Source organism: Salmo salar, chromosome ssa01 (genome assembly GCF_905237065.1).
Source record: "Salmo salar chromosome ssa01, Ssal_v3.1, whole genome shotgun sequence".
NCBI classification, from domain to species: domain Eukaryota; kingdom Metazoa; phylum Chordata; class Actinopteri; order Salmoniformes; family Salmonidae; genus Salmo; species Salmo salar.
This window is the reverse complement of record NC_059442.1, coordinates 97,777,506-97,921,684: the sequence shown is the minus strand read 5'-3', so window position 1 is coordinate 97,921,684 and position 144,179 is coordinate 97,777,506. Positions and strand designations below refer to the sequence as shown.

Sequence of the window (144,179 nt, the reverse complement as noted above, 5' to 3'; positions counted from 1 at the left end):
GTCAGGGAGGTGACCAAGAACCAGATGGTCACTCTGACAGAGCTCCAGAGTTCCTCTGTAGAGATGAGGGAACCTTCCAGAAGGACAAACATCTCTGCAGCACTCAACCAATCAGGCCTCTGGAGAGACCTGAAAATAGCTGTGCAGCGACTATCCCCATCCAACCTGACAGAGCTTGAGAGGATATGCAGAGAAGAATGGGAAAAACTCCCCAGATACAGCTGTGCGAAGCTTGTAGTGTCATACCCAAGAAGACTCGAGGCTGTAATCGCTGCCAAAGGTGCTTCAACAAAGTTTTTTTTATTTCACTTTTATTTAGCCAGGTAGGCTAGTTGAGAACAAGTTCTCATTTGCAACTGCGACCTGGCCAAGATAAAGCATAGCAATTCGACACATACAACAACACAGAGTTACACATGGAATAAACAAAACATAGTCAATAATACAGTAGAACAAAAGAAAACAAAAAGTCTATATACAGAGAGTGCAAATGAGGTAAGATAAGGGAGTTAAGGCAATAAATAGGCCATGGTGGTGAAGTAATTACAATATAGCAATTAAACACTGGAATGGTAGATGTGCAGAAGATGAATGTGCAAGTAGGGACACTGGGGTGCAAAGCAGCAAGATAAATAAATAAATACAGTATGGGGATGAGGTAGGTAGATAGATGGGCTATGTACAGGTGCAGTGATCTCTGAGCTGCTCTGACAGCTGGTGCTTAAAGCTAGTGAGGGAGATATGAGTCTCCAGCTTCAGAGATTTTTGAAGTTCGTTCCAGTCATTGGCAGCAGAGAACTGGAAGGAAAGACGACCAAAGGAGGAATTGGCTTTGGTGGTGACCAGTGAGATAAACCTGCTGGAGCGCGTGCAACAGGTGGGTGCTGCTATGGTGACCAGTGAGCTGAGATAGGGTGGGGCTTTACCTAGCAGAGACTTGTAGATAACCTGTAGCCAGTGGGTTTGGCGACGAGTATGAAGCGAGAGCCAACCAACGAGAGCGTACAGGTCACAATGGTGGGTAGTGTATGGGGCTTTGGTGACAAAACAGATGGTACTGTGATAGACTGCATCCAATTTGTTGAGTAGAGTGTTTGAGGCTATTTTATAGATGACATCACCGAAATCGAGGATCGGTAGGATGGTCAGTTTTACGAGGGTATGTTTGGCAGCATGAGTGAAGGACGCTTTGTTGCGATATAGGAAGCCGATTCTAGATTTCATTTTGGATTGGAGATGCTTAATGTGAGTCTGGAAGGAGAGTTTACAGTCTAACCAGACACCCAGGTATTTGTAGTTGTCCACGTATTCTAAGTCAGAGCCGTCCAGAGTAGTGAAGCTGGATGGGCGAGCAGGTGTGGGCAGTGATCGATTGAATAGCATGCATTTAGTTTTACTTGTGTTTAAGAGCAGTTGGAGGCCACGGAAGGAGAGTTGTATGGCATTGAAGCTCATCTGGAGGTTAGTTAACACAGTGTCCAAAGAGGGGCTCAGAAGTATACAGAATGGTGTCGTCTGCGTAGAGGTGGATCAGAGAATCACCAGCAGCAAGAGCAACATCATTGATGTTTACAGAGAAGAGAGTCGGCCCGAGAATTGAACCCTGTGGAACCCCCATAGAGACTGCCAGAGGTCCGGACAACAGGCCCTCCGATTTGACACACTGAACTATATCAGAGAAGTAGTTGGTGAATCAGGCGAGGCAATCATTTAAGAAACCAAGGCTGTCGAGTCTGCCAATAAGAATGTAGTGATTGACAGAGTCGAAAACCTTGGCCAGGTCGATGAATACGGCTGCACAGTAATGTCTCTTATCGATGGCGGTTATGATGTTGTTTAGGACCTTGAGCGTGGCTGAGGTGCATCCATGATCAGCTCGGAAACCAGATTGCATAGCGGAGAAGGTATGGTGGGGTTCGAAATGGTCGGTAATCTGTTTGATAACTTGGCTTTCGAAGAGCTTAGAAAGACAGGGTAGGATAGATATACAGTGGGGGAAAAAAGTATTTGATCCCCTGCTGATTTTGTACGTTTGCCCACTGATAAAGAAAGGATCAGTCTATAATTTCAATGGTAGGTTTATTTGAACAGTGAGAGACAGAATAACAACAAAAATATCCAGATAAACGTATGTCAAAAATGTTATAAATTGATTTGCATTTGAATGAGGGAAATAAGTATTTGCCCCCTCTCAATCAGAAAGATTTCTGGCTCCCAGGTGTCTTTTATAAGGGTATCGAGCTGAGATTAGGAGCACACTCTTAAAGGGAGTGCTCCTAACAGCAGCTTGTTACCTGTATAAAAGACACCTGTCCACAGAAGCAATCAATAAATCAGATTCCAAACTCTCCACCATGGCCAAGACCAAAGAGCTCTCCAAGGATGTCAAGGACAAGATTGTAGACCTACACAAGGCTTGAATGGGCTACAAGACCATCGCCAAGCAGCTTGGTGAGAAGGTGGCAACATTTGGTGCGATTATTCGCAAATGGAAGAAACACAAAAGAACTGTCAATCTCCCTCGGCCTGGGGCTCCATGCAAGATCTCACCTCGCGGAGTTCTAATGATCATGAGAACGGTGAGAAATCAGCCCAGAACTACACAGGAGGATCTTGTCAATGATCTCAAGGCAGCTGGGACCATAGTCACCAAGAAAACAATTGGTAACACACTACGCCGTGAAGGACTGAAATCCTGCAGCGCCCACAAGGTCCCCCTGCTCAAGAATACATATACACGCCCGTCTGAAGTTTGCCAATGAACATCTGAATGATTCAGAGGACAACTGGTGAAAGTGTTGTGGTCAGATGAGACCAAAATGGAGCTCTTATGCTTTGGGGGTGTTTTTCTGCTAAGGGGACAGGACAACTTCACCGCATCAAAGGGACGATGGACGGGGCCATGTACCGTCAAATCTTGGGTGAGAACCTCCTTCCCTCAGCCAGGGCATTGAAAATGGGTCATGGATGGGTATTCCAGCATGACAATGACCCAAAACACACGGCCAAGGCAACAAAGGAGTGGCTCAAGATGAAGCACATTAAGGTCCTGGAGTGGCCTAGCCAGTCTCCAGACCTTAATCCCATAGAAAATCTGTGGAGGGAGCTGAAGGTTCGAGTTGCCAAACGTCAGCCTCGAAACCTTAATGACTTGGAGAAGATCTGCAAAGAGGAGTGGGACAAAATCCCTCCTGAGATGTGTGCAAACCTGGTGGCCAACTGCAAGAAACGTCTGACCTCTGTGATTGCCAACAAGGGTTTTGCCACCAAGTACTAAGTCATGTTTTGCAGAGGAGTTAAATACTTATTTCCCTCATTAAAAATGCAAATCATTTTATAACATTTTTGACATGCGTTTTTCTGGATTTTTATTGTTATTCTGTCTTTCACTGTTAAAATAAACCTACCATTAAAATTATAGACCGGTCATTTCTTTGTATGTGGGCAAACGTACAAAATCAGCAGGGGATTAAAAAAATTTTTCCCCCACTGTAGGTCTGTAGCAGTTTGGGTCTAGAGTGTCACCCCCATTTGAAGAGGGGGATGACCGCGGCAGCTTTCCAATCTTTGGGAATCTCAGACGATACGAAAGAGAGGTTGAATAGGCTAGTAATAGGGGTTGCAACAATTTCGGCAGATCATTTTAGAAAGAGAGGGTCCAGATTGTCTAGCCCGGCTGATTTGTAGGGGTCCAGATTTTGCAGCTCTTTCAGAACAGCTATCTGGATTTGGGTGAAGGAGAAGTGGTGGGAGCTTTGGCGGGTTGCTGTGGAGGGTGCCGGGCAGTTGACCGGGGTAGGGGTAGCCAGGTGGAAAGCATGGCCAGCCGTAGAGAAATGCTTATTGAAATTCTCAATTAAAGGGTCTAAATACTTATGTAAATGTGATATTTCAGTTAAAAAAATTACACATTTGCAAATGATTTTTCTTTTGTCATTTTGGGGTATTGTGTGTTGATTGATGAGGGACAAAAAACAATGTAATCTATTTTAGAATACGGCTGTAACGTAACAAAACGTGGAAAAAGTCAAGTGATCTGAATACTTTCCAACGCACTGTATATATTTCCCATTTGAGTCTATAAGGAGTACCATCTGTGGCTTGTGTATGTCCTCAGTGGGTGTGTGCTGTGATGTCGAGGCTATGGTCAGGATCTGAGGTGGGCTGTTCTGCTGACTTCTCTGTGGGTGCGGCCAGCTCTCTAATGGATTGTTTTCTGTCACACGTCATGTTTCTCACCTTCTCCTCCAGCACTCTCACCTTCTCCTCTAGTGCTTTGTTCTTCTCCTGCGGCTGGGCCTTCTTCTTCCGCTCAAGCTCTTTCTCCTGTTGAAGGTGTCTCACCACCATCTCTCTCTCTCTCAGCAATTCAGAATGCTTTGGTAAACTCCCATTCAACTGAATTTGAAACAAAAAGGTGTGTGGGAGTCTGTGTGTGATTATGTAAATTTGAGTGTGCTGTGTGTGAAAGGGGAGAGAGAGTGGAGGGTGGACCATGAATAATAGTGTGTTTCCAGACCCATACATCTCTGTATTTGCGTCAATGTATGTCTGAGCCACACCAATCAATTAGGTGCATGTCTGCTATATACTGTATGTAGGTGTGTGTGTGAGTGTGTGTAACAACCTCTCACAGTCTCACTGCAGAATCCGATGTTTGTCCATAAACGTCCAAAAGAAATTACAAGAGCGATAGGTAGGCTCTGTTTATAGCCGCGGATATGCGCCCATTCTCAGTGGTTGAGAATATGAGGTTACGCGCCACGTTATGAGCTTCCCTCTTGCACACATTTCAGCAAACAGGTAGTACCCGCTCTATATAAGCAAGCCAAAGCCAAAGTTTTCAATGAATTGGCCATCGCACCCTGTGTTGCGCTTAGTGACAGCCCATCACATTACCCTGGAGTGGGAGATGTACTGTGCTACCGACACAGCCCCTTTATAAGCGCCACAAGTGCGCATCTGCAACTGAAGGAGGCAGTGTCACGGTGCGTTCGTAACCAAGTGGGAAGTGGGAATTTACCATATGGGAAAAACCCACTTGAACAGCCCTCCAACTGGTAATTACAGGTGGGAAAATATTCTATGATCCTGAGCACCCACTTCTCAAACATTTATAAAAAGCAATCTATTATTGTGGTAAATTAACTCTATAATTTGTTTACAAGCATGACAGTTGTACTTTTAATTAATGGTTGACACAGTTTATTGGCTATTAGCCAATCTCCGTTTCTCAATGAGTTAAAATCACATGAATGCATCCAACTGGTAATTAAGACTTCAAAACTGGTCAATTCTATATGGTCAGAATGGAACCTGGAGAGGCCCAACATCACAATCCTATGACAACAAACAATGCCAGGAACATTGTGAACGCTGTCACAACAGACAATGCCATGAACATTGTGAATGCTGTCACAACAGACAATGCCATGAACATTGTGAATGCTGTCACAACAGACAATGCCATGAACATTGTGAATGCTGTCACAACAGACAATGCCATGAACATTGTGAATGCTGTCACAACAGACAATGCCATGAACATTGTGAATGCTGTCACAACAGACAATGCCATGAACATTGTGAATGCTGTCACAACAGACAATGCCATGAACATTGTGAATGCTGTCACAACAGACAATGCCATGAACATTGTGAATGCTGTCACAACAGACAATGCCATGAACATTGTGAATGCTGTCACAACAGACAATGCCATGAACATTGTGAATGCTGTCACAACAGACAATGCCATGAACATTGTGAATGCTGTCACAACAGACAATGCCATGAACATTGTGAATGCTGTCACAACAGACAATGCCATGAACATTGTGAATGCTGTCACAACAGACAATGCCATGAACATTGTGAATGCTGTCACAACAGACAATGCCATGAACATTGTGAATGCTGTCACAACAGACAATGCCATGAACATTTTGAACGCTGTCACAACAGACAATGCCAGGAACATTTTGAACGCTGTCACAACAGACAATGCCAGGAACATTGTGAACGCTGTCACAACAGACAATGCCAGGAACATTGTGAACGCTGTCACAACAGACAATGCCAGGAACATTGTGAACGCTGTCACAACAGACAATGCCAGGAACATTGTGAACGCTGTCACAACAGACAATGCCAGGAACATTGTGAATTCTGAACATTGTAAATGGCATCAAATGTTCCCACTGTACCAAAATGGAACATTGACCCCAAAACCGCATTATGTACCGAACCGTGAGTTTGATGAACCGTTACACCCCACGTGTGTGTGTCTCCAGACCCTCTCCCTCTCCCAGTGTGTGTGAGATGGTCCCTAGGCCATGCTCCATCAGCGGAACATTAAGCATTAGTGCTCCATGGCTCTGCCTGGGTATTGATGTGATGCCATGGCACTGCCACTACCCTTAGGGCAGACCCTCCCACTCCACTGCCCTGCCTGGGACTGCCGCTGTGTGTGTGTGACCTCTGACCCCAGGCTGTTCGTTGAAGCGGGGATCTCAGTGGCGGGCCGGCTGTCATTGATCTGACAGCACTTAACACTCTGACTGGAGAGAGTGCTACACCCACACCCTCCATTAGTTCTCAACTGGAGCTACATCAGCAGAGACATCCCTCTGTCTTTATGTCAGGCTGTGACCAGCTGCCCTGTCCTCTTGCAAACCATGCATTGCACTAAACTGGTAGCCTAAATATGAAACATTACCAAGCATCACCCTTCCTTCTCCTTTAACCCTCTACTTAGGCTGTTATATCCAACTGTAGTCTCTGCATTCCAACTGTACTCCCTGTGTTGCAGCTGTACCCATTGTGTTGCAGCTGTACTCCCTGTGTTGCAGCTGGACTCCCCGTTGTTCCAGCTGGACTCCCCGTTGTTCCAGCTGGACTCCCCGTTGTTCCAGCTGGACTCCCCGTTGTTCCAGCTGGACTCCCCGTTGTTCCAGCTGGACTCCCCGTTGTTCCAGCTGGACTCCCCGTTGTTCCAGCTGGACTCCCCGTTGTTCCAGCTGGACTCCCCGTTGTTCCAGCTGGACTCCCCGTTGTTCCAGCTGGACTCCCCGTTGTTCCAGCTGTACTCCCCGTTGTTCCAGCTGTACTCCCCGTTGTTCCAGCTGGGCTCCCCGTTGTTCCAGCTGGGCTCCCCGTTGTTCCAGCTGGGCTCCCCGTTGTTCCAGCTGGGCTCCCCGTTGTTCCAGCTGGGCTCCCCGTTGTTCCAGCTGGGCTCCCCGTTGTTCCAGCAGTACTCCCCGTTGTTCCAGCTGTACTCCCCGTTGTTCCAGCTGTACTCCCCGTGTTCCAACTGTACGCGTATCGTATATACACACACGTTGTGCTGAGTCTCACTATCAAACTCTCAGGACTCAAAGTCCTGTTTGCTGACTTTCATCGAAATGATCTCCTCGTCGGTTTCTTAAGTCCATGGTTAATTTAAATGGAGATTTGATCTCTTACATCCTTACAAAGAGCCTAACAGAAATAGCCCACCTACTTTGATGAGGATGCCACACACACTCACGCAGCCAGGTACCGTTTGTGTGTAAGTAAGTAAGGCTCTCACTATATGCCACTAGCTGCGTCTCTGAGTTGGTCTGTCTGTCAGTGGCCATATCTCCTGGCCAGAGAGAGAGACAGCTCTTGATTATCCTCTGTTATAGACTGTCAAAGCAGCTCACTAACGGAACCTAAATAATGCACATACAAAATTGGGCAATACCACTGTGATTGGAAGTATTCTCTATGGCCGCCCGGGGCTAATGTCTAAATGAGATGGTTCACTTGAACTGAATCGGAATCATTTTTATATCTGAGCGACCTTGTCATTTTTTCCGCTGTGGAGGTGAAGGACGGGGGGTGGGAAAGGGGGAGGAGTCTGTCCCTAGGACCGGTGGGGGTTTTATGGCCATAGAGAGGGGCAGAGAGAGAATGTGCGTGCGAGAAAGAGAGATTGCTCAATATCATTAACCTGCTTTGGCAATGGACAAATGTTACCCATGCCAATAAAGCCATTGGAATTTAATTTTGAGAGAGAGAGAGAGAGAGACAGAGAGACAGAGAGACAGAGAGACAGACAGACAGACCACACCCAAACAGGTTGCTACACCATAGAACTAAGTCACTAACTATACTATATACCAGATAGAGCAACATCTGCAAAGTGGATCAACTGGAGATACCTGTGGAGGAAATCAGATGGGTGAAAAGATGGAGGAAGAGAGGGAGTTGAGAGTAGAAGACAGACATAGAAAAGGTTGTAGAAGAGTAGAAGAGGGATGAAGGGAGGGGAAATACGAGTGAGTGGTCACAGAGAAAGAGCAAGCGACAGAGGTAGAGAGCGATGAATAAGGAGGGGATTGAGTTAGAGAGCAAAGGAGAGAGAAAGAGACGAGGAAGAAAGAAAGAGAGAGAGAGGGAGAAAGCCAGAGCGGGCTGTGGAGACGCTTCAGCACATATGAAACAGTGAGCAGAACAATGGACACGGCTCTGTAACCGGACCCCGTGTGCGTAATCTCTCCGTCACAAAAGAAAAGAGCAAAAGAAAGAGGGAGGACCGGGGAGGGGGAAATGGAGGACAGGGGAGGAGGGATGGAGGACAGGGGAGGAGGGATGGAGGACAGGGGAGGAGGGATGGAGAACAGTGGAGGAGGGATGGAGAACAGTGGAGGAGGGATGGAGGACAGGGGAGGAGAAAGGGAGGACAGGGGAGGAGGGAGGACCAGGTAGGAGGGAGGGAGGACAGGGGAGGAAGGATGGAGAACAGGGGAGGAAGGAAGGAGGGAGGAAGGAGGGAGGACAGGAGAGGAGGGAGGGAGGACGGGGAGGAGGGAGGACCGGGTAGGAGGGAGGGAGGACCGGGTAGGAGGGAGGGAGGACAGGGGAGAGGGAGGGAGGACAGGGGAGGAGGGAGGGAGGACCGGGTAGGAGGGAGGACCGGGTAGGAGGGAGGGAGGGAGGACAGGGGAGGAGGGAGGGACCACAGGGGAGGAAGGATGGAGGACAGGGGAGGAGGGAGGGAGGACAGGGGAGGAGGGAGGACCGGGTAGGAGGGAGGGAGGACCGGGTAGGAGGGAGGGAGGACCAGGTAGGAGGGAGGGAGAACAGCGGGCTCGGCTATCTTAATCTTGCATGTCATGGCAGGGTTGGAGCCCAGAGGTGTCATGTTCCAATTCGCTCTTGCAAACATTCCTGCTTTTTCACTTGAATTGGCAGTGTTTTGTAGCGAGCGGAACCATAATTAACACAGGGATCTTCAGAACTCAATGACTGAACATAATTACTACTCTCCTTTTCTTCTCTCCCTTTCTGGGGCCTGGGCTCTCCCGGCGAGCAGCCCCCGGGGCCAGGGTTTAGGCCTGACTGGCCAAACACAAAGGCTGGCCCAGCCATCACCCGCTGTGGAGAGAGGGAGAGAGAATGAGGAGGTGGAGGAGAAAGGGAGGAGGAGGAGGAGGAATGGACCGGCTCCAGCCTGCTAGGGCTGCTGGATCAGCTGTCAGTGAGACACTGGCCCAGTCAGCACTATTGAGAGAGTACGCTTTGACCTTAAAACACTGCAGCAATGGCCCGTAGCCTGCGCTCTGCCTGGCCCACAATGAGAGAGAGAGAGAGAGAGAGAGAGAGAGAGAAAGACAGAAGGGGGACACACAAACAGAGACAAACTGAGACATACAGACAGAGAGAGTAAGTAAAGAAAATGATAGGAGACAAACAAAAATAATATGTTAATTGTTGTCAGCCATTAGCACATTTCAAAGTTTCCCTGACAAAAACAAACAGTCCTAAAGAGCCCACTTACCATCCACATACAACAAGTCAGTCAGTCAGTCACTAAACAAACAGTGCCACTGTGCTTTCTGGTACTTGGCAGGCTGTGAGTATGTTCTCCTGGGGTTGACAGAGTGACTGCCACACTTGGCAGCCACTAAATTCACAGGAAAATGGTCCCAGCGGGCCCAGAGCCCCCAAAATGGCTACTCCATCTGCACAGCTCCCTTTGAGGGCTAGTTAAAGACATGTGCAACTGTAGGCTACATCAGAGCCTGCGCTAGCTACATTAATGTTAGCACCTCCATTAGCACCACAACACTAACTGACAGGCCACTCTGGGGTTTGGGGCCTCAGGAGAATGCCAGTGTGAGCATAACCACACTTAAGAAATGTAATGGGGTTTCATTCTAGCTGATGCTAGCTAATGGGTATGTACCTCACTGACAAACACAGAAACAAGGTTATAAACTGATGTCAAAAATCCATTTATTTTTCTCCTCACTCAAATGTAGAGTGGAGATACACTAAAAATAAAAGTACGCTGATGGATTCCTCTGTGTGACATGATGTCATGGATTCCTCTGTGTGACATGATGTCATAGATTCCTCTGTGTGAAACGATGTCATGGATTCCTCTGTGTGACATGATGTCATGGATTCCTCTGTGTGACATGATGTAATAGATTCCTCTGTGTGACATGTCGTCATAGATTCCTCTGTGTGAAACGATGTCATAGATTCCTCTGTGTGAAACGATGTCATGGATTCCTCTGTGTGACATGATGTCATGGATTCCTCTGTGTGACATGATGTCATGGAATCCTCTGTGTGACATGATGTCATGGAATCCTCTGTGTGACATGATGTCATTGATTCCTCTGTGTGACATGATGTCATAGATTCCTCTGTGTGACATGATGTCATAGATTCCTCTGTGTGACATGATGTCATAGATTCCTCTGTGTGAAACGATGTCATGGATTCCTCTGTGTGACATGATGTCATGGATTCCTCTGTGTGACATGATGTAATAGATTCCTCTGTGTGACATGCATTTCTCCTGAATTACAGCACATAAAACAGACATAAGTCAATAAATTAGAAAACACACAGTTGAAAGAACACACCAAGTTCAGTGTAAAAATTCATCTAAACACAAAAACTAAGACAGAAAGAACACATGAAACAAGTACACAAACATTATTTTCACAAACACATGATTAGTGGTTCCTTTCTGCTGATGCTGTTTTTGGAGGGGTGCCCAAAGCGTGCTACACATGGTGGCCATTTATCAGCTGCACTCCCAACCAAGACACTAATCAGATAATCATCTATTTGTTCTAAAACATCATCAAGCAGCCTACATTAGGCCCAGAGGACTCCTCACCAGCCCTGTGCTCGTTGCTAGGCAAACAGCGTTGTCAAGTATTTTGAGGTGAAAAGGGACCAATGGGATGATGCGGCATGGCACTCCAGGACGTAGAACAAAGAGACACTAATTAACCACCATGCACTAATCACTTATCTCTCGAATGGGAGGACACACACACACAATGTGAATATACACATTACACACACACAATGTGATTATACACATTACACGCACACACACACACACACACGTGAATATACACATTACACACACACACACACACATTACACACAATGTGAATATACACATTACACACACTCACACAATGTGAATATACACATTACACACACAATGTAAATATACACACACACACACACACACAATGTAAATATACACATTACACACACAATGTAAATATACACATTACACACACACACACACACACACACACACACACACACACACACACACACACGTGAATACACATATTACACACTCACGCACACAGACACAATGTGAATATACACATTACACACACACAAACACACACAATGTGAATATACACATTACACACACACTCACACATGCCCACACACAAAATGTGCATATACACGTTACACACACACACACAATGTGAATATACACATTACACACACACACACACACACACACACACACACACACACACACACACACACACACACACACACACACAATGTGCAGGCAGACATTTCCAGGCATCACGTATAATATGGAGAACAACTTTGCATCTCATTCCATTCATGTTGGTCATATAGTGACTACTGACTATGGCTCGCAATAGAATCGGCAGCGTAGAGTTCACAGAGTATTTTAGGTATGGGTTAACACGCCAGGCCAGGTTGGAATTAAAAACCTGATGAGAAGGAAAGGAAGGGAGGGTTGGCTTCTGGGGAGGGTGACTAAAGTCGTGAAAAATCCAGTAATTGTGCCAGTCAGGGGTGTGTGCTTTTAGGAGGGGTGGTATTACTCTTTCATTTTCCCGCTAATACCTTTGCAACAGAAGAAAGGAGGACTGGGTGTGTGTGTGTGTGGGGGGGGGGCTAAAGTCTGTAGTCTTTGTAATTACCACAGTATTACTGGTCTAACAATGCAGGGCTCTTGGCAGCTCTGACTGGGCCACCATCATTTCCTCTCTAATCCTCCTGCTCATTGGCAACACTCAGGTTTCACCACCCCCATCTCATACCACCTATACTGACCAATACCCGACCAACCATAGAATACATCAGGGGCTTTACTTCACTAGCCATTCTATTCATTGGCTATTTACCACAGGGGTACGTCTATAGTGTGTGTGTGTGTGTGTGTGTGTGTGTGTGTGTGTGTGTGTTGTATCTGAGAATATATATTTTTTCTAAACAGGGTTAAGACAGTTGCCTGGACACAACCCCTGAGCTCTTAACAGCCTAACATTTGCAGAAGGCAAAGCCATTTCCTCAAGGAATGGGACCAAACCAATTAACTTCAATTAAGTCAACTGGCAACTCTTCCCCACTTCTCCTCCTGAGCTACAAGGAGCCCCTCAGCTAATCATCACAGCCAACACCTCCCCCAGCAAACAGACATGCCCAGGGGTACTCACATCGCACTACACTCACAAACCATTTACTTTGCTTTTACTACAATTTACTAGATTAACTCGAGACTATGAATATAATTGGGTAAATCAATGCAGTTGTCATGTAGTCATGTAGTACTAGACACAATCAAAAAAAGTAACTTCCCATTCACAGTGACACATCCTAAGCAGCCTTACTGTGGCCCAAGCAGGAATATAAACCTGAACCCTAGTGGTGCTGGTAGCATCATGTTCTCTAACTGGAACAGTGGTTGTGTGTAGCAGTGCTGGTAGCACCATGTTCTCTAACTGGAACAGTGGTTGTGTGTAGCAGTGCTGGTAGCACCATGTTCTCTAACTGGAACAGTGGTTGTGTGTAGCAGTGCTGGTAGCACCATGTTCTCTAACTGAAACAGTGGTTGTGTGTAGCAATACTGGTAGGTCCACCAGTAGAGTGTTACACTGAGGGCTACAGAGCCTAGCCTGTTCAAGCTACAGGCTTGTCACAGAGCCTGGCCTGTTAACACACACAGGGGAGCATTAAATAACTACCACCAACGCAAGAGTTAAGAGTTGCAGTGTCAGAGAGTGTCAGAGTTACAGCCCCCAGAACCGCATGCAGTCCCCCGGGCCCTAGCCCTCCGCAATTGTCAAACGGGATACAATTAAATAGCATTCTGGCAGAGCGAATTAGCATAGTTATACAAACAGTAGCTGCTAAAGGATTGGCACAAGAGAGGACAAAAGGGGCCCCCTTAAAGCACAGTATTACACACACACACACACACACACAATTACACATAAAACACACACTTATACATAAACACACACATAAACACACACACTTACACAAAGTTGATGGTATAGACGGTATAGATGGTATAAATGATGGTATAGTTGATGGTATAGCCGATGGTGTAGATGGTATAGATGGTATAGCCGATGGTATAGACGGTATAGATGGTATAGCTGATGGTATAGATGGTATAGATGATGGTATAGATGGTAAAGCTTATGGTATAGATGGTATAGCTGGTATAGATGATGGTGCAGATGGTATAGCTGATGGTATACATGGCATAGATGATGGTATAGATGATGAAATAGACAGTTTAGATAATGAAATAGATGGTATAGATGATGGTATAGATGGTATAAATGATGGTGTAGAGGGTACAGATGGCATAGCTGATGGTATAGATGGTATATATGGTATAGATTATGAAATAGATGGTATAGCTGATGGTATAGATGGTATAAATTATGGAATAGATGGTATAAATTATGGTATAGATGGTATAAATTATGGTGTAGCCAATGGTATAGATGGTATATCTGATTGTATAGATGATGGTATAGCTGATGGAGTAGCTAAAGGTATAGATGATGGTAGAGATGGTATATAAAGTATAGCTGGTGGTATAGATGGTAAAGCTGGCAGTATAGCTGATTGTATAGATGGAGGTATAGATGGTATAGCTGATGGTATAGATTGTGTAGATTATGGTATAGCTGACGGTATATATGGTAAAGCTGCTGGTACAGAAGGTATAGATGATGTATAGATGATGGTATAGATGTAATAGCCAATGGTATAGTTGGAAAAGCCAATGGTACAGATGGTAAAGCTAATTGTGTAGCTGATGGTATACAGTGAGGGAAAAAAGTATTTGATTCCCTGCTGATTTTATACGTTTGCCCACTGACAAAGACGTTTCTTGTAGTTGGCCACCAGGTTTGCACACATCTCAGGAGGGATTTTGTCCCACTCCTCTTTGCAGATCTTCTCCAAGTCATAAAGGTTTCGAGGCTGACGTTTGGCAACTCGAACCTTCAGCTCCCTCCACATATTTTCTATGGGATTAAGGTCTGGAGACTGGCTAGGCCACTCCAGGACCTTAATGTGCTTCTTCTTGAGCCACTCATTTGTTGCCTTGGCCGTGTGTTTTGGGTCATTGTCATGCTGGAATACCCATCCACGACCCATTTTCAATGCCCTGGCTGAGGGAAGGAGGTTCTCACCCAAGATTTGACGGTACATTGCCCCGTCCATCGTCCCTTTGATGCGGTGAAGTTGTCCTGTCCCTTTAGCAGAAAAACATCCCCAAAGCATAATGTTTCCACCTCCATGTTTGACGGTGGGGATGGTGTTCTTGGGGTCATAGGCAGCATTCCTCCTCCTCCAAACACGGTGAGTTGAGTTGATGCCAAAGAGCTCAATTTTGGTCTCATCTGACCACAACACTTTCACCCAGTTGTCCTCTGAATCATTCAATGTTCATTGGCAAACTTCAGACGGGCATGTATATGTGCTTTCTTGAGCAGGGGGACCTTGCGGGCACTGCAGGATTTCAGTCCTTCACGGCGTAGTGTGTTACCAATTGTTTTCTTGGTGACTATGGTCCCAGCTCCCGTGTAGTTCTGGGCTGATTCCTCACCGTTCTCATGATCATTGCAACTCCACGAGGTGAGATCTTGCATGGAGCCCCAGGCCGAGGGATATTGACAGTTCTTTTGTGTTTCTTCCATTTGCGAATCATCGCACCAACTGTTGTCACCTTCTCACCAAGCTGCTTGGCGATGGTCTTGTAGCCCATTCCAGCCTTATGTAGGTCTACAATCTTGTCCCTGATATCCTTGGAGAGCTCTTTGGTCTTGGCCATGGTGGAGAGTTTGGAATCTGATTGATTGATTGCTTCTGTGGACAGGTGTCCCTTTAAGAGTGTGCTCCTAATCTCAGCTCGTTACCTGTATAAAAGACACCTGGGAGCGAGAAATATCTCTGATTGAGATGGGGTGAAATACTTACCCCCATTAAAATGCAAATCAATTTATCAAGTTTTTCTGGATTTTGTTGTTGTTATTCTGTCTCTCACTGTTCAAATAAACCTACCATTAAAATTATAGACTGATAATTTCTTTGTCAGTGGTCAAACGTACAAAATCAGCAGGGGATCAAATAGTTTTTTCCCTCACTGTAGATGGTAAAGCCAATGGTATAGCTGATGGAATAACCGATGGTATAGTCGATGGTATAAATGGTGCATCTGATGCAACAACTGATGTTATTGATGGATAGACGGTGTTGCTGAGTGTATAGCTGATGGTATAGACGATGGCATAGATGGTATAGCCGATGGGATAGTTGATGGTATAGCTGACGGTATAGAGGGTATAGCTGACGGTATAGAGGGTATAGCTGACGGTATAGAGGGTATAGCTGACGGTATAGAGGGTATAGCTGACGGTATATTTGATGGTATAGATAGTATAACCAACGGTAGAGATGGTATAGCTGACGGTATAGCCAACGGTATAGATGGTATAGCTGATGGTATAGTCGATGGTATAGTCGATGGTAAACATGATGGTATAGCCAATGGCAAAGATGGTATGACACACAGCTGTACATTTCAATGAAACATGGTGAAGCCCCAAAATTGCCCTCGCTAGAAGCCTGTGTTTCAGACATAAGGAAGTGGATGGCTGCAAACTTTCTACTTTTAAACTTGGACAAAACAGAGATGCTTGTTCTAGGTCCCAAGAATCAAAGAGATCTTCTGTTGAATCTGACAATTAATCTGGATGGTTGTACAGTCGTCTCAAATAAAACTGTGAAGGACCTCGCCGTTACTCTGGACCCTGATCTCTCTTTTGAAGAACATATCAAGACTGTTTCAAGGACAGCATTTTCTACGTAACATTGCAAAAATCAGAAACTTTCTGTCCAAAAATGATGCAGAAAAATGAATCCATGCTTTTGTTACTTCTAGGTTGGACTACTGCAATGCTCTACTTTCCGGCTACCCGGATAAAGCACTAAATAAACTTCAGTTAGTGCTAAATACGGCTGCTAGAATCCTGACTAGAACCAAAAAATCATATTACTCCAGTGCTAGCCTCCCTACACTGGCTTCCTGTTAAGGCAAGGGCTGATTTCAAGGTTTTACTGCTAACCTACAAAGCATTACATGGGCTTGCTCCTACCTATCTTTCCAATTTGGTCCTGCCATACATACCTACACATACGCTACGGTCACAAGACGAGGGCCTCCTAATTGTCCCTAGAATTTCTAAGCAAACAGCTGGAGGCAGGGCTTTCTCCTATAGAGCTCCATTTTTATGGAATGGTCTGCCTACCCATGTGAGAGACGCAGACTCAGTCTCAAACTTTAAGTCTTTACTGAAGACTCATCTCTTCAGTAGGTCCTATGATTAAGTGTAGTCTGGCCCAGGGGTGTAAAGGTGAACAGAAAGGCTGGAGCAACGAACGCCCTTGCTGTCTCTGCCTGGCCGGTTCCCTCTCTCTCCACTGGGATTCTCTGCCTCTAACCCTATTACAGGGGCTGAGTCACTGGCTTACTGGTGTTCTTCCATGCCGTCCCTAGGAGGAGTGGGTCACTTGAGTGGGTATACTATACTCAGCCTTGTCTCAGGATGGTAAGTTGGTGGTTGGAGGTATCCCTCCAGTGGTGTGGGGGCTGTGCTTTGGCAAAGTGGGTGGGGTTATATCCTGCCTGTTTGGCCCTGTCCGGGGGTTTCAACGGATGGGGCCACAGTGTCTTCTGACCCCTCCTGTCTCAGCCTCCAGTATTTATGTTGCAGTAGTTTATCTGTCGGGGGGCTAGGGTCAGTCTGTTACATCTGGAGTATTTCTCTTGTCTTATCTGGTGTCCTGTGTGAATTTAAATATGCTCTCTCTAATTCTCTCTTTCTCTCTTTCTTTCTCTCTCTCTCAGAGGACCTGAGCCCTTGGACCATGCCTCAGGACTACCTGGCATGATGACTCCTTGCTGTCCCCAGTCCACCTGGCCGTGCTGCTGCTCCAGTTTCAACTGTTCTGCCTGCGGCTATGGAACCCTGACCTGTTCACCGGATGTGCTACCTGTTCCCGACCTGCTGTCCCAGACCTGCTCGAACCCTGACCTGTTCACCGGACGTGCTACCTGTCCCAGACCTGCTGTTTTCAACTCTCTAGAGACAGCAGGAGCGGTAGAGATACTCTCAAATATCAGCTATGAAAAAGCCAACTGACACTTACTCTTGAGTTTCTGACTTGTTGCACCCTCGACAACTACTGTGATTATTATTATTTGACCATGCTGGTCATTTATGAACATTTGAACATCTTGGCCATGTGCTGTTATAATCTCCACCTGGCACAGCCATAAGAGGACTGGCCACCCCTCATAGCCTGGTTCCTCTCTAGGTTTCTTCCTAGGTTTTGGCCTTTCTAGGGAGTTTTTCCTAGCCACCGTGCTTCTACACCTCCATTGCTTGCTGTTTGGGGTTTTAGGCTGGGTTTATGTACAGCACTTTGAGATATCAGCTGATGTAAGAAGGGCTATATAAATACATTTGATTTGATTTTGATTTGGTATAGCCGATGGAATAGACAATGGTATAGCCGATGGTATGGATGGAATAGTTGATGGCATAGCCGATTGTATAGCCAGCCGATGGTATAGCAGATTGTATAGATGGTATACCCAATGGTATAGTCGATGGTGTAGATGGTATAGCTGATGGTGTTGCTGATGGTGTTGCTGATGGTATGAATTGTGTAGCTGATGGTATTGACGGTATATTGGCGATGGTACAGATGGTATAGCTGATGGTATAGATGGTACAGTCTACGGTGTACCTGGTATAGCTGATGGTATAGATGGTAGAGCTGATGGAATAGATGGTAGGGCTTATGGTATAGCTGATGGTAAAGATGGTATAGCTGATGGTATAGATGGTACAGTTGATGGTGTAGCTGGTATAGCTGATGGTATAGATGGTAGAGCTGATGGAATAGATGGTAGGGCTTATGGTATAGCTGACAGTAAAGATGGTATAGTCAATAGTATAGCTGATGGTATAACTGGTATAGCTGATAGTATAGTCGAAGGTATAGCTGATGGTATAACTGGTATAGCTGATAGTATAGTCGAAGGTATAGCTGATGGTATAGCCGATGTTATCGACAATGGTATATATAGCCGATGGTATAGTCAATGGTATAGATGGTAGAGCTGATGGTATAGCTGATGGTATAGCTGATGGAATAGCTGGTATACCAGATGGAATAGCTGGTATAGCTGATGGTATAGTCAATGGTATAGATGTTAAAGCTGATGGTATAGCCGATGGTATAGCCTATGGTATAGATGGAATAGATGATGGTATAGCCAATGGTATATCTGATATTATAGCCAAGTGTATAGCTAATGGTATAGCTGATGGTATAAATGGTATAGTTGATGGTATAGATGGCATAGCCGATGGTATTGATGGACCAGATAAAATAGACGATGGTTTTGCCAGTGGTATAGTCAATGGTATAGACAATGATATTGACGATGGTATAGTCGATGGTGCAGCCGATTGTATAGTTGGTATAGATTGTATAGCCAATGGTATAGCCTATGGAATAGTAAATGGTATTTCATTTTTTTTTATTTCACCTTGATTTAACCAGGTAGGCCAGTTGAGAACAAGTTCTCATTTACAACTGCGAGCTGGCCAAGATAAAGCATAGCAGATCAACAAAAACAACAACATAAACAAACGTACAGTCAATAACACAAAATAAAATAAAAATAGAAAGATCTATGTACAGTGTGTGCAAATGTAGAAGAGTAGGGAGGTTGGCAATAAATAGGCCATAGAGGCGGAAAAAATTACAATTTAGCATTAATACTAGAGTGATGTATGTGCAGATGATGATGTGCAAGTAGAGATACTGGGGTGCAAAAGAGCAAGAGGGTAAGTAATAATATGGGGATGAGGTAGTCGGGTGTGCTATTTACAGATTGGCTGTGTACTGACAGCTGATGCTTAAAGTTAGAGAGGGAGATATAAGACTCCAGCTTCAGTGATTTTTGCAATTCATTCCAGTCATTGGCAGCAGAGAACTGGAAGGAGAGGAGGCCAAAGGAAGTGTTGGCTTTGTGAGATTTGAGATTTGCGACGGATATGTAGTGAGGGCCAGCCAACGAGAGCATAGAGGTTGCAGTGGTGGGTAGTATATGGGTCTTTGGTGATAAAACGGATGGCACTGTGATAGACTACATCCAGTTTGCTGAGTAGAGTGTTGGGGGCTATTTTGTAAATTACATCGCCAGGTCGATGAAGACGGCTGCAAAGTACTGTCTTTTATCGATGGCGGTTATGATATTGTTATACAGCCGATGGTATAGCCAATGATATGGATGGTATAGACCATGGTGTAAATGGTATAGATGATGGTATAGCCGATGGTATAGCCGATTTAGCCGATGGTATAGCCGATGGAATACACAATGGTATTGTCGATGGTATAGCCGATGGTATAGACAGTATAGCCAATGGCATAGATGATGGTATAGCGGAGGTATAGCCGATGGTATAGCCAATGGTATAGCTATTGGTATAGATGGTATAGCTGGTGGTATAGCTGATGGTATAGATGGTATTGTCGATGGTATAGATGGTATAGCTGATGGTATAGATAGTATTGTCGATGGTATAGCTGATGGTATAGCTGATGGTATAGATGGTGTTGTCAATGGTATAGCTTGTGTAGCAGATGGTATAGACGGTATAGTCGATGGCACAGATGGTATAGCTGATGGTATAGCTGGCATACCTGATGGTATAGATGGAAGAGCCAATGGTATAGATGGTAAAGCTGATGGTACAGATAATATAGCTGATGGTATAGATGGAAAAGACAATAGATGGAAAAGCCAATGGTATAGCTAATGGTACAGATGGTATAGTCAATGGTATAGTTGATGTCATAGATGGTATAGCCGATGGTATAGCTGATGGTATAGCCGATGGTATAGCTGATGGTATAGATGGTGTAGTCGATGTATAGCCAATGGCATAGATGGTAAAGTGGACGGTATAGATGGCATAGCCAATGGTATAGATGGTATAGTCAATGGTATAGATGACATAGCCAATGGTATAGATGGTATAGTCGACGGTATAGATGGCATAACAATGGTATAGCTGATGGTAGAGCCAATAGCATAGCCGACGGTATAGATGGTATAGACAGTGAAGCCGATTGTATATCAGATGATAGAGTTGATAGTATAGCCGATTGCATAGATGGTATAGCCGATGGTATAGCCGATGGTCTGGACAATGGTATAGCCAATGGTATTGTCGATGGTATATCCGGTGGCAAAGCCGACGGTATAGCTGACTGTATAGCTATTGGTATAGCTGGTGGTATAGCTGATGGTATAGATAGTATATTCGATGGTATAGCTGATGGTATATATGGTATAACTGATGGTATAGATGGTATAGCAGATGGTGTAGCCGATGGTATAGCTATTGGTACAGATGGTATAGCCGATTGCATAGATGGTATAGCTGATGGTATAGATGGTGTAGATGGTATTATCGAAAGAATAGATGGTATAAATGATGGTATAGATAGTATTGTCGACGGTATAGATGGTATAGCTGATGGTATAGTCAATGGTATAGAATGTGTAGCTGATGGTATAGATGGTATAGCTGATGCTAAAGATGGAAAAGACAATTGTATATCTGATGGTATAGATGGTGTAGTCAATGGTATAGCTGATGTCATAGATTTTTTAGCCAATGGTATAGCTGATGGTATAGCTAGTATATCTGATGGTATAGATGGCATAGTCAATGGTATAGATGGTATATTCGACGGTATAGATGGCATAGCCGATGGTATAGATGGTATAAATTATGTTATAGCCAATGGTATAGCTGATAGTATAGCCAAATGTATAGCCAATAGTATAAGTGATGGTATAGATGATGGTGTAGCTGATGGTATAAATGGTACAGCTGATGGTACAGATGTATAGCTGATGGTATAGCCAATAGTATAGATGGTATAGCCAATGGCACAGATTGTATAGCTGATGGTATAGCTGATGGTTCAAATTGTATAGCTGATGGTATAGCTGATGTCATAGATGGTATAGCCAATGGTTTTGACAATGGTGTAGCCGATGGCATAGATGGTATAGGGGATGGTATAGATGGCATAGCCAATGGTATAGATGGTATAGTCAATGGTATAGATGATATAGTCGATGGTATAGCTGATGGTATAGGCGATGCTATAGCCAATGGTGTAGCTGATGGTATAGTTGATGGTAAAGATGGTATAGCTGATGGTATAGCTATTGGTATAAATGGTACAGCTGATGGTACAGATGTATAGCTGATGGTATAGCCAATAGTATAGATGGTATAGCCAATGGCACAGATTGTATAGCTGATGGTATAGCTGATGGTACAAATTGTATAGCTGATGGTATAGATGGTATAGCTGATGTCATAGATGGTATAGCCGATGGTTTTGACAATGGTGTCGCCGATGGCATAGATGGTATAGTGGATGGTATAGATGGCATAGCCAATGGTATAGATGGTATAGTCAATGGTATAGATGATATAGTCGATGGTATAGCTGATGGTATAGGCGATGCTATAGCCAATGGTGTAGCTGATGGTAGTGTTGATGGTAAAGATGGTATAGCTGATGGTATAGCTATTGGTATAGATGGTATAGCCGATGGTATAGATGGTTTAGCCAATGGTATAGATGGTATAGCTGATTGTATAGATTGTGTAGCTGATGGAATAGCCAATGGTAAAGCTGATGGTATTGCCGATGGTAAAGCTGATGGTATTGCCGATGGTAAAGCTGATGGTATTGCCGATGGTAAAGCTGATGGTATTGCCAATGGTAAAGCTGATGGTATTGCCAATGGTAAAGCTGATGGTATTGCCAATGATAAAGCTGATGGTATTGCCAATGGTAAAGCTGATGGTATTGCCAATGGTAAAGCTGATGGAATTGCCAATGGGTAAAGTTGATGGTATTGCCAATGGTAAAGCTGATGGTATTGCCAATGGTATAGATGGTATGGCTGATGCTATAGCTGATGGTAGAAGGAGAGACATTATAAAGCCTGCCTATTTCCAGAGACTTGCTGTGTCCAAACAGAGTTCTCAATGGATGGGATCTGTAGCCCTAATTCACCCAGCTCTTCCCACAGCATGCCTTACAACACCTCCTTCTAGAGCCTTATGACAGCAAAGAGTGAAATCTACATGCATGGCCTAGCATGACCTATCCGTGACCTAGCCTAGCAAACGCCCCCAAAACCAGCCACTCCTCTCCAGTCCAAACCCTGTGTCAACAAGTCTCATGTCCCCAGCTAAAACCTCTTCAGCCGCACCCAGCCCTAAAGGGGAGCCATTGTGCCTGAAAACCTTGATCCTCACAGGAAACAAGGCCAGTTAAACCCCAAAACAAGCTCCCTACAAGCCCTCCTCCTATGGCCAATACAGTGTAGAGCACCTAAGTCCACACATTTGCAGGACTAATCCACCCCCAGAATTTTGGACTCCCATTCAGGAAGAGAAGGAGCCCAAGGATTGTGGCTTGTACTCTCCTCAGGGGAGGATTTAGAGATGTGTGATGTGGAGTGGGGGTGGAGGGGGATGGGGGGAAGCTAACACAGAGGCAAGGGGCACCCCCTCTTCAGACAATGAGCTTCTGAGCCTCCCCCCAACTCTTTCTGACAGGGACATTTGGGGTCATATGATTGGGCCTAGCAATGCATGAGATCAATTAAGAGTGGTTGAGAGGAGGGTTTGAAAGGCCCCTGAGGTGACCCTGCCTGATGGTAAGGACCCAGGGCCTGGGAGCCCCTGCCTGGTGGTAAGGACCCAGGGCCTGGGAGCCCCTACCTCCAGCAGCTCTACCCCTGTCTCCCTCCCCAGGCTAATCAAGACCAGAGGTGGGTCAAGGAGCCAGATATTTATCTGAACCAGTGAATAGCTCCTCCAGCTGGGATGGTACTCAGGACGTGGTGAAGACGAGCATCCTGCTGTGGTCACTGAGGGTAACGAACAGAGATGGAAGCCCCACATTCCTACCCGAGCGAGAAGGGTTCTCTTGTACCCTCTTAACCCCAGACCCTGGTCCTAGTGACAGGGACACCTCTCTAACCCCTCACTCACCCAGCTGGGCACCAGATCAACTGCAGTTACCAAAGCAGGTCAGACAAGGTTAAGCAGGTAGGATCATCAGCTCTCTTGACAAATAACAACAGCTGTAGGCTAGATGTTGTCTTTTCATGTCACATCAATCTCTGTGCAGACAGAATTCTGTACACCCTCTAACACTTAGATGTAAAGATCTTTCGGAAGTAAAGATCCTTGCTTGGTTGAATGTCACAATACATCTGAATAATTACACCATTATACTGAACGGTCAGAGTGCATTTTAGAATGACCCCTACTCCACACCAGCTAGGACTACTTGTAACTGAGATATACTAGGGTAAGGGGACCCACTGCTGGGATAGACTGCTTATTATTTCTCTCTGCTTTCAGCTCCATCAGGATAATCTGGGATGATGGTGTCTGCTAAGCTGTGTGACTTTATAATGGGGGAATACTGGTAGGACTGGGTAGAGTCCCAGTTTATGACCTCTACAATGACCCTAGACTTGATCCCTGTGTAGCCATCTTGCTCACTGACATGACCCTCTGACCCCATAGTTATGAAGCCACAGGAATAACTAGAACTAATCAGGTGACTGTAAAGAGGGCTTGACATACACAATGAGGTACTAAGACCTCCAATCAAACACAAAGTGTCCTTATTAACTCATGGATTAAATCAGGATCCATCTATGCATGTCTACATAGTTACATACCATGATTATATTATTAACATATGTACTTCTGGATTATAATAACTGCCAAAATAATGGAAACACTTCACTAAAAGCAGGTGCTTCCATACAGGTGTGGTTCCTGAGTTAATTAAGCAATTAACATCCCATCATGCTTAGGGACATGTATAAAAGTCCTGGGCATGCCATTATTTTGGCAACCATGCCTATGCCCCAATAGGATGACAATGCCCCCATCCACAGGGCACAAGTGGTCACTGAATGGTTTGATGAGCATGAAAATGATGTATGAAAATGTACGAATAATGCCATGGCCATCTCAATTTATGGAATTTCTAATGTAATGGTGTCGCATCCCTCCGATAGAGTTCCAGACACTTGTAGAATCTATGCCAAGGTTCATTGAAGCTGTTCTGGCTCGTGGTGGCCCAACGCCCTGTTGAGGCACTTTGTTATTTTTTTGATATCTGTTGACAAATTTTCTAAAAGACAAAAACGGAACAGGAACACAGAATGAAAAGTCTAGACCACCAGTCTTGTTCCACCAGAGTGCAAAGCTATATCACATCACAACACGCCATCTTGAGTTCATTTGAGAGGGAGCTAGAACAGCGACAGCAGCTTTAGCCAATCTGTTCCTATCATCATATTAGTGGAATGCTCACCCCACCGGGTGGCAGGTATGTGGGCCTGCTAAAGGCCAGGCTGATGGGGATCACATGACCTGGCTGTCAGGCAGGCAGAGAAAGTGGCAGATCAGCTCCCAGAGTGTTTCTGGCTCTGTTGTGCAAATACTGCTGCTCTGCGCTGCCTGCTAGTGGGAGTACAGAGAGATGCAGGCCATCCCTGAGGGGGTTCCCTCTTCTTCAACCAACCTCTCTGATTTACTGACCAAATGGTTACTTAACCTTATATAAGATGATACAGAATGGCTGTCACCGTGACAACACAACAGAACACACTGATTCTGTTACCATGGCACCACCTCACCTCTCCTCATTTGATGGGCTTCCATGACTTAACATAAGGCCATTTGTATTGCATGAGACTTAAATCAACACAAAAGGTGAACCTCAACCTGCCGTCAGCGATGATGGTAAAAAGAATAGTCTGAGTGACTCACCTGAAGTGCAATCTATGTAAATGGAAAACATTGTGTAACAGGCTGTAGTCATAGGAAGGTAGTCATAGAGTACATTCACACACACTCTTAAATATGCATACGGAGGATGTACTCACAGACATTCCCTGTATTGTCAAAACCTCGTCCACTCTGATGGGCCCAATGTTATCGTGTGTGTGTGTGTGTGTAAGCTGCAAGGTGCTCGGCGTACTCATAGGACAACAAGCATCTCAAACCCACCTGAGAAAGGCGATGTATCCTGACTGGTTGCATCACTGCCTGGTACGGCAATTGCTCGGCCTCTGATTGCAAGGCACTACAGAGGGTAGTGCGTACGGCCCAGTACATCACTGGGGCTAAGCTGCCTGCCATCCAGGACCTCTACACCAGGCAGTGTCAGAGGAAGGCCCTAAAAATTGTCAAAGAACCCAGCCACCCCAGTCATAGACTGTTCTCTCTACTACCGCATGGAAAGCGGTACCGGAGTGCCAAGTCTAGGACAAAAAGGCTTCTCAACAGTTTTTACCCCCAAGCCATAAGACTCCTGAACAGGTAATCAAATGGCTACCCGGACTATTTGCCTTGTGTGCCCCCCTCCTCCCCAACCCCTTTTTACGCTGCTGCTACTCTCTGTTTATCTTATATGCATAGTCACTTTAACTATACATTCATGTACATACTACCTCAATTGGGCCGACCAACCAGTGTTCCCGCACATTGGCTAACCGGGCTATCTGCATTGTGTCCCACCCACCACCCCCTCTTTTACGCTGCTGTTACTCTCTGTTCATCATATATGCATAGTCACTTTAACCATATCTACATGTACATACTACCTCAATCAGCCCTACTAACTGGTGTCTGTATATAGCCTCACTACTTTTATAGCCTCGCTGCTGTATATAGCCTGTCTTTTTACTGTTGTTTTATTTCTTTACCTACCCATTGTTCACCTAATACCTTTTTTTGCACTATTGGTTAGAGCCTGTAAGTAAGCATTCCACTGTAAGGTCTACACCTGTTGTATTCAGCACATGTGACAAACTTTGATTTGGTACTCTGGGAAGGAGGGACTAGCTTGTGTATTCCACCCACTGACCTCTGGATGGGCAATCTGTCTCTGGGTCCATGACCCTGGTTCTGTTGAACAGGTTGAAGGAGGAGAATCTCCGGACAGACACCTGCTTGACCTTAGAAACAGCTGGGTAGTGCGGACTCTGCCTCAGCACCTGAGAGGGAGGTATCAGAACATTCTATCTAACCTCGATAGTGGTGTGGGGATGTGGCTTCAGGCTCTATTGCTTTATCCTTGAAACCTCTCAGTTCCTTCAGTAGTGTAGCCATTACCTTGTCACCGGACATCTTTAGTTCACTACTTAGCCCGTGTTGCATTGCTCAATGCAATATGCATTCATTATTTATTTATTTGGACCTTTGCCTACATGGCATGCAATAGCCTAGTCAATGAAGCAGCAAATGCCACTCAGTGATACTATCAGTTTTTTAAATGCATGAGGATATTTTTGGCAGCGGAGTGACAGCCAATTGTATTAGTGAAATGCCAATGTAAGGACAAAATTTCCTTCTCAGGTCATGCCTCACATTGTTATGGTTACAGCCCAAGTGGGACGGAGGACTGGAGAATTGTAGGTATACCCTCAGTTCCATGTTACTGTACAAACAAATAGGTATATGATGAATGGTAAATGACTGACACATGTATCTAAGCTAAAGCTGGTATAGCTAATGGTGCAATGATATTAGCTAGTTAACAGTAACTAAAGTAGCTAGCTAGGTGCAATGCAAAATTGATTCTGTCAGTTGATAACAAACCTATCGCAAATGTGACGATTGTTTTACCTGTCGTAGGAGAGTCCATCGTGCACGAGCCACGTCGGTTCCACAGCTAGGGTCTCAATTGGATAGGTGGTTCGTATTCGTAATGAGCTCATTTTCTTTCATTTCTGGCAAAGACGCAGTTGCCAATTCGTGATGTTTATACTTTTCTGGTCCACCTGCCAACTTCCCTTTCATCCTGTCTTCAGTGTTTTGGGCAAAAGCAAATACGAATCTACACGATCTCATAAACCGATTATGGCTCTGTTTATTCACAGAAAAGGACAAATACAGTGCTCTAACGGTCATTAGCCAGTAAAATGCGCCGGTGCTGCTAAAGAAAGCATGCTACTTCCGTACACTTACACTTCAAAAGTTTGGGGTCACTTAGAAATGTACTTGTTTTTGAAAGAAAAGCAAATTGTTTGTCCATTAAAATAACATCAAATTGATCAGAAATACAGTGTAGACATTGTATATGTTGTAAATTACTATTGTAGCTGGAAATAACTGATATTTAATGGAATATCTACATTGGCATACGGAGGCCCATTATCAGCAACCATCACTCCTGTGTTTCAATGGCACGTTGAGTTAGCTAATCCAAGTTTATCATTTTAAAAAGGCTAATTGATCAATAGAGAACACTTTTGGAATTATGTTAGCACAGCTGAAAACTGTTGTTCTGATGAAAGAAGCAATACAACAGGCCTTCTTTAAACTAGTTGAGTATCTGGAGCATCAGCATTTGTGGGTTCCTCTATCCAGTGTCTGTGTTCTTTTGCTCATATCAATATTTTATTGACCAGTCTGAGATATGGCTTTTTCTTTGCAACTCTGCCTAGAAGGCCAGCATTCCGGAGTCGCCTCTTCACTGTTGACATTGAGACTGGTGTTTTGCGGGTACTATTTAATGAAGCTGCCAGTTGTGAATAGTTTTTAGATAAAACTATATTAAATACACTGCTCAAAAAAATAAAGGGAACACTTAAACAACACATCCTAGATCTGAATGAAATAAATAATCTAATTAAATACTTTTTTCTTTACATAGTTGAATGTGCTGACAACAAAATCACACAAAAATAATCAATGGAAATCCAATTTATCAACCCATGGAGGTCTGGATTTGGAGTCACACTGAAAATTAAAGTGGAAAACCACACTACAGGCTGATCCAACTTTGATGTAATGTCCTTAAAACAAATCAAAATGAGGCTCAGTAGTGTGTGTGGCCTCCACGTGCCTGTATGACCTCCCTACAATGCCTGGGCATGCTCCTGGTGAGGTGGCGGATGGTCTCCTGAGGGATCTCCTCCCAGACCTGGACTAAAGCATCCGCCAACTCCTGGACAGTCACTGGTGCAACGTGGCGTTGGTGGATGGAGTGAGACATGATGTCCCAGATGTGCTCAATTGGATTCAGGTCTGGGGAACGGGCGGGCCAGTCCATAGCATCAATGCCTTCCTCTTGCAGGAACTGCTGACACACTCCAGCCACATGAGGTCTAGCATTGTCTTGCATTAGGAGGAACCCAGGGCCAACCGCACCAGCATATGGTCTCACAAGGGGTCTGAGGATCTCATCTCGGTACCTAATGACAGTCAGGCTACCGCTGCCACCCCACACCATGACTGACCCACCGCCAAACCGGTCATGCTGGAGGATGTTGCAGGCAGCAGAACGTTCTCCACGGCGTCTCCAGACTCTGTCATGTCTGTCACATGCTCAGTGTGAACCTGCTTTCATCTGTGAAGAGCACAGGGCGCCAGTGGCGAATTTGCCAATCTTGGTGTTCTCTGGCAAATGCCAAACGTCCTGCACGGTGTTGGGCTGTAAGCACAACCCCCACCTTTGGATGTTGGGCCCTCATACCACCCTCATGGAGTCTGTTTCTGACTGTTTGAGCAGACACATGCACATTTGTGGCCTGCTGGAGGTAATTTTGCAGGGCTCTGGCAGTGCTCCTCCTGCTCCTCCTTGCACAAAGGTGGAGGTAGCGGTCCTGCTGCTGGGTTGTTGCCCTCCTACGGCCTCCTCCACGTCTCCTGATGTACTGGCCTGTCTCCTGGTAGCGCCTCCATGCTCTGGACACTACGCTGACAGACACAGCAAACCTTCTTGCCACAGCTCGCATTGATGTGCCATCCTGGATGAGCTGCACTACCTGAGCCACTTGTGTGGGTTGTAGACTCCGTCTCATGCTACCACTAGAGTGAAAGCACCGCCAGCATTCAAAAGTGACCAAAACATCAGCCAGGAAGCATAGGAACTGAGAAGTGGTCTGTGGTCACCATCTGCTGAACCACTCCTTTATTGGGGGTGTCTTGCTTATTGCCTATAATTTCCACCTGTTGTCTATTCCATTTGCACAACAGCATGTGAAATGTATTGTCAATCAGTGTTGCTTCCTAAGTGGACAGTTTGATTTCACAGAAGTGTGATTGACTTGGAGTTACATTGTGTTGTTTAAGTGTTCCCTGTATTTTTTTGAGCAGTATATATTCATGTCACCAAATAATTTATTAAAACACTGTTTTGCAATGAATGTCTACAGTAACCTCAAAAGCACTGTCTGGGGTAGCACCATGGTGTAGTCAGAGGACAGCTAGCTTCTGTCCTAATCTGGCTACATTGACTTCAATAGAAAACCTAGGAGGCTCGTAGGACTCACCCCCTTCCATAGACATACATGGTAATTATGACCACTTCCGGAGGACGTCCTCCAACCAATCAAAGCTTTTGCAGTATGAACTGAACTGTCCATCCAATCATAGAATTAGGATCAGAGAATTAACCTAGTGAGTTGTTTTGGGATTGTGCCACAAAGCATTATGTAGGTTCTATGTGTTGAGAAGCTTGGTGACATTGTTGGATAGAGATAAAGAGTGAAAAGTCATAGTTGAGCATTTTTGGGATATTATTCAATAGGAGAGGTAGGAAAAGGAGAGGTAGGAGGTACATTATGAATTGTTTTCTTGGTTTTAGAACTTTATTTTTGTGTCCAGTTAGTGCAATTTATTGAAATTTGCCGTGCTAACTTCAATAGCTAGCTAGCTAGCTACCAGCGCGAGTGTGCAGTTTTCTTATTTAGCAAAGATGACACATAATCACTCCGGACAAACAAGCAAAAACTTCTGATATAAATGTTGCTACAGCTAAACGTCCCGCTGTACGGGATGAAAACAATACTATTTTTCAGTCTGATCAACGGTAGGCTATTAATAAGAGCAGCTGCATATAACCTATGCGCCCTGTCCATCTGGTCAGGGTAAACTAATTGGTAACGTTATGTATTTATAGTCCATTTGTATGTCAGGAGAAAATGTGAATGTGATCAAATTGTGTTTATATTCAAAATTGGGCTGCCTATGTTTTTAATCCAAAATTATTAACTGGAATTAATGAATCAACATAATAGTGGATACAGATGTGAGTACATTGTTTGTAAGGTCAACAGTTGCATAGGCCTGCATGATGCAAACACACATAAAGCAAGCAGCCCTGTGAGTTCTATTGTCTATCAGTTGTTGTCTATGTGTCTGGGTAGAAGAAATTCCCCTCCTAATCTAGTCTAAATATAATTTATATCAACAAATATAAGGTAGCTGCAGTTTGAAAGGGTTTTCATCCCCCCAGGGCCAGGAGTTTTTTTCAGGAGTTGAAACCTTATTACAGCTGATTAATCACCGTCATACCGTATAGGGTCCAGAGTAGTTTGGTTAACATATAAGGAAAAACTCCAGGCCCCAGGGGTAAAAATTGCCCCAACGCTCTGGGACCTATGGGGCCACCAGTCTGCTTGCAGTTGTTAGTTATCGTCAGGGCTTTATTCAGGATCGTTTCTTGAGCTACTTTGATGTGTCAAGTGGGCGAGATGCAGTCTGTGTTTGACTTCATGAATTTTGATTTGTCTGAGTTCAAGTTCATAGAGAAACTCATTGTCCAAACCTACGATGGCACAGCTGTAATGGAATGTATCTGCTATTTGTATTTACAGCCAAGTCCCCTCCTGTTCCCTGATTATTAAGAGGTGATGACCACTCCACTACCATTGTCAAATTTCTAAATTTTCTTTCTCTCTGCATTGTTGGGGAGGGCCTGTAAGTAAGCATTTCACTGTTGGTCCACACCTGTTATTTACGAAGCATGTGACAAATAAAAGTTGTGATTTAAAGTTGTGCTTGTTGTTTTGGTAAGGTTACTAAACAACTAACACTGGTTGAACAAAGTAGTCATTTGACTGACACTTCGCCACTATGGCCTATTTATTGCCTTACCTCATTTGCACACACTGTATATAGACTTTTCTATTGTGTTATTGACTATACGCTTGTTTATCCCACGTGTAACTCTGTGTTGTTTGTGTCGCACTGCTTTGCTCCATCTTGGCCAGGTTGCAGTTGTAAATGAGAACTTCTCAACTGGCCTACCTGGTTAAGTAAAGGTGAAATAAAAATTGTAATAAATAAACATGCAGCTCTTTACCCAAATCCAGGGCCATAACCATGTGTAATCCAGGGGTGGCATCCATAGAATGGATACCAGGCAGGGTAAGCACAATGTTCTAGACATACCACTTTCTTTTACCGTACAGAGCTGACACTTGTAGACAGAACATGAGATGTGTGAGGATTGTGTATCTGTATAGAGTGGGCAACAGATGACACTCTGCTCCTCTACAGCAGTCACCGTGTGTTCTGTCTGGACCTGACTGCCACTGGCGCCAGGGGCACCCTGGTGAAGCAGGAACAGCAGCCTGAGTAAGGCTAACACATGCCTCCCTTTGTCAAACCTGTGTGTGTGTGTGTACAGTGAGAGAAAAAAGTATTTGATTCCCTGCTGATTTTGTACGTTTGCCCACTGACAAAGAAATTATAAGTCTATAATTTTATTGGTAGGTTTATTTGAACAGTGAGAGACAGAATAACAAAAATATCCAGAAAAACACATGTCAAAAATGTTATAAATTGATTTGCATTTTAATGAGGGAAATGAGTATTTGACCCCTCTGCAAAACATGACTTAGTACTTGGTGGCAAAACCCTTGTTGGCAATCACAGAGGTCAGCCATTTATTGTAGTTGGCCACCAGGTTTGCACACATCTCAGGAGGGATTTTGTCCCACTCCTCTTTACAGATCTTCTCCAAGTCATTAAGGTTTCGAGGCTGACGTTTGGCAACTCGAACCTTCAGCTCCCTCCACAGATTTTCTATGGGATTAAGGTCTGGAGACTGGCTAGGCCACTCCAGGACCTTAATGTGCTTCTTCTTGAGCCACTCCTTTGTTGTCCTGGCCGTGTGTTTTGGGTCATTATCATGCTGGAATACCCATCCACGACCCATTTTCAATGCCCTGGCTGAGGGAAGGAGGTTCTCACCATAGATTTGACGGTACATGGCCCCGTCCATCGTCCCTTTGATGCGGTGAAGTTGTCCTGTCCCCTTAGCAGAAAAACACCCCCAAAGCATAATGTTTCCACCTCCATGTTTGACGGTGGGGATGGTGTTCTTGGGGTCATAGGTAGCATTCCTCCTCCTCCAAACACGGCGAGTTGAGTTGATGCCAAAGAGCTCCATTTTGGTCTCATCTGACCACAACACTTTCACCCAGTTGTCCTCTGAATCATTCAGATGTTCATTGGCAAACTTCAGACGGGCATGTATATGTATTCTTGAGCAGGGGGACCTTGCGGGCGCTGCAGGATTTCAGTCCTTCACGGCGTAGTGTTACCAATTGTTTTCTTGGTGACTATGGTCCCAGCTGCCTTGAGATCATTGACAAGATCCTCCCGTGTAGTTCTGGGCTGATTCCTCACTGTTCTCATGATCATTGCAACTCCATGAGGTGAGATCTTGCATGGAGCCCCAGGCCGAGGGAGATTGACAGGTCTTTTGTGTTTCTTCCATTTGTGAATAATCGCACCAACTGTTGTCACCTTCTCACCAAGCTGCTTGGCGATGGTCTTGTAGCCCATTCCAGCCTTGTGTAGGTCTACAATCTTGTCCCTGACATCCTTGGAGAGCCCTTTGGTCTTGGCCATGGTGGAGAGTTTGGAATCTGATTGATTGATTGCTTCTGTGGACAGGTCTTTTATACAGGTAACAAGCTGAGATTAAGAGTGTGCTCCTAATCTCAGCTCGTTTACCGGTATAAAAGACACCTGGGAGCCAGAAATCTTTCTGATTGAGAGGGGGTCAAATACTTATTTCCCTCATTAAAATGCAAATCAATTTATAACATTTCTGACATAAGTTTTTCTGGATTTTTTTGTTGTTATTCTCTCTCACTGTTCAAATAAACCTACCATTAAAATTATAGACTGATCATTTCTTTGTCAGTGGGCAAACGTAAAAAATCAGCAGGGGATCAAATACTTTTTTCCCCTCACTGTATGTGAGTGAGTGTGCACGAGTCTTGCATGCGTGTGTGTACTGTAATATTCAGAAGAGGCCATATAAAAGACAAGCCATTGAAACACTGATATTGACACGCACATGTGCACTCTTCCAAGCATTACAGTACAATATGGAACATTACAGTACAGTGCATTACAGTACAGAACAGAACATTTCCACCCCTATTTTCTCTGCTCTCTCAGGCCTGAATCTTAACTTGTGTGTAAGTTGAATTTCCGCGCAAATCCCCCATTGACATCAATGCATGATTAACAGGGACGCTCAAGTTACAGTACAGCCACTTATCTTGAGTAAGGATTAGGCCCTCACAAGTCACTGATTAGGGGATCTCTTCTGTCTCCAGGCTCCATTCCTTGATGTGCTGGGAACTATGCAAGAGCCTTCTGTCTGCCCCTGACGCTGGAAGAGAAGGGGGAATGGGGGGACCCCTTGTCAGACCTCTATCAAAGGGATACTATCGCCTCCTACTGCCGCTTCTAGGCAGAGTTGGAAAGAAAAAGCCATGTCTCAGACTGGCCAATAAAAAGAAAAGATTAAGATGGGCAAAAGAACACAGACACTGGACAAAGGAACTCTGCCTAGAAGGCCAGGATCCTGGAGTCGCCTCTTCACTGTTGACATTGAGAGTGGTGTTTTGCGGGTAGTATTTAATGAAGCTTCCAGTTGAGGACTTGTGAGGCATCTGTTTCTCAAACTAGACACTATAATGTACTTGTCCTCTTGCTCAGTTGTGCACCGGAGCCTCCCACTCCTCTCTCTATTCTGGTTAGAGCCAGTTTACGCTGTTCTGTGAAGGGAGTAGTACACAGCGTTGTACGAGATCTTCAGTTTATTGGCAATTTCTCAGAACAAGAATAGACTGACGAGTTTCAGAAGAAAGGTCTTTGTTTCTGGCCATTGTGAGCCTGTAATCGAACCCACAAATGCTGATGGTCCAGATACTCAACTAGTTTAAAGAAGGCCAGTTGTATTGCTTCTTTAATCAGGACAACAGTTTACAGCTGTGCCTACATAATTGCAAAAGGGTTTTCTAATGATCAATTAGCCATTTTAAAATGATAAACTTGGATTAGCTAACACAACGTGCCATTGAAACACAGGAGTGATGGTTGCTGATAATGGGCCTCCGTATGCCTATGTAGATATTCCATAAATAAATCTGCCGTTTCCAGCTACAATAGTAATTTACAACATGTCTACACTGTATTTCTGATCAATTTGATGTAATTTTAATTGACAAAAAATTTTGCTTTTCTTTCAAAAACACATTTCTAAGTGACCCCAAACTTTTGAATGGTATTGTGCATTGTAGGTTACAGCAATGTACTGTACGCTATGATAAAGATAGACAAATGAATACATCAGTTATTTCCAGCTACAATAGTAATTTACAACATTAACAATGTCTACACTGTATTTTTGATCAATTTGATATTTTAATGGACAAACAATTTGCTTTTCTTTCAAAAACAAGTACATTTCTAAGTGGCCCCAAACTTTTGAACGGCAGTGTATATACACATATATACGTACATATACACATATATATCAACGAATTGGCGAGGGCACTCGAACAGTCTGCAGCACCCGGCCTCACTCTACTAGAATCTGAAGTCAAATGTCTACTGTTTGCTGATGATCTGGTGCTTCTGTCCCCAACCAAGGATCTACGTAAACATAACTGGTAACGTAGAATCTGTCGGGAAGGAATGGGATGCGTGGGATAACGAGCAACAGTAGTTCCGGTGTTTGGGTTTTGTCGTCACTGGTTATTTGGACAAATCATGATGTCGCTGGTGTTGGCATCTTTCAAATTTCAGAAGGGCCGTAACTTGGAAAGACATCGGGTGAGGTTCTGGTTCCCTTCCTTGTTCTAGCGTCTCTTTATATTTTCTCTTAACACTTATGGACCTAGAACTTAATGGAGCAGCTCACCAATTACGCAAGACTTTAGTTCTGGGTTAACTGGGATTACCTCCTAACTGACTGCAGCCCCTGATGGCATATTCTGATCAGAACCCTTCCAGTAAACACAATCCGTTGACAAAAACAACCTCTGATGTGGTCATGTTGACTGAGATCAGATTAAGTCATGTAACATCCATCATGGTCACTCTGACCCATAATCAGTCTGGGCAAATCTGAAATGGCACCCTATTCTCTATATAGTGCTCTAGTTAGTATATAGAGTAGTGCAATGTAGATTGTAGAACACTACATAGGGAATAGGTTGCTATTATGCTACACCATGAAGAAGCCTTAATCGTTATAGCTACATAAACACCAGAACTGTGATAAGCATCCCTCTAACCTGCTGACCCAGGAGTTGCAAACAGAGATTGGCAGTGTTGATATGGCACTGTGGACTCAGGTTACAGGATAACATTAGTATATAGTGGTGTTCTCAGGCTGGAATGACAGCCCACTCCTGTCTCCATCCCTCCCCCACTCAGTGCTCGACAGCTGGCCTTTCTCCACACAGAGCTGGACCTGGACCAGCAGAAGACCAACAACAGGTGGAGGTAGAAGGAATGTAGAAAGATAACTTTTTGTTTTATACAAAACATTAAGGACACCTGCTCTTTCCATGATAGACTGATCAGGTGAATTTGGGTTAAAGCTATGATCCCTTATTGATGTCACTTGTTAAATCCACTTCAGTCAGTGTAGATGAAGTGGAGGAGACAGGTTAAAGAAAGACTTAAGCCTTGAGACAATTGAGACAGATTGTGTATGTGTGCCATTCAGAGGGTGAATGGGCAAGACAAAATATTTAAGTGCCTTTGAACGGGGTATGGTAGTAGGTGCCAGGCGCACCGGTTAGTGTCAAGAACTGCAACGCTGCTGGGTTTTTCCACGTGCAACAGTTTCCCATGTGTATCAAGAATGGTCCACCACCCATAGGACATCCAGCCAACTTGACACAACTGTGGGAAGCATTGGAGTTAACATGGGCCAGCATCCCTGTGGAACGCTTTCGACACCTTGTAGAGTCCATTCCCCGACGACTTGAGGCTGTTCTGAGGGCAAAAGGAAGGGGGGTGCAACTCAATGCTAGAAGGGTGTTCCTAATGTTTTGTCCACTCAGTGTAGCTCATAAAAAGTTATTTCAACATGAATGTATTTGTTTGTAACTCGTGTCATGTCCAGTATAATGTCCACTTGTTTTCATAACAAAGGACCACAGATGTACTTTTACACAACTAGTCACTCATCAGTAGATGAAACACAGACACATCCACTGGTTGCTCATGGTCCCCGTCCCTCTCCTGCACTTTGGGCTCTATGACTCTGTGTCCAGTTGTAAAAGCTTAACCATGGTAACCACTTAGTGATAATGAGTAACCTGGCCACTAAAGCAGAGGAGTAAACATCAATAACCACGGCAACTGTTGCAACACTGGTGAAGGCTGTGGAGACTCCACTGTTGTTTACTTGGTGACCATAGGAGAGGACCTGGATTGTTTTGAAGAGTTTGAAAGGTGCCCTCAGAACAGCCTCAATTTGTGACTGAAGTGGATTTAACAAGTGACATCAATAAGGGATCATAGATTTCACCTGGTCAGTCTGTTTCATGGAAACAGCAGGTGTTCATAATATTGTGTACACACAGCATATATGGGTCTTTCTATAAATAAATGGGGCCAATGTGTGACATTGGGATCAACATTTCAAAATGGTTGAAACAAAAATAATTTAATTTTTATGCAGTTCCATGTGTACTTAGTGGTGAATATATGCACATTGTCCCAGAACTCCAGCTATACAACAACATAGGTCTAGGAGGACTATGCATCCTTTAAGCAGGGTTCATACAGACATTGGCAATTCAAATGAAAGGATTTTCAGGGACTTTTTCAAGCACTTCATTGTAATTGAGGACCTCAATGTTATACAATTGTATAATTTATATAATTGTACATATAGGGCCTAATATAGAACCTTTCCTCCCCCCCAAAACATGTAGCCCATTAACACTAAGAATGAATATATGCGAGAATGTGGACATTGTGACTCAATAGATTGGATGCATACGTGGCGATTTTTCTGTAGCCTGTGGCTGACGCAGGACCCCAAATCCATAAATAGCGGTACCAAAAAAGGTATTAGATGTTGTCATGCTCATAATAATCACGTGGTTTTACGCAACAAAGTAGCACAACACCCTTCAATTGAAGCGAAACGAAATAAAGTGGCCACATTTCTAAAAAAAACAATAATTACAAGGACTTTTCAAGCACCATATTGAGTAAATGTCTGATTTTCAAGGTAGGCCTAATCTAGAACTTCAATTTCTAAACTCCAAATTCAAGCAGGCTACTTAAAGCCCCTTGTATTGTGTAACATGGAAAACAATGTATTTGTCGGTTTATTTCATTACCAGATCATAGTGTGAGTAAGCCCACTAGGCTATGTCATTTGTTGTCCTTATATCCAGAATAATTAATAGGAAGAGCGTTGGTTTTGCGCAATAGCCTATCCTACACACTTGTGCACAGTAGACTCGGTGTCCAATCCGAGGAACGAAAACATGAACTCATTACCTTGCTGCTTTCTCTGTTAAATCTAAGGAGACAACAACAGATGATCGACCTCAATTAGCAAGGGATATTAGATCCAACGTGGATCCAGGCAGAACTGTATTCACCTGCATAACGAATGAGACGACAAAATATTCTGGCTATTCCTCTCAAAAAACTTTTTGAGCACTTGACTTGTTGTTGCATTGCATGTGCCATCACAACAGCTGTTCGTCACTTCACTGTCATTCAGAAAATTCCTTCCTGGATCAGATGATGACGTGTGAAAATATCATGGTATAACTACACAGCTCGACAACAAATGCGCATCCAACAAGTAGTACGCACGTTAATGACAGTATCAATTTAGGTTAAGTATCAAGGTAAGGTGACTCTTTCAGTTTGAAGTATTCGATTTTTCAATTGCATTTATTATTTTGTATTTATGTGCCCATGAAAATTGTTTCACCTCAAACATAAGGGACATATCGAAATTTACTGGGGGGAAGAGGTTACCAAAATAGGGGAGGGTTGTGTTTTTTTGGGGGGCACAGGAGAGCGTAGTGCATTTTTCCCCTGGTTTACATTTGCTCTTCTGCTCGTAGATTCCCTATAAACAATGGCTTGAGTTAATTTTGATTTTACCCTAACAAAGTTTAGAAACGTTTGTGAAGGTATGGTGTGGCTATTATTAAGCTTTGGCAGGCAAATGATATAAAGGCAGTGCGCCCGGCGGTAGTATATATATACACTGCTCAAAAAAATAAAGGGAACACTTAAACAACAATGTAACTCCAAGTCAATCACACTTCTGTGAAATCAAACAGTCCACTTAGAAAGCAACACTGATTGACAATACATTTCACATGCTGTTGTGCAAATGGAATAGACAACAAGTGGAAATTATAGGCAATTAGCAAGACACCCCCAATAAAGGAGTGGTTCTGCAGGTGGTGACCACAGACCACTTCTCAGTTCCTATGCTTCCTGGCTGATGTTTTGGTCACTTTTGAATGCTGGCGGTGCTTTCACTCTAGTGGTAGCATGAGACGGAGTCTACAACCTACACAAGTGGCTCAGGTAGTGTAGCTCATCCAGGATGGCACATCAATGCGAGCTGTGGCAAGAAGGTTTGCTGTGTCTGTCAGCATACTGTCCAGAGCATGGAGGCGCTACCAGGAGACAGGCCAGTACATCAGGAGACGTGGAGGAGGCCGTAGGAGGGCAACAACCCAGCAGCAGGACCGCTACCTCCGCCTTTGTGCAAGGAGGAGCAGGAGGAGCACTGCCAGAGCCCTGCAAAATGACCTCCAGCAGGCCACAAATGTGCATGTGTCTGCTCAAACGGTCAGAAACAGACTCCATGAGGGTGGTATGAGGGCCCGACGTCCACAGGTGGAGGTTGTGCTTACAGCCCAACACCGTGCAGGACGTTTGGCATTTGCCAGAGAACACCAAGATTGGCAAATTCGCCACTGGCGCCCTGTGCTCTTCACAGATGAAAGCAGGTTCACACTGAGCACGTGACAGACGTGTAAGAGTCTGGAGACGCCGTGGAGAACGTTCTGCTGCCTGCAACATCCTCCAGCATGACCGGTTTGGCGGTGGGTCAGTCATGGTGTGGGGTCGCACAGCCCTCCATTTGCTCGCCAGAGGTAGCCTGACTGCCATTAGGTACCGGGATGAGATCCTCAGACCCCTTGTGAGACCATATGCTGGTGCGGTTGGCCCTGGGTTCCTCCTAATGCAAGACAATGCTAGACCTCATGTGGCTGGAGTGTGTCAGCAGTTCCTGCAAGAGGAAGGCATTGATGCTATGGACTGGCCCGCCCGTTCCCCAGACCTGAATCCAATTGAGCACATCTGGGACATCATGTCTCGCTCCATCCACCAACGCCACGTTGCACCACAGACTGTCCAGGAGTTGGCGGATGCTTTCGTCCAGGTCTGGGAGGAGATCCCTCAGGAGACCAGCCGCCACCTCATCAGGAGCATGCCCAGGCGTTGTAGGGAGGTCATACAGGCACGTGGAGGCCACACACACTACCGAGCCTCATTTTGACTTGTTTTAAGGACATTACATCAAAGTTGGATCAGCCTGTAGTGTGGTTTTCAACTTTAATTTTCAGTGTGACTCCAAATCCAGACCTTCATGGGTTGATAAATTGGATTTCCATTGATAATTTTTGTGTGATTTTGTTGTCAGCACATTCAACTATGTAAAGAAAAAAGTATTTAATAAGATTATTTCATTCATTCAGATCTAGGATGTGTTATTTTTGTGTCCCCTTTATTTTTTTGAGCAGTATATATATATATACACACACACACACACACACACACACACACACACACACACACAACCTGACCCCGACAGTTGAACTTGAGGTGAGGAAGATTGTTTCAGGCCTACCAGAGTTACTCCAATAATGCTTATCTTTATAGAAAATATTCTGATCGAAAATCTACGAATTACCCTCCTTCTGTACATCTATATCTGTACTGCGTTGCTCGTCGGTGTCGTAGCATGCCACCGGCATCTCTCTTGTAAATGACTATTGTATTTGGAAACAGCAGATTTTTATGGAATACCTGCATAGGCGTAGAGGCCTATTATCAGCAACCATCACTCCTGTGTTCCAATGGCACGTTGTGTTAGCTAATCTAAGTTTCTAATTTAAAAAGGCAAATTGATCATTAGAAAACCCTTTTGCAATTATGTTAGCACAGCTGAAAACTGTTGTTTTGATTAAAGCAGCAATAAAACAGGCCTTCTTGAGTCTAGTTGAGTATCTGGAGCATCAGCATTTGTGGGTTCGGTTACAGGCTCATAATGACCAGAAACAAAGACCTTTCTTCTGAAACTCATCGGTCTATTCTTGTTCTGAGAAATTAAGGCTACTCCATGCTAGAAATTGCCAAATATTTTTCTTTAAAAAATAAGGACATTTCTAAGTTACTCCAAACTTTTGAACGTAGTATATACTTTTGACTGGTACTGTGTCTGTCTATCTCTAAATCTTTTTTTGAGAGAAATTGACTCATTGTAGTATCAAGGTAGTACTAGTCACAGGGTCAATAGTACAGCCACCCTCCACCCCTCTTTCTCTCTCGAAGAGTTGTAAACGCATGGCCAGAGACTCTTCTTGCTCTATTGGTTGGTGTGAATACATTGAGTTAACATTTGAAGACTGAAGAGTGCAGTCACATTTCCCTAGAATCAGACAATTAGAACGGTGAGTGATAGCTCTAGATCAGGGATGGGCAAATGGGGGTGGGGGCCACAAAAATACAGAACTCATCATGATGGGCTGCAGTGGCTTGCGGGTCTGCACACCCACATATGCAGTCTAAGCCGGCCCTAGCCACCTTGCAAGAAAAACATTTTAGCTGCCCCCCTAGAGGACTTCACAAGTCCACAAAGTGGGAGTCAGACCCAAACGGACCAGAGGACAGTCAGACCCAAACCCGAATGGACCCGAGGGCAACTCAACATAGACCGACCCGTACCAGACCCGATTGGACCAATGACACAAATTCGGACAACAAAGGGTAGATGCAGCCTAATATGGTGATGTATGGAAAGCGAATCAGCTAATTGGGCAGATTTGTTGCCACTTCAAGACCGTTTTGCGTGGCTGATTGGGCTGCACGACGAGTCGATAAGGTGGCGACCAGTACACCGGTGTTGTATGGACATGCCTACCGGCCTGGGACCGGCAGTTGCTAAGGTGGCCGTTTTTTCACCTGCCATGATTTTATTTCAAGTAGGATAGCAGCCAACACAAGAAATAACAAACATTGATAACCATCTAGATGTCTCCTTGATGCATGCACATACAGTCTACTCAATGGGGAGGGCATGAACAGCAACATCGGGACACAGTGCCCGTCGCACCCGCTTGATAATCACTATTGTCCGGCAACGGCGTGGGAAGTAGCTAGCTAGTATCGGGGTCACAGTAAGAACACGCATATGATGCATTTAACAACAGTACACCCAACATCAGTACTTTTAATAAAAAATAAACAATTGTCAGTTTTACAACTGAACATTTACAAAGTATTTGTGTAAAACAGTGAAATACGACTGACTCATCCTCTGGTTTCAGAACAATAGTCCAAACTCTTGCGGTACAGTAGCTCATTGTACGGTAGTTGCATTGTAAGAAACATTAGAAAATAAACAGCTCAATCAAAACAGTCTAACCTATAGAGTGATTTGACACACCCACCACTTTCCACACACCCACTCGCCCATACTCCAGATGCCATATTAGAACGCCACTAACCTTTTCTCCAGTCGGGTCTATCAGCTGCAGTTACATAGACCTGTGGACAATGAAACAGGACCTGACCCGGACCAGAGGGACAAGTTAGAATTTCAGACCCGACCGGGCATCGGGAATATCGGTTGCACCCAGACCCGTGAAGACCTCTAGGTCCGCCTCTTGACAGCGGAGAGAAAAAAAGTTTAGAGTTAATTTCCTGTAATTCGTTTTGCCATGGGGCAGAGAGAAATATCAGCAGTTTTTACTATATCCGATTGAGAGTGATTAACAAAATCAATGGGGGCCCCCAGGTCAGTAATTCAACCATGATTACTACATGTTTAGATAGCAATTCACCAAACTATTTGTTTTTGCTGAATTAGGCTAATTGAGTGTGTCAGTGACTGACATAAGGGAATAACTGCTGATGCACAACAAAATGTAGAAATTGAACCTTGTATATTTTACTATTCTAACTCAACAGTAAGTTGAGACCCGACTGAGTTCCTAAAACAAATTGGGAAAAAGTTGCCCATCCCTGCTCGAGATTATGATTTGTACAATTTCTTCTGGCACAAGCTGTACCACAAAGACTATAACAAAACAGAAAAGATGAGTCATTCATATAAAGTCCCCATCTGATCAGTTTGAGAACAGGACAACCCAATATCCCAACTCTACATTTTGTTTGTATGTGAGTGTGTGTACAGTCATGGCCAAAAGTTTTGAGAATGACACAAATATTCATTTTCACAAAGTCTGTTGCCTCAGTGTCTTTAGATATTTTTGTCAGATGTTACTATGGAATACTGAAGTATAATTACAAGCATTTCACAAGTGTCAAAGGCTTTTATTGACAATTACATGAAGTTGATGCAAAGAGTCAATATTTGCTGTGTTGACCCTTCTTTTCCAAGTCCTCTGTAATCCACCCTGGCATGCTGTCAATTAAGTTCTGGGCCACATCCTGACTGTTGGCAGCCCATTCTTGCATAATCAATGCTTGGAGTTTGTCAGAATTTGTGGGTTTTTGTTTGTCCACCCACCTCTACAGGATTGACCACAAGTTCTCAATGGGATTAAGGTCTGGGGAGTTTCCTGGCCATGGACCCAAAATATCAATGTTTTGTTCCCTGAGCCACTTAGTCATCACTTTTGCCTTATGGTAAGGTGCTCCATCATGCTGGAAAAGGCATTGTTCGTCACCAAACTGTTCCTGGATGGTTGGGAGAAGTTGCTCTCGGAGGATGTGTTGGTACCATTCTTTATTCATGGCTGTGTTCTTAGGCAAAATTGTGAGTGAGCCCACTCCCTTGGCTGAGAAGCAACCCCACACATGAATGGTCTCAGGATGCTTTACTGTTGGCATGACACAGGGCTGATGGTAGCGCTCACCTTGTCTTCTCCGGACAAGCTTTTTTTCCCCCAGATGCCCCAAAAAACTCAGAAAGGGTATTCATCAGAGAAAATGACTTTACCCCAGTCCTCAGCAGTCCAATCCCTGTACCTTTTGCAGAATATCAGTCTGTCCCTGATGTTTTTCCTGGAGAGAAGTGGCTTCTTTGCTGCCCTTCTTGACACCAGGCCATCCTCCAAGTCTTCACCTCACTGTGCGTGCAAATGCACTCACACCTGCCTGCTGCCATTCCTGAGCAAGCTCTGTACTGGTGGTGCCCCGATCCCGCAGCGGAATCAACTTTAGGAGACAGTCCTGGTGCTTGCTGGACTTTCTTGGGTGCCCTGAAGCCTTCTTCATGACAATTGAACCACTCTCCTTGAAGTTCTTGATGATCCGATAAATGGTTGATTTAGGTGGAATCTTACTGGCAGCAATATCCTTGCCTGCAAAGCAATGATGGCAGTACGTGTTTCCTTGCAGGTAACCACAGTTGACAGAGGAAGAACAATGATTCCAAGCACCACCCTCCTTTTGAAGCTTCCAGTTTGTTATTCGAACTCAATCAGCATGACAGAGTGATCTCCAGCCTTGTCCTCGTCAACACTCACACCTGTGTTAACGAGAGAATCACTGACATGATGTCAGCTGGTCCTTTTGTGGCAGGGCTGAAATGCAGTGGAAATGTTTTTTTGGGGGATTCAGTCCATTTGCATGGCAAAGAGGGACTTTGCAATTAATTGCAATTAATCTGATCACTCTTCATAACATTCTGGAGTAAATGCAAATTGCCATCATACAGACTGAGGCAGCAGACTTTGAAAATTAATATTTGTGTCATTCTCAAAACGTTTGGCCACGACTGTATTCACGCACACCCAGCAGGACTGAAAGTTAACACGGAGAGTATAATAATGACATCTAAATGTATCCATCCTTTATTGAAGATTATGCTCACGATATGGTCCGAAACATCACAATGTTATACTGGGAACTAACAGTACAAGGAGGTATGGTGAAAACTCAGGATTGACCCCTGAACCCGTCGCGACCCTCGTCACTCAGCTGACCCTGAAGAGGGAGCGGGGCAAACCCTGCCACGCCTATACACATCATAATCTCATACCATTCTAAAATAAATCACTTCTCATTTAAAAGGCTAAAATCTGGAATAAATAAAATGTGGAAATTAGATCATTCTTTAGATCAATACTTGTAGATATACAAAAAACATAAAAGGAAAATCAGGAACGACATTGGCACTAAATTACTCAAATCAAATCCAGCCCACAAAACATCAGAATCATTCTAATTTTTCAATCGTTAGAGTTAGTAGTGATCGGGGGCGGGGGCGGACCAACAAATTGCTACAGTTAGGGAGGAAGTTGAGGGAGAATAAACATCTTATTAATATAATCCCATGTGGGACAATCTATACATATTCCAATGAAACACAATGAAAACTGAATGCCAAGGCAAGTTTTGTCATCAAATGACCAGGGGGAGCAAAAAGTCTATAGCCCCTACTCTGCTCAGCAGTGTAGTGTGAAGTTGAATTACATTCAAAGCAGCCCCCCACCCCAGTGTCTGCTATAGCTTAAACATACCCATTTCCCGTGGGAGTAACGACCCCCCCAATGTTATTGTAAAAATACAACCACACACAACATTCAGGTACCTAATAGTAGTATGGCAGCCAAGGTTTGTGTACTAGATCATTGTTAAATCAGAAGCCCAGGCAGGGATCCACCTCACCCCTCTAATCTCACTGACACGCTAAACCATCCTTCGGCTTCTCCTTTTAACACTTTTTTTTTTTTATACAACCAATTTTGAGAATAGAAGGTAACAACCATATTACACTATTACACAGCATTTGAAAATGTAAATACAAAAGGTGAACGCATTGCCTAGAAATGTAAAATTGCTAAATGAAAAAATAAAATAAAAATACAATATCGTCTGAGAGAAATTAAATAAAAGGTCAGGTGTTGCAAGTCTTTCTGTATTTTAAGGAGAGGGTGAGGAAAAACAGAAAAGAAGATAAATGAATAAGGAGAAAGATGCAAGAAGAAATGAGTAGTGAAGCATTGGTGGGCAGCTAGAATCCCTTCAGCGAAAAAACCTTGGGCTTATACACAGGTGTACACGTCACATCATATCAGACATCTCCCCATGTGTCAACCAAGACCTCTAGGAGTGAAACAAAGACACCAGACCAGCAACTTCCTCATATTTACACACAGTAGGCCATATCTGACACCATGGATTACATTTGTTTTACGTAAATCAAAATATTCAAGATTTTATATATATATTTTCTATTTTTCTTGATCAACAGCAGGCTAGAAAGCTTATGGACACAGAAGTGACATGCTTGCAGGTTGAAGCAGTGTCTGTCAACATTAGCTGGCTCTCCGTGTTGTTTTGTTGTTGGTTGGAGAGAAAAAAAAAAGGTGCAAAAAGTAGTCCATCTCCAAACCCTCCCACACCAGCAGTCCGGTCTCCAAACCCTCCCACACCAGCAGTCCGGTCTCCAAACCCTCCCACACCAGCAGTCCGGTCTCCAAACCCTCCCACACCAGCAGTCCGGTCTCCAAACCCTCCCACACCAGCAGTCCGGTCTCCAAACCCTCCCACACCAGCAGTCCGGTCTCCAAACCCTCCCACACCAGCAGTCCGGTCTCCAAACCCTCCCACACCAGCAGTCCGGTCTCCAAACCCTCCCACACCAGCAGTCCGGTCTCCAAACCCTCCCACACCAGCAGTCCGGTCTCCAAACCCTCCCACACCAGCAGTCCGGTCTCCAAACCCTCCCACACCAGCAGTCAGTTTCCAAACCCTCCCACACCAGCAGTCCGGTCTCCAAACCCTCCCACACCAGCAGTCCGGTCTCCAAACCCTCCCACACCAGCAGTCCGGTCTCCAAACCCTCCCACACCAGCAGTCAGTTTCCAAACCCTTCCACACCAGCAGTCAGTTTCCAAACCGTCCCACACCAGCAGTCAGTTTCCAAACCCTCCCACACCAGCAGTCAGTTTCCAAACCCTCCCACACCAGCAGTCAGTTTCCAAACCCTCCCACACCAGCAGTCAGTTTCCAAACCCTCCCACACCAGCAGTCAGTTTCCAGACACATGTTTGCACATTGCGTTTGTCTATCTGCGGTCACATTAGCAATGTCCAGCCAGGCAGACACAGGCCAGTGAGTCCCTGACCCAGTGGTAGTCCCCTGTAGGGCCCCTTGTGTCCAGAAGCAGGGCCTGGGGCCAGGTCAGTTAACAACGTTGGGGAAAAAGGCACCACAGAGTGTACATGTCCCAACTAAGGCCCCCGGCTCTTCATCAATCCACAAAAACAACAAAAAAGCAACTAAAAGGAAAAAAACGCTCTCTTAATTTCTCTAGAATAGATTTTGTTTAAATGTTTTATACTATCATTGCAGTCATCCTTTTCCCCCTTTTAAAAAAAATCTAAAATGGTTTGCAATGCTTTGGGTTGTGTGTGTTGAGTTTCAAATCTGCATTCATGGTCCAATTGATCTCTTGGTATCATAGGAAAAATAAAAGGGAAAGCAAGTGATGAAAGATGTCTTGTGTATAAAGGAGTCCTGGTGTGGGAACAGGCAGTTCTGCTGGGTTGCTACCAGGGGTCCTCAAGGTCTACTCCATTCTGTGTGACAGAGAGAGAGATGGAGAAAGGGAGCAGAGAGGAAAGGCAAAGTAAGAGAAGAGAAGACATTGTGAGTATTAAATCCATAATACCTAACAACAGACTCCTCATTAGACTGTCCTGGCTTGTTTTTGTTAGACCAATCCACAATGGCCACCTGCACAACAAAACCAACTCCCCTCCACTCCAAGGAAACAAGTGAGATCACTCCCTAGAACTCAGATAAGCACCTCTCCTGAAGTGCTCGACAATCACCTCTGCCACATGCCCCAAAGAGGCAGCCTATAAAACAAGTCAGATCAAGAATGTTCCAATTTGAACACTTTACCTGAAGGTGAAACTACTGAGCAAATAGTTAAAAAAGTAAGGGAGGGCATCAGTACTGTAGCTATGTATTTGTATGTGTGAACTTACCCAATGATACAGGAGGGCTGCATTAATCAGAGTGAACACACAGTTAGATCTACAAGTTTACACCAGCAAACCGTATTGTCTATCAAGAGTGTGTAAAGTACGAGATTATCTGAGGAGATGCGCACATTTGTGTTTTGAATGTGTGTGCATCTGCTATGGTGACTGTATTACTGCCACACCAGCAGTCACGAGTCATGACGGCAGTCAAATTCCATGTGACCGTTTAGTCACGGTAACTAGGCTTCTCCAAGCTCTGATGCTGCTAATACTCATTAGTAACCTACCAAACTTGCTGACTGTCTGCTACTCAGCACTCCATCGTCCCTCTAATCACTCTGACATCAATGCAAATGTAACCGAAAATCTAAATCGAGCACGAGCTCATGTTGCTTAACATTTCTATAGGCCATGCAATTGTGTGAGAAAAGAGTTTTGATGGCCTCTTAAAAAAGAGGATCCCATCAGCTTTCTATAGGCCATTCTACTATATTTATTTATCAACTTTCCTAATATTAGGAACATTGCTTTTCTTTACAACAGGAGTATAGCCTACCTGGATGGCATGAAAATGAACCACGGGAAAAGCGTCCTCCATTCTCTATTTAAGTGCATAGTTGACATGTATTTTTTCCGCTGTCCCTGTTTCGAGACAGGTGCATGATAATGGTCCATTCTAAATCAAAACTAATATCACACATTATTTAGTATATGTAAAGACAAGATTAAATCAAGAATAGCCTGATGGGTGACAATATTAGCCTATCACTTGTGAATGATGCCCAGCTTGTGCATTAAGGCAAGAAACAGCACGCCTTTTTTTTGGTGACTTCTTGAAATCATAGTCGCACACCTCATATGGCCTCTAGCCCATAAGCCTATATGTTTTGATAAGGTTTGTATCACAACTAAAGTGGCCAAATAACTTCTTAAAATTAATCACATTAATCCGCTTTACAACTGGTATAGAGCCAAACTGGCATTCATAAGCTGTGAGTGAGTTTCAAGTTTGGGGAAGATCATTTTCACCATAAAAATGCACCTTTTATAATAAAAGCATTACATGCATAATCACATTTGTGGTCACGTTGGAGAAAAGTGTTTTCCTGCTAATTGACTGCATTTTGGAACATTCTCGATTATAGCCTACTGTCGTGTGTGCATTGCTGCACTAATAATGTGCAAAAAGTACCTATTCGTTTATCAACATTTTACGCTAAACAATCACCCTTATATAGCTTAAAAAAATTTAAAAATATGAATGCGGGTGATTGTATTAATTTGGGCTATAGCACATCCCACAACTGTCCCAGAGTATGTTTGGAATATTTATCTATTACACAGTGTGTCTGTATTCATTCACTTGTAGCCTACTTCTTAGCTGAAATGCCTTTGAGAAGGACCCAGTCACGTGACACGCATTGGCTGTATCTGAGAGAGCCATTTGAGTGAGGTGCTTCGGAGCACGGCAGTCGGGAATTATAATTAGCCTATTATATTCAGCCCAAGGGCACAACGGACACGCTGGCCGCAAAAGGCATGGATTTTGTAGGGGGCAATACGGCGACACAAGGTGGAAGCCGCCGGGAAATTCGAGGCCTCGTGAGAATATTCTCAAGAGCTTGTCAAATCGTGAATGAGAGACTGATAAAGAGTGTGCAGCTTCATATCATGTTTCTTTAGACCTGTCTAAAATAAATAATGGATTTATTGTGATGGTGTAGGTTATATTACACGGACTTAACCTTTTTAAAATGTAGATGTTCCAAAGGTCTGTGTACTGTGTAGACGTCTTACTACGTTACACAGACAAGTCTTACATTGTTTTCTATGATGTCAGTATCAGAGAAAGAAGGCAACCAGGAGAATTCAGAGAGCAGTTGTGTGTGCAAGATTTAAAACAGACGGCCTCCCGAGTGGTGCAGCGGTCTAAGGCACTGCATCACAGTGCTAGAGGCATCACTACAGACCCGGGTTCGATCCCGGACTCTGTCGCAGCCGGGCGCGACCGGGAGACCCATGAGGTGCCGCACAATTGCCCCAGTGTCGTCCGGGTTAGGGAAGAGTTTGGCTTGCCGGGATGTCCTTGTACCATCGCGCTCTAGCGACTCCTGTGGCGGGTCGGGCACATGCACACTGACACGGTCGCCAGTTGTACGGTGCTTCCTCCGATACATTGGTGCGGCTGGCTTCCGGGTTAAGCCAGCAGTGTGTCAAGAAGCAGCGCAACTTGGTAGGGTCGTGTTTCAGAGGAAGCATGGCTCTCGACCTTCGCCTCTCCCGAGTCCGTACGGGAGTTGGGACAAGACTAACTACCAAATGGATACCACGAAATTGGGGAGAGAAAAGAGTAAAAAGCTAATAAAAGCCGGCGGGTGAAGCAAATAAATGCTGGGCGTTCAAAATAAGTTACATTGTGTACAGTGCCTTCGGAAAATATTCAGACCCCTTGACTTTTTCCACATCTTGTTACGTTGCTGACTTATTCTAAAATGGATTACCTGTTTTTTAAATCCACAATCTACACACAATACCCCATAATGACAAAGTGAAAACAGTTTATTTTTTATGTTTGCAAATTCATTAAAAATTAAAAATAAAAATACCTTATTTACATAAGTATTCAGACCCTTTGCTATGAGACTGGACATTGAGGTCAGGTGCATCCCGTTTCCCTAGATCATCCTTGAGATGTTTCTTCAACTTGATTGGAGTTTACCTGTGGTAAATGCAATTGATTGGACATGATTTGGAAAGGCACACACCTGTCTATATAAGGTCTGACAGTTGACAAGTGCATGTCAGAGCAAAAACCAAGCCATGAGGTCGAAGGAATTGTCTGCAAAGCTCCGAGACAGGATTGTGTCGAGACACAGATCTGGGGAAGGGTACCAAAACATTTCTGTAGCATTGAAGTGCCCCAAAAACACAGTGGCCTCCATCATTCTTAAATGGAAGATGTTTGGAACCACCAAGACTCTTGCTAGAGCTGGCTGCTCAGCCAAACTGAGCCATTCGGGGGAGAAGGGCCTTGGTCAGGGAGGTGACCAAGAACCCGATGGTCACTCTGACAGAGCTCTAGAGTTCCTCTGTGGAGATGGGAGAACCTTCCAGAAGGACAACCATCTCTGCAGCTGTCCACCAAATCAGGCCTTTATGGTAGAGTGGCCAGACGGAAGCCACTCCTCAGTAAAAGGCACAAGACAGCCCACTTTGAGTTTGCCAAAAGTCACCTAGATCCTTGATGAAAACCTGCCCCAGAGCGCTCAGGACTCAGACTGGGACGAAGGTTTATCTTCCAACAGAACATAACCCTAAGCACACAGCCAAGTCAACGCAGCAGTGGCTTCGGGACAAGTCTGTGAATGTCCTTGAGTGGCCCAGCCAGAGCCCGGACTTGAATCCGATCAAACATCTCTGGAGAGACCTGAAAATAGCTGTGCAGCGATGCTCCCCATCCAACCTGACAGAGCTTGAGTGGATCTGCAGAGAAGAAGGGGAGAATCTCCCCAAATACAGGTTTGCCAAGCTTGTTGCGTCATACCCAAGACGACTCAATGCTGTAATCGCTGCCTAAGGTGAATCAACAAGGTACTGGGTCTGAATACTTTTGGTATACTGAATACTGAATACTTTTCTGTTTTTAATAAATAAGCAAACATTTCTAAAAATCTGTTTTTGCTTTGTCATGTGTAAATTGATGAGTGAAAAAAACTATTTCATCAAATTTAGAATAAGGCTGTAACATAACAAAATGTGGAAAAAGGGTCTGAATACTTTCTGAAGGTTAGCCTATAGCATAAAAAAATGGGGCAACACTTAAAAATGATATTATTCAATAACATAGCATATATGTCTAGAATGATGGGCTGTGCCCATAGAAATACTGATCATTCTAGTTCTGTGGTTATGCCATCCCCGGTCTCCAGAACGGATAAATCTGATTAGGTGGGACTTTAGTGTAGCCTTGTGCTCTATGAAATACAAATCAATTAGGGAACGCTAGACAAAATCATAAATTTAACAGAGCAAAACATACTGTAGAAAAGACAGGGGTATGAAAGAGGTTTAAACATGTACAGTATACACAGTGGAATATATACCACTGGACAAAACATTAGGAACACCTTTCTAATATTGAGTTGCAACCCCCGCCCTTCCCTCAGAACAACATAAATTCGTCACTCTTTTTTAAATTTATTGACCTTTAACTAGGGAAGTCCGTTAAAAACACTCCAATGCTTCCCACAGTTGTGTCAAGTTGGCTGGATGTTCATTGGGTGGTAGCCATTCTTGATACACACGGGAAACTGTTGAGCGTGAAAATCCCCAGCAGCATTGCAGTTCTTGACTCATTTAAACTGATGCGCCTAGCACCTACTTCCATACCGTGTTCAAAGGCACTTAAATATTTTGTCTTGCCCATTCACCCTCTGAACGGCACACATACACAAGTCATGTCTCAATTGTCTCAAGGCTTAAAAATCATTCTTTAACCTGTCTCCTCCCCTTCATCTACACTGACACTAGTGGATTTAACAAGTGACAATAAGGGACCATAGTTTTCACCTGCATCCATCTAGTCAGTCTATGTCATGGAAAGAGCAGGTGTTCCTAATGTTTTGTAAACTCAGTGTAAGTTCTTCAATACATTTGAGGAAAGAAGAAAAGAGCAACCTGATACTCACCCCGTCCACTTCCCTGTGTGGGTTCAGCCGCTTGTACACTGCTTCCATAACACTGTGTCTGAGGGGTGCACACACAGTGAGAGAAGTCAACACACCCTCTAAGATAATTCACACGGGTGACAGGTCAAATCAATCCCTCTCTTCTCCTTGACATGACCGATATATTCTTTCTGTATTTTTTTCCTTCACTAAACCATTTAACCCAAGGAGGACATTTACACAGGAGCTAATCAGTGCTGTGTAACTGGGAAGGCAAAGAGACCAAAGACTTTAGACTAGAGACTAGACACTATAGACTAGACACTATAGACCAGACTACACTTTAGACCAGGGATGAGCTACTGGTGGCCTGTGGACAAACAATTTTAAAAAAATGACCGATGTGTAACCAGGAAGGCAGAGAGACTAGAGTGGAGACGACACTAGAGACATCGTGACTTCGGCGATGTCATTTACAAAACAGCCTCCAGCACTCTACTCAGTAATTGGATGTAGTCTATCACAGTGCCATCCGTTCTGTCACCAAAGCCCCATATACTACCCACCACTGCGACCTGTATGCTCTCGTTGGTTGGCCCTCGCTTCATATTCGTCACCAAACCCACTGACTCCAGGTCATCTATAAGTCTTTGCTTGGTAAAGCCCCACCTTATCTCAGCTCACTGGTCACCATAGCAACACCCACCCGTAGCACGCGCTCCAGCAGGTATATTTCACTGGTCACCCCCAAAGCCAATTCCTCCTTAGGCCGCCTTTCCATCCAGTTCTCTGCTGCCAATGACTGGAACGAATTGCAAAAATCACTGAAGCTGGTGACATATCTCCCTCACTAACTTTAAGCATCAGCTGTCAGAGCAGCTTACTGATCACTCTACCTGTACACAGCCCATCTGTAAATAATCCACCCAACTACCACATCCCCATATTGTTATTTATTTTTGCTCTTTTTCACCCCAGTATCTCTACTTGCACATCATCATCTGCACGTCTATCACTTCAGTGTTAATGCTAAATTGTAATTATTTCACCACTATGGCCTATTTATTGTCTTACCTCCCTAATCTTACTACATTTGCACACACTGTATATAGATTTTTATATTGTGTAATTGACTGTACGTTTTGTTTATCCCATGTGTAACTCTGTGTTGTTGTTTGTGTCGCACTGCTTTGCTTTATCTTGGCCAGGTCGCAGTTGTAAATGAGAACTTGTTCTCAACTGGCCTCTCTGGTCAAATAAAGGTGAAATAAAATAAATAAGAGACTAGATTAGAGACGATAGACTAGAGACTAGACTGGCGACTATAGACTACACTAGAGACTATAGAGTAGAGTCTCTCTGCCTTCCTGGTTAAACATTAGTCAGATTTTATTATTAATGGTCCGCGGGACACCAGTAGCTCATCCCTGGTCTCTAGTCTAGAGTAGAGACTATAGATTAGACACTAGAGAGACTAGACTAGAGACTACAGAGTAGAAGCAAAACTAGACTAGAGACTAAACTAGAGTATAGACTAGAATACCGACTAGTCTATAGAGTAGACTAGATACTATAGAGATTAGATTAGAGACTAGACACTAGAGTAGAGACAATAGTGTTCAGATATGGAGAGCATAGAGACTAGAACTGACACTACAAACCAGAGTATAGACTAGAGATGAGACTAGGGACTAAAATAGAGATTAGAGACTGGAGTATACACTCACACAATGCATATTTACGGTTATTGTCTAAGCATACATAAAATGCATTGAGTTTGTCTGGAAGAGAGGCGTCGTTGGGCAGATCACGGCTGGGTCTTCCTTTGTAATCCGTAAAGGACTGTAACCCCTGCCACATGCGGTGGGCATTGGAGCCTATGGAATACGATTCCACCTTATTCCTATATTGTCCTTTTCCTCGTTTGATGACTCTGCAGAGGTCACAGTAGGATTTATTGTACTTGTTCCTGTCCTCAGCCGTAGCATCAGGGTTGTCGGCGATAGCCATGTGTGTGGTAGCCCTGACCTTTAGTTTAGTGCCAACTCCTGTGTTAATCCAGGGCTTTTGATTGGGGAAGCAGTGAACCCTCACTGTGGGGACACACGTCGCCAATGCATTTCCTAATGAAGCCGGTGACTGGGGTTAGCTCGTCAATGCCAAAAGCGGAGTCTCTGAACATATTCCAATAAGCACCAGCAAGGCAGTCCTGCAGCATAATCCTGATTCTGATGACCATTTCTCATTGGAGCGAGACATGAGTAATTCCTGTTTGAGATTCTGCTTGTAAACAGGAATCAGAGATTTGCCGACTGGCGGACGAGCGAGGGCCTTGTATTCCTGACCCTCTCTTCCTCTCCTTCTTCACCCTCTGCTTCTCTTCCAACAGTCTCTCTCAAACATTAAATAACACACTCCTAATATTGAGTTGCACGCCCCTCCCCCCTTTTGCCCTCAGAACAGCCTCAATTAATCGGGTGTGGACTCCACAAGGTGTAGAAAGTGTTCCACAAGGATGCTGGCTCATGTTGACTCCATTGCTTCCCACAATTGTGTCAAGTTAGTTGGATGTCCTTTGGGTGGTGGACCATTCTTGATACACACGGGAAACTGTTTAGCATGAAAAACCCAGCAGCATTGCAGTTCTTGACACAAACCGGTGTGCTTGGCACCTACTACCATACCCCGTTCAAAGGCACCTAAATATTTTGTCTTGCCCATTCACCCTCTGAATGGCGCACATACACAATCCATGTCTCAATTGTCTCAAGGCTTAAAAGTCTTTCTTTAACCTGTCTCCTCCCCTTCATCTACACTGACTGAAGTGGATTTAACAAGTGACATCAATAAGGGATCACAGCTTTCACCTGCATTCACCTGGTTAGTCTATGTCATGGAAAGAGCAGGTGCTTTGCATTCTTGCAATTTTGCACCAATTTGCTTCATTCTGCTACATTCACAGTCCTCCTCCTCCAGTGGTTGGCATGCTAGCTTTAAGTGTCATTGGATTAGGGTTTGCGTCCCGGCCAGCCATACAGGGACGGAAATCATACTGTACATGGCTACTTAGCAGCCCATGTAACAGTAACCCTTCAGTGTGGTCACTCTCCAGGGGATCTCTTGCCTCCACTATTCATGCTCTACCCTTTTGGTTCCATTGCTTACAGTGGATGTGAGATTATTTATAGCATGCATGTCCAATGCATGGCCTCGCAGACATATGATTGGATTAGTATTGGCCTCGTGGGTGTGCCCAATGCAGACATATGGTGGGATTAGTACTGGCATCGTGGGCATGCCTAATGCAGACATATGATGGGATTAGTATTGGCCTCGTGGGTGTGCCCAATGCAGACATATGGTGGGATTAGTACTGGCATCGTGGGCATGCCTAATGCAGACATATGATGGGATTAGTACTGGCATCGTGGGCATGCCTAATGCAGACATATGATGGGATTAGTATTGGCCTCGTGGGCGTGTCCAATGCAGACATATGATGGGATTAGTACTGGCCTCGTGGGCGTGCCCAATGCAGACATAGGGTGGGATTAGCATTGGCCTCGTGAGCGTGTACAATGCAGACATATAATGGGATTAGTATTGGCCTCGCAGACATATAATGGGATTAGTATTGGCCTCGCAGACATATGATGGGATTAGTATTGGCCTCGCAGACATATGATGGGATTAGTATTGGCCTCGTTGGTGTGTCCAATGCATACATATAGTGGGATTAGTACTGGCATCGTGGGCGTGCCCAATGCAGACACAACGGGATTAGTATTGGCCTCGTGGGCGTGCCCAATGCAGACATAGGGTGGGAATAGTATTGGCCTCGTGAGCGTGTCCAATGCAGACATATGATGGGATTAGTACTGGCCTCGTGAGCGTGTCCAATGTAGACATATGATGGGATTGGTATTGGCCTCGTGAGCGTGTCCAATGTAGACATAAGGGATTAGTATTGGCCTCGTGGGCATGTACAACGCACTGTACATGGTGCTTGTCATTTCTATACTGAAACAGGATTAGCTAAATAAAAGGCTGACATTGTCAAAATTAGTGTGTGGGTTTTCTTTTTCATTAGACTCATAGTGAGGCTAACCATGTTGAAGGAGACCAGATTAGACTCATAATGATGCTAACCATGTTGAAAGATACCAGATTAGACTCTCAATGATGCTAACCATGTTGAAGGATACTAGATTAAACTTCTATAGCTACTGTACATGCCGTCATGAAATGGATTAGCGCCCAATGGATTCCGCCATAGGGCGGCGCAAAATTGGCCCAGCGTCGTCCAGGTTTGGCCGGGGTAGGCCGTCATTGTAAATAAGAATTTGTTCTTAACTGACTTGCCAAATTAAATAAATGGTTAAAATAAAGGCCCTACCCTTGTAATGAAGGTAGGCCTTAAGGATGACATGCTCAGAAGAGAGACATTAATAGCACATATCACTATCATGAGGATGTGCAGAAAGGAATATTTTAAGGTTCATTTCATTTACAAAATATATGTTGCTTGAAATAAAGTAGCTATTTGTTTGCTTCATGTTATGCATCATCCTAGTGTAATTATACGCATTCAACATTATCACCACAAGATGTCAGCGCTAGCATTTTTATTTTTATTATATATAAACAAACCACTAGCGAGGTCTCGTAATGTGAGGTAAATAATACATGACTAGCACTAGCTACCGGTTCATTAAAACCACGCTATGTTTCTTAATCAAAACAATGAAGGCAATACACCTAGGTACAATAAAGCAGACGAAGAGCTAGGAGAAACAGATTGGTATAGGGGGAGAGAGATTGATAGTGGGATAATGACTTCTGCTAGCTAACTTTTGATTTAAACAATGTGGCCGTCAAACATTGGACAAGTATGCTAGCTACATTTAGTTTAGTTAGATTAATTTATTTCGCGACAGCCAATAATATATCTAGCTGGCTAACAAGGTAAGCTGATCTTACTCTCCCTTCACATCACCCTAGCTGTGTGGTTATTTCCTGCGCTACCCAAATGTAGCCAACACCACCAGAGCAAACGGATAGTAAACACATAATAAACAGATAAGTGGGAAATAAAAAGGAAATAAACATGAATTGATTTTGTTTAGTGGTTATGGTAGCAAGTTAAGTTTTTTGGTTGGATCAAGAAATACAAACACGTCATTTTGTGCAAGCCAACTAACTTGCAGCGCCGGATGTTTACTGGGGAACCTCTTGGTTGCGTGTGCATATAGAATGTGTTGACAGTTGAAAAGGTCTATAGACGAGACACTAGAGACTAGACACTAGAGACTAGACTAGACACTAGACTATCAACTAGACACTATAGAATAGACAGTAGAGGGAGGGGCCAGGCTCTTACTTGCTGGCGAGGCCTCCCCCTGGTGGCAGGTTGGGGATGCTCTCTGAGGACAAGTTTCTCATGACCGTCACCAGGTCAGGAATACCCTCCTCTCCTGCCTTCTCTATGATCTCTGAGAGGGGGAGACAGAGGGAGAGAGAGAGGTGGAGAGGGTGAGGGAGAGAAAAGAGGGGGATGAGAATTGAAGGGATTCATTCAAGGTTAAATGTTGCTACATAAAACCACAACTGCGGCGAGACGAGTGTGAGAAAATGTTCCGTGTGTGTGTGTAAGACCAAGGAAGGAAGGTCAGAGCCCTGGGGCATAAGCCAGAGACAGAAAGTAAGAGTGCATGTATCAATGGAGTAGGAGACAGAGAGACAGACAAGAGGAAACCCTTGCAGCCCAGTTGGACTGGCTAGGTCCGGTGCCAGTTAGATGTCCCGCCAGAGTATTCCTCTCTGGATCAGACATTCCTCTTTGATCTGCGGGAACTCCCTTTGGCGCTCCCCCAGATAAACATTAGCGAAAAATTACCTCAACCCTATTCCAACGCTGCGGGCCAACTCTGGGGGAAGAGTTTACATAACCCCCAAAACTCTCCCCCGTTTGACAGAGTAAGTCAAATGTCAAAAAGAGACACGAAAAAAGGGGAGGATAGGAGAGAAATTAGACAAAACCGAGATGGTTGGGTCATTTGTCAAGACTGAGTGTGAGAGAGCAATAGAAATGGAGAGAGCGAGAGATAGTGAGTGAGAAAGTAAAGACCTTAAATTGAAATTGAATTGAGAGCGAGAGAGCAAGAGAGAGCGTGCAAGAGAGAAAAAGAGAGAGAGTGTGCAAGAGTGTGCAAGAGTGTGCAAGCAAGAGAGGGATCGAGAGACAAAGCAAGAATATCTGACCACTGTGACTGACCCAAACTTAAGGAAAGCTTTGACTATGTACAGACTGAGTGAGCATAGCTTTGCTATTGAGAAAGGTCACCATTGCCTGTCTTCTCTTGAGAGAAGGTCTGCCTATGTGCATACTGCCTACAAAATGAGGTGGAAACTGAGCTACACATCCTAACCTACTGCCAAATGTATGCCCATATTAGAGAGACATATTTACCTTAGATTACACAGACCAACAATGAATTTGAAAACAAATCCAATTTTGATAAACTCCCAAACTCCCATTGTGTGAAATATCAAAGTGTGCAGTCACAGCAGCAAGATTTGTGACCTGTTGCCACAAGAAAAGTGCAACCAGTGAAGAACAAACACATTGTAAATACAACCCATATTTATGTTGATTTATTTTCCCTTTTGTACTTTAAGTATTTTCAAGTCTATACAATGCCTTCGGGAAGAATTCAGACCCCTTGACTTTTCCCACATTTTGTTGCGTTAGAGCCTTATAAAATAAACTCAGCTAAAAAAGAAACGTCCTCTCACTGTCAACAGCGTTTATCTTCAGCAAACTTAACATGTGTAAATATTTGTATGAACATAACAAGATTCAACAACTGAGACATAAACTGAACAAGCTCCACAGACATTGAATAATGTGTCCCTGAACAAAGGGGGGAGGGGGTCAAAATCTAAACAGAGTATATGAAATGGCTGATAATCTCTACTCTGTCAGAGATACGAAGCAGAGACAGATCTTTACCAAGTACAGGCTGAGTGACCACCAATTGGCAATAGAAACCGGCAGACATCTAAAGACATGGCTACCCAAAGAGGAGTGTGTATGTGGTCACTACACAATATGGGATGTAGAAACAGAGATGCACTTTCTCCTTAACAGTGAAATATTCCTCACCAAGAGATTCATTATTCACAGATATTAAAGACATTTATGCCAAATTGTTACTTATTAAACCCAGAGGAAAAACAAAAAATACTCATGGGTGTGGAGCAATGGCTCCTTTTTCAGCCAAATATGTATTTACCTGCCATAGCCTGAGGGACACTGAAAAATAACATCTGCATAGTAAACAGTAACTTACTTATTATTAGTATTACTGTTATTACTATTATTGTTAATAGTGGTATTACTGTTATTACCATTCCAAATAGTAGTGATGGTGGTAGTAATGATAGCCATTTAATGATGATGGTGGTAGTAGTAGTAGTAATGACGATGGTAGTTGTAGTACTGACATAATGTGACGATGACAGTTTTATTTTCCATGTTTAGCCTTTTACATTTATTATACTTCTACTATTGACTGTTAATAATAACACCATTTTCAATTTTTTTTGTATTATTATTCATTATTTTATTACAATGTATATAGTATACATTGTTGCTTTGGCAATATTGATGCAATGTTTTTCATGCCAATGAAGCAGCTTGATTTGTAATTTAAGAGAGAGAGCAAGAGAACGAGAATCTGAAACAGGGTAAAGAGGGGGAATGTGACAGACAGGAGGTGAAGGGAGAGAGAGAGACTGTTGGAAGAGAAGCAGAGGGTGAAGAAGGAGAGGAAGAGGGGGAGTGTGGAATGAGAAAGTGGGTCAAGACATGAATGTGCTTCAGTGGGAGTTGATAGGCCAGCTGGAATTCTAGCAAACGGCAGCCAGGCAGTTTTACCCAGCTGTTTAGAAAGTGTGTGAGATGGGGATTGGAGGGGAGTGTAATACATTTTGAAAGGGCCTGTGGTCCGTAAGTGGTAGGGAACGAATGCACACTTGGAGAGAAAGGTAATAGAGAATGGGATGCAGCCTGGATGAAGACAACAGTATGGAGGGGAAGAGTCATGTGTACAATCATTCTCACCTTCCACGCGAGACTCCAGAAACTTATCCAGCTCTCTATCTTTCTTCACCGCCTCCTCTGACACTTTAGGGCAGTTTGGCAAACACACCAACACAACACTCATGTTATCCCGACTTCCCTGTAGCAGAGGGGGGAGAGAGGGATGGAGTCATTACACGTGTGGGGAGGCTCTGTTAACGCTGACACTAAAATAAGAAAGACAGCTTCCTTTATACAGTGCCACATTTTGCTACATTACAGTCTTATTCTAAAATGGATTAAATAAATGAAAATCCTCAGCAATCTACACACAATACACCATAATGCGAAAACAGGTTAGAAATGATTGCCCAAAAAAAATCAAATCAACAGAAATACCTTCACATAACTATTCAGACCCTTTTGCTATGAGACTCGAAATTGAGCTCAGGTGCATCTTGTTTCAATTGATCATACTTGAGCTGTTTCTACAAGTTGACTGGAGTCCACCTGTGGTAAATTGAAATGATTGGACATGATTTTGAAAGGCACACACCTGTCTATATAAAAAGGTGCCACAGTTGACAGTGCATGTCAGAGCAAAAACAAAGCCATGAGGTGGAAGGAATTGTCGGTAGAGCTCCGAGACAGGATTGTGTCGAGGCACAGATCTGGGGAAGGGTACTAAAACATTTATGCAGCATTGAAGGTCCCAAAGAACACAGTGGCCTCCATATTTCTTAAATGAATAAGTTTGGAACCACCCAGAATCTTCCTTGAGCTGTCCGCCCAGCCAAACTAAGCAATCGGGGGAGAATGGCCTTGGTCAGGGAGATGACCAAGAACCGATGGTCACTCTGACAGAGTTCCAGAGTTCCTCTGTAGAGATGGGAGAACCTTCCAGAAGGACAACCATCTCTGCAGCACTCCACCAATCAAGCGTTTATGGTAGAGAGTGGCCAGACAGAAGCCACTCCTCAGTAAAATGCACATGACAGCCCACCTGGATTTTTCCAATAGGAACAGAGATTTAAATATTTGGCTTGAATGCCAAACATCTCGCCTGGAGGAAACCCTGCACCATCCCTACAATGAAGCATGGTGGTGGCAGCATCATGGGGATGGTTTTCAGCGGCAGGGACTGGGAGACTTGTCAGGATCGGGGCAAAGATGACTGGAGCAACGTACAGAGAGATCCTTAACCTCTCTAGGGGGTGTGGGACGCTACCGTCCCACCTGGCCAACATCCGGTGAAATTGCAGAGCGCCAAATTCAAAAACAGAAATATTCATAAAAATTCATAAAACATACAAGTGTTATACATCGGCTTAAAGATTAACCTCTTGTTAATAATCCAACCGTTGTGTCAGATTTTAAAAAGGCTTTACGGCGAAAGCATACCATGTGATTATCTGAGGACAGCGCCCAGCACACAAAACATTACATACAGTTACCGGCCAAGTAGATTAGTCAGAAATAGCAATAAAATTAATCACTTACCTTTGATGATCTTCATATGGTTGCACTCACAAGACTCCCAGTTACACCATAAATGTTTGTTTTGTTCAATTCAAAACCTCCGTTTTGTTGGCGCGTTTTGTTCAGTAATCCAATGGCTCAAAGGCCGTCACAACAGGCAGACACAAAATCCAAATACTATCAGTAAAGTTCGTAGAAACATGTCAAACGATGTTTATAATCAAACCTCAGGTTGTTTTTAGTCATAATATTAAATAATATTTCAACCGGACAATAGCTTCGTCAATATAAAAGAAAAACAAGAAAGGCGCGCTCTCGGTCATGCGCAGAAAACAGCTCTGGGGACTTCCCACTATCCACTGACTCAGAGTGGTCTTACTCCCTCATTTTTCAGAATACAAGCCTGAAACAATTTCTAAAGACTGTTGACATCTAGTGGAAGCCATAGGAACTGCAATCTAGGTCCTAGCCATTGACATACTGTATATGCAGGCAAGAGAAAAGCACCCACATCAAAAATATCCTGGATGGATTTTACTCAGGTTTTCACCTGCCATATCAGTTCTGTTATACTCACAGACATTATTTTAACAGTTTTGGAAACTTTAGAGTGTTTTCTATCCAAATCTACCAATTATATGCATATCCTAGCTTCTGGGCCTGAGTAACAGGCAGTTTACTTTGGGCATGCTTTTCATCCGGAGGTGAAAATAGTGCCCCCTACCCTAGTGAGGTTAATGAAAACCTTGTCCAGAGCGCTCAGGACCTCAGACTGGGGCGAAGGTTCACCTTCCAACAGGACAACAACCCTAAGCACACAGCCAAGACAACGTAGGAGTGGCTTCGGGACAACTCTCTCAATGTCCTTCAGTGGCCCAGCCAGAGCCCGGGCTTGAACACAATCAAATATCTCTGGAGAGACCTGAAAAAGCTGCGCAGCAAAGCTCCCCATCCAACTTGACAGAGCTTGAAAAGATCTGTAGAGAAGATCCCCAAATACAGGTGTGCCAAGCTTGTAGCGTCATACCCAAGAAGACTTGAGGCTGTGATCGCTGCCAAAGGTGCTTCAACAAAGTGCTGAGTAAGGAGTCTGAACACTTAGGTAAATGTGATAAATTACTAAACATTTCTAAAAAAACCTGGTTTTGCCTTGTCATTATGGGGTATTGTGTGTAGATTGATGAAGGAAAAAAACGACTTAATCAATTTTTTGAATAAGGCTGTAACCTAACAAAATGTGGAAAAGTCAAGGGTTCTGAATATACCGGTGCACCAAACACCTCGATCCTTTACATTTATAAAACACACACACACTAGCCTCACTGTACCTTGTGCAGGCAGGTGTCCAGCACCTGGTTGCAGACCTTCTCCAGGTCGTGGGACACCTCCAGACGGGACTTGACAAACTCACACAGCTCCTCGTTGGTCATCACGTCCCAGATACCGTCACAGGCCAGCACCACAAACTCATCCTCTAGGGCCCTCTCGATCTCAAACACCTCGGGTTCTGGGGACACCAGCTGCTCCGTGGCACCCTTCCCATCCACACACTTGTAGTCGTAGTCTCCCAGGGCCCGGGACACGGCCAGGGAACCATTCACCCTCTGGATCATTACGGAGCCGCCTGCGTTCTGGATCCTCTCCTTCTCCCGTGGGTTGCAGGGCTTGTGGTCCAGCGTGGAGAAGCAGACATGCGCGTTGCGGTAGAGCACAGCCCGTGAGTCACCACAGTTGATGAAGTACAGGTGCTCTGGCGAGAGCAGCACGGCCACGGCCGTCGAGCCGCTGCGGTCCATGCCGTTACGCAGGTCAGAGAAGTTCCTCATGTGCTCGTCGATCTTCAGGAAGCCGGTGCGGATTCCCATCTTGACCGTCTCCACGGCAGGTGCAGGGGTGACACCCTCAGGGCCCGGGGGACCCATGCTGTGGGTTATAATGTGCCCCAGCAGGTGTTTAGAGGCATAGTTAGCCACGCGGGAGCCGGCGTGGCCGTCGTAGACAGCGAAGAAGGACCAGTTGTCCAGGCCCTGGGGTAGACCCACCGTGGCGGTGTGGGCGTCCTCCATTTCCACCCGCCAGCCCTGCATGCTGCTCAGGCCATAACGGAGACCATTGCCCTCGCCGTGGGCGTTGTGCTTCTCAGTCTTGGGCTTGTCCAGGAACGCCCCCATGGCTTAGGCCACCACCTGGCGACAGGAGGAAGGGAATGAGGAGAGGAGGAGGAGAGGAGACAAGAGGGGAAGGGAATGAGAAGAAGAGAGGAAGGGAATGAGGAGAGAAGATCAAGAGACTGGTTAGAGCTTGCAAAATTAGAAACACCTCATTCATTCCACTTGTGAGATGGGCCTAGCCAAACAGAGCCGCTAAAAACACAACATACTGTATTCAAGTAATTTTGATAAAAGTTTTGGCAACAACAAGTGTGAGACTAAAGCAGCACTATAGCGGTCAACACAGGGTTTGCTTCCTGATACCTCCCACATTGCATCTGCTTTGGTGTCTATGGAGAACGTGCATCTTCAGAACAGACACTTGTTTTATAGCAACCAACAACTAAACCCACACAATTATATTAAACACATTGAGATAGTTGGCTTGGATGCCAGACTGCATTCAGTATTGAAGATAAAAATGAACGTGGAGAGGTCTGAAATGTACTACTCTTATGTAGAAAATCTGCTTCCTAGCTCTGAGAGTTCACAACATTTCTAAGAGAAGCACCCACCAGACAGTGAGGGAGACAGGGGAGGGGAGAGGGAGAACAGTGAGGGAGACAGGGGAGGGGAGAGGGAGAACAGTGAGGGAGACAGGGGAGGGGAGAGGGAGAACAGTGAGGGAGACAGGGGGAGAGGGAGAGGGAGAACAGTGAGGGAGACAGGGGAGGGAGAGGGAGAGGGAGAACAGTGAGGGAGACAGGGGAGGGAGAGGGAGAACAGTGAGGGAGACAGGGGAGGGGAGGGAGAACAGTGAGGGAGACAGGGGAGGGGAGGGAGAACAGTGCGGGGAGACAGGGGAGGGGAGGGAGAACAGTGAGGGAGACAGGGGAGGGGAGGGAGAACAGTGAGGGAGACAGGGGAGGGGAGGGAGAACAGTGAGGGAGACAGGGGAGGGGAGGGAGAACAGTGAGGGAGACAGGGGAGGGGAGGGAGAACAGTGAGGGAGACAGGGGAGGGGAGGGAGAACAGTGAGGGAGACAGGGGAGGGGAGGGAGAACAGTGAGGGAGACAGGGGAGGGGAGGGAGAACAGTGAGGGAGACAGGGGAGGGGAGAGGGAGAACAGTGAGGGAGACAGGGGAGGGGAGGGAGAACAGTGAGGGAAACAGGAGGGGAGAGGGAGAACGGTGAGGGAGACAGGGGAGGGGAGAGGGAGAACAGTGAGGGAGACAGGGGAGGGGAGGGAGAACAGTGAGGGAGACAGGGAGGGGAGAGGGAGAACGGTGAGGGAGACAGGGGAGGGAGAGGGAGAACAGTGAGGGAGACAGGGGAGGGGAGGGAGAACAGTGAGGGAGACAGGGGAGGGGAGGGAGAACAGTGAGGGAGACAGGGGAGGGGAGGGAGAACAGTGAGGGAGACAGGGGAGGGAGAGGGAGAACAGTGAGGGAGACAGGGGAGGGGAGAGGGAGAACAGTGAGGGAGACAGGGGAGGGGAGGGAGAACAGTGAGGGAGACAGGGGAGGGGAGAGGGAGAACAGTGAGGGAGACAGGGGAGGGGAGGGAGAACAGTGAGGGAGACAGGGGAGGGGAGGGAGAACAGTGAGGGAGACAGGGGAGGGGAGAGGGAGAACAGTGAGGGAGACAGGGAGGGGAGGGAGAACAGTGAGGGAGACAGGGGAGGGGAGAGGGAGAACAGTGAGGGAGACAGGGGAGGGGAGGGAGAACAGTGAGGGAGACAGGGGAGGGGAGGGAGAACAGTGAGGGAGACAGGGGAGGGGAGAGGGAGAACAGTGAGGGAGACAGGGGAGGGGAGGGAGAACAGTGAGGGAGACAGGGGAGGGGAGGGAGAACAGTGAGGGAGACAGGGGAGGGGAGGGAGAACAGTGAGGGAGACAGGGGAGGGGAGAGGGAGAACAGTGTGTCAGATCTAATTGAGTAGACTTCAAAAAGAACTTCAGAACTTTTCAACTCAACTGATTAGCCTATGGAGTATTATTATTCTATATTATGTCCTGTTGGCTGGGTAGTGTTAGTATCCTGTTGGCTGGGTAATAGATTTCTGGTGAAATCGTGCTGCCAGATTACAATGAGGTTTATGGTAAATTAACATTGCTTTTGCACTATGAAAATGTATCCTTTAGTGTTTTAATGGTGGGCAGGCTGCGAGCAGGGCAGGCCCCTGGATGTCTGAAGCCTGGGTCTTGAGTGGACAGAGCAGCCTAGCTTTGAGAGGCCAAAGACAGCCATCTGGTTTCACAACAGCTAACGGAGTAGGCTAGATGGAATACCTAACCAGCATGATTGCAGCAGCAATCACCTGGCTGGCCAGGCATAATGATGTGTTCCAGATGATTTATAATATAGTTTATGCCATTGAGATGATTTCTCAAACCATTCTGTGTCATATCCATCTTCAAATACTTCAGCTGGGGACAATACTAGTATCGCAATACCCTTTAGTAACATGGCAAGTTAACAAAACACAAAGCAGATTTAACTTATTATGGAAACATCGTTATGTTGTCATCCACAGTCACATGTATTTATTTTCCAAGCTACAGCACACAATATTTTACATACAGCAGGTTTTTAATGGACCAAAGATTTGGGTCTGCTTTTTGTCATTTTTTACAAGGAAAACAATATTGCATTACTGGTATCGTCACAGCCCTACAAATACTGTACCGGGCAAAGTAGCCTAAATCAAGCGCAAATATATGACCTTTCTTTGACGATCTATCCAACATAGGCCTACACAGAATTCAGGATGTTCCGTATGTGGGCAGTTACATAGTCTATTCCTGTTGGCTAGAGCCCAGTTCCAGTTGTAGAAGTTAGAGGGCACGCTGAATGCACTCTGGTCTCTCCCTCACTCCCACCTTTTATCCCTGCCCTGAAAGCAGAACAAGTGGGAGTAAAGTTCTGGACTGTTGTCCAGCGGTGAAAGCAGGTCACACCATAGTGCAGTCTGTCTGTTTGTCCAGCCAAATTCACATTGAGGTGTTTTGACAACATAGCTGGGCTAAATAAAGGCCGCCCCAACGGTTGGCCAACTAGGGCTAGATGGGGAATAACCGCCCCAACGGTTAGCCGACTAGGGCTGGATGGGGAATAACCGCCCCAACGGTTAGCCGACTAGGGCTGGATGGGGAATAACCGCCCCAACAGTTAGCCAACTAGGACTAGATGGGGAATAACCGCCCCAACGGTTAGCCAACTAGGGCTAGATGGGGAATAACCGCCCCAACGGTTAGCCAACTAGGGCTAGATGGGGAATAACCATCCCAACTGTTAGCCAACTAGGGCTAGATGGGGAATAACCATCCCAACTGTTAGCCAACTAGGGCTAGATGGGGAATAACCATCCCAACTGTTAGCCAACTAGGGCTAGATGGGGAATAACCGCCCCAACAGTTAGCCAACTAGGACTAGATGGGGAATAACCGCCCCAACGGTTAGCCAACTAGGACTAGATGGGGAATAACCGCCCCAACGGTTAGCCAACTAGGGCTAGATGGGGAATAACCATCCCAACTGTTAGCCAACTAGGGCTAGATGGGGAATAACCATCCCAACTGTTAGCCAACTAGGGCTAGATGGGGAATAACCATCCCAACTGTTAGCCAACTAGGGCTAGATGGGGAATAACCGCCCCAACTGTTAGCCAACTAGGGCTAGATGGGGAATAACCATCCCAACTGTTAGCCAACTAGGACTAGATGGGGAATAACCGCCCCAACTGTTAGCCAACTAGGACTAGATGGGGAATAACCATCCCAACTGTTAGCCAACTAGGGCTAGATGGGGAATAACCATCCCAACGGTTAGCCAACTAGGGCTAGATGGGGAATAACCATCCCAACGGTTAGCCAACTAGGGCTAGATGGGGAATAACCATCCCAACGGTTAGCCAACTAGGGCTAGATGGGGAATAACCATCCCAACTGTTAGCCAACTAGGGCTAGATGGGAATAACTTATTCACTGGACAGCTCCCAGGAATGAAAGGACAAAGAAGCAACATTTTTTCCACTTATCTAGGCTAGTCCTTTACACATGGGACGTTTCATTTTCTTCTGCATATGTCTGTGCTCTTTGTCTCTTGATTATGATTCTGTTTGGGTGGCCACAATGTTACAGGTGCTATTTGGGGAAACAGGCCAAACTATCTAAATCCTTAAATCTGAATTTGAGCACCATAGCAGTGCCTGCGATCTTAGCTTTGCAGGAATGTTCTCATTTTTTACATTTGAGTCATTTAGCAGACGCTCTTATCCAGAGCGACTTACAGTAGTGAATACATTTCTTTTTTTTCTTCTCCCAGCTAGCTAAAGAGGTACATCAGCCACTCCTTGGGCTACAAAAACTATTTTGCCAATTGGCCTGGACCCCTTTTATTGCCGACACGGAGCCCCGCCGATCCATCACGACTGCACTACCGACGTAATCCGCCGAGGGGATTTTTCAACAGGCTCCTCCGTCACGACGTCCCCTGAATGCCCATCTGCTAGCCGTCTAGAGCATACCGGACTGTTAGCTGAAGAGGTCCATCAGCCAATTTCTTGGGCTACTATACCTATTTTGCCAATTGGCCTGGACCCTTTTACTACACGCACCCCTGCTGATCCATTACGACTGGCCTGCCGACGTAACCGCAAGAGGGGGCTACAACAAACTTCTTCCATCGCAACGTCCCTCTAAGGCCCTTCTGCTACCCCGGCCCACTAGCTGTCTGAATCGCCATGTCTCCAGCCCGCCCAGTTACTCACTGGACCCTAAGATCAATCGGCTATGCATGCCTCTCCCTAATGTCAATATGCCTTGTCCATTGCTGTTTTGGTTAGTGATTGTCTTATTTCACTGTAGAGCCTCCAGCCCTGCTCAATATGCCTCAGCTAAACATCTTGTCCCACCTCCCACACATGTAGTGACCTCACCTGGTTTAATTGACGTCTCTAGAGACAATACCTCTCTCCTCGTCACTCAATGCCTAGGTTTACCTCCACTGTATTCACATCCTACCATACCTTTGTCTGAACATTATGCATTGAATATATTCTACTGCACCCAGAAACCTGCTCCTTTTACTCTCTGTTGCGAACATACTAGACGACCAGTTCTTATAGCCTTTAGCCGTACCCTTATCCTACTCCTCCTCTGCTCATGTAGAGGTTAATCCAGGCCCTGCAGTGCCTACCTCTACTCCCATTCCCCAGGCGCTCTCATTTATTGACTTTCGTAACCATAAAAGCCTTGGTTTCACGCATGTTAACATTAGAAGCCTCCTCCCTAAGTTCGTTTTATTCACTGCTTTAGCACACTCTGCCAACCTGGATGTCCTAGCCGTGTCTGAATCCTGGCTTAGGAAGGCCAAAAATAATAATAACTATAACATTTTCCGACAAGATAGAACTGCCAAAGGGAGCGCAGTTGCAATCTACTGCAGAGATAGCCTGCAGAGTTCTCTCATACTTTCCAGGTTTGTGCCCAAACTATTTGAACTTCTACTTTTAAAAATCCACCTTTCCAGAAACAAGTCTCACCGTTGCCGCTTGCTATAGACCACCTTCTGCCCTCAGCTGCGCCCTGGATACCATATGTGAAATGATTTCCCACCCATCTATCTTCAGAGCTCGTGCTGTTAGGTGACCTAAACTGGGACATGCTTAACACCCCGGCCATCCTACATTCTAAGCTAAATGGCCAAAATCACGCACAAATTATCAATAAACCTACCAGATACAACACCAAATCTGTAAACACAGGCAACCTCGTAGATATCATCCTAACCAACCTGCCCTCCAAATACACCTCTGCTGTCTTCAACCAGGATCTCAGCGATCACTGCCTATTGCTTGCATCCGTAATGAGTCAGCGGTCAAACGACCACCGCTCATCACTGTCAAACGCTCCCTAAAACACTTCAGCGAGCAGGCCTTTCTAATCGACCTGGCCAGAGTATCCTGGAAGGATATTGACCTCATTCCGTCAGTAGAAGATGCCTGGTTATTCTTTAAAAAGTGCTTTCCTCACAATCTCAAATAAGCATGCCTCAATCAAAAAATGTAGAACCAGGAATAGATATAGCCCTTGGTTCACTCCAAACCTGACTGCCCTTGACCAGCACAAAAACATCCTGTGGCGTACTGCATTAGCATCAAATAGCCCCAGCGATATGCAACTTTTCAGGAAAGTTAGGAACCAATATACATACACTGGCAGTTAGGAAAGCAAAGGCTAGCTTTTTCAAACAGAAATTTGCATCCTGCAGCACAAACTCCAAAAAGTTCTGGGACACTGTAAAGTCCACAAAGAATAAGAGCACCTTCTCTCAGCTGCCCACTGCACTGTGGCTAGGAAACACTGTCACCACCGATAAATCCAGAATAATTGAGAATTTCAATAAGCATTTTTCTACAGCTGGCCATGCTTTCAACCTGGCTACCCCTACCCTGGTCAACAGCCCTGCACCCCCCACAGCAACTTGCCCAAGCCTCCCCAATTTCTCCTTCACCCAAATCCAGATAGCTGATGTTCTGAAAGAGCGGCAAAATCTGGACCCCGACAAATCACCCGGGTTAGACAATCTGGACCCTCACTTTCTAGAATTATCAGCCGAAACTGTTGCAACCCCTATTACTAGCCTGTTCAACCTCTCTTTCGTATCGTCTGAGATCCCCAAAGATTGGAAAGCTGCCGCAGTCATCACCTTCTTCAAAGGGTAGACACTCTAGACCCAAACTGCTACAGACCTATATCTATCCTACCCTGCCTTTCTAAAGACTTCGAAAGCCAAGTCAACAAACAAATCACCAACCATTTCGAATCCCACCGTACCTTCTCCGCTATGAAATCTGGTTTCCGAGCTAGTCATGGGTGCACGTCAGCCATGCTTCAAGGTCCTAAACGATATCATAACCTCCATCGATAAGAGACAATACTGTGCAGCTGTATTCATAGGTCTGACCAAGGCTTTCGACTCTGTCAATTACCTCATACTTGTTGGCAGACTCAACCGCCTTGGTTTCTCAAATGACTGCCTCACCTGGTTCACCAACTACTTCTCAGACAGAGTTCAGTGTGTCAAATCGGAGGGCCTGTTGTCCGGACCTCTGGCAGTCTATGTGGGTGCCACAGGGTTCAATTCTCAGGCCAACTCTTTTCTCTGTATACATAAATGACGTCACTCTTGCTGCTGGTCCACCTCTTCTGCCCTTCTCTTCACCTTCTGATCCACCTCTAAGCAGACAATACCATTCTGTATACTCCTGGCCCTTCTTTGTACACTGTGTTAAGCAACAGCTGTCAGAGCAGCTCAGAGATCACTGCACCTGTACATAGCCCATCTGTAAATAGCCCATCCAACTACCATATCCCCATACTGTTTTTTTTTTTGTTGCTCCTTTGCACCACAGTATCTCTACTTGCACATTTATCTTCTGCACATCCATCACTCCAGTGTTTAATTGCTAAATTGTAATTATTTCACCATTATGCCCTATTTATTGTCTTACCTCCCGTATCTTACCTCATTTGCACACACTGTATATAGACTTTTTCCCCCATTGTGATAATGACTGTATGTTTGTTTATTCCATGTGTAACTCTGTGTTGTTTGTGTCGCACTGCTTTGCTTTATCTTGGCCAGGTCGCAGTTGTAAATGAGAACATGTTCTCAACTAGCCTCCCTGGTTAAATAAAGGTGAAATAAAACAAAAGCACGTATATCCTACCAACGGGACACTAAAAACTAATATCATATGTTTCACCTAGTCGTGGCTGAACAACTACATTAAAAACATACAGCTGGCGGGTTATACACTATGGACAGGATAGAACAGCAGCCTCTGGTAAGACATGGGGCAGGGGCCTATGCAAATTTGTAAACAACAGCTGGTGCACAATTTCTAAGTCTTGAGGTTTTGCTCGCCTGAGGCAGAGTATCTCACGATAAGCTTTAGACCACATTATCTACCTAGAGAGTTTATCTGTATTTTTCGTTGCCGTCTACATACCACCTCAGACAGATGCTGGCACTAAAACTACACTCAATGAGCTGTAAGGAAAACACTCATCCAGAGGCGGCGCTCCTAGAGGCCGGGGACTTTAACGCAGGGAAACTTAAATCAGTTTAACCTCATTTCTATCAGCATGTTAACCTGTTATGGCTAGGGGGCAGTATTTTCACGGCTGGATAAAAAACGTACCCGATTTAATCTGATTATTACTCCTGCCCAGAAACTAGAATATGCATATAATTATTAGCTTTGGATAGAAAACACTCCAAAGTTTCTAAAACTGTTTGAATGGTGTCTGTGAGTATAACAGAACTCATATGGCAGGCCAAAACCTGAGAAGATTCTGTACAGGAAGTACCCTGTCTGACCATTTCTTTGCCTTCTTTGTCATCTCTATCCATTACAAAGGATCTCTGCTATTACGTGACACTTCCTACGGCTTCCATGGGCGCTCAGAGCCCGGGAAAAAGCTGAATGACGTAATTCAAAGCCCTGGCTGAAACACACGAACGCTTTTGCTAAGTGGTCTATCAGAGGACAAAGGGCTTAGGCGCGTGCACTGGCCGCCCCCGTCTTTCTGTTTTTCCCTCTATTTACCGAAAAGCAGATTCCCGGTCGGAATATTATCGCTTTTTTACGAGATAAATTGCATAAAAATTGATTTTAAACAGCAGTTGACATGCTTCGAAGTACGGTAATGGAATATTTAGAGTTTTTTTGTCATGAAATGCGCCATGCGCGCGATCCTGATTTACCATTTCGGATAGTGTCTAGAACGCACGAACTAAACGCCACTATTTGGATATAACGATGGATTATTTTGGACCAAACCAACATTTGTTATTGAAGTAGAAGTCCTGGGAGTGCATTCTGACGAAGACAACAAAAGGTAATCAAACTTTTATAATAGTAAATCTGATTTTGGTGAAGGCTAAACTTGCCGGGTGTCTAAATAGCTAGCCCGTGATGGCTGGGCTATGTACTTAGAATATTGCAAAATGTGCTTTCACCAAAAAGCTATTTTAAAAATCGGACATATCGAGTGCATAGAGGAGTTCTGTATCTATAATTCTTAAAATAATTGTTATGCTTTTTGTGAACGTTTATCGTGAGTAATTTAGTAAATTGTTAGTAAATTCCCCGGAACATGCATGTATTGTATAACATAATGTCCTAGGTGTGTCATCTGATGAAGATCATCAAAGGTTAGTGCTGCATTTAGCTGTCTTCTGGGTTTTTGTGACATTATATGCTAGCTTGAAAAATGGGTGTCTGATTATTTCTGGCTGGGTACTCTGCTGACATAATCTAATATTTTGCTTTCGCTGTAAAGCCTTTTTGAAATCGGACAGTGTGGTTAGATTAACGAGAGTCTTGTCTTTAAAATGCTGTAAAATAGTCATATGTTTGAAAAATTGAAGTTTTCGGATTTTAGAGGAATTTGTATTTCGCGCCACGCCCATCATTGGATATTGGAGCAGGTGTTCCGCTAGCGGAACGTCTAGATGTAAGAGGTTAAACGTGCAACCTGAGGGACAAAAACTCTAGACCACCTTTACTCCACAGAGACGCGTACAAAGCTCTCCCTCACCAACCATTTGGCAAATCTGACCATAATTCTATCCTCCTGATTCCTGCGTCAAGCAAAAATTAAAGCAGGAAGAAGCACCAGTGACTCAGTCTATAAAAAAAGTGGTCAGATGAAGCAGATGCTAAACTACAGGACAGTTTTGCTGGCAAAGACTGGAATATGTTTCGGGATTCTTCTGATGGCATTGAGGAGTACACCACATCAGTCACTGGCTTTATCAATAAGGACGTCGTCCCCAAAGTGAGTGTACGTACATACCCAAACCAGAAGCCAAGGATTACAGGCAACATCTGCACTGAGCTTAAGGGCAGAGCTGCCGCTTTCAAGGAGCGGGACTCTAACCCGGAAGCTTATAAGAAATCCCGCTATGCCCTCCGATGAACCATCAAACAGGCAAAGCATCAATACAGAACTAAGATCGAATAGTACTACACCGGCTCCGACGCTCGTCAGATGTGGCAGGGCTTGCAAACTATTACAGACTACAAAGGGAAGCACAGCCGAGAGCTGCCCAGTGACATGAGCCTACCAGAAGAGCTAAATAACTTATGTTCGCGTCGAGGCAAGTAACACTGAAACATGCATGAGAGCATCAGCGGTTCCGGGCGGCTATGTAATCACGGTCTCTGCAGCCGATGTGAGTAAGACCTAGGGTTGCACATTTTGGGGAATATTCAGAGGTGGAAACTTTGTGGGAATTACGGAAATATATGTAAATTAATATTACCATTTAAATACAGATGTTTTTGCATTGGCTATATTTACCATATCATATGGAGACAAACAAACCTTTTACCTTATCATAAGTAGACAAAACATGCATGTATTGTATAACATAATGTCCTAGGAGTGTCATCTGATGAAGATCAAAGGTTAGTGCTGCATTTAGCTGTGGTTTGGGTTTATGTGACATTATATGCTAGCTTGAAAAATGGGTGTCTGATTATTTCTGGCTGGGTACTCTGCTGACATAATCTAATGTTTTGCTTTCATTGTAAAGCCTTTTTGAAATCGGACAGTGTGTTTAGATTAACGAGAGTCTTGTCTTTAACCTCTTACATCTAGACGTTCCGCTAGCGGAACACCTGCTCCAATATCCAATGATAGGCGTGGCGCGAATGACAAATTCCTCAAAAATACAAAAACTTCTATTTTTCAAACATATGACTATTTCACAGCATTTTAAAGGCAAGACTCTCCTTTATCTAACCACACTGTCCGATTTCAAAAAGGCTTTACAGCGAAAGCAAAACATTAGATTATGTCAGCAGAGTACCAAGCCAGAAATAATCAGACACCCATTTTTCAAGCTAGCATATAATGTCACAAAAACCCAGAAGACAGCTAAATGCAGCACTAACCTTTGATGATCTTCATCAGATGACACACCTAGGACATTATACAATACATGCATGTTTTGTTCAATCAAGTTCATATTTATATCAAAAAACAGCTTTTTACATTAGCATGTGACGTTCAGAACTAGCATACCCCCCGCAAACTTCCGGGGAATTTGCTAACAATTTACTAAATTACTCACGAAAAACGTTCACAAAAAGCATAACAATTATTTTAAGAATTATAGATACAGAACTCCTCTATGCACTCGATATGTCCGATTTTAAAATAGCTTTTTGGTGAAAGCACATTTTGCAATATTCTAAGTACATAGCCCAGCCATCACGGGCTAGCTATTTAGACACCCGGCAAGTTTAGCACTCACCAATATCAGATTTACTATTATAAAAGTTTGATTACCTTTTGTTGTCTTCGTCAGAATGCACTCCCAGGACTGCTACTTCAATAACAAATGTTGGTTTGGTCCAAAATAATCCATCGTTATATCCGAATAGCGGCGTTTTGTTCGTGCGTCCCAGACACTATCCGAAATGGTAAATCAGGTTCGCTCGCATGGCGCAATTCGTGACAAAAAAAATCTAAACATTCCATTACCGTACTTCGAAGCATGTCAACCGCTGTTTAAAATCCATTTTTATGCCATTTCTCTCGTAAAAAAAGCGATAATATTCCGACCGGGAATGTCCATTTAGCTAAACAGAGGAAAGAAAACAAAGCTTTCGGTCGACGCGGGCACGAGCCTAAGCCCACAGTCCCTTGATCGGCCACTTGAGAAGTCTCACAGTACTGTAACCAGCCACTACCCAAACGCGCTACTTTGTTTCAGCCAGAGCCTGCAAAGCCACGATTCAGCGTTTTGCCGCCTTCTGAGAGCCTATGGCAGCCGTAGGAAGTGTCACGGGACAGCTAAGATCCTCACTCTTCAATAAACAGAGACAAGAAGAACAACACCTTGTCAGACAGGCCACTTCCTGCATGAAATCTTCAGGTTTTTGCCTGCCATATGAATTCTGTTATACTCACAGACACCATTCAAACAGTTTTTAAAACTTTAGGGTGTTTTCTATCCAAAGCCAATAATTATATGCATATTCTAGTTACTGGGCAGGAGTAGTAACCAGATTAAATCGGGTACGTTTTTTATCCAGCCGTGAAAATACTGCCCCCTAGCCATAACAGGTTAAAATGGTGTAAAATAGTCATATGTTTGAGAAATTGAAGTGGTAGCATTTCTAAGGTATTTGAATATCGCGCCACGGGATTCCACTGGCTGTTGAGTAGGTGGGACGATTTCGTCCCACATACACTAGAGAGGTTAAGGTAAACTGCCTAAATGACTACCGACCGGTAGCACTCATGTCTGTAGCCATGAAGTGCTTTGAAAGGTTGGTCATGGCTCACATCAACACCATTATCCCGAAAACCATAGACCCACTCCAATTTGCATACCGCCACAACAGATCCACAGATGACGCAATCTCTACTGCCCTTTCACACCTGGACAAAAGGAACACCTATGTGAGAATGCTTTTCACTGACTACAGCTCAGCGTTCAACACCATAGTGCCTTCAAAGCTCATCATTAAGCTAAGGAACCTGGGACTCAACACCTCCCTCTGCAACTGGATCCTGGACTTCCTGACGGGCCACCCCCAGGTGGTAAGGGTAGGTAACAACACATCTGCCACGCTGATCCTCAACACAGGGATGTCAAGGGTGCGTGCTCAGTCCCCTCCTGCACTCCCTGTTCACTCATGACTGCACGGCCAGGCATGACTCCAACACCCTATTAAGTTTGCCGATGACACAACAGTGGTAGGCCTGATCACCGACAACAATGAGCCAGCCTATAGGGAGGTCAGAGACTTGACCATGTAGTGCGAGGACAACAACCTCTCCCTCAACATGATCAAGACAAAGGAGATGATTGATGACTACAGGAAAAGGAGGTTCGAGCACACCCCCATTCTCATCGACATGGCTGTAGTGGACCAGGTTGAGAGTTCCTTAGCGTCCACATCATCAACAAACTAACATGGTCCAAGCACACCAAGACAGTCATGAAGAGGGCACGACAAAACCTATTCCCCCTCAGAAGCTGGAAAAGATTTGGCATGGGGCCTCAGATCCTCAAAAGGTTTTACAGCTGCACCGTCGAGAGCACCTTGACGGGTTGCATCACTGCCTGGTATGGCAACTGCTTGGCCTCCGACCACAAGGCACTACAGAGGGTAGTGCGTACGGCCCAGTACATTACCGTGGCCAAGCTTCCTGCCATCCAGGACCTCTATACCAGGCAGTGTCAGAGGAAGGTCCTAAAAATTGTTCATGACTCCAGCCACCCTAGTCATGGACTGTTCTCTCTGCTACTGCATGGCAAACGGTACCGGAGTGACAAGTCTAGGTCCAAGAGGCTTCTAAACAGTTTCTACCCCAAGCCATAAGACTCCTGAACAGCTAATCAAATGGCTAACCAGACTATTTGCATCCCCCCCTACACTGCTGCTAATCTGTTATCATCTATGCATAGTCACTTTAATAATTCCACCTGCATGTACATATTACCTCAATTTCCTCGACACCGGTGCCCCCGCACATTGACTCTATACCGGTACCCCCTGTACATAGTCCCGCTATTGTTAATTTACTTTTTAAATTATTTGTTATTCTTATCTTACTTTTATTTGTATTTTCTTAAAACTGTATTGGTTAAGGGCTTGTAAGTAAGCATTTCACTGAAAGGTCTACACCTGTTGTATTTGGCGCATGTGACAAATAAAATGTGATTTCATTTATTCTCATCTTGATAAACATACAGTTTCTGATATGAATTGTGTTCCCATACTCTAAGATGTTTCCTCTCTCCCACACAGAGAAAACCCTTGCAGAGGTCGGTTGCACTGCAGTGATGTAACCACAGGACTGCTCTAGCTCTGGGGCTGATGTCATGTGTTCCATCTCTATGGTTACTGGGCTTGGAGTGGCAGCCAAGTGGTTCCTATAGCAATGGGGAGCTCTAGCACTGCTGAACAGCAAACCCCTGACCATGCACTGTTTCTTCGCTTGAATGACAGGAGTTTTGTGGAAATAAACACTGAACACACACTCTTCAGTCGTCATCCCATTTCCCCTGATCCTGGTGTTTCAGTGTATTTGAACAACAGCACGAAGAGTAAGGTAATAACACTCCTCAGCTGGAATTCATGTCCCACCTCCCCCAATCATGATCCCTCAACAGAACATGTGAACCTCGACACAGCTTTCATCATTAAGTCACCTGAATATCCATGCATTAACCTGTTAGGGCTAGGGGGCAGTATTGACACGGCCGGATAAAAAACGTACCCGATTTAATCTGGTTACTACTCCTGCCCAGTAACTAGAATATGCATATAATTATTGGCTTTGGATAGAAAACACCCTAAAGTTTCTAAACCTGTTTGAATGGTGTCTGTGAGTATAACAGAACTCATATGGCAGGCAAAAACCTGAGAAGATTCCATGCAGGGAGTGGCCTGTCTGACAAGTTGTGTTTCATCTTGGCTCTTTTTATTGAAGACTGAGGATCATTGCAATAACGTGACACTTCCTACGGCTCCCATAGGCTCTCAGAGCCCGGGAAAAAGCTGAACGATATCGAGGCAGCCTCTGGCTAAAACACTTTATCGCGTTTGGCAAGTGGCCGATCAGGGTACGATGGGCTTAGGCGCGTGCCCGAGTCGACCGAATGCTTTATTTTCTTTCGTCTGTTTACCTAAACGCAGATTCCCGGTCGGAATATTATCGCTTTTTTATGAGAAAAATGGCATAAAAATAGATTTTAAACAGCGGTTGACATGCTTCGAAGTACGGTAATGGAATATTTAGAATTTTTTTGTCACGAATTGCGCCATGCTCGTCACCCTTATTTACCCTTTCGGATAGTGTCTTGAACGCACAAACAAAACGCCGCTGTTTGGATATAACTATGGATAATTTTGAACCAAACCAACATTTGTTATTGAAGTAGAAGTCCTGGGAGTGCATTCTGACGAAGACAGCAAAGGTAATAACATTCTTCTTATAGTAAATCTGACTTTGGTGAGTGCTAAACTTGCTGGGTGTCTAAATAGCTAGCCCTGTGATGCCGGGCTATCTACTGAGAATATTGCAAAATGTGCTTTCACCGAAAAGCTATTTTAAAATCGGACATATCGAGTGCATAGAGGAGTTCTGTATCTATAATTCTTAAAATAATTGTTATGCTTTTTGTGAACGTTTATCGTGAGTAATTTAGTAAATTCACCGGCAGTGTTCGGTGGGAATGCTAGTCACATGCTAATGTAAAAAGATGGTTTTTGATATATGAACTTGATTGAACAAAACATGCATGTATTGTATAACATAATGTCCTAGGGTTGTCATCTGATGAAGATCATCAAAGGTTAGTGCTACATTTAGCTGTGGTTTGGGTTTATGTGACATTATATGCTAGCTTGAAAAATGGGTGTCTGATTATTTCTGGCTGGGTACTCTGCTGACATAATCTAATGTTTTGCTTTCGTTGTAAAGCCTTTTTGAAATCGGACAGTGTGGTTAGATTAACGAGAGTCTTGTCTTTAAATAGCTGTAAAATAGTCATATGTTTGAGAAATTGAAGTTTTTGCATTTTTGAGGAATTTGAATAACGCGCCACGGGATTCCACTGGCTGTTGACTAGGTGGGACGATTTCGTCCCACATACCCTGCGAGAGGTTAAATTGTCATGCTCAGAGACATATCCCCAGGACAATGAAGAATAGCCTGCTTGGTGGGATTTATTGCCAAAGATGAATTTTGATTCAGGTCAGTCAGCCAGTCCGGCAGGGCAGTCAGTGACAGTCAGTGACGGCAGCTGTCAGTCAGTCAGCCAGCCAGTGAGGGCAGGGCATTCAGCCAGTGAGGGCAGGGCAGTCAGCCAGTGAGGGCAGGGCAGTCAGCCAGTGAGGGCAGGGCAGTCAGCCAGTGAGGGCAGGGCAGTCAGCCAGTGAGGGCAGGGCAGTCAGCCAGTGACGGGCAGGTCGGGCGGTCAGCCAGTGACGGGCAGGTCGGGCGGTCAGCCAGTGACGGGCAGGTCGGGCGGTCAGCCAGTGACGGGCAGGTCGGGCGGTCAGCCAGTGACGGGCGGTCAGCCAGTGACGGGCAGGTCGGGCGGTCAGCCAGTGACGGCGGGCCCGGGCGGTCAGTCAGTGACGGGTAGGTCGGGCGGTCAGTCAGTGACGGGCGGGCAGTGACGGGCAGGTCGGGCGGTCAGTCAGTCAGTGACGGGCAGGTCGGGCGGTCAGTCAGTCAGTGACGGGCAGGTCGGGCGGTCAGTCAGTCAGTGACGGGCAGGTCAGTCAGTCAGTCAGTGACGGGCAGGTCAGTCAGTCAGTCAGTGACGGGCAGGTCAGTCAGTCAGTCAGTGACGGGCAGGTCAGTCAGTCAGTCAGTGACGGGCAGGTCAGTCAGTCAGTCAGTGACGGGCAGGTCAGTCAGTCAGTGACGGGCAGGTCAGTCAGTCAGTGACGGGCAGGTCAGTCAGTCAGTCAGTGAGGGCAGGGTCTTGGCAGAGGGCGCAGAGCAGGCCCAGCTGCCGTACAGTGGAGCTCTGTTCGCTTTGTGCACACGCCCCTCTCGTTATTTAACCTCTTGGGGCTAGGTGGGACGCTAGCGTGCCACCCGTGGTGCACTCCATCAACAGCAGGTGCATTTCAAGAGCGGCAAATTTGAATCCAAATAAATGTCAAAATTCAAATTTTTCAAAAATACAACTATGTTACACCATTTGAAAGATAAACATCTCCTTAATCTAACCACGTTTTACGATTTCAAAAAGGTTTTACGGCGAAAGCATACATTTAGAGTATGTTAGGACAGTACATTTACAAGAGTTGTGTGTAATGTTTTGTCAAGTCAAAGACAGGGTCACCAAAACCATAAAACCAGCTAAAATGATGCACTAACCTTTTACAATCTCCATCAGATGACACTCCTAGGACATTATGTTAGACAATGCATGCATTTTTAGTTCTATCAAGTTCATATTTATATCCAAAAACAGCGTTTTACTATGGCATTGATGTTGAGGAAATCGTTTCCCTCCAATAACCGGCAGTCAAGTCAGCGTCAGAAATTAAATAATTAAAATTAGAAAACATTGGTAAAATATTATATTGCCATTTAAAGAATTATAGATTTACATCTCTTGAACGCAATCAACTTGCCAGATTTAAAAATAACCTTACTGGGAAATCACACTTTGCAATAATCTGAGCACTGCGCCCAGAAAAATACGCGTTGCGATACAGACTAGACGTCATGTTGGGGAGATCTAAAATCGAAAATACTATGTAAATAATCCATTACCTTTGATTCTCTTCATCAGATGTCACTTCCAGGTATCACAGGTCCATAACGAATGTAGTTTTGTTCAAAAAAGCTCATCATTTATGTCCAAAAATCTCCGTCTCGTTAGCACATGATGTAAGCCAGCCGGACTTCTCGTCATGAACGAGGGGAAAAAATATATTTCCGTTCGTTCAAACATGTCAAACGTTGTATAGCATAAATCATTAGGGCCTTTTTTAACCAGAACATGAATAATATTCAAGGTGGACGAATGCATACTCTTATATAACGTATTGGAACGAGGGTACCCAAGATGAACTCGCGCGCAAGGTGTCTAATGGGCCATCATCGTTCCATGGCTCTTGTTCGGTCAGATCTCCCTCCAGAAGACTCAAAACACTTTGTAAAGGCTGGTGACATCTAGTGGAAGCAATAGGAAGTGCCAAAATATTCCTAAACCCCTGTGTTTTTCAATGGGATAGGTTTAAAGTCAATACAACACATCAGGTATCCACTTCCTGTCAGAAAATGTCTCAGGGTTTTGCCTGCCAAATGAGTTCTGTTATACTCACAGACACCATTCAAACAGTTTTAGAAACTTTAGAGTGTTTTCTATCCATATATAATAAGTATATGCATATTCTAGTTACTGGGTAGGATTAGTAACCAGATTAAATCGGGTACATTTTTTTTATCCAGACGTGCAAATGCTGCCCCCTAGACCCAACAGGTTAAGGAGAAATGAAAGAAATGTCATTATGTCAGTGCTGGACCAGAGGGCTGGGCCGGGCAGGGTGAGCCGAACTGGGGCTGGCTACAGGACAGGGTCCACCTTGAGGCCCTGCTGAGGGATTATGACTGAGCCTTGGTACTAAGAGGGCAATTTCAGCATAGGAAAGGATGAAACAGCATCTGTGCCACCAGTAAGTACAGATAGTACCGTTAGTATAAACCCTCTCGCACGGTCCCCGCAGCCGGACAACTTTCTCATGGCTTCTGGAGGGAAACGCTGTAGGAATGCTCAACCGGTGTCGCTTATTCAGCCGACAGAAACTTTCAACTGGTTCTCCCCATTAAGCGAGTCGGAGTCGGAGGCCGAGACTTCTCTGGTCTCTACTCCTCCCGTTGTGGGGTCTGAGACGCCGAAGGCTCCCACCTTTAGCTCTGACAAATTGAAAACCCTAGTCATTGGCGACTCCATTACCCGCAGTATTAGACTAAAAACGAATCATCCAGAGATCATACACCGTTTACCAGGGGGCAGGGCTACCGACGTTAAGGCTAATCTAAAGACGGTGCTGGCTAAAGCTAAAACTGGCGAGTGTAGAGAGTATAGAGATATTGTTATCCACGTCGGCACCAACGATGTTAGGATGAAAAAGTCAGAGGTCACCAAGCGCAGCATAGCTTCAGCGGGTAAATCAGCTAGAAAGATGTGTCGGCATCGATTAATTGTCTCTGGCCCCCTCCCAGTTAGGGGGAGTGATGAGCTCTACAGCAGAGTCTCACAACTCAATCGCTGGTTGAAAACTGTTTTCTGCCCCTCCCAAAAGATAGAATTTGTAGAAAATTGGCCCTCTTTCTGGGACTCACCCACAAACAGGACCAAGCCTGGCCTGTTGAGGAGTGACGGACTCCATCCTAGCTGGAGGGGTGCTCTCATCTTATCTACGAACATAGACAGGGCTCTAACTCCTCTAGCTCCACAATGAAATAGGGTGCAGGCCAGGCAGCAGGCTGTTAGCCAGCCTGCCAGCTTAGTGGAGTCTGCCACTAGCACAGTCAGCGTAGTCAGCTCAGCTTTCCCCATTGAGACCGTGTCTGTGCCTCGATCTAGGTTGGGCAAAATTAAAAATGGCGGTGTTCGCTTTAGCAATCTCACTAGTATAAAGACCTCCTCCATTCCTGCCATTATTGAAAGAGATTGTGATACCTCACATCTCAAAATTGGGTTACTTAATGTTAGATCCCTCACTTCCAAGGCAGTTATAGTCAATGAACTAATCACTGATCATAATCTTGATGTGATTGGCCTGACTGAAACATGGCTTAAGCCTGATGAATTTACTGTGTTAAATGAGGCCTCACCCCCTGGTTACACTAGTGACCATACCCCCCGTGCATCCGGCAAAGGCGGAGGTGTTGCTAACATTTACGATAGCAAATTTCAATTTACAAAAAAAAAAATAATAATGACGTTTTCGTCTTTTGAGCTTCTAGTCATGAAATCTATGCAGCCTACTCACTCACTTTTTATAGCTACTGTTTACAGGCCTCCTGGGCCATATGCAGTGTTCCTCACCGAGTTCCCTGAATTCCTATCGGATCTTGTAGTCATAGCAGATAAAGTCACCAAAAATTAGAATATTAACATTCACATGGAAAAGTCCACAGACCCACTCCAAAAGGCTTTCGGAGCCATCATCGACTCAGTTGGTTTTGTCCAACATGTCTCTGCACCTACTCACTGCCACAGTCATACTCTGGACCTAGTTTTGTCCCATGGAATAAATGTTGTGGATCTTAATGTTTTTCCTCATAATCCTGGATTATCGGACCACCATTTTATTGCGTTTGCAATCGCAACAAATAATCTGCTGAGACCCCAACCAAGGAGCATTAAAAGTCGTGCTATAAATTCTCAGACAACCCAAAGATTCCTTGATGCCCTTCCAGACTCCCTCTGCCTACCCAAGGATGTCAGAGGACAAAAATCAGTTAACCACCTAACCGAGGAACTCAATTTAACCTTGCGCAATACCCTAGATGCAGTTGCACCCCTAAAAATTAAAACATCTGTCATAAGAAACTAGCTCCCTGGTATACAGAAAATACACGAGCTCTGAAGCAAGCTTCCAGAAAATTGGAACGGAAATGGCGCCACACCAAACTGGAAGTCTTCCGACTACCTTGGAAAGACAGTACCGTGCAGTATCGAAGAGCCCTCACTGCTGCTCGATCATCCTATTTTTCCAACTTAATTGAGGAAAATAAGAACAATCCGAAATTTCTTTTTGATACTGTCGCAAAGCTAACTAAAAAGCAGCCTTCGCAAATGGAGGATGGCTTTCACTTCAGCAGTAATAAATTTATGAACTTCTTTGAGGAAAAGATCATGATCATTAGAAAGCAAATTACGGACTCCTCTTTAAATCTGGGTATTCCTCCAAAGCTCCATTGTCCTGAGTCTACACAACTCTGCCAGGACCTAGGATCAAGGGAGATACTAAAGTGTTTTAGTACTATATCTCTTGACACAATGACGAAAATAATCATGGCCTCCAAACCCTCAAGCTGCATACTGGACCCTATTCCAACTAAACTACTGAAAGAGCTGCTTCCTGTGCTTGGCCCTCCTATGTTGAACCTAATAAACGGCTCTCTATCCACCGGATGTGTACCAAGCTCACTAAAAGTGGCAGTAATAAAGCCTCTCTTGAAAAAGCCGAATCTTGACCCACAAATTATAAAAAACGAATCGGCCTATATCGAATCTTCCATTTTTCTCAAATTTTAGAAAAAGCTGTTGCACAGCAACTCACTGCCTTCCTGAAGACAAACAATGTATACGAAACGCTTCAGTCTGGTTTTAGACCCCATCATAGCACTGAGACTGCACTTGTGAAGGTGGTAAATGACCTTTTAATGACGTCAGACCGAGGCTCTGCATCTGTCCTCGTGCTCCTAGATCTTAGTGCCGCTTTTGATACCATCGATCACCACATTCTTTTGGAGAGATTGGAAACCCAAATTGGTCTACATGGACAAGTTCTGGCCTGGTTTAGATCTTATCTGTCGGAAAGATATCAGTTTGTCTCTGTGAATGGTTTGTCCTCTGACAAATCAATTGTAAATTTCGGTGTTCCTCAAGGTTCCGTTTTAGGACCACTATTGTTTTCACTATATATTTTACCTCTTGGGGATGTCATTCGAAAACATAATGTTAAATTTCACTGCTATGCGGACGACACACAGCTGTACATTTCAATGAAACATGGTCAAGCCCCAAAATTGCCCTCGCTAGAAGCCTGTGTTTCAGACATAAAGAAGTGGATGGCTGCAAACTTTCTACTTTTAAACTCGGACAAAACAGAGATGCTTGTTCTAGGTCCCAAGAAACAAAGAGATCTTCTGTTGAATCTGACAATTAATCTGGATGGTTGTACAGTCGTCTCAAATAAAACTGTGAAGGACCTCGGCGTTACTCTGGACCCTGATCTCTCTTTTGATGAACATATCAAGACTGTTTCAAGGACAGCTTTTTTCCATCTACGTAACATTGCAAAAATCAGAAACTTTGTCCAAAAATGACGCAGAAAAATGTATCCATGCTTTTGTTACTTCTAGGCTGGACTACTGCAATGCTCTACTTTCCGGCTACCCGGATAAAGCACTAAACAAACTTCAGTTAGTGCTAAATACGGCTGCTAGAATCCTGACTAGAACCAAAAGTTTGATCATATTACTCCAGTGCTAGCCTCCCTACACTGGCTTCCTGTTAACCTCTATGGGCTAGGTGGGACGCTAGCGTGCCACCCGTGGTGCACTCCATCAACAGCAGGTGCATTTCAAGAGCGGCAAATTTGAATCCAAATAAATGTCAAAATTCAAATTTTTCAAACATACAACTATTTTACACCCTTTGAAAGATAAACATCTCCTTAATCTAACCACGTTTTACGATTTCAAAAAGGTTTTACGGCGAAAGCATAAATTTAGAGTAAGTTAGGACAGTACATTTACAAGAGTTGTGTGTAATGTTTTGTCAATTCAAAGACAGGGTCACCAAAACCATAAAACCAGCTAAAATGATGCACTAACCTTTTACAATCTCCATCAGATGACACTCCTAGGACATTATGTTAGACAATGCATGCATTTTTAGTTCTATCAAGTTCATATTTATATCCAAAAAACAGCGTTTTACTATGGCATTGATGTTGAGGAAATCGTTTCCCTCCAATAACCGGCAGTCAAGTCAGCGTCACAAATTAAATAATTAAAATTAGAAAACATTGGTAAAATATTATATTGTCATTTAAAGAATTATAGATTTACATCTCTTGAACGCAATCAACTTGCCAGATTTAAAAATAACCTTACTGGGAAATCACACTTTGCAATAATCTGAGCACTGCGCCCAGAAAAATACGCGTTGCGATACAGACTAGACGTCATGTTGGGGAGATCTAAAATCGAAAATACTATGTAAATAATCCATTACCTTTGATTCTCTTCATCAGATGTCACTTCCAGGTATCACAGGTCCATAACGAATGTACTTTTGTTCAAAAAAGCTCATCATTTATGTCCAAAAATCTCCGTCTTGTTAGCACATGATCTAAGCCAGCCGGACATCTCGTCATGAACGAGGGGAAAAAATATATTTACGTTCGTTCAAACATGTCAAACGTTGTATAGCATAAATCATTAGGGCCTTTTTTAACCAGAACATGAATAATATTCAAGGTGGACGAATGCATACTCTTTTATAACGTATTGGAACGAGGGTACCCAACATGAACTCGCGCGCCAGGTGTCTAATGGGACATCATCGTTCCATGGCTCTTGTTCGGTCAGATCTCCCTCCAGAAGACTCAAAACACTTTGTAAAGGCTGGTGACATCTAGTGGAAGCAATAGGAAGTGCCAAAATATTCCTCAGCCCCTGTGTTTTTCAATGGGATAGGTTTAAAGTCAATACAACACATCAGGTATCCACTTCCTGTCAGAAAATGTCTCAGGGTTTTGCCTGCCAAATGAGTTCTGTTATACTCACAGACACCATTCAAACAGTTTTAGAAACTTTAGAGTGTTTTCTATCCATATATAATAAGTATATGCATATTCTAGTTACTGGGTAGGATTAGTAACCAGATTAAATCGGGTACATTTTTTTATCCAGACGTGCAAATGCTGCCCCCTAGCCCTAACAGGTTAAGGCAAGGGCTGATTTCAAGGTTTTACTGCTAACCTACAAAGCATTACATGGGCTTGCTCCTACCCATCTTTCCGATTTGGTCCTGCCATACATACCTACACGTACGCTACGGTCACAAGACGCAGGCCTCCTAATTGTCCCTAGAATTTCTAAGCAAACGGCTGGAGGTAGGGCTTTCTCCTATAGAGCTCCATTTTTATGGAATGGTCTGCCTACCAATGTGAGAGACGCAGACTCAGTCTCAACCTTTAAGTCTTTACTGAAGACTTATCTCTTCAGTAGGTCCTATGATTAAGTATAGTCTGGCCCAGGAGTGTGAAGGTGAACGGAAAGGCTGGAGCAACGAACCGCCCTTGCTGTCTCTGCCTTGCCGGTTCCCCTCTTTCCACTGGGATTCTCTGCCTCTAACCCTTTTACAGGGGCTGAGTCACTGGCTTACTGGTGTTCTTCCATACCGTCCATGGGAGGGGTGCGTCACTTGAGTGGGTTGAGTCACTGACGTGGTCTTCCTGTCTGGGTTGGCGCCCCCCCTTGGGTTGTGCCGTGGCGGAGATCGTTGTGGGCTATACTCAGCGTTGTCTTAGGACGGTAAGTTGGTGGTTGGAGACATCCCTCTAGTGGTGTGGGGGCTGTGCTTTGGCAAAGTGGGTGCGGTTATATCCTGCCTGTTTGGCCCTGTCCGGGGGTATCATCGGATGGGGCCACAGTGTCTTCTGATCCCTCCTGTCTCAGCCTCCAGTATTTATGCTGCAGTAGTTTATGTGTCGGGGGGCTAGGGTCAGTCTGTTACATCTGGAGTATTTCTCTTGTCTTATCCGGTGTCCTGTGTGAATTTAAATATGCTCTCTCTAATTCTCTCTTTCTGTCTTTCTCTCGGAGGACCTGAGCCCTAGGACCATGCCTCAGGACTACCTGGTATGATGACTCCTTGCTGTCCCCAGTCCACCTGGCCGTGCTGCTGCTCCAGTCTCAACTGTTCTGCCTGCGGCTATGGAACCCTGACCTGTTCACCGGACGTGCTTGTTGCACCCTCGACAACTACTATGATTATTATTATTTGACCATGCTGGTCATTTATGAACATTTTAACATCTTGACCATGTTCTGTTATAATATCCACCCTGCACAGCCAGAAGAGGACTGGCCACCCCTCATAGCCTGGTTCCTCTCTAGGTTTCTTCCTAGGTTTTTGGCCTTTCTAGGGAGTTTTTCCTAGGGAGTTTTTCCTAGCCACCGTGCTTCTTTCACATGCATTGCTTGCTTTTTGGGGTTTTAGGCTGGGTTTCTGTACAGCACTTTGAGATAGCAGCTGATGTACGAAGGGCTATATAAATACATTTGATTTGATTTTGATTTAAGAGCACCCTTAATAGGATTAACCTGTTGGGGCTAGGGGGCAGTATTTTCACGGCTGGATAAAAAAACGTACCCGATTTAATCTGGTTACTAATCCTACCCAGTAACTAGAATATGCATATACTTATTATATATGGATAGAAAACACCCTAAAGTTTCTAAAACTGTTTGAATGGTGTCTGTGAGTATAACATAACTCATTTGGCAGGCAAAACCCTGAGACATTTTCTGACAGGAAGTGGATACCTGATGTGTTGAATTACCTTTAAGCCTATGCCATTGAAACACACAGGGGTTGATTAATGTTTTGGCACTTCCTATTGCTTCCACTAGATGTCACCAGCCTTTACAAAGTGTTTTGAGTCTTTTACTGTGAGATCTGACCGAACAAGAGCCATGGAACGGTGATGGCCGATTAGACTCTGGCGCGCGAGTTCATGTTGGGTACCCTCGTTCCAATACGTTATAAAAGAGAATGCATTCGTCCACCTTGAATATTATTCATGTTCTGGTTAAAAAAGGCACTAATGATTTATGCTATACAACGTTTGACATGTTTGAACGAACGTAAATATATATTTTTCCCCTCGTTCATGACGAGAAGTCCGGCGGAATTAGATCATGTGCTAACAACACAGAGCTTTTTGGACATAAATGATGAGCTTTTTTGAACAAAACTACATTCGTTATGGACCTGGGATTCCTGGAAGTGACATCTGATGAAGAGAATCAAAGGTAATGGATTATTTACATAGTATTTTCGATTTTAGATCTCTCCAACATGGCCGTTTGTCTGTATAGCAAAGCGTATTTTTCTGGGCGCAGTGCTCAGATTATTGCAAAGTGTGATTTCCCAGTAAGGTTATTTTTAAATCTGGCAAGTTGATTGCGTTCAAGAGATGTAAATCTATAATTCTTTAAAATGACAATATAATATTTTACCAATGTTTTCTAATTTTAATTATTTAATTTGTGGTGCTGACTTGACTGCCGGTTATTGGAGGGAAATGATTTCCTGAACATCAACGCCATAGTAAACCGCTGTTTTTGGATATAAATATGAACTTGATAGAACTAAAAATGCATTTATTGTCTAACATAATGTCCTAGGAGTGTCATCTGATGGAGATTGTAAAAGGTTAGTGCATCATTTTAGCTGGTTTTATGGTTTTGGTGACGCCTGTCTTTGAATTGACAAAACATTACACACAGCTATTGTCAATGTACTCTCCTAACATAATCTAACTTTATGCTTTCGCCGTAAAACCTTTTTGAAATCGGACAACGTGGTTAGATTAAGGAGATGTTTATCTTTCAAAGGGTGTAAGATAGTTGTATGTTTGAAAAATTTGAATTTTGACATTTATTTGGTTTCAAATTTGCCGCTCTTGAAATGCACCTGCTGTTGATAGGGTGCACCACGGGTGGCACGCTAGCGTCCCACATAGCCCCAAGAAGTTAATGAAGTCATGATGCAAAATAAGTCTCTCACAGTATAGGGAGAATTCCCTCTTCTATACACCCTGGTCTTTTCATTCCCACTCCCTAAACAAGCCCAATCACATGCCCATCACATCCCCACCAGGGTCATGCAGACCTAGGCCAATGACATTTATAACTAACCCAAGATAGTTAATTTGTGACGTTCTTAAATGGGAGCAAATGAAGCAGTGGGCAGAACAAGCAAGGTGGGCAGAGCCAAGCACGAGCTAGTGAGATCCTATTGGCCCGTTCTAGCATGTACTTGCATATTTCCATTAGAGAACCCATTCTCTGAGGTGCGAGTGTGCAATAACTCAAAATCACCCTAACACTCACAACTTTGGAAAACGGTCACATCTACAAAACTATATTGCGATAGGGCTTTTCTTGAAATGAGAAAATCAGCAGAATGTCGGCCGAGTGCCATCTCGCCTCATATTCTACCACTGCCAGCCACTGGGCTTCCTCTCATCACCATAGGTGGGGAGTGGAAATTCCAACCGGATGCTTCACATTTATACATCCGGTGAAACAGTCTCCTTGTTCTATCTGCACCTAGGAGATAGTTCTATACCATATTACGGGAATCCATTGTAAACAGAAGATAAACAGAGGTGTTGCCAAGCAACTATCAAGCTTGCATGGCATCATCCAGACTAGCAGTACCATCAACACCATGTGATGTGACAGTGAGCGCATCCCATGACGAGACAGGGCCACGAGTGACCCACATCCAGCTCCCATCCCCTGGGGTGGCAGGCACACGAAGGGTTCCAAGATATGGAGAAGGACCTCATAATAGACCTTGTTGGGTTGCGGTCCATTATCCATGACTTTGTCGTTATGTGTTGGTCCCTCTTCAAGCGGTAAAGTTCCAGTCCATTTCCTTGGTGCAGGCACATCTTACGACCCATGAACTGGGGTAGACCAGACCGTAAACATGGAATTGTTTAACCCCCCTCTGACAGTGACTGTGGATTCTGACTGAACTACTGAGAGACATTCTGCTGAAGTCATGGATTGACAGCGTTTGGGATAGTTCAGTTTCTCTCTATTTCCTCTGAGTCACATCACGTCTGTGCTGTTTTCTTGCCTGCTCCGTCTGTTCAACTCACCCAGCCAGCACTCATGTCACAGCCATTCAAATGCACCACCTCAGCCATCCCTCTCATTCAAATCATCCACCACATATCTCTCCCAAATCGGTCCCAAGAGAACAATAGACATTCACTGTGTGCCGTACCCAGACAAACCCACAGCAAACACGGCAAACACATCCTCTTGTGTCATTGACAGCAGGAATGTTAAGGGATCATGTTCTGGTTCTCCAGGAACCTATCAGAACAAGGAGCATCTTTAAAATGTCCACTTCCTCACTAGAATTGGGAGAAGAAGCCAAAATCTCCAGACCGTTTTACACGGGACAAAGGGACTTCAGAGAGTCTTAAAAAGGTAGCTATACTGAGGTAGCATAGGCCCACCCACTTGGCAACTAGGCCCACCCAATGGGGAGCCAGGGTCAGCCAGTCAGAATGAGTTTTTACCCACAAAAAGGGCTTTATTAAAAGACAGAAATACTCCTATCACCCTCCCCTCTCAGACAATGGCACAGGTGAAGAAGCCAGATGTGTAGGTCCTGCGCTGGCGTGGTCACAAGTGGTCTGCGGTTGCGAGTCCTCTAAAGTTCTCTAAAACGACGTTGGAGGCAGCTTATGGTAGAGAAATGGACATTAAATTCTTGCAACAGCTCTGGTGGACGGTCCTGCAGTCAGCATGCCAATTACACGCTTCCTCAAAACTTCAGACATATGTGGCAGTGTTGTGTGAAATAACTGCACATTTTAAAGTGGCATTATTGTCAGGCACAAGGTGCACATGTGTAAGGATCATGACATTTAATCAGCTTCTTGATGTGCCACACCTGTCAGGTGGATGGATTCTTTTGGCAAAGGAGAAATGCTCACTAACAGTGATATAAACAAATGTGTGCACAAAATTTGAGAGAAATAAACTATGACCTGTTCACCAGATTTATCTGCTGCTCCAGTTTCAACTGTTCTGCCTGCGGCTATGGAACCCTGACCTGTTCAACGGACGTGCTAACTTGTCCCGGACCTGCTGTTTTCGACTCTCTCTCTACCGCACCTGCTGTCTCGAACTCTGAATGATCGGCTATGAAAAGCCACCTGACATTTACTCCTGAGGTGCTGACCTGTTGCACCCTCTACAACCACTGTGATTATTATTTGACCCTGCTGGTCATCTATGAATGTTTGAACATCTTGGTCATGTACTGTTATAATCTCCACCCAGCACAGCCAGAAGAGGACTGACCACCCCTCATAGCCTGGTTCCTCTAGATTTCTTCTTAGGTTCCTGCCTTCCTAGGGAGTTTTTCCTAGCCACCATGCTTCTACACCTGCATTGCTTGCTGTTTGGGGTTTTAGGCTGGGTTTCTGTATAGCACTTGTGACATCAGCTGATGTAAAAAGGGCTTTATAAATACATTTGATTGATTGACTTTACATGTTACGTTTATATTTGGTAAACTACTCAATGGGTCCATGCAGTGCCAGATCAGCCTCTGATTGAAAAGCGGCCAGCGCAAAGGGATGGATGAATGGCACTGCTCTTCCCTAGGCATGCATTGAGGTCAATGGGAGACTAGCCTAACTGAAAATTCGATGTAGATGGATGTTAGGATTGGTGTAGTCAGACCCACCATTGAATACCACTAAGAACAGAAAAAGTAAGGAGAAGTAAAAGGTGGGCAGACAGATAAGGCTGCATGGCACTGTGGGGGTTGTGTACTGTTAAGGCATATATTATGACGACATTGTAAGGTTGTTTGTTTGTTTTGGACTTCGGTGACGGCTTTTTCGGCTGTTCGGGCACGACAATTTTTTCCGAGGCAAACCTAAGTTCGGAGCCAAAGTCTATGCCCATTCATCGGTGATTGGTCAACAGTAGGGATTCTTCAATAAAGTATTTGTTGTCTTTCAACGAGAGACGACTTGTTGTCATGCACATTTTTTTCATTGAGAAATACTACACCAAACATCTTAGTTCAATGTAAAATTGCGTGACTAAGATCTCTGCAAAAACGTCAAATATTTATGACGTAGATTTATTGTGACCATTTTGAGGAAGTGTATACTGACTAGGACATCTCGAGATGGACAAACAGTACTATTGCCACTGTTTTCTAGTTTTCAAGCTAACGTCGGCTAGCTGCCAGCTGAACTGAAGGATGCTGACGCCTTTAGCCTAATTGATGGGAATCAAAGCCTTTTTTCCCCCAACAGAGCAAACACATCATCCTAAGATGGAGAGTGCCATTTCTAAATCCTGAGTCAGTCCTACAAAACAAACACCTCTTCAGGCTACTGAGTAGCCTAATCATGAAATCGTAGTCTGGCCTTAGATGAAGATTGGATACTAAAGTCATCATCCACAAATAGGCCTATACACACATGCACAAGCAAATCCACAGTCAAACATCTCACACTGACTGAACTACTCCCAGTGGTTCAGTCAAAAGAGTTCCCAGGAATGACCGGGCCAGAGGCGTGTTTCTCTCATCTCTCTGGAACCATTTCAACTGAATTTTAGATGGAATGTTGTTCTGAGGGCAAAAAGTAAAACCAACAATTCTAATAATTATTATCTTTGGGAGAGCTTGGGTCTTCACTGCGAAAGGGTGTGAATATCAGAGTGACTCTGCACACCAACCCAAATTGCACATACAACACACATATGCATAGGTGGCGCAAAACCCTCAAAGCAAATTAACACACTGCATGTGTTCAGTTATCCACTTTATATTGATTGAGTTCAGTTATCTGGCCTCTCCTGACCCGTTCAGTCCCTTTCCCCACAGATACCCTGTTCAACGTTACCAGTGACCCAGCACTGGACACTTATTTAGGTGTCATTCTGAGCCCTCCAGTCAACAGTGTGCTGACATCTGGACAGGGGAGACAGGGTTTATCACTCAGAGGAAAGGATAGAGAGCCAGCCAGAGTGGAGCAATTCACGGTTGACACCATTTCTGTTGGTGACATCATTAACGGTCACGTCAGTCAGTAATTGGTTCCCAAATGTTTTTGCACCATGACCCGGCTGAAGCCTTTCATATTTTCTTGTGACCCATCCAATAAACATCTAATATTTTTGGCCACGACCAAAAACGCATTTGCAGACACCGAATTCAACAGGACTCATGGTTCACGGTGGTTCACATACATTTGATACTGCCATCCCACATTGTTTATGAAAATGTATAACACTCCAAAATATACCATAACCCTAAAGATCTTTATTTATTAAATGCATTTAAGTTGTGTTCCTGAGTGTGACACTCAGGAACATAGGCATAAAACTCAACATACTATGACTTCATTACTGACACAGAAACACACGTCACTGATTGGGCTAGTACTCTCTGCATCCCACACACATCCATAACCCCCCGCACACATCCATAACACACATCCATAACCCCCCGCACACATCCATAACACACATCCATAACCCCCCGCACACATCCATAACACACATCCATAACCCCCCGCACACATCCATAACCCCCCGCACACATCCATAACACACATCCTTAACCCCCGCACACATCCATGACACACATCCATAACCCCCCGCACACATCCATGACACACATCCTTAACCCCCCGCACACATCCATAACCCCCCGCACACATCCATAACACACATCCATAACCCCCCGCACACATCCATAACACACATCCATAACCCCCCGCACACATCCATCGCACACATCCTTAACCCCCGCACACAGCCATAACACACATCCTTAACCCCCCGCACACAGCCATAACACACATCCTTAACCCCCGCACACATCCATAACACACATCCTTAACCCCCCGCACACATCCATAACACACATCCTTAACCCCCCGCACACAGCCATAACACACATCCTTAACCCCCCGCACACATCCATAACACACATCCTTAAACCCCCGCACACAGCCATAACACACATCCTTAACCCCCCGCACACAGCCATAACACATCCATAAACCCCGCACCTAGAGCTGCAAACTCATTGGCCGAGACACACATTTTACCCTCTTCTCACATCACATATTTCACACATTGAAAGGTACTGAATGTATTTTTCTAAATTAGTCCATTGTATAGTCAGCACGTTAACCTTTCAACTGTGCTCCAAATCGTTTTGAAATGGGAGCATCTGCGCCTTCAATTTACCATCAGGAACGGAACCTCTATCATTGTCCTGTCTTGCCACAGCACTGTCAACCACGGCACATTGAAGCATGATTGGTCTGGATATGTAAAGGGGCCTCCCAAGTGGCGCAGGCGTCACTACAGATCCAGGTTCAATCCTGGGCAGCGTTGCAGCCGGCCACGACCGGGAGACCCATGAGGTGGCGCACAATTGGCCCAGCGTCGTCTGGGTTTGGGGAGTGTTTGGCCGGCTGGGACGCTCTAGCAACTTTTTGTGGCGGGTCGGGCGCATGCGCTTTGGTCGCCAGCTGTACGGTATTTCCTCCGATACATAGGTGCGGCTGGTTTCCGGTTTGAGCGAGCAGTGTGTCAAGAAGCAGTTCGGCTTGGCAGGGTCGTGTTTCAGAGAAAGCATGACTCTTGACAGTCGCTTCTCCCGAGTCCAAACAGGAGTTGCAGCGATGGGACAACACTAACTACCATATGGATATCACAAAAATTGGGGAGAAAAAAGGGTGTCAAACAGATTGCGAACCCAAAAGTTTAAGTTCGATTCTAGAGGGGGGAAAATAATACTAAAATGATTTGGTAAGGGTGTAGGGGCAGATTATGTAATCTTGTCTTTTGGAGATTTTATTTATTTGTGATCAGTGGAACAATTCTCATTCTTAATGGGCTAAAATACTGGGTCATTACTGTGTTTGTCAGCAACAGTCACTACTGTTATTCCCCACAATAATAGTATTATTCCACTTCTCCCCAATTCTGCCAGTGTAATCATATATTGGAAATCTGATATGCCTATTTGTGTCTTTTGAAAATGTATGTTTGCAGCCATTCATGGACAGTTTTGAATACGTCATACAAATACCCATTGGATATTAAATGCTCCAGGAATCAAATATAATTTGACGTTTGATTTTAGTATTGTGCACATGCTAGGCAGAGATGGTAGGGGGAAACAACAGCGCATTTGGAAAGTATTCAGACCTCTTAACCTGTTAAGGCTAGGGGGCAGTATTTTCACGGCTGGATAAAAAAACGTACCCGATTTAATCTGGTTACTACTCCTGCCCAGTAACTAGAATATGCATATAATTATTGGCTTTCGATAGAAAACACTCCAAAGTTTCTAAAACTGTTTGAATGGTGTCTGTGAGTATAACAGAACTCAAATGGCAGGTCAAAACCTGAGAGATTCCTTTACAGGAAGTGGCCTGTCTGACCATTTCTTGAACTTCTTTGCCGTCTCCATCTTTTACAAAGGATCTCTGCTCTAACGTGACACTTCCTACGTCTTCCATGGGCGCTCAGAGCCCGGGAAAAACCTGAATGTCGTCATCCCAGCCCCAGGCTGAAACACATTATCGCCTTTCTCAAGTGGCCGATCAAGGGACTGTGGGCTTAGGCGCGTGCCCTGGCCGCCCCCGTCTTTGTGATTTTTCCTCTGTTTGCCGAAAAGGAGATTCCCGGTCGGAATATTATCGCTTTTTTTACGAGATAAATTGCATAAAAATTGATTTTAAACAGCGGTTGACATGCTTCGAAGTACGGTAATGGAATATTTAGAATTTTTTTGTCACGAATTGCGCCATGCGCACGACCCTGATTTACCATTTCGGATAGTTTCTAGGACGCACGAACAAAACGCCGCTATTCGGATATAACGATGGATTATTTGGGACCAAACCAACATTTGTTATTGAAGTAGCAGTCCTGGGAGTGCATTCTGACGAAGACAAAGGTAATAACATTTTTGTTATAGTAAATCTGATATTGGTGAAGGCTAAACTTGCCGGGTGTCTAAATAGCTAGCCCGTGATGGCTGGGCTATGTACTTAGAATATTGCAAAATGTGCTTTCACCAAAAAGCTATTTTAAAATCAGACATATCGAGTGCATAGAGGAGTTCTGTATCTATAATTCTTTAAATAATTGTTATGCTTTTTGTGAACGTTTTTATCGTGAGTAATTTTGTAAATTGTTAGTAAATTCCCCGGAAGTTTGCGGGGGGTATGCTAGTTCTGAACGTCACATGCTAATGTAAAAAGCTGTTTTTTGATATAAATATGAACTTGATTGAACAAAACATGCATGTATTGTATAACATAATGTCCTAGGTGTGTCATCTGATGAAGATCATCAAAGGTTAGTGCTGCATTTAGCTGTCTTCTGGGTTTTTGTGACATTATATGCTAGCTTGAAAAATGGGTGTCTGATTATTTCTGGCTGGGTACTCTGCTGACATAATCTAATGTTTTGCTTTCGCTGTAAAGCCTTTTTGAAATCGGACAGTGTGGTTAGATTAACGAGAGTCTTGTCTTTAAAATGCTGTGAAATAGTCATATGTTTGAAAAATTGAAGTTTTTGTATTTTTGAGGAATTTGTAATTCGCGCCACGCCTATCATTGGATATTGGAGCAGGTGTTCCGCTAGCGGAACGTCTAGATGTAAGAGGTTAACTTTATCCAAATTTTGTTACATTAGAACCTTATTCTAAAATGTATTCAATTGTTTTTTTCCCCCTCATCAATCTACACACAATACCTCTGGAGATGGAATAACCTTCCGGAAGGACAACCATCTCCGCAGCATTCCACCAATCAGGCCTTTATGGTAGAGTGGCCAGACAGAAGCCACTCCTCAGTAAAAGACACGACAGCTCGCTTGGAGTTTGCCAAAAGGCACCTAAAGGACTCTCAGACCATGAGAAACAAGACTTTCTGGTCTGATGAAACCAAGATTAAACTCTTTGGCCTGAATGCCAAGGATCACATCTGGAGGAAACCTGGCATCATCCCTACAGTGAAGCATGGTGGTGGCAGCATCATGGTTGGGGATGTTTTTCAGCGACAGGGAGACTAGTCAGGATCTAGGGAAAGTTGAACGGAGCAAAATACAGAGATCCTTGATGAAAAACTGCTCCAGAGCGCTCAGGACCTCAGACTGGGGCGAAGGTTCACCTTCCAACAGGACAACGACCCTAAGCACACAGCCAAGACAACACAGGAGTGTAGTCTCTGAATGTCCTTGAGTGGCCCAGCCAAAGACCGGACTTGAACCCGATCGAACATCTCTGGAGAGACCTGAAAATAGCTGTGCCGCAACGCTTCCCATCCAACCTGACAGAGCTTGAGAGGATCTGCAGAGAAGAATGGGATAAAATCCCCAAATACAGGTGTGCCAAGCTTGTAGCGTCATACCCAAGAACACTCAAGGCTGTAATCGCTGCCAAAGGTCCATCAAACAAAGTACTGAGTAAAGGGTATGCTGCTTACTGATTACTGTAAATGTGATATTTCAAAAAAGCATTTGTTATACATTGGCAAAAATGTCTAATAACCTGTCATTATGGGGTATTGAGTATAGATTGATGAAGGAAAATGTGGAAAAGGGGTCTGAATACTTCCTGAATGCACTCCATTCAGATGAAGATGATGGCAAGGATATTCAACTAGTAAGCCTCAAACCACCTGAAAATGTATATTTATTAGATTTTTCTTTAAGTTTTTGGTGATTTTGTGAAATTAGCCCCATTCTAAGAGACAGGTTAAACGAAAATCTAAATGTTTGTCTCATTACCTTTAAAGCAGTCTATCGACAAGGAGACCGCAATCTATGATTTGGTTAACCACTGCCATTAAATCATTAATATGAAAATGTCCTGTGCAGAGCATTGGTGTAGTGGTAACACTCCCCGACACGTCTCTCATACAACTTTCCACCTGAGAACAGGGATCAATCCCTGCTTCCAACCTTCCCAATGTTTTTCCCATTTACTCGTCTTCTCATTTCATTACTGTCTGAATAAAGTACCAAACCACCTAAAGAATATGTAAAAATAAATAAATAAGCATACTTTACACGTAATCCCCCCAAAATCTCAAAGTAGTCGAATTTTGTGTGTTCATTTAATGTTCAAAGTATCCTGAATACACCGGACCTGTGGTTTTATTCTAACATTTTCCACCCTGGTCATAGGCCTAAGCCATAGAAGCAGAGTGTACTGCTATACTATTCAATGAACATGTCAGACGTTCTGGATGGCTTTCCGTCTTCCATTAATGAGACCAAATGTCTGAGCCGTCCAACATAAACACCAGCTCTACAACTGAGTGGGAATAACAGACTGAATGAACAGCTGGGTTGTGTTCAGTTCTGCGCAAAAAAAAGGATGACATGTTTTCAAACACAGTGAACAGAACAAGCCTAAGCCTACTACAACTTACCCAATAAGAACCAGGACCAGGAGTCAAGAACAAAAAAATAAAATCCAGACCACTACTTTTTTTTTTTTTTCCCCCAACTCCCCACCCTCTATTCAGACCATCAACCCCACCACCACCCATGAGGTACTGAGACCAAGGATAACAGGATGTCATGACACCCTGAGACCTCAGAAGCACTGATTCTCTATGGCAGTCGAGGCGACGGGCTCAAAACAAACAGAGCGCTACCTTCCTTCCAAGAAAGTGAGAGGCTCGTTCTTGGAAGGAGACATCACTGTTGGTTTTGAGCCCGTCACCACCTCACCTGGTCGTCTGAAGCCCCATGACTGCTAGGCCTAATCACTTTATCAGAGAAACTCGGTCATCATAAGTGTCGCCCATCTACACAAACATTTTTTTTTTTAAGTATATTTTGGGGCTACAGGAGTAAATCATAGTCCAGACGCGATAACTATGTCGCAATGGGCCGCCAGACTACGCAGCTCTGAGACCACCATCCACAGGGGATACACAGGCCAAACGTGCACCTCCACACAATTCCCAACCAACGGGGCTCCGGTACACATCTATTCATTTCAATGTGTTGACAGTTGGAGAACTTGCTGTGCTCAGAATTTGAAAAGTATGAAAGCCAACAGCCCAATATTCTAGAACACTGCTGTGCGTACAAGTTTTAGACTATGATGGATGCTTAAGACCTGTGGTGCTCAGGTCACTTTCAGAGCAGCAGAATGAATGAGCCCTCAGGCTTTGTTGACCTCCAGGCTTATGTGATTTCAAAACATGTCACTATGGTGAACATTAAGACTTCTCTCTCTTCATTCCAGACCATGAACGCATCACCTACTTATCACTCCCTCTCTGTGTGCATATGTGTGTGTGCCTATGTTCTACACTGTCAGCAACTCCTTGGGCTAATTTTCCTTTCTCTCTTTTCTTGTAAGTGACCTCTGTATAAAGGATGTTAGACTAGGCCTACTTCTTGACTCATGTAAGGGCAAGCGGATTCAATAAGATAATATTCAATGTAATGGCTCCCATCTGAAACACACAACACTTGTTTGAAAGTCTGCCAAATTCACAGCTTTGTCTTGGAAAGGTGCAGGCTACATCACATTTTTCAGTTGACATGAAGACCAAACAGAATTCTACTTAGTTGTTGTGTTGGCAGGATGGCACTGGTTGGTCACGTATTTACATCTAGAGCAAGGATGTTAAGAGCTTCTGACCAACAAGTGTCTTTCGCCTCGGGCTGAGAGAAGTGATATTTACATTGGTGCAAAATGCTGCCCCTGTCCCAATGTGTCAATATAAACATGTCAATAGCTAGGTTTCCACCTAATTGGCGACAGATTGGATTGTCACATGAATATTGTAAAATCTGCATAAAAACAACATGCACATTTTCCCACCAGAGATGTTTCCATCAAATTGACTTGTTGCTGATAAAAAGGCTGTGCCTGTTGACGTAATGCACACAAAATATACTTTTGCTTAACTTTGTACAGAATAATATTATAAAATGTCAATGCTTTTCCATCCTATTTTAAACTCTACCAATAGTTGTGTCACAAAAACAAATGTGTTAAATGGCAAAATGTGCCTACTCTGGTCATGGCAGATAGCGCTCTAGTCAGCGCTCTAGCCAACAGCTCAGAGATACAGTGCGGGTAGGCTGTGGAGGTAGGTTAGTCTACATGATGAGATTATTATGGATAAGAGCGAGAACATTTTTGTCAAACAGCAGTCAAGCATAGATCATCATGTCACCAGAGTAAGACCCTCAATGTTAATTGGAAAGGAGCATCAAGCTCACCGTGCACTTTCACCACCCTGTGAAGTTCATAAGTTACACTACATGACCAAAAGTATGAGGACACCTGCTCATCAAACATCTTATTCCAAAATCATGGCCATTAATATGGAGTTGGTCTCCCCTTTGCTGCTATAACAGCCTTCAATCTTCTGGGAAGGCTTTCCACTAGATGTTGGAACATTACTGCGGGACTTGCTTCCATTCAGCCAGCCACAAGAGCATTAGTGAGGTCGGGCACTGGTATTGGGCGATAAGGCCTGGTTCGCAGTCTGCGTTCCAATTCATCCCAAAGGTATTCGATGGGGTTGAGGTAAGGGCTTTGTGCAGGCCAGTCAAGTTCTTCCAGACGGATCTCGACAAACCATTTCTGTATGGACCTCGCTTTGTGCACGGGGGTATTGTCATGCTGAAACAGGAAAGGGCCTTCCCAAACTGTTGCAACAAAGTTGGAAGCAAAGCATTGTCTAGAATGTCATTGTATGCTGTAGCATTAAGATTTTCCTCAACTGAAACTCAAGGGTGTAGCCCGACCCATGAAAAACAGCCCCAGAACATTATTCCTCTTCCACCAAACTTTACAGTTAGCACTATGCAGTCGGGCAGGTAGCGTTCGTCAAACCCATATTCGTCCTTCGGACTGCCAGATGGTGAAGTGTGATTCCAGAGTCCAATTGCAGCCGACGCTTGGCATAGCGCATGGTGATCTTAAGGTTGTGTGCGGCTGGTCGGACATGGAAACCCATTTCATGAAGCTCCCGACAAACAGTTATTGTTTGTTGCTTACGTTGCTTCCAGAGGCAGTTTGGAACTCAGTAGTGAGTGTTGCAACAGAGGACAGATTAATTTTACACGCTACGTGCTTCAGCACTTCTGTTCTGTGAGCGTGTGTGGCCTACCACTTCAGCGCTGAGCCGTTGTTGCTCCTAGACATTTCCACTTCACAATAACAGCACTTACAGTTGACCGGGGCAGCTCTAGCAGGGCAGAAATTCAACAAACTGACTTGTTGGAAAGGTGGCATCCTATGAGGGTGCCACGTTGAAAGTCACTGAGCTCTTCAGTAAGTCCATTCTACTGTCAATGTTTGTCTCTGGAGATTACATGGCTGTATGCTCTATTTTATAAACCTATCAGCAACGGGTGTGGCTGAAATAGCGGAATCCACTCATTTGAAGAGATGTCCACATACTTTTGCATATATAGCGTATTTCATACGTAGCTTTAAAAACTGCGTGTTTCCCAAGAAGTAGTGGGAGGACCACAAACCATATCACAGCGTGTCTCCAAGCTTACATCGAAATAATGGTTATTATATCAATATTTGTGCATAGACATTTCCACTGCCATGCCTCGTATAATACATTTTACAGACACAAAAAGATCACACCATGTCGAACGAACAAAGTATGTCAGCATTTATAAAATTGTACCGAAACTTCCTGTTTCCATCACAGCTGTCATGTTTTTTTTTTTTTTAATAGTGTGACTTTATTCGCATTAAAACTGTGAATGGAAACATGGCTAATGATGATGCAATTTCATCTACACAGCTGACTCTCCCCCAGGTTTTGGTAGTCAGTAATAACAACACAAGTCATTGTCATCTCTACTGAAACCTGAAGGGGGACCCATATGGTGCACCCAGATAATGTAAGCAGGTGTGACTGTTCAGATCACACAAAACAGACATGGAGAGGAGTGAGCCTTCAACTGAAAATGTCTCGTCCTGCAAGTACTTGCACTTAGCCTAATAGCCATACACTGTCTATATATAACTTCCAATAAAGCCTGAACTATTTGTCTTTAGCTGGACCTGATTGTTTTTTAGAACTAATACTTTCCCCCTGAGTTGCATACTATTGGAATGACTGGACCACACCTGTGACATAAGTGCAGTGCACAATTATTGCATAACTGGGAGGTATTCACCAGGTACCAAACAGATCTCAGTAAACATTTTCCATTGCAAACCGTTTCACTACAGTATCTGACTAATAAATACACCCATCGCAACAGGAGTATCACACAAACTACTAAGACGAACAAGTCAGACAAGGATACAGAACACACCATGTCAGTTTACATATGGTTATAGTCCTGGCTTAGCTAGTTCTATCCACCTGGCATGGCACTGTTGATCGTGGGATAGCTAATGAATAACAATCAAATCAATGCTGTTAAACAACTTCCCAGAGGCTAAATAAAAATAGACTTCTGTATAAAGAGTCTTGCAGATTCGGTCAACAATGTTTGTAGCTAATGTTGTCGTTTCCAGTGACGTTATTGGACACTGCCAAATGTCACTCACCTATATAATGTGACTATAAGTTAATATAACGTTAGATAGTATGAACCCAATTAAAACTAGCTTGCCGGCGGTCTTGGCCGCTCGTATATTATGGATAACGACCAAATGAGCGTGTATTTCTAGTTGGCCAGCTAGCCATCTGTAGCCAAGAACAAGTAAGTGGCTGGGCCAGTGTGGCTTCTGTGTTGAGGAGTTACAGTAGCTAAACAGTGTTGTGCAAGCGTGGGGAAATGTGCTACACTGTCAACAACAACAACAACAACTGCTAGCGTTAGCGAAATACCAACGTACAAGCAAAGGTCGACTTCAATCAATGTCCATTTAATGTTACCGTGTTCGCTAGTTAACTATATAATGTAATTAGCTTTTATACCATAACTAGCTAACTACACAAATAACTAGCACATATTTACGCTGAAAGACGTGATTTAGTACGACTGCAATGTGACTAGCTAGCTAGTCGTAACGTTACGTCTTTAGCTAGCTGGTTAACGTTAAGTCTTAGCTAGCAAGTTGGCTAATACCAATAACCCTGAAATAGTTATCTACTTACGTTTTCGGAGAAATGTACTCTTCTGGTTGCAAGGGAAGATTGATTTACTTGTCTATCAATTTTTTATTTTAATTCGTTTTCTTGAACTAGCTAGCTACTTATCTGACCAGAATTAAAGCTAGATAGCTAGCGCTTACACGAATTCCCCTTTCAACATTTCTCGGCACTGACTGTGGTCTTTTTTAATGCATGTTTGGCACCAAAAAGAGACAGCGCTATGGTAATAATGGGTTGAGAGATATAAAATACTTGCTAGCTAGTTATCATGGAATAACTGATCTGATGTTGGCAGCTAAATGTATGAAACAGATGACGTTCTTTCCTCCATTGATGGGCTTAAAGCACAGAAGATCCCTGCTCGAAGTCCAGCTCAAGGGAAGTGACATTCTCTCCACTCCTTAGTCATTGGTCAAAGTATACTACAAACTTGAGCTAAGATTGGTACTTATATTTGTCAGTCAAGTTACATTGTGACCTACCCTCTGAGGCAAAATATTGTTGACATTTTTTTTTTTTATCGCTTCGGTACTGTTTTCACTTGCGTCACTTGAGTGGGTTAATTAAGTCACTGACGTGATCTTCCTGTCCGGGTTGGCGCCTCCTCGGGTTCGTGCCGTGGAGGAGATCAGCCTTGTCTCGGTAGTAAAATTGGTGGTTTGAAGACATGCCTCTAGTGGTGTAGGGCCTGTGCTTTGGCAAAGTGGGAGGGGTTATATCCTGCCTGGTTGGCCCTGTCCGGGAAGTTCCCCTGACTACAGTACAGTGTGCAATTCGGGGCCGGCTCAATGTGGGTGGAGTCAAACGTTTGACACCGCCCACATTTGACCCCGCCCACTTTTTTGTCCATCTGAGGTTTGACAGTCACACACTGAATACAAACACAGACGTTTGCGCAAGGCACACATTGAATACAAACGCATTTCATTTTTGAAGATCTTAAGAAATATTATATAAAGTACCAGCAGATGTGTTGTAACACTTTTTGCTTCATGCTATATTTGAGACAAGCTACTGATATTGTTGTAGTGAACAACAGACGTGTTATGTATGTCATGTAATGTTAAAATTGTGTTGATAAATGTTATATCTTTCTAATTATATTATTTAATTGACCATATATATACACAGTTACTACCTATCCTGATTTATAATGCTATTTACTTTCCTCATGAGAATGGAGACAGACTATACCATATAGACATACTGACAGGCTGAATGTGCTTTGTACATTAAGTTATACCAGCTCCAGTAAAGAGATCAGAGACTCGGGTGACTTTTACGTCATCTTTACTAAACAACATAACACAATTAACAATTGAAACAATTAACACAGCAGACAAAAACAAGGCTTAACCACTCCTCAAAAATGGCTTCACTCCTGCTCCTCAAAAGATGCAAAGACAGTAATGTTCTTGTTGTCAACTGCCTCCACATAGAACATCTCATAATCTCTCTGTAACATGAATTGTTCCTTGAGGAGAATATTTTCCTCTTCATCCAGGCCATCATTCAACCGTAGTTCTTTAAGGGTTGTAATGCGGGTTTCCCCGTCCATCCCAATTACACTAGGGAGGGAAACAGTGCCTTTAAATGTTTGGAGTTCACATAACCTTGCTGCCTCTAGGGTGTCCCTTAGAAAAACATCTGCTTCCTTGAAGAAAAAGGAAGAATAAGTATTAAGAGTAGTGCCTCATTGGGTGATCAAGTCAAATTACACCCCACTTTCACAATACCACCATGCAAACAAAAGCCACTATTACATTACATTTTAGTCATTTAGCAGACGCTCTTATCCAGAGCGACTTACAGTAGTGAATGTATACATTTCATACATTTTTTTTCCATACTGGTCTCCCGTGGAAAACGAACCCACAATCCTGGCGTTGCAAACACCATGCTCTACCAACTGAGCCACATTACTAAAGGGGTTTTCAGTGATATCTATAACTACTAAACAAGTCATCACAGCTATTATATCTTGTCATGCATCAAGCCTTCAGCATTACACACCCAGTTCACAGCTTTCAGTTTTCCGTGCATTTAGTTTTCAGTATCATCTAGAAAGAAAACAGATTGTGGTCATTAAGTAATATAAGGGAACCTCTAGGCATGTATGTACAAGAATGCACCTTACTTTAGCTAATAGCCTAAACAGTAGAGAGGGGTGGGGGGCGGACATCTTCTACATCATCCTGAAATATATTGGAGGGGGGGTTAAGTCTTTAAACATTGGTTTAAGACTATTCCCCTCATCATATGACACCTTCTACCTGTAGTGTGTTTTGTTTCCGCCACCTTTTTCGATCTTTCAACCTCTCTTCTTCAGACCTTAGTGAGTGAATGATGAAAATATTCAATATGAAAATATATTCAGGTCAGTCTGGCTACAGTGAAACAAGTGATTTTAAGGATACAAATGAAAGGTTTTTATAATGTTCAAGACTTACGGCATTGGAAAGTTCTGCAAGAGAACTAGGCACCACCATCGCCTAATTTGCTGCATGTTTTCCTTTGAAAAATAAAATCACACAATCGGATGGAGATCCCAAAAAACATTATATCCACTAGTGATGAGAATTTCATAATTTAAACATACCTCAGTGAAATCACACTGTGCTTCCATTGTAATGTACAGAGCGTGCTGTAAGTTAAGAAAGAGTAGGTTGTTAAGTTTGTTAGTTATGATAACAACAATGATAATTGTATATAATTTGTAAGTCGCTCTGGATAAGAGCGTCTGGTAAATGACGTAAATGTAATAATAATACCACCCCTCCCCCCAGGAATATATTTCAGGATGTAGAAGACATCCCCCCAAGAAGTCACAGCATGTCACATCAGCATCCAGCTCTGCAGGAGTTTGATGTATGAATTGTGTATGTAGTGTAAAAACTGTAGGAAATAGGTCCCAAAAAGTGTCAAGAATAATAAACAAGAAAAAGTATGAGCAATAACAATAGTGTGCTTTGCATGCTGCAAACACAGACATTATAGCTTTTCATATGTTATAACAGAAAATAGGACTAATTTAATATACTGAACAGCCAGCATCTTACCATCAAAACAAACACCCCACAGTTGTTTGAGAAACCTTGCTTTGGTAGGCCCTGTGGTGTGAACAAGGTTACATTTTCAATAAAGGAATGACAATCAAATGCTACAGTTTAGTGTAATAATTTAAAGGAATATCTAACCTGAACATCATCCACACCAAAGCCCTACAAGGTCCAGGGGACAAGATCCGAGCAATGTTTCTGTGAAGACAGTGCATGTGAAAGTAAAGAAAAAGTACAATTCAACTGCTTTTTAATCTCTACCATGCATAACAGTTTTGAACACTGTTGGAACTGAATTAGCCCAAGTATTTTCCACAACATGTATGGGTTTTGCTGGACCAGAAAATGTATTTTCGACTGCAAACACACCATTTCTCACATCAATGCACTCACATGCAAACAATCTTTCCTTGGACACTGTTTCAAAGCAATGTGTATGCTTTCTTCGTAAATGTGTTTTTCTTATTTAACTTCAGTTTGCAGTGTTGACAAGTTACAATGACTTTTCTTGACTTGCCATGTATGTTGGGACCAGGTGATTTCATTATTGTATATACTATGTGTAGGCTGTGTAGACTCGCTATGTGTAACTAAGGGAATGGCATCAACGATACTCATTTAGAGCCAGCCAAACACAACAAGGCATACATTGAAGAAACACAGAAAATCAACGGTCAAATCGATTACGTAACTGTACATGTAAATCAAGGCTTACTGCTTAAGTAGGCAAATTTGTCCAAATAAGATTCCCTCATTGTGAGCAATTAGCAAGCTCACATGCAAATGGGTGCTAATTAATGCTATGCTAACATTGGTGCGGTAGTTGGTCATATAAAAATATACCACTGCACTGGTATAACATGAATATTACAAAGTCCATTATGCATAATGACAGTCTCACTTACTTCCATGGTTTATATTTTTTATCCATGTAGGTTAGGTTAGGTTAGGTTAGGTTAGGTTAGGTTCGATTAAGATTCGCTTTCGTTGTCGTTGATACCTTCAACGTTTACCTCAACTTGGGTAACCTTGAAGGAGATGGGAAGGGTTCGAGTTAAACGCGTTTGACTCCACCCACATTGAGCCCGGCCTGACGTTTGACTCCGCCCACATTGAGCGTATCATCGGATGGGGCCACAGTGTCTCCCAGCCCCTCCTGTCTCAGCCTCCAGTATCAATGCTGCAGTAGTTTATGTGTCAGGGGGCTAGGGTCAGTCTGTTATATCTGGAGTATTTCTCCTGCCTCATCTGGTGTCCAATTTATTTTTAAATAAAAATAATTTGTCACATGTACCAAATACAACACCTTACAGTGAAATACTTACTCACAAGCTCTTAACAAACAAAAATAGATAAGTAGAATATAAAAGTAACAAATAATTAAACAGTGAAATAACAATAGTGAGGCTATATACAGGGGGTACCGGTACAGAGTCAATGTGCGGGGGCACCGGTTAGTCGAGGTAATTGAGGTAATGTCTACATGTAGGTAGAGTTAAAGTGACTATGCATAGATAATAAGCAGAGAGTAGCAGCAGCGTAAAAGAGGAGTCTAGGTAGCCCCTTGATGAGCTGTTCAGTGGTCTTATGGCTTGGGGGTAGAAGCTGTTTAGAAGCTGTCGTGTCTTTGGCTATGCCGGATTAAGTGATATGACATGCTAATCTATAAAATTCTTTCTCTAATTAATATTACCTGATTAAGCTAATCATGTAAATGTAATTAACTAGAAAGTCGGGGCACCACGGAAGAACGTTTATAGAGCCGTTATCTTCCGAATAAAGTCTTAAAATACTTAGTAATACTTTACATCGGTAGCAGTCAATATCAACCCTTATCTTATTTTCAGTCTCATAATGAAAGTTGTAAATTCTTGGCTATCTTCACGAACCCTGGCTAACAAGTTGAATCAGCAATACCAAATTGGGTTTAATTATTTATTTACTAAATACCTAATCACACAGAATTACATATACACAGAATACAAATGATGTCATACAGAAAACGTCCTGGTGGACGGAACCTGTATCATGGCTGGTTACACAAAGGAAAGGGGGTTGGGCTTGAATGAAAGAGCGGGAAGATTTAGGAACAAAGAAACAGCAGCTATGCTATCGTAAATATATTATCTTATGCATTCTAAATTACCGCCCATTTGGAAAAGGAAAATGCAATAAATATTTACTCTGAGCTGCGCTTCGGTAGGTTGGTCGTAGATGCTGGCCGTGTTGGCCAACAGATCTTTCTGTCCTCGGAAGAATGTCTCTGGTGGTAAATTGGATACGTGGTGGCATCTTCGTCCGTCTGTTAGACTGGATCCGTCGTCCGTCCTTTCCTAGCCCACGTCTACAGCGGCCGCTGCTAACTCAACGGCTAGGAAGTATCACTTCTGTAGTGAATAAGCTCAAAGTTCATACCATTCGCCACCAAAGCTCACGCCGAGGTTGGCTTAGTTCTGTACTTGACATGTGTGTCCTTCTAACGTAGAGGCTGCAGACCTCCCGTACTGGAACAACGTGGTTATCTTTTCGTCAAAGGCTTATATAGTGGAGAGGGGGGAAGGATGTGTTTCATCGTTTATAACCCCTCCTCTTCACAGGGGTGGGCCACTGATCAAGCAGGGCACTTTCCTTATGAAAACCCAATTCTCTCATTTGGAAGCTAAAATTACATTTAATCTCCTAACAAACAATTTCAATATCAAACATTTCAATGGCATAACAATTCCATGTTACTCTGATAACTAGAGGGTGTATACTTTCTCAGGTACAGTTTATGTCGTCCTGTCATCAGTCATAATGTCTCAGATGACAACCGAACCTGACATACATACTCATTACGTTCCCAAGCATATTTCCAACTGGTTTTATTACCAAAATATGGTTCCTTTTCCCCATTTGTTTGATGTACCCAGACTCTCTATATTTAACACAGGCTATTCAAGTCCTTCAGTAGGGTCAGAGAGGGGAAGGGAGAAAGGTATTTATGGGGGGGGGGGGGGGTCATAAACCTTACCCACAGGCCAACGTCATGACAAAGCTTTTTGGACCTAGACTTGGCGCTCTGGTATCGCTTGCCGTGCAGTAGTAGAGAGAACAGTCCATGACTAGGGTGGCAGGAGTCTTTGACAAATTTTAGGGCCTTCCTCTGACACTGCCTGGTATAGAGGTCCTGGATGGCAGGAAGCTTGGCCCAGGTAATGTACTGGGCCGTACGCACTACCCTCTGTAGTGCCTTGTGGTCGGAGGCCGAGCAGTTGCCATACCAGGCAGTGATGCGACCAATCAGGATGCTCTCGATGGAGCAGCTGCAGAACCTTTTGAGGATCTGAGGACTATATGCCAAATCTTTTCAGTCTCGTGAAGGGAAATTGGCTTTGGCGTGCCCTCTTCATGACTGTCTTAGTGTGTTTGGACCATTATAGTTTGTTGGTGATGTGGACACCAAGGAACTTGAAGCTCTCAACCTGCTCCACTGCAGCCCCGTCGATGAGAATGGGGCATGCTCGGTCCTCCTTTTCCTGTAGTCCACAATTGTCTCCTTTGTCTTGATCACATTGAGGGAGAGGTTGTTGTCCTGGCACCATACAGCCAGGTCTCTGACCTCCTCCCTATAGGCTGTCGCATCGTTGTTGGTGATCAGGCCTACCAATGTTGTGTCATCGGCAAACTTGATGATGGTGTTGGAGTCGTGCCTGGCCATGCACTCATGAGTGAACAGGGAGTACAGGAGAGGACTGAGCACGCACCCCTGAGGGGCCCCCGTATTGAGGATCAGTGTGGCGGATGTGTTGTTACCTACCCTTACCACCTGGGGGCGGCCGGTCAGGAAGCCCAAGATCCAGTTGCAGAGGGAGGTGTTTAGTCCCAGGGTCCTTAGCTTAGTAATGAGCTTTGATGGCACTATGGTGTTGAATGCTGAGCTGTAGTCAATGAATAGAATTCTCACATAGGTGTTAATTTTGTCCAGGTGGGAAATGGCAGTAGAGATTGCGTCATCTGTGGATCTGTTGTGGCGGTATGCAAATTGGAGTGGGTCTATGGTTTCTGGGATAATGGTGTTGATGTGAACCATGACCAACCTTTCAAAGCACTTCATGGTTACAGACGTGAGTGCTACGGGTCGGTAGTCATTTAGGCAGGTTACCTTAGTGTTCTTGGGCACATGGACTATGATGGTCTGCTTGAAACATGTTGGTATTACAGACTCAGTCAGGGACAGGTTAAATATCTCAGTGAAGACACTTGCCAGTTGGTCAGCGCATGTACGGAGTACACGTCCAGGTAATCCGTCTGGCCCTGCGGCCTTGTGAATGTTGACCTGTTTAAGGGTCTTACTCACATCAGCTACGGAGAGCGTGATCACACAGTCGTCCAGAACAGCTGATGCTCTCATGCATGCTTCAGTGTTACTTGCCTCGAAGCGAGCATAGAAGTAATTTAGCTCGTCTGGTAGGCTCGTGTCACTGGGCAGCTCGCAGCTGTGCTTCCCTTTGCAGTCTGTAATAGTTTGCCAGCCCTGCCACATCTGACGAGTGTCAGTGCCGGTGTCGTACAATTCAATCTTAGTTCTCTATTGAGGCCTTGTGTGTTTGATCTTTTGTCGGAGGCCATAGCGAGATTTCTTATAAGCTTCCGGGTTAGAGTCCCGCTCCTTGAAAACGGCAGCTCTACCCTTTCGATCAGTGCAGATGTGGCCTGTAATCCATGGCTTCTGGTTGGGGTATGTACGTATGGTCACTGTAGGGACGGCGTCATCGATGCACTCCAGGACCTTAATGTGCTTCTTCTTGAGCCACTCCTTTGTTGCCTTGGCCATGTGTTTTGGGTCATTGTCATGCTGGAATACCCATCCACGACCCATTTTCAATGCCCTGGCTGAGGGAAGGAGGTTCTCACCCATGATTTGACGGTACATGGCCCCATACATCGTCCCTTTGATGCGGTGAAGTTGTCCTGTCCCCTTAGCAGAAAAACACCCCCAAAGCATAATGTTTCCACCTCCATGTTTGACGGTGGTGATGGTGTTCTTGGGTTCATAGGCAGTATTCCTCCTCCTCCAAACACGGCGAGTTGAGTTGATGCCAAAGAGCTCCATTTTGGTCTCATCTGACCACAACACTTTCACCCAGTTGTCCTCTGAATCATTCAGATGTTCATTAGCAAACTTCAGACAGGCATGTATATGTATTCTTGAGCAGGGGGACCTTGCGGGCGCTGCAGGATTTCAGTCCTTCATGGCGTAGTGTGTTACCAATTGTTTTCTCGGTGACTATGGTCCCAGCTGCCTTGAGATCATTGACAAGATCCTCCCGTGTAGTTCTGGGCTGATTCCTCACCGTTCTCATGATCATTGCAACTCCACGAGGTGAGATCTTGCATGGAGCCCCAGGCCGAGGGAGATTGACAGTTCTTTTGTGTTTCTTAGATTTGCGAATAATCGCACCAACTGTTGTCACCTTCTCACCAAGCTGCTTGGCGATGGTCTTGTAGCCCATTCCAGCCTTGTGTAGGTCTACAATCTTGTCCCTGACATCCTTGGATAGCTCTTTGGTTTTGGCCATGGTGGAGAGTTTGGAATCTGATTGATTGATTGCTTCTGTGGACAGGGTGTCTTTTATACAGGTAACAAACTGAGATTAGGAGCACTCCCTTTAACCTGTTGGGGGTAGGGGGCAGTATTGACACGGCCGGATAAAAAAACGTACCCGATTTAATCTGGTTATTACTACTGCCCAGAAACTAGAATATGCATATAATTATTGGCTTTGGATAGAAAACACCCTAAAGTTTCTAAAACTGTTTGAATGGTGTCTGTGAGTATAACAGAACTCATATGGCAGGCAAAAACCTGAGAGGATTCTATATGGGAAGTTTGCTCTAACGTGACACTTCCTACGGCATCCATAGGCTCTCAGAGCCCGGGAAAAAGCTGAACGATATCGAGGCAGCCTCTGGCTGAAACACATTATCGCTTTTGGCAAGTGGCCGATCAGAGTACTATGGGCTTAGGCGCGTGCCCGAGTCGACCCCATGCTTTATTTTCTTTCGTCTGTTTACCTAAATGCAGATTCCCGGTCAGAATATTATCGCTTTTTTTACGAGAAAAATGGCATAAAAATGGATTTTAAACAGCGGTTGACATGCATCGAAGTACGGTAATGGAATATTTAGAATTTTTTTGTCACGAAATGCGCCATGCACGTAACCCTTATTTACCCTTTCGGATAGTGTCTTGAACACACGAACAAAACGCCGCTATTTGGATATAACTATGGATTATTTGGGACCAAACCAACATTTGTTATTGAAGTAGAAGTCCTGGGAGTGCATTCTGATGAAGAACACCAAAGGTAATAACATTTTTCTTATAGTAAATCTGACTTTGGTGAGTGCTAAACTTGCTGGGTGTCTAAATAGCTAGCCCTGTGATGCCGGGCTATCTACTTAGAATATTGCAAAATGTGCTTTCACCGAAAAGCTATTTTAAAATCGGACATATCGAGTGCATAGAGGAGTTCTGTATCTATAATTCTTAAAATAATTGTTATGCGGAAGTTATACGAGTCGGAAGTTATACGATCGCCATTCCAATGAGCGTGCCACCCTCCTTCTGGCCATGGATGAGGCATGCAACGACATCAATGCAGACCAATGTCAAGCTTGGATTAGCCATGCCAAAAGGTTTTTCCCGCGGTGCATGAACAGTGAGGACATTTACTGTGATGTGGCTGATAATTTATGGTGAAATGCTCAAGACAGGCTTGATGCAAATGGTGAATGCTAAACGTTGTTTTATTTGATTTCATATAATTGGTTACATTTGATTCAGTATACCTATGTTGCAATTATATCATGATTTTAATTTTTGCATGAATGATTGTAGAGGATGTCTTCATTGATCACACCTTTTATTACACATTGGAAAGATATTATGGAAACTATAGATTTTCTGTAAATTGTGTTGGGTAATGTGAACTGTAATTTACAGTACTGTAGCATTTTACTTTCAGGGTGATTTGAAATCAAATCAAAAAATGTTTTGTCAAATACAACAGGTCAAATACAACAGCATTTCACCTTACAGTGAAATGCTTACTTACAGGCTCTAACCAATAGTGCAAAAAAGGTATTAGGTGAACAATAGGTAAGTAAAGAAATAAAAACAACAGTAAAAAGACAGTGAAAAACAGTAGCGAGGCTATATACAGTAGCGAGGCTAGAAAAATAGCGAGGCTACATACAGACACCGGTTAGTCAGGCTGATTGAGGTAGTATGTACATGTAGATATGGTTAAAGTGACTATGCATATATGATGAACAGAGAGTAGCAGTAGCATAAAAGAGAGGTTGGCGGGTGGTGGGTGGCGGGACACAATGCAGATAGGCCGGTTAGCCAATGTGCGGGAGCACTGGTTGGTCGGGTCAATTGAGGTAGTATGTACATACAGTATGTACATGAATGTATAGTTAAAGTGACTGTGCATATATGATAAACAGAGACTAGCAGCAGCGTAAAAGAGGGGTTGGGGGGGCACACAATGCAAATAGTCCGGGTAGCCATTTGATTACCTGTTCAGGATGCGTAGCTTGCATTGTTTAATATTGGATAAACTGGTAGTTAAAATTACTAAATTGAAAAGATGTGTTTTGGTGATAAAATATTCTGCTTACATTTCAAAAAGTTATATTTTGAATCAATGGTTTTGTGATGAGAGCTGTTTACAATCCAAATGAATTCACAATGACAAGTTTTGAATGACTGGCTGCATTACAAGTGATCAGTCTGGAGTCTTGTACTAAGAGCTGTGAAAATTGTAGCAAAGCGATAAACTGAACCTTTTTGGCTTTTATATTGTCCACAACTCACATAATAGAATATATATTTACTATGGTAAAAAAACAGTTTGTAGACACATTTTTGATATAGGACAATAATACTATCATTTTCCTGACCACATCAATTTTAAAATGGTTGTGTGCCTTACCCTGTGCTTAGTCTCCCTAGGCAGACTTGATGCCTCCCAGCCCACATTAACAATGTGCTGATTTCCGAGACTACACTGTGCGTTACACTAAAGCAGTGGTATTAAAACTTTTTCAGTGGGGATCACATTTTTTCAGCCAGAATTTCTGGGGACCCCACCCCAAATCTCATGACGCAACCTTAAAATCTATACATTTACAAATAACCTTCCATTCATCTCATACAAACCAATAAATACATTTACTCATCTTTCAATTGATCTTTCTCAAAAACATTTGTATATTGTCCTATACAATAATCTGAACTCAGCACACGAGTGCAATGCAGCACATTAGTGACATTTTTTGTCACAAAATGGGTGGCTCCATGTAATACGCACGTAGCACTTGGGGGCAGTGTTATGTGGAGACCATGAACTTGCTTGATTGCAATCAAAGGCAGAAAAACAGATTTTGTTGATCCAAACAACATTGTAGCCTTATTAGAATCCCCAAAAGGTATTTTGTTAATTAGTCGAGAGCTGCATAGACCCAGGGAGACATGTGGAGGCCCCGGTGATGGTGAGCTGCGTAGACCCAGGGAGCCACGTGGAGGCCCCGGTGATTGTGAGCTGCATAGACCCAGGGAGCCACGTGGAGGCCCCGGTGATGGTGAGCTGCGTAGACCCAGGGACAAGAAGCAACAGTGTTTGTGACAGCTGTGGCACAATGGAGGGGATCAGTCTTGGCTCAAGCCAGGGGGAGAGGAGTGGGAGTGACAGGTCAAGTTAAATTGTATTTGTCACATGCCGAATACAACGGGTATGTAGACTTTACCATGAAATACTTGCTGACGAGCACTTCCCAACAATGCAGAGTTAAAAAAATATTTAAAATAAAATGGTAACACGAGGAATAAAATACACAAGAACGAAGCTATATACATGGAGTACCAGATCAATTTGTAACTATATACAGGGAGTACCAGTACCAGATCAACGTGGAGCTATATACATGGAGTACCAGTACCAGATCAATGTGGAGCTATATACAGTACATGGAGTACCAGTACCAGATCAATGTGGAGCTATATACATGGAGTACCAGTCCCAGATGAATGTGGAACAAAATACAGGGAGTACCAGTACCAGATCAATGTGGATCTTTATACAGGGAGTACCAGTGCCAGATGAATGTGGAGCTACAGTGGGAAGAAAAAGTATGTGAACCCTTTAGAATTACCTGGATTTCTGCATAAATTGGTCATAAAATTGTATCTGATCTTCATCTAAGTCACAACAATAGACAAACATGGTCTGCTTAAACTAATAACGCACAAACAATTATAATGTTTCATGTTTTTATTGAACACACCGTGTAAACATTCACAGTGCAGGTTGGAAAAAGTATGTGAACCCTTGGATTTAATAACAGGTTGACCCTCCTTTGGCAGCAATAACCTCAACCAAATGTTTTCTTTAGTTGTGGATCAGACCTGCACAACGGTCAGGAGGAATTTTGGACCATACTTCCTTATTAAACTGTTTCAGTTCCACAATATTCTTGGGATGTCTGGTGTGAACCTCTCTCTTGAGGTCATCCCACAGCATCTCAATCGGGTTGAGGTCAGGACTGACAGGGCCACTCCAGAAGCCGTATTTTCTTCAAGCCATTCTGTTTTTGATTTACTTCTGGCTTTTGGGTTGTTGTCCTGTTGCATAACCTAACTTCTGTTGAGCTTCAATTGGCGGACAGATTGCCTTACATTCTCCTGCAAAATGTCTTCATAAACTTGGGAAATAATTTTTCTGGCGATGATCGCAAGCTGTCCAGGCCCTGAGGCAGCTAAGCAGCCCCAAACCATGATGCTCCCTCCACCATAGTTTACAGTTGGGATGAGGTTTTAATGTTGGTGTGCTGTGCCTTTTTTCTCCACACATAGTGTTGTGTGTTCCTTCCAAACAACACAACTTTAGTTTCATCTGTCCACAGAATATTTTGCCAGTAGCGCTGTGGAACATCCAGGTACTCTTTTGCGAACTTCAGACGTGCAGCAATGTTTTTTTTGGACAGCAGTGGCTCCTTCCATGGTGTCCTCCCATGAACACCATTCTTGTTTAATTTTTTACGTATTGTAGACTCGTCAACAGAGATGTTAGCATCTTCCAGAGATTTCTGTAAGTCTTTAGCTGACACTCTAGGATTCTTCTTCACCTCACTGAGCATTCTGTGCTGTGCTCTTGCAGTCATCTTTGCAGGACGGCCACTCCTAGGGAGAGTAGCAACAGTGCTGAAATTTCTCAATTTACAGAGAATTTGTCTTACAGTGGACTGACTATTAAAGATACTTTTGTAACCCTTTCCAGCTTTATGCAAGGCAACAAATCATAGTCTTAGGTCTTCTGAGGTCTCTTTTGTTCGAGGCATGGTTCTTCTCAGGCAATGCTTCTTTTGAATAGCAAATGCACATTTTGTGAGTGTTCTTTATGGGGCATGGCAGCTCTAACCAAAATCTCCAATCTCGTCTCATTGATTCGACTCCAGGTTAGTTGACTCCTGACTCCAATTAGCTTTTGAAGAAGTCATTAGCCTAGGGATACACATACCTTTGTCCAACCTACACTGTGAATGTTTAAATTATGTAGTCAATATATATAATAAAAATACAATAATGTGTGTGTTATTAGTTGAAGCACACTGTGTTTGTCTATTGTTGTGACTTAGATGAAGATCAGATATCATTTTATGTCAAATTTATGCAGAAATCCAGGTAATTCCAAAGGGTTCACATAATTTTCTTGCCACTGTATATACAGGGAGTACCAGTACCAGATCAATGTGGAGCTATATGCAGGGAGTACCAATACCTCAGGATCTCGTCACGGTATCTCTGTGCATTCAAATTGCCATCAATAAAATGCAATTGTGTTCGTTGTCCGTAGCTTATGCCTGCCGATACCATAACCCCACTGCCACCATGGGGCACTCTGTTCACAACGTTGACATCAGCACACCCTCGCCCATATGACACCTGCCATCTGCCCGGGACATTTGAAAGGTGAGCACTTGCCCACTGAAGTTGGTTACGACGCCGAACTGAAGTCAGGTCAAGACCCTGGTGAGGATGATGAGCATGCAGATGAGCTTCCCTGAAACAGTTTCTGACAGTTTGTGCAGAAATTCTTCGGTTGAGCAAACCCACAGTTTCATTAGCTTTCCAGCTGGCTGGACTCTGTAGGAGAAGAAGTCGGATGTGGAGGGCCTGGGCTGGCATGGTAACATGTGGTCTGCGGTTTTGAGGCCAGTTGGACGTACTGCACTATTCTCTAAAACAATGTTGGAGGCGGCTTATGGTAGTGAAATGAACATTACATTCTTTGGCTACAGCTCTGTTGGACATTCCTGCAGTCAGCATGGCAATTGCACGCGCCCTCAAAACTTGAGACATCTGTGGCATTGTGTTGTGTGACAAAACTGCACCTTTTAGAGTGTCCTTTTATTGTCCCCTGCATAAGGTGCACCTGTGTAATGATCATGCTGTTTAATCAGCTTCTTGATATGTCACACCTGTCAGGTGGATGAATTATCTTGGCGAAGGAGACAAGCTCACTAAAAGGGATGTAACATCTGACAATGAATCTCAGTCGTCTCAAATAAAACTGTGAAGTACCTCTGCATTACTCTGGACACTGATCTCCCTTTTAATAACGAACATACACAAAATATTTGAAGAGCATCTTTTTCCCATCTTCGAAACATTGCAAAAATCAGAAACGTTTTGTCCGAAAATGATTTACATTTACATTACATTTACATTTAAGTCATTTAGCAGACGCTCTTATCCAGAGCGACTTACAAATTGGTGCATTCACCTTATGATATCCAGTGGAACAACCACTTTACAATAGTGCATCTAAATCTTTTAAGGGGGGGGGGTTAGAAGGATTACTTTATCCTGTCCTAGGTATTCCTTGAAGAGGTGGGGTTTCAGGTGTCTCCGGAAGGTGGTGATTGACTCCGCTGTCCTGGCGTCGTGAGGGAGCTTGTTCCACCATTGGGGTGCCAGAGCAGCGAACAGTTTTGACTGGGCTGAGCGGGAACTGTGCTTCCTCAGAGGTAGGGGGGCCAGCAGGCCAGAGGTGGATGAACGCAGTGCCCTTGTTTGGGTGTAGGGCCTGATCAGAGCCTGATGGTATGGAGGTGCCGTTCCCTTCACAGCTCCGTAGGCAATCACCATGGTCTTGTAGCGGATGCGAGCTTCAACTGGAAGCCAGTGGAGAGAGCGGAGGACCGGGGTGACGTGAGAGAACTTGGGAAGGTTGAACACCAGACGGGCTGCGGCGTTCTGGATGAGTTGTAGGGGTTTAATGGCACAGGCAGGGAGCCCAGCCAACAGCGAGTTGCAGTAATCCAGACGGGAGATGACAAGTGCCTGGATTAGGACCTGCGCCGCTTCCTGTGTGAGGCAGGGTCGTACTCTGCAAATGTTGTAGAGCATGAACCTACAGGATCGGGTCACCGCCTTGATGTTAGTGGAGAACGACAGGGTGTTGTCCAGGATCACGCCAAGGTTCTTAGCACTCTGGGAGGAGGACACAAGGGAGTTGTCAACCGTGATGGCGAGATCATGGAACGGGCAGTCCTTCCCCGGGAGGAAGAGCAGCTCCGTCTTGCCGAGGTTCAGCTTGAGGTGGTGATCCGTCATCCACACTGATATGTCTGACAGACATGCAGAGATGCGATTCGCCGCCTGGTTATCAGAAGGGGGAAAGGAGAAGATTAATTGTGTGTCGTCTGCATAGCAATGATAGGAGAGACCATGTGAGGATATGACAGAGCCAAGTGACTTGGTGTATAGCGAGAATAGGAGAGGGCCTAGAACAGAGCCCTGGGGGACACCAGTGGTGAGAGCGCATGGTGCGGAGACAGATTCTCGCCACGCCACCTGGTAGGAGCAACCTGTCAGGTAGGACGCAATCCAAGCGTGGGCCGCGCCGGAGATGCCCAACTCGGAGAGGGTGGAGAGGAGGATCTGATGGTTCACAGTATCAAAGGCAGCAGATAGGTCTAGAAGGATGAGAGCAGAGGAGAGAGAGTTAGCTTTAGCAGTGCGGAGAGCCTCCGTGACACAGAGAAGAGCAGTCTCAGTTGAATGACCAGCCTTGAAACCTGACTGATTAGAATCAAGAAGGTCATTCTGAGAGAGATAGCAGGAGAGCTGGCCAAGGACGGCACGTTCAAGAGTTTTGGAGAGAAAAGAAAGAAGGGATACTGGTCTGTAGTTGTTGACATCGGAGGGATCGAGTGTAGGTTTTTTCAGAAGGGGTGCAACTCTTGCTCTCTTGAAGACAGAAGGGACGTAGCCAGCGGTCAAGGATGAGTTGATGAGCGAGGTGAGGTAGGGGAGAAGGTCTCCGGAAATGGTCTGGAGAAGAGAGGAGGGGATAGGGTCAAGTGGGCAGGTTGTTGGGCGGCCGGCCGTCACAAGACGCGAGATTTCATCTGGAGAGAGAGGGGAGAAAGAGGTCAAAGCACAGGGTAGGGCAGTGTGAGCAGGACCAGCGGTGTCGTTTGACTTAGCAAACGAGGATCGGATATCGTCAACCTTCTTTTCAAAATGTTTGACGAAGCCATCCGCAGAGAGGGAGGAGGGGGGGGAGGGGGAGGAGGATTCAGGAGGGAGGAGAAGGTAGCAAAGAGCTTCCTAGGGTTAGAGGCAGATGCTTGGAATTTAGAGTGGTAGAAAGTGGCTTTAGCAGCAGAGACAGAAGAGGAGAATGTAGAAAGGAGGGAGTGAAAGGATGCCAGGTCCGCAGGAGGCGAGTTTTCCACCATTTCCGCTCGGCTGCCCGGAGCCCTGTTCTGTGAGCTCATAGTGAGTCGTCGAGCCACGGAGCAGGAGGGGAGGACCGAGCCGGCCTGGAGGATAGGGGACAGAGAAAATCAAAGGATGCAGAAAGGGAGGAGAGGAGGGTTGAGGAGGCAGAATCAGGAGATAGGTTGGAGAAGGTTTGAGCAGAGGGAAGAGATGATAGGATGGAAGAGGAGAGAGTAGCGGGAGAGAGAGAGCGAAGGTTGGGACGGCGCAATACCATCCGAGTAGGGGCAGAGTGAGAAGTGTTGGATGAGAGCAAGAGGGAAAAGGATACAAGGTAGTGGTCGGAGATTTGGAGGGGAGTTGCAATGAGATTAGTGGAAGATGATGCAGATTAGACTACTGCAATGTTCTACTCTCCGGCTACCTGAATAAAGCACTAAATAAACTTCAGTTAGTGCTAAACACGGTTTCTAGAATCTTGCCTAGAACCAAAAAAATGTATCATATTACTCCAGTGCTAGCTTCTCTACACTGGCTTCCTGTTAAGGCTAGGTCTGCTTTCAAGGTTTTACTGCTAACCTACAAAGAATTAAATGGACTTGCTCCTAGCTATCTCTCCAATTTGGTCCTGTCGTACATACCTACACGTACGCTACGGTCACAAGACGCAGGCCTCCTTATTGTCCCATGACGTGGCCCTTTCTGGGTGTAGATCGTGCCCCCCCACTCTCTCCCTTACACCCAGGTTTTGATATCTCAAGTCATAAATTCCTGAGATACCAACCACGAAAGACTTTGTGACTTCAATGAAAGTTAACCAGAGAATTCCAACAGAGAAGACAACAACGACACGTGGGCGTAAAAATAAATTGCAATTCCTTTTCGAATGATCGGCTGTTTATTGCCGTCTTTCCCGCTCTTTTTCAGTCCACACCCCCTTTCCTTTGTCTATTAAGCCATCAAATCAGCTTAGCCCACTAGGGACTCTTTCCTATCATTGTTAGTAACCACTATCTACTCTTTTTTTGTTATGTATTTCTAGGATTATTTAGTTAGTAAATAAATAATTAAGCCAATTTGTGTGTTGCTGATTCATAGTAGAGGCTGGGTTCGTGCAGATAAACAATGATTTTACGACATTCAGATGAGGCTGATGGAAGGTAATGATAATAAGACTAATTGATCAGATATTAAAATATCTGAATAGTCATATTCGGAAAATGATGACTCTGTAAACCAACATTTTCCGTGGTGCCCCAACTTCCTAGTTAATTAAATGTACATGATTAGTTTAATCACGTAATAATAATTACAGAGAATTGATTTGATAAAATAACAGTCTTCACATTTAATGATAAGTCAGAGACACGACATAGGCAAACAACTGGAGGCAGGGCCTTCTCCTATAGAGCTCGAATTTTATGTGCTGGTCTGCTGATCCATGTGATAGACACAGACTTGGTCTTTACTGAAGACTCATTTCTTCAGTAGATCCCATGATTGATGGTAGTCTGGCCCAGGGGTGCAAAGGTGAACGGCAAGGTACTGGAGTGACGAACCATACTTGCTGTCTCTGCCTGGATGAATCCCCTCTCTCCAATGGGATTCTCTCCCTCCGACCCTATTATGGGGGCTGAGTCACTGACTTGTTCACACTCTCCAATGCCTTCCCTAGGAGAGGTGCATCATGTCGTGCCAGGCTTTTTTTGCTATACTCAACTTAGTAGGTTGAGTCACTGATGTGATCTTCCTATCCTGTTTTGTGCCCCCACAGGCTCGTGTGGTGGGGGAGATCTCCGTGGTCTATACTCAGCCTTGTCTCAGGGTATTAAGTTGGTGGTCTGTTGAAATCCATTTAGTGGTGTTTAAATTTCAATTTTTATTTAACCTTTATTTAACTAGGCAAGTCAGTTAAGAACAAATTCTTATTTACAATGACGGCCTACCAAAAGGCAAAAGGCCTCCTGTGGAGATGAAAAATTAATTAAATTAAAATATAGGACAAAACACACATCACGACAAGAGAGACAACACAACACTACGTAAGAGAGACCTAAGATGACAACACAGCAGGGTAGCAACACAACATGACAAAAACATGGTAGCAGCACAACATGGCAGCAGCACAACATGGGAGCAGCACAAAAAAGGGCACAAACATTGTTGGGCACAGACAACAGCACAAAAGGCAAGAAGGTAGAGCCAACAATACATCATACAAAGCAGCCACAACTGTCAGTAAGAGTGTCCATGATTGAGTCTTTGAATGAAGAAATTGAGATAAAACTGTCCAGTTTGAGTGTTTGTTGCAGCTTGTTCCAGTCGCTAGCTGCAGCGAACTGAAAATACGAGCGACCTAGGGATGTGACTGGCAGAACGGGTGTTGTATGTGGAGAATGAGGTCTACAGTAGATATCTCAGATGGGGGGAGTGTGGGGACTGTGCTTTGGCAAAGTGGGTGGGGTTATATCCTGCCTGGTTGGTCCTGTCCATGGGTAACTTTCAAAGGGGCCACAGTGACCCCTAACCCCCCCCGTCTCAGCCTCCAGTAATTATGCTGTAATAGTCGGGGGGCTAGGGTCAGTCTGTCCAATCTGGTGTAATGCTTCTGTTTTATCTGGTGTCCTGTGTGATTTTAGGTATGCTCCCTGTAATTCTCATGCCTCATGACTACCTGGCCTGATGATTCCGGGCTGTCCCTGTCCTTAGTCCACCTGGTTGTGCTGCTGATCCAGTGTCTGCAGTTCTGCCTGCGGCAATGGAACCCTGACCTGTTCACCGGACATGCTACCTTGTCCCGGACCTGCTGTTTCGACCCTCTCTCTCTCTCTCCCTCTCTCTACCACACCTTCTGTCTCGTCCTCTGAATGCTCAGCTATGAAACGCCAACTGAAATATACTTCTGAGGTGCTGACCTGTTGTACCCTTTATAACCACTGTGATTATTATTTAATCTATGAAGATGTGAACATCAAACATGCGTGTGTGCGTGATTGGGGGGGCAAGCTGTAATGGGATTACACACATTAACCAGCTGTTTGTAAAATGATCTCACTCTGTGTCATTCAGGACCTTTCTGTTCTGTAATCAGGGGCTGGGTGAGGACGGGCTCCCCACGACAAATCACATGCTTGTATGTCACGTCCCCTGACATGTTCTTACACACCCACTACTCTTAACCTCTATGGGCTAGGTGGGACGCAAGCGTCCCACCCGTGGTGCACTCCATCAACAGCAGGTGCATTTCAAGAGCGGCAAATTTGAATCCAAATAAATGTCAAAATTCAAATTTTTCAAACATACAACTATTTTACACACTTTGAAAGATAAACATCTCCTTAATCTAACCACGTTTTCCGATTTCAAAAAGGTTTTAGGGCGAAAGCATAAATTTAGAGTATGTTAGGACAGTACATTTACAAGAGTTGTGTGTAATAATGTGTCAATTCAAAGACAGGCGTCACCAAAACCATAAAATCAGCTAAAATGATGCACTAACCTTTTACAATCTCCAACAGATGACACTCCTAGGACATTATGTTAGACAATGCATGCATTTTTAGTTCTATCAAGTTCATATTTATATCCAAAAACAGCGTTTTACTGTGGCGTTGATGTTCAGGAAATCGTTTCCCTCCAATAACCGGCATTCAAGTCAGCACCACAAATTAAATAATTAAAATTAGAAAACATTGGTAAAATATTATATTGTCATTTAAAGAATTATAGATTTACATCTCTTGAACGCAATCAACTTGCCAGATTTAAAAATAACCTTACTGGGAAATCACACTTTGCAATAATCTGAGCACTGCGCCCAGAAAAATACGCGTTGCGATACAGACTAGCCGCCATGTTGGGGAGATCTAAAATCGAAAATACTATGTAAATAATCCATTACCTTTGATTCTCTTCATCAGATGTCACTTCCAGGTATCACAGGTCCATAACGAATGTAGTTTTGTTCAAAAAAGCTCATCATTTATGTCCAAAAATCTCCGTCTTGTTAGCACATGATCTAAGCCCGCCGGACTTCACTTCATGAACGAGGGGAAAAAATATATTTACGTTCGTTCAAACATGTCAAACGTTGTATAGCATAAATCATTAGGGCCTTTTTTAACCAGAACATGAATAAAATTCAAGGCGGACGAATGCAAAATCTTTTAAAACGTATTGGAACGAGGGTACCCAGCATGACCTAGCGCGCCAGGTGTCTAATGGGCCATCATCGTTCCATGGCTCTTGTTCGGTCAGATCTCCCTCCAGAAGACTCAAAACACTTTGTAAAGGCTGGTGACGTTTTACGATTTCAAAAAGGTTTTACGGCGAAAGCATAAATTTAGAGTATGTTAGGACAGTACATTTACAAGAGTTGTGTGTAATGTTTTGTCAATTCAAAGACAGGGTCACCAAAACCATAAAACCAGCTAAAATGATGCACTAACCTTTTACAATCTCCAACAGATGACACTCCTAGGACATTATGTTAGACAATGCATGCATTTTTAGTTCTATCAAGTTCATATTTATATCCAAAAACAGCGTTTTACTGTGGCGTTGATGTTCAGGAAATCGTTTCCCTCCAATAACCGGCATTCAAGTCAGCACCACAAATTAAATAATTAAAATTAGAAAACATTGGTAAAATATTATATTGTCATTTAAAGAATTATAGATTTTCATGAACGAGGGGAAAAAATATATTTACGTTCGTTCAAACATGTCAAACGTTGTATAGCATAAATCATTAGTGCCTTTTTTAACCAGAACATGAATAAAATTCAAGGCGGACAAATGCAAAATCTTTTAAAACGTATTGGAACGAGGGTACCCAGCATGACCTAGCGCGCCAGGTGTCTAATGGGCCATCATCGTTCCATGGCTCTTGTTCGGTCAGATCTCCCTCCAGAAGACTCAAAACACTTTGTAAAGGCTGGTGACATCTAGTGGAAGCAATAGGAAGTGCCAAAATATTCCTCAGCCCCTGTGTTTTTCAATGGCATAGGTTTAAAGGTAATACAACACATCAGGTATCCACTTCCTGTCAGAATCTGTCTCAGGGTTTTGCCTGCCAAATGAGTTCTGTTATACTCACAGACACCATTCAAACAGTTTTAGAAACTTTAGGGTGTTTTCTATCCATATATAATAAGTATATGCATATTCTAGTTACTGGGTAGGATTAGTAACCAGATTAAATCGGGTACATTTTTTTATCCAGCCGTGCAAATACTGCCCCCTAGCCCTAACAGGTTAATATGCTCTCATAACATGTGTGTGCCTTTCTCTATATCAAAATCAAATTTTATTAGTCACATGCGCCGAATACAACCTTACAGTGAAATGCTTACTTACGAGCCCCTAACCAATAATGCAGTTTTAACCTGTTAGGGCTAGGGGGCAGTATTGACACGGCTGGATAAAAAACATACCCGAAGATCATCAAAGGTTAGTGCTGCATTTAGCTGTGGTTTTGTTTTTTGTGACATTATATGCTAGCTTGAAAAATGGGTGTCTGATTATTTCTGGCTGGGTACTCTGCTGACATAATCTAATGTTTTGCTTTCGCTGTAAAGCCTTTTTGAAATCGGACAGTGTGGTTAGATTAACGAGAGTCTTGTCTTTAAAATGCTGTAAAATAGTCATATGTTTGAAAAATTGAAGTTTTCGGATTTTAGAGGAATTTGTAATTCGCGCCACGCCCATCATTGGATATTGGAGCAGGTGTTCCGCTAGCGGAACGTCTAGATGTAAGAGGATAAAATCAGTATTACAAATTACCTTAAATTCATTATCCAACTGTCTTTCCAATGATGCTGATCAAACCACAATGGAAAGTCATGATAGAGGTCATAGGTCATACAAACCCTTCAAAGAAGTGTTTCTTACTATGTTAGACAAATTAAAGAAAAACTGTCAAACATTTCCTACATGTTGTATCCCAAGTTCCCAGAACATTCCTTTTTCAAAAGAATTCACGTGTTTAAAACAAAAAAAACTTCTAAAATTCCATGTGTGTGCGTGGCACTTTAAGATACCTTGACACTAAGACAAATGGAAATCTGACCAAACCCAAAGGAAATTAACCTGTTTGGGATAGGGGGCAGTATTTTCACGGCCAGATAAGAAATGTACCCGATTTAATCTGGTTACTACTCCTGCCCAGAAACTAGAATATGCATATAATTAGTGGATTTAGATAGAAAACACTCTAAAGTTTCTAAAACTGTTTGAATGGTGTCTGTGAGTATAACAGAATGCATATGGCAGGCCAAAACCTGAGAAGATTCCATACAGGAAGTGCCCTGTCTGACAATTTGTTCTCCTTCTGTGGCATCTCTATCGAACATACAGCATCTGTAGTGTAACGTGACATTTTATAAGGCTTCCATTAGCTCTCAGAAGGCACCAGAAAGTGTAATGGGGTGTCTGCAGTCTCTGGGCGAAAAACAGCAGGAGTTTTTGTGAGTGGTCAGGCAGGGAACAGTGACACTGGAGATGCGCGTCCACGAGACGACTACATTTTTTTCTTTCAGCCTTTGAATGAATACAACGTCGCCTGGTTGGAATATTATCGCTATTTTACGAGAAAAATAGCATAAAAATTGATTTTAAACAGCGTTTGACATGCTTCTAAGTACGGTAATGGAATATTTATAAATTTTTGGTCACGAAATACGCTCGCGCGTCACCCTTTTGATAGTGACCTCAACGCACGAACAAAACGGAGCTATTTCAATATAACTATGGATTATTTGGAACCAAAACAACATTTGTTGTTGAAGTAGAAGTCCTGGGAGTGCATTCTGACGAAGAACAGCAAAGGTAATCCAATTTTTCTAAATGTAATTCTGAGTTTAGGTTGCCCCAAACTTGGTGAGTTTCAAATTTGCTAGCCTGTGATGGCTGAGCTATGTACTCAGAATATTGCAAAATGTGCTTTCGCCGAAAAGCTATTTTAAAATCTGACATAGCGTTTGCATAAAGGAGTTCTGTATCTATAATTCTTAAAATAATTGTTATGTATTTTGTCAACGTTTATCATGAGTAATTTAGTAAATTCACCGGAAGTTTTCGGTGGGTATGCTAGTTCTGAACATCACATGCTAATGTAAAAAGCTGGTTTTTGATATAAATATGAACTTGATTGAACAAAACATGCATGTATTGTATAACATAATGTCCTAGAAGTGTCATCTGATGAAGATCATCAAAGGTTAGTGCTGCATTTAGCTGTGGTTTTGGTTTTTGTGACATATATGCTTGCTTTGAAAATGGCTGTGTGATTATTTTTGGCAGGGTACTCTCCTGACATAATCTAATGTTTTGCTTTCGTTGTAAAGCCTTTTTGAAATCGGACAATGTGGTTAGATTAACGAGAGTCTTGTCTTTAAAATGGTGTAAAATCGTTGATTGTTTGAGAAAATTGAATTGTGGTATTTTAGTTGGTTTGTATTTCGCGCCGTGCGATGCCATTGGCTGTTGGCTAGGGGTTCCGCATGCGGAACGGTGTTCCGCTAGCGGAACGTCTCGATGCAAGAGGTTTTAAATAGTACTCGCAAAACACCAGTCTCAACGTCAACAGTGAAGAGGCAACTCCGGGATTCTGGCCTTGTAGGCAAAGTTCCTCTGTCCAGTGTCTGTGTTCTTTTTCCCATCTTAATCTTTTATTTTTATTGGTCAATCTGAGATATGGACAGGTTAAACACACAAATCAAAACATAGTATTTTAAAAACACCAACAAATAGTTATGCACTATTTGTTGTGTGTGGGTAAAAACAAACCAAAACTTGCCAGGCCTTTTCAATTTGGTAGTTTTCGGCCTCTATCTCACTCACTCTCCCCAAGATTATAGCCCCAGGAAACATTCCAAAGAGAGACAATGAAACACCCATTTTCCCAGAATAAACACAAACACTTCGTCAGCTTTCATTATACTACACCGATTCAGAAACCCAAAAGTTAACTACAAACAAAACCTAATAATAATGATAATTACATTGTACCCCCCCAAATCATTAATCATTAGTTTTAAACTTCCTCAATGTTTATATGTACTTAATTGAACATGCGCTACCCTTACATACAGTTATCCTGGTATCATTACTAGACCCATGTCCAACAAATATGCAATAGCTTTTTCTCCTTAGATTGTTCCTGTTACCCCACTAAATGCAACAACAAAAAAATTCTGTCGCAAATGTAGTACATTTCTCAGCGTAAGGAATCAGTGATATTTAATCCCAGGCATTTAATAAACATGTAGACGTGTTCTCCTATGTCTCCTTAAACATACGTACTTTAGGTGACTTCCATCCGTTCCGGAAGTAAGAATCCTGTTGTTTTAACCTCTCTGGCCAGTGGGACGTTAGCGTCCCACTCTATTCAACAACCAGTGTAATCGCGTGGCGCGAAATACAAATACCTCAAAAATGCTATAACTTCAATTTCTCAAACATATGACTATTTTACACCATTTTAAAGACAAGACTCTCGTTAATCTAACCACATTGTCCGATTTCAAAAAGGCTTTACAGCGAAAGCAAAACATTAGATTATGTCAGGAGAGTACCCTGCCAAAAATAATCACACAGCCATTTTCAAAGCAAGCATATATGTCACAAAAACCAAAACCACAGCTAAATGCAGCACTAACCTTTGATGATCTTCATCAGATGACACTTCTAGGACATTATGTTATACAATACATGCATGTTTTGTTCAATAAAGTTCATATTTATATCAAAAACCAGCTTTTTACATTAGCATGTGATGTTCAGAACTAGCATACCCACCGAAAACTTCCGGTGAATTTACTAAATTACTCATGATAAACGTTGACAAAATACATAACAATTATTTTAAGAATTATAGATACAGAACTCCTTTATGCAAACGCTATGTCAGATTTTAAAATAGCTTTTCGGCGAAAGCACATTTTGCAATATTCTGAGTACATAGCTCAGCCATCACAGGCTAGCAAATTTGAAACTCACCAAGTTTGGGGCAACCTAAACTCAGAATTACATTTAGAAAAATTGGATTACCTTTGCTGTTCTTCGTCAGAATGCACTCCCAGGACTTCTACTTCAACAACAAATGTTGTTTTGCTTCCAAATAATCCATAGTTATATCCAAATACCTCCATTTTGTTCGTGCATTCAGGTCACTATCCGAAGGGTAATGCGAGAGCGCATTTCGTGACAAAAAAATTCTAAATATTCCATTACCGTACTTCGAAGCATGTCAAACGCTGTTTAAAATCAATTTTTATGCTATTTTTCTCGTAAAATAGCGATAATATTCCAACCGGACAACATTGTATTCATTCAAAGACTGAAAGAAAAAAATGGAGAAGTCTCGTGGACGCACATCTCAGTCTCACTGTCCCCAGGCAGGCCACTTACAAACTCTGCTGCTGTACTTTGCCCAGAGACAGGAGACACGTCATTCCGCTTTCTGAATGCTTTAGAGAGCCAATGGAAGCCTTAGAAAGTGTCACGTAACAGCACAGATGCTGTAATATTGATAGAGATGCAACAGAAGGACAACAAATTATCAGACAGGGCACTTCCTGTATAGAATCTTCTCAGGTTTTGGCCTGCCATATTAGTTCTGTTATACTGACAGACACCATTCAAACTGTTTTAGAAACTTTAGAGTGTTTTCTATCCAATTCTACTAATTATATGCATATTCTCGTTTCTGGGCAAGAGTAGTAACCAGTTTAAATCGGGTACGTTTTTTATCCGGCCGTGAAAATACTGCCCCCTAGCCCCAACAGGTTAACTACCATGAATAATTTTGGACCCGTCTTCTACTGTTCTGAGATCTGTCACCCATACTTACGTAAATACGGTATTTCTGTTTAATTTCATACATTTGCAAAAAAAAGCAGTTTTCACAGGTCGATGAGGGATTTTGTTTCTAAATCAATTTTAGAATAAGGCTGTAATGTAAAAAATTGGGAATATTACTATTTGGCCTGAGTGCCAAGTGTCACTTCTTGAGGAGCATCTGCTAAATTATATAAATGTAAATGAGGAAACCTGGCACCATCCCTATGGTAAAGCATCATGCTGTGGGGATGTTTTTCAGCGGCAGGGACTAGGAGACTAGTCAGGATTGAGGGAAAGATGAACGGAGCAAAGTACAAAGAGATCCTTGATGAAAACCTGCTCCAGAGCAATCAGGACCTCAGACTGGGGTGAAGGTTCACCTTCCAACACGACAACGACCCTAAGCACACAGCCAAGACAACACAGGAGTGACTTCGGGAGAAGTCTCTGAATGTCCTTGATGGCCCAGCCAGAGCCCGACCTTGAACCTCATTGTAGATCTCTGTAGAGACCTGAAAATAGCTGTGCAGTGACACTCCGCATCCAACCTGACAGAGCTTGAGAGGATCTGCAGAGAAGAATGGGAGAAACTCCCCAAATACATTTGTGCCACGCTTGTTGCGTCATCGCTGCATAAGGTGCTCCTCAAAGTACTGAGTAAAGGGTCTGAATACTTATGTAATTGTAATTATGTCGTTTATTTATTTATTTTTGTGCAAAAATGTCTAAAAAAGTTTTTTTGCTTTGCCATTATGGGGTATTGTGTGTAGATTGATGAGGGGGAAAAAAACTATTTAATCAATTTTTAGAATTAGGCTGTAACGTAACAAAATGTGAAAAAAAGACAAGGGGTCTGAATATTTTCCGAATTCACTGTATGTTGGCCAATCAGTGTGGTATAAGCTCTGCTTTTCCTATATGCACCACAGCTATCAAAATCACACCAGAATTTTACCAAATTAAAATGTCACTAATCATAATGTGACTATGATCTTACTGAACGTAATGGTGACTCCCACTGATCCCATTGTGGCTCTGTGAATGAAACCAGCCAGACCCTGAAAGCAGAAGTGTATCTGTATTTACAGTCAGTCTTACTTCCATAACTCACACAAGGATACATGTATCTAAAGTGTAGGACATGTGTGTCCATAAGTGTGCTAATAAGTCAGCAATGGCATCCTGAACCTTGGTGTGGTCTGATGAATATGAGAATCTAAGCTTTACGTAGTTCTCTGCTGCCATTGACTGGAACAAATTGCAAAAATCACTGAAGCTGGAGACTCATATCTCCCTGTACGCTCTCGTTGGCTGGCCGTCACTTCATTCTCGTCGCCAAACCCACTGGATCCAGGTCATCTACAAGTCTCTGCTAGGTAAAGCCCCGCCTTATCTCAGCTCACTGGTCACCATAGCAGCACCCACCCGTAGCATGCGCTCCAGCAGGTATATCTCACTGCTCACCCCCAAAGCCAATTCCTACTTTGGCCGCCTTTCCTTCCAGTTCTCTGCTGCCAATGACTGGAATGAACTGCAAAAATCACTGAAGCTGGAGACTCATATCTCCCTCACTAACTTTAAGCATCAGCTGTCAGAGCAGCTCACAGATCATTGCACCTGTACATAGCCCATCTTTAAATAACCCATCCAACTACCTCATCCCCATATTGTTATTTATTTTTTTGATCCTTTGCACCCCAGTATCTCTACTTGCACATTCTGCACATCTATCACTCCAGTGTTTAATTGCTAAATTGTAATTACTACGCCACTACGGCCTATTTAGAGCCTTACCTCCCGTATCTTACCTCATTTGCACACACTATATACAGATTTTTTCCTATTGCGTTATTGACTGTATTTTTGTTAATTCCTTATGTAACTCTGTGTTGTTGTTTGTGTTCCACTGCTTTGCTTTATCTTGGCCAGGTCGCAGTTGTAAATGACAACTTGTTCTCAACTGGCCTACCTGGTTAAATAAAGGTGAAATAAAAAATAAATAATAATACTAATATCATGACATCACCATCTAGTGGCACAAGGCAGTACTGCCATGTATGCCAGTACAGTAGTGTAACGGTTACCTGTTCTAATTAAGTTTCAGCACAGGGTTGATGGAAGGAGATGGCCAGGACAGGATGGAGATGACCAGGACAGGATGGAGATGACCAGGACAGGAAGAAGATCACCAGTACAGGAAGGAGATGACCAGGACAGGATGGGGATGACCAGGACAGTAAGAAGATGACCAGGACAGGAAGAAGATAACCAGTACAGGAAGGAGATGACCAGGACAGGATGGAGATGACCAGGACAGTAAGAAGATGACCAGGACAGTAAGAAGATGACCAGGACAGGAAGAAGATGACCAGTACAGGAAGGAGACAGGACAGGAAAGACAGCAAGGTGAAGTGATGAGCAGGAGTAGGATGCCATGGTGACCTGGGGAACTCAGCGTCTCCACTACTCTGACCTGTGCCCATCTGGGCTTCTCAGACTGAGAATGGTTTAGCCAGAAGAAATCATTTAACAAAGCAAGGGCAGCCTTTTTCCCTAAGCATGCACAGGAGCACCTCTGTCTTACCGTGACATTCACTGTGTATTGATCTGGACAGGAAAACACACCCGATTTGTTTGTCTGCAGGGGCATGGAGAACTGGGCGAGTTCAGGGGGGACGTTGGAGATGTAAAGGGGATGACAGAAAAAGGAGTAGAGATCCAGGAGTAATTGGGTGTGAAAGACGGATACAGTGTGTGTTCTCCAAGGAATAGCTACTAGTACTGAGTCTGTCTTCTCTCATAGCAGTAACATTGACCCTTGGGTGGAATGGGGTGGGACAGTTTTCAACTTAGCAGACGCTCTTACAGGAGCAATTATGGTTAAGTGCTTTGCTCAAGGGCACATCGGCATATTTTTCACTTAGTCAGCTCAGGGATTCAAGCCAACAACCTTCCGGTTGCAGGCCCAACGCTCTTAACCTCTATGCTACCTGCCTCCCCACAATGTATGTTAAACTATGTAAAACTGAATTCTGCTCTTAAAGTTCTGAAGGTAGTAAAGTAGTTGGGCAAAACTGAAGAAAATATTCACTCTTTTAATACTCATGGTAATCCCTTAGGTAATCTCAGTTCATATTATAAAATATGTGCTGCATTTATGGAGATATAGATACAGACGGAAATACAAATGCAGACATGTTCTCCTTGTGCATTCTTCATGATTGCATAAAACATGCATAAAACATCCCTTAAATCCAGAGCGGTGAGTGAGCACTCTGAGGGTCCATGGTTGGTGCACAGAGAGCCCTTAGCTATTGAGACAAACAAGGCTAACAAACTGCAGTTTGACCCACATAGAGTGGGTTCTGAGATGAACCGTCTCCATTCTGATCTCAGCCTGCATTGCCACTGATAGGGCTCTGTCCATTATTGATGATGTCATTTAAGTATGCACAAGGACAAAACAGGCAAGGTGGCAGAGCATGTTTCACCCGCTGTGTCAGTAGCACTTGCTGACACAGAAGGTAGCTCCTCCTTCCCTTTTCATTCCCATAGCAGTTAGCTCCTCCTTCCCTTCTCATTACAACAGCAGTTAGCTCCTCCTTCCCTTCTCATTCCAACAGCAGTTAGCTCCTCCTTCCCTTCTCATTCCATTAGCAATTAGCTTCTTCTTCCCTTCTCATTACAACAGCAGTTAGCTCCTCCTTCCCTTCTCATTCCATTAGCAATTAGCTTCTTCTTCCCTTCTCATTCCCACAGCAGTTAGCTCCTCCTTCCCTTCTCATTCCCATAGCAGGTAGCGCCTCCTTCCATTCTCATTCCCATAGCAGTTAGCTCCTCCTTCCCTTCTCATTTCCATAGCAGTCAGCTCCTCCTTCCCTATTCATTACCACAGCAGTGATGAGAACTGAAATAGCAGAGGATGAGAGACCCTGAAACTTCCTCTTTTAAATTCTGCTCCAACACAATGATAATTTCTCTATAATTGGAAAGACTGTGAATTATTGTAAATGACTACTATTCACGTATGCTCTTTCTTTGTTTAAGGTGTAGTCAATGTGTTGATCTGACTGAAGGAGTGATGTCTACAAGGGGATTTACGTGAAGGAGTGATGTCTATGAGGGGATTTCTTTGAAGGGGTGATGTCTATGAGGGGATTTCTGTGAAGGAGTGATGTCTATGAGGGTATTTCTGTGAAGGAGAGATGTCTTTGGGGGGGTTTCTGTGAAGGACTGATGTCTATGAGGGGGTTCTGTGAAGGAATGAATTCTATGATGGGATTTCTGCGAAGGAGTGATGTCTATGAGGGGGGTTTTGTGAAAGAGTGATTTCTATGAGGGGGTTTATGTGAAGGAGAGATGTCTTTGGGGGGCATTTCTGTGAAGGAGTGATGTCTATGAGGGGGTTCATGTGAAGGAGTGAATTCTATGATGGGATTTCTGTGAAGGAGTGATGTGTATGAGGGGGTTTCTGTGAAGGAGTGATGTCTGTGGGGAGGTTTATGTGAAGAAGTGATGTGTATGGGGAGGTTTACGTGAAGGAGTGATGTCTATGAAGGAGTTTATGTAAAGGATGGATGTCTATGAGAGGGTATATGTGAAGGAGTGATGTTTATTGGCAGTTTTCTGTGAAGGAATGATGTCTGTGGGGGGTTTATGTGAAGAAGTGATGTGTATGGGGAGGTTTATGTGAAGAAGTGATGTCTTTGAAGGAGTTTATGTAAAGGATGGATGTCTATGAGAGGGTATATGTGAAGGAGTGATGTCTATGAGGGGGTTTCTGTGAAGGAGTGATTTCAATGAGGGGGTTTATGTTAAGGAGAGATGTCTATGAGAGGGTTTCTGTGAAGGAGTGATGTCTATGAGGGTGTTTATGTGAAGGAGTGATGACTATGAGGGGGTTTCTGTGAAGTAGTGATGTCTATGACAAGGTTTATGTGAAGGAGTGATGTCTATGAGGAGGTTTCTGTGAAGAGGTGATGTCTATGTGGGGGTTTGTGTGAAGGAGAGATGTCTTTGGGGGGGTTTCTGTGAAGGAGTGATGTCCATGAGGAGGTTCATGTGAAGGAGTGATGTCTATGAGGAGGTTTATGTGAAGGAGTGACGTCTATGAGGGGGGGTATGTGAAGGAGTGATGTCTATGAGGGGGTTTATGTGAAGGAGTGATGTGTATGAGGGGGTTTCTGTGAAGGAGTGATGTGTATGAGGGGGTTTCTGTGAAGGAGTGATGTCTGTGGGGGGTTTATGTGAAGAAGTGATGTGTATGGGGAGGTTTATGGGAAGGAGTGATGTCTATGACGAGGTTATGTGAAGGAGTGATGTCTATGGGGAGGTTTACGTGAATGAATGATGTCTATGAGAAGGCATATCAAATCAAATGTATTTATATAGCCCTTCTTACATCAGCTGATATCTCAAAGTGCTATACAGAAACCCAGCCTAAAACCCCAAACAGCAAGCAATGCAGGTGTAGAAGCACGGTGGCTAGGAAAAACTCCCTAGAAAGGCCAAAACCTAGGAAGAAACCTAGAGAAGAACCAGGCTATGAGGGGTGGCCAGTCCTCTTCTGGCTGTGCTGGGTGGAGATTATAACAGAACATGGCCAAGATGTTCAAATGTTCATAAATGACCAGCATGGTCAAATAATAACAATAATCACAGTAGTTGTCAAGGGTGCAACAAGTCAGCACCTCAAGAGTAAATGTCAGGTGGCTTTTCATAGCCGTTCATTGAGAGTATCTCTACCGTTCCTGCTGTCTCTAGAGAGTTGAAAACAGCAGGTCTGGGACAGGTAGCACGTCCGGTGAACAGGTCAGGGTTCCATAGCGTAGGCAGAACAGTTGAAACTGGAGCAGCAGCACGGCCAGGTGGACTGGGGACAGCAAGGAGTCATCATGCCAGGTAGTCCTGAGGCATAGTCCTAGGGCTCAGGTCCTCAGAGAGAAAGAATGAAAGATTTAGAGAGAGCATACTTAAATTCACACAGGACACCGGATATGTGAAGGAGTGATGTCTATGAGGGGGTTTATGTGAAGGAGTGATGTTTGTAAGGGGGTTAATGTGAAGGAGTTATGTCTATGGGGAGGTTTATGTGAAGGAATTATGTCTATGATGGGGTTTCTATGAAGGATTGATGTCTATGAGGGGGTTTATGTGAAAGAGTGATGTCTATGAGGGGGTTTATGTGAAGGAGTTATGTCTATGGGGAGGTTTATGTGAAGGAATGATGTCTATGATGGGGTTTCTATGAAGGAGTGATGACTATGACGGGGTGTACCAACTTTTACTGTGGTTGTGGAGTTCTGGCTGAGTGAACATGTACAGGTATTTCAGTAGAGAGTTATACAAATTTGATGGAGTTTTCCATGTGTCTAAATGAACCTGCGTGTGTGTGTGTGTGTGCGTGTGTGTGTGTGAGTGCGGCCATGTGTGGCAGCGGTGCATAGCTGCGATCATAGCTGTGATATAACAGCTGCTGACAGGCAGGTTTGAGGGTCCTCTCTGGGGTCCTGGCCCAGTGCGGAGGGCGGAGGCTGGACCACTAAATGCTGAATTATGCCAGAACTGCTTCCTGTCCCGCTGAGCTCCCAATTAGCACACACTCCACTAGAGCGGGCGCCCTCCACCGCTACCACAACCTGCCTCCGGACTCTCTAATACCCAGAGACAGGCTCACCAGACTGGTCAGTAGTCTGATCTGTTACCTTCTACATTTAACATGATCCTTCTACATATAACATGAGCCTGCTACATTTAACATGAGCCTGATACATTTAACATGAGCCTGCTACATTTAACATGAGCATGCTACATTTAACATGAGCCTGCTACATTTAACATGAGCCTCCTACATTTAACATGAGCCTTCTACATTTAACATGAGCCTCCTACATCTATCACAACCGGCCGTGATTTGGGAGTCCCATATTGTGGCGCACAATTGGCCCAGTGTCATCCGGGTTTGGCCGGGGTAGGTCGTCATTGTAAATAAGAATTTGTTCTTAACTGACTTGCCTAGATAAATAAAGGTTAAATAAAACATTTAACATGAGCCTTCTACATTTAACAACAGCCTTCTACAGTTAACATCAACCAATGAAATGTATTTATAAAGCCCTTTTTACATCAGCCGTTGTCACCAAGTGCTGTACAGAAACCCAGCCTAATACCCCAAACAGCAAGCAATGCAGATGTAGAAGCACGGTGGCTAGGAAAAACTCCCTAGAAAGGCTGGAACCTAGGAATAAACCTAGAGAGGAACCAGGCTCTGAGGGGTGGCCAGTCCTCTTCTGGCTGTGCCGGGTGGAGATTATAACAGAACATGGCCAAGATGTTCAAACGTTCATAGATGACCAGCAGTGTCAGATAATAATAATCACAGTGGTTGTAGAGGGTGCAACAGGTCAGCACCTCAGAAGTAAATGTTAGTTGGCTTTTCATAGCCGATCATTCAGAGTTCGAGACAGCAGGTGCGGTAGAGAGAGAGAGTCCAAAACAGCAGGTCCGGGACAAGGTAGCACGTCCGGTGAACAGGTCAGCGTTCCATAGCCGCAGGCAGAACAGTTGAAACTGGAGCAGCAGCACAGCCAGGTGTACTGGGGACAGCAAGGTGTCATCAGGCCAGGTAGTCCTGAGGCATGGTCCTAGGGCTCAGGTCCTCCGAGAGAGAGAAAGAAAGAAAGAAAGAGAGAAAGAGAGAATTAGAGAGAGCATACTTAAATTCACACAGGACACCGGATAAGACAGGAGAAATACTCCAGATATAACAGACTGACCCTAGCCCCCTGACACATAAACTACTGCAGCATAAATACTGGAGGCTGAGACAGGAGGGGTCAGGAGACACTGTGGCCCCGTCCACTGTGGCCAAACAGGCAGGATATAACCCCACACACTTTGCCAAAGCACAGCTCCCACACCACTAGAGGGATAACTTCAATCACCAACTTACCATCCTGAGACAAGGCCGAGTATAGGCCTTGGTTTACTGTTCTTCCATCATGCACAGACCTTCTCCCTCTCTGTAATGGAGTTTACCACTCGTCCATCATTCACAGACCCGCTCCCTCTCTGTAATGGAGTTTACCACTCTTCCATCATTCACAGACCCGTTCCCTCCCTGTAATGGAGTTTACCACTGTTCCATCACTCACATGGATGTACAACAGCTTCTCCACCGGGGGAGTATCAATGTGAGAGTTCTTTTTCAGGGAGCTGGGGTGTGAAGGTTCCTTTGGGTGTCTGTGGTGGTGTGAATGTGTCAGGGAGTGTATGGTCTGTGTGTGTGTGTGTGTGTGTGTGTGTGTGTGTGTGTGTGTGTGTGTGTGTGTGTGTGTGTGTGTGTGCATGGGGGACATGAGGCTGCAAGCAGGGGGCATGAGAGGGGGTGTCTGTTTCCTTGCCATGTGGCTGACACCCAGCATATGATCCTGAAAGAGCATGACGGCACCCTTCACACCCCCACCACACCCTGAGTGACAGCAATCGTTTTAGGTGCCTCACACATCCGCCTGGCCACCGGGACCATGGATGGAGGGATGGATGGATGGAGGGATAGACGGACGGGTGGGTGGGTGGATGGATGGATGATAGGAGTGATGGACAGTGATTGACTTGAGGCCACAGGGCAGACAGATACAGATACATGGTTGGACAAGGCACCAAAGGGCAGGTGAAGGGGGTCAATGGCAGGCGGCCATTTTGGACAGGTCTTTTTTGTTTTTTTTATATGTATTTTTTTATTTCACCTTTATTTAACCAGATAGGCCAGTTGAGAACAAGTTCTCATTTACAACTGCGACATGGCCAAGATAAAGCAAAGCAGTGTGAAATAATAGAACAGAAAAATCTATATACAGTGTATGCAAATGAAGGAAGGAGGTAAGGCAATAAATAGGCCAATAGTGGTGAAGTAATTACAATTTAGCAATTTATACTGGTGTGATATATGTGCAGATGAGGATGTGCAAGTAGAAATACTGGTGTGCAAAAGAGCAGAAAAACAAAACAAAATATGGGATGAGGTAGGTTGTTGGTTGGACGGGCTATTTACAGATGGGCTGGGTACAGCTTCAGCGATCGGTAAGATGTTCTGACAGCTGACTCTTAAAGTTAGTGAGGGAGATATATGTCTCCAGCTTCAGTGATTTTTGATATTCATTCCAGTCATTGTCAGCAGAGAACTGGAAGGAAAGGCAGCCAAAGTAGGTGTTGGCTTCAGGGATGACCAGTGAAATATACCTGCTGGAGCGCATGCTACGGGTGGATGTTATGGGGTGTTATGGCGTTGAAGCTCGTTTGGAGGTTTGTTAACACAGTGTCCAAAGAAGGGCCAGAAGTATACAGAATGGTGTCGTCTGCTTAGAGGTGGATAAGAGAATCACCAGCAGCAAGAGCAACATCATTGATATATACAGAGAAAAGAGTCAGCCCGAGAATTGAATCCTGTGGCACCCCCATAGAGACTGCCAGAGGTCTAGACAACAGGCCCTCCGATTTGACACGCTGAACTCTATCTGAGAAGTAGTTAGTGAGCCAGGCGAGTCAGTCATTATAGAAACCAAGGCTGTTGAGTCTGCCAATAGGAATACGGTGATTGACAGAGTCGAATGCCTTGGCCAGGTCGATGAAGACGGCTGCACAGTACTGTCTTTTAACGATAGCGGTTATGATATCGTTTAGGACCTTGAGTGTGGCTGAGGTGCACCCATGACCAGCTCGGAAACCAGATTGCATAGCGGTGGGATTCGAAATGGTCGGTGATCTGTTTGTTCACTTGGCTTTCGAAGACTTTAGAAAGGCAGAGCAGGATGGATATAGGTCTGTAACAGTTTGGGTCTAGAGTGTCTCCCCCTTTGAAGAAGGGGATGACCGCGGCCGCTTTCCAATCTTTAAGAATCTCAGACGATACGAAAGAAAGGTTGAACAGACTAGTAATAAGGGTTGCAACAATGGCGGCAGATAATCTTAGTAAGGGAGGGTCCAGATTGTCTAGCCCAGCTCATTTGGTGGTCTGCTGTGGTGGTGGGGTGAAATGTAAATCAGCTCAGAGTTGCAGGAGAAACACAGGAAGAGGAAGAGAAGATTAGGATGAGGGTAGTGCTGATGAAGTTTGAGATGTCCCTTAGCAGAGGCTGAGAGAAGGAGTGAGAGAAGGACAGGATGACAGGAAGTGAGGGAGTGAGTAGAAGAGAGGATGACAGGAAGTGAGGGAGTGAGTGGAAGAGAAGATGACAGGAAGTGAGGGAGTGAGTGCTCTACTCTGACAGACGAGACAGACAAGATGAGTAGGGAGGGTTTACCTGCTAGCTAATGAGATTCAGCAAATGCTCCAAAGGCTGAGAGGGAGGGATAGAGGGAGAGAAGGGGGAGGGACGGATGGAGGGAGGGGAAGACAAAGTCAGAGAAACTGTTTGACAGATAAATATGGACTGAAAGAAACTGAGAGGGGATGGACATTGTGTAAAGTAAGGCACAATCTGACAGAGAGAGCGAGAGAAAGGGGATTATATGTACATGAGAGATCAAAATTAAATCAAATTGTATTTGTCACTTGCTTCTTAACCAACAGGTGTAGACTAACAGTGAAATGCTTACTTACGGCCTTTCCCAACAATTCAGAGAGAAAGATAATAACACAAGGATTAAATACACAATGACTAACAATAACTTGACTATATACACGAAGTAGCAGTACAGAGTCGATGTCCAGGGGTACGAAATGCCCTCGAAGTCTGTGTTTGGAGGATATATTGGCACAGCTGTTCTTAGGCCTGAGACAAAGTCGTTTGTTCTAAATTTTTGTCAGGAATCCCGCTTCCTGAGTCTGTTTTCTCCCTGAGCTGACTGTTTTTTTGTTTTGGAGTCTGTTTCCTGATGTTCCTGAACGCACCCTGTCTGGTTGCCAGGCGACAAAACTAGGCGGGAGAACTCTTGATTACCCGCACCTGCATCTCATCAGCCATCTGCACACCTGGTCCTGATCATCACCTCTTCTCTTCATAAGCCCTGACCTGACATCCATTCCCTGCTGAATCATTAGCAATGAACAGTATGTTGTGTCAGCGTATCAGCCTCATGTTTCCAGAGTTAGTTTTGTTGTTCTGTACTTTTTGCCGGTTACTCACCCCCGTTTACTCTGTCTACAGTCATCCTCCCGGAACATTCAACTCCCTTGCCTGGCTGTCGGTGGATTCAGTGACATCATTGGATCTGCCTATTCACTCTCATCAACTCACCTCCGCTGCCGCTCCGTCTCCTGGATTATTCTATTTTCACATCAAGACTGTAAATAAATACTCACCTTCATTTTACTCACCTTGTCCTGGTCTGTTTCTGGGTTCAGTTTTAGAGAATCGTGACAATTTTCTATTGCCATACTGGCTGGCAACGCTCTTATGCCTTGCTTGATAGTTAGCCAACTAAGGCTAACTTACAGTCAGGTCAAACAGTGCAGCCAGAATAACAACGAAGTAGCTGCATTTGCTTAACCTGTTTTCTGGTGACATTTATTTGGAGACATCCATAACAATGATCTGATGCGTGATTTCACCTGGCATAGTACATATGCTCTCTCGTCTGGACCCTGTTGTTCAGAGGAGCTAGCCATCAACACAGCTAACACAACCACTTCAAAAAATGCTTTTAATAGCGGAGATCAAGTTTATAAATTGCCTGGCTGGGCTGGTGAGACAGTGGATTGCGCTGTCAGATGGAACTTTTAAGGTCATAGATTTGCTGGTGGTAACTTGTGGAATAGACACCGGATAGAATGCGATTTTAACCAATCAGCATTCAGGATTAGACCCACCTGTTGTATAAGTACATATAGGCAGGGATAACGTAACTAGGCAACAGGATAGATAAACAGTAGCAGCAGCATATGTGAGGACTCAAAAGAGTTATTTCAAAAAGGGTCAATGCAGATAGTTAAATAGTTAACCAAATAGCTACCTGGACTAACTATTGAGCACTCTTACGGCTTGGGGAGAGAAGCTATTCAGAGTCTTGTTGGTTCTAGACTTGGTGCATTGGTACCACTTGCTGTGCTGTAGCAGAGAGAACAGTCTATAACTTGGGTGGCTGGAGTCTTTGACCATTTTTAGGGCCTTCCTCTGACACAGCCTTGTATAGAGGTCCTGGATGGGAGATATGTGCAGTGTTGATGAGGGTTAATCTGTTGATCATAGCGAAGTAGAGATGTACATGGGGTATGTATGAGCCAGATCACAGAATAATGGCTTTCATTCTCGCCTCCTTGGCCCTAATAAAAGAAAGGTATCTCTCTATGATCTCCTAAAAACACAATCCCCCCTAAGCTAGGCCCGCTGCTAAATGCCCCGGGCCATGTTTTCACAGAGCAGCAGAATGCAGAAGCAGCACGACAGTAATCTCCCTCCCCCAGGAATGCAGACTCTAACTGATAAGTGCCAGAGAGCGGGGGGACTGATTCTGTCAGGGGCATCTTCAACAGAGCGCGATGGCACGCGGTATCTCCTCACAGTGCCACGCGGTAATGCGAGATGACACGGCTGACATTACACACCGTCCACCACAAATCACAGAGAGGACTTCCCAATCCAACTACAGAAAGAGAGAGAGAAAAAAGAGAGGGAGAGAGAGAAAGACAGAGGCCTCAGTGGGGCCACAGAGAGGGCACAGGTCAAGGGACCAGGTACATTCTCACTCTCATCTTTCCCTGTTTCTTTTTTTTATTCTTTGTTTTCGCTTCAAGGGGTTACAATTTGATCATATGCTCGGTTGTACCTTGGATTATAATGGCTATAGCTGTGTTTAATTATT

At 44.0% G+C, this 144,179-nt stretch overlaps 1 protein-coding gene across 5 annotated transcripts; it reads right to left on the bottom strand.

Annotated features, from left to right (window-relative positions):
- Nucleotides 1-44,918: 44,918 nt before the first annotated feature.
- Nucleotides 44,919-105,341, bottom strand: LOC106610913 (protein phosphatase, Mg2+/Mn2+ dependent, 1Ba). Of its 5 annotated transcripts, XM_014210605.2 has the most exons (7): nt 104,700-105,153; nt 63,643-64,500; nt 60,878-60,995; nt 58,133-58,244; nt 52,774-52,831; nt 48,089-48,105; nt 44,919-47,674 (listed from the first exon to the last, which is right to left on the bottom strand). In XM_014210605.2, the coding sequence occupies exons 2-7, from the start codon at nt 64,483-64,485 to the stop codon at nt 47,665-47,667; spliced, it is 1,158 nt and encodes a 385-aa protein (XP_014066080.1). In that variant the 5' UTR covers nt 64,486-64,500; nt 104,700-105,153; the 3' UTR covers nt 44,919-47,664. The 5 variants fall into 5 exon arrangements, with proteins under 5 accessions (XP_014066080.1, XP_014066071.1, XP_014066066.1 ...); XM_014210596.2 differs by lacking the exons at nt 48,089-48,105; nt 104,700-105,153 and adding an exon at nt 105,179-105,341; XM_014210591.2 differs by lacking the exon at nt 48,089-48,105 and having other exon boundaries at nt 104,700-105,151.
- Between the last annotated feature and the right edge of the window lie 38,838 nt (nt 105,342-144,179).

Bases quoted from the DNA above. Each gene is read 5' to 3' on its own strand.
- LOC106610913 (XM_014210596.2), bottom strand. From the start codon at position 64,485: ATGGGGGCGTTCCTGGACAAGCCCAAGACTGAGAAGCACAACGCCCAC. The intron at 60,996-63,642 runs GTACAGTGAGGC...CCTCTGCTACAG, and splicing joins TGGACACCTGCCTGCACAAG to GGAAGTCGGGATAACATGAG. The intron at 58,245-60,877 runs GTGAGAATGATT...TCCCCCTCTCAG, and splicing joins TCTGGAGTCTCGCGTGGAAG to AGATCATAGAGAAGGCAGGA.